Consider the following 130,891-nt stretch of genomic DNA (forward strand, 5'->3'; position numbering starts at 1 on the left):
TGGACTGCCGTTTTGAAGCCTCGAGTTGGGCGATTTTGCCGTCGCCATCTTGGATTACGGCCGTTGCCATGTTGTTTTTTTCACAACCAATGAACATTAGTGATCATATTTGGAATGTGGATGAGTGATGTAGGGACGCCGTATACGTCTCTGGTAGACCTGTCAATCACCGTGTAGCCCCGCCCTAAAGCATCCCCTGCTTTATGGTCTGTTTGACTCTAAATGGACCATGATTTACTAAATGAACATCATGCTGTATTGAAGAAGACTTGAAACTAGAGATTGAGACCATAAACTCATGTTTACAATGTTTACTGAGGTAATAAATCAAGAGAGAAGTAGAGTCATTTTCTCATAGACTTCTATACAACCAGAGGAGTCGCCCCCTGGTGGACAGTAGAGAGAATGCAGGTTTAAAGACACTTCTGCATCAGCTTCACTCGGCAGAAACAGAGGTTACCGCCTGGTTGCAGATCAGCTGAGGAGGACACCATTAATGTTTCCATCCGGTACAAGCCTCTGGTCCGAAAGTAGATGCATGCTTATTTCCTGTGGGAGTTGAGTTTTTTAAACGTATTTATTTGGCGCTTTGAGCACCATAAGCACTGCATTCTAGTCACATTGTATTCATCTCCATCTGCAGAACTCAGCAACTCACATCAAAACAATCTAGATTGATAAGTAGCACTGCAAGTTAAAGGAAAATCATGTACTTTTGATCTGTGGGTGAACTCTCTCTTTAAGTTCTGCTCTGGTTACTGAAGCCTTATCTCCGTGATTTCCGTCGCTGTGCTACGAATACTAATGTGCTAATCTTCTGACTGATGCAGTACTAAACTGATGTTGTATTTCTTGAGGAATGTGACAGGAGCGATCACAACTGTTTGCTTCACAATGCACAAAAATAAGAAAAGATTGGATATATCAATGTGTCAATGTAATCTCCTTGAGCTCTTACGTCTTCTGGTTTCTGAAGAGCAGCCTGGTTACAGAGACGCTGACGTCCTAGCATGGCCGGTGAAACGTTCTCCCCTCAACACTGCATGAAGGTGTATCTGTAACTGGGTCCACTTTGAAACCAGTAAACACATTATTCACTTGTCACATTTCCGCCACTGCACCGTACAGATAATAAAACAATTAATTGCAGCTTTAAAAAGTGTCTCCGCAGATCTGAGATGACATTGATTCAAGCAGCAAAGAAATCCTTTGTCTTCAGATCTAATCTCAACTAAACAGCTATGACATCACTTAAACCTAAAGATGGGACTTTAAAAGGATTGTTTCAGAGCGCAGACTTACTGTAAGACACTTCATAGTTGTATTCTAAGAGACAGATCACTACAGAATGTCTCTTTCATTTAATAATAATGAGTCTCGTCCTGCAGCCAGATAAGTGAGACTTCATGCAGGTCCTCTTCTCCTTCTTTTTTTTACGATCATGCAGCAAAACCGAATGTGTAACTGTTAAATGTCTCGATAACAAGACCTCAGCCCTGGGTTGAAGGTGCCTTGATTCCAACTGTGTTTTAACTGAGGATGAGATCATGGCAGATGTGAGAGGACGGGCTCCTCCAGGCTGTGTCTGGAACAGACCAGATGATAGTGTTTCATCGGCAGGTGCACAACTATGCAATGTAGGCAACATTATGACGGTATGGTTTCATGTGTTGTGGTTGGGAGCAGCCTGAAGGCAGGAACCTGATCTGATGAGTACGGTGGGAAGTCCTGGCTTTAGTTTCACTGAGGTGCAAAAGAGGGAACGAGAACTCACAACTACACAAAGAGAATTGGAAATAAGAACCTGACTTTGGTTTTCAATTCTGCTTTATTAGTTCCTCAAATATTCTGACTACTGTTGAGGAAAATATGGAGCAGATTAAATATTGTAACTCTTTAAGGGGAGACTCAGGTGAATATAGGGTAACGTTCTGAACTAATAGATCTGCATGAAGCTCAGATTACTCAGACAATTATTTTTTTGTATTACAAGGTTTCCTGAAAATGTGTTTGAATATGCGAATATTTAATATTTAATATGTGCTGATTTGCATAAACTCCCAGAACAGAAAGCCAGGCTCACATCTTGTTTCATTTTGTTAACATATTAAAGTTGAAGGTTTTTAAAGAGGGAAATCAACAAAGCAGTCAAATGTTTTCCAAAATGTGTATTTATGGAAGCAAAATAGCCCCAAATCTCAAACTTGACCAGTAAAGAGAAGCAATGCTTTTGTCTGCAGTGTCTCGCCTTAAACAGAAAAGTGTGAAATTAACTTTTAACAGAACTTACTAATAACTTCCTGTCGCAGGGCCCCATCAAAGCTCTTGAACTTGAGAGACGGGCTATCTGCTGAGTCTCATGTATCAGGTATGAAGAGTACCTTCAAACAGCTTTTGATCTTGAAAGTGCACTGAAGTGGGGAAACAGGTAATGAAATCTGTGCTGGAGCACAATACTGCACTTGTGCACAATACCACAATAGTGTGGAAGTAAATTCTTTAGAATGACTTTGGAAAGTACTGAAAGTTAGCGGCTGAACCATAAGAGAGCCTTCATTTGCAGACATTGAAAGGAAATATGCATTCCAACATTTAATTATGAACATTTTTGCAACTTTAAATGACATGAGATCTACAATCCAGCAGCTGACAAATTAAGTGTTTTTGTGTTGCATTTATTGAGAGCAAAGGTACGAACGTTTTGTCCCATGTCAGACCTCCATCAGTGAGGAGGACATAAAGGATGAAGGCAGAATGTTTGTTAACTACGCAGCCAACAAAAGGCCCAAAAAACAATCACTGAGAAACACGAACGGGGAGTTGGTTAGCGTGCCAGTCTGTGCCTGTTCCCGGGCTTTGATTATTCATCGGTGGTTTTTAACCCTTCACTGTCCCACGCACTATGTTGCTGAGCATGTGCATTCAACTGGAAGCTAACTAGCATAGCCACAATATATACTGCTGTTGGGAACTGAGCAGCATGGCTGGCGCTGGGTGTTCAGCGGCAAAATGTTTCTGTGACAACTGAAATGTCTCCGTAGCATTGAGCGTACTTCTTGTTTCATTTTTTTTTTAAGTTTTATTTAGACAACATTTTTGTGTGGCTGCTGGCGTTTAACATTTGAGAACTTTAGTTTCTTTTATTCAACTTTAAAAAGCTCAAAACACTGCGTTGATGATGGAGGAAAGACTGCTGACCCCCACTGACTTGATGTTTAAGATAACAGAATCATTGCATATATTCTTTTGAGCCCTTAGAGGTCTTTATATTATGCATCCACCCATACTGTAAATACTCAGAACCGTATTTTGTTAGACACAGATTAACTATACTAACAGAGAAGTGTTAGCACCAGCATTAGTGTGCTGTTTGGAGCTCCGCTTGTTTGCTTGGTATTATATTTTGTCAGTATGAAAAGGAAGCGTTGACTGTGATTTATAATATCTAATACTAAAAACAATTCAGGTAGATAAATAGCACAAATACATTGTGATTTAAATTCTGTAGCAGTGCATCTGAGCCTGAGGGGATAAAGGAAAAAGATCCTGGAGGTTTCTGTTCGGCTGCACATGCCCATACACATTCGAGGAATGCGTAGAATGGCGAGCGAGCGACAAGAGAGGCCTTGTATTCGTAGGTCTATCTCCTGCCCACCCTGTAGATTAGCCTCTTATCTGTTAAATGAGACGCTGCCGACGGATTTGGATAACAGGACTTTGGCGTCGGCACGGCGCTCCCTGCACTGAGAGAGCTCTGCGGTATCACAGAGAGAGTCGCTGTGCCAGAGCGGAGCGGCACAGACAGCCTTGGACCAAGCAGTGGGTGGATACGGGGAGCCACATAATAGGCAGCTTCAGATGCTGCCATTACTTCTCCTTGAGCGCAGCTGATGTTTTTTCTTTTCTTTTTTTTATATTCTTCTCCTGGTTGTCTCTTATCATAGATATGACTCTAACATGGGATTATGAGTGATACGCCCCAGAGTCTAGATTCATTTCACACTTTCCCACACATCACCTTGGATGGGTGTGTGGCTGTGATTCCTGCAGCCGTTGACTCATCCTAGCTCAGTCTGTGGTGTTATCATGTGACCAGCACGGCAATGAGGCAGGCTGAAATGCATCCTCCAGCACTGGATCGTGATTTGATCTGACTTGTTGTCTCCCTCACCCCGGGCCGGAATTGATAGGTGGCGTTAAGTGCACACCTGGGACCCGACGTCGGGTCTCCGCGCGTCCTCCCCATTTCCAATCGCCCCAGAGCCCGGGGCCTCAGACGGATATTAAGCAGGAGTACCGATCCACACACTCGGCAGCCCACGCAGACTTAAAGAGACGGAGCTGCCTGCCACGTTTGGCGTGGGTGCCAGTCACCATCAGGTTCAATGGACGAAACCGGAGTACATTCCTGCGACCTTACGCATTGCTTGCTAGTTAATAAATCCCTTAGACCCGCCGAGGACAGAAAACACAGGAAGGTGATGGTTGTCTAGATCAGAGAGGTAACAGGAGAGGACACGGAGTCGGGTTACACTGAACAGGCTTGTCACTCTGTGCAGGGACTCGACTCTCACAGACTCATCCAAAGTGGGTCATGAATGTCTGAATCGTGTTTCATGACGATCCATAAAAATGGTTGTTAAAACAATTCACGAAAAGCAAGTATCAACTTCATGTTGGCGCTATAGAGGAAAAGCCAGAAGTCAGTAGGCTTCATCCTCTGAGGACCATCAATGTCTGTACCAGATTTCAAGGCAATCCATCTTATAGTTGTTGAGATATTTCATTCTGGAAGTGTTGGACCTACGGACGGAAACATCCTTGTAATCCTGCCGGTCACTTCATTCAAATCATTCCTTTGTCATTAAAAGAAGAATTACAGCAGGCCGGTTCTGAAAAGTGAAGTCAATGATGAAGTGCCTTAAAGCTGCATTCTCTCTAGTGTCCACCAGGGGGCGACTCCTCTGGTTGTATAGAAGTCTATGAGAAAATGACTCTACTTCTCTCTTGATTTATTACCTCAGTAAACATTGTAAACATGAGTTTATTGTCTCAATCTTTAGTTTCAAGACTTCTTCAATACAGCATGATGTTCATTTAGTACATTATGGTCCATTTAGAGTCAAACAGACCATAAAGCAGGGTATGCTTTAGGGCGGGGCTACACGGTGATTGACAGGTCGCTGCCACTGCATTATTTGGTCTGGGAGTTTTCCGTGTTTTCGTCTTACAACTCTAACCCTTTCGCAGTGTGTTTTCGGTTTATCAAAGTTATTTGTGACATTTTTGGTCGCTTAAAAATGTCTTATTGAGCATTCAGACTTAGCTCCACCCTCTCATGTCACTAAAAAACAAGATGGTGACAACCAAACATGACGAACTCGAGGCTTCAAAACCGTAGTCCAAAAACCAATGGGTTCTTATATACACTATGAATTACAGTCATAACTGAAATAAACCATATGTTTCTAAGGAAATTACTTTTAGACTGATTATAACCAACTTTTTTTGTGTAAACAGTGTCACAGTTCTTTTGTCAATCAGTTGTATTTGTCTTTTTAATATCTCAAAACTTGTCCGGTTAAGGAATTGATGAGAACTGGTAGTTGAATATAATATCATAGTTTGAATGTGCAAAGGTTTTATCAGGACATTACAGCGATGATAGACTGTGTTAAGGGTATTTCAGGCAACTGCTAAAGACTCTCAGCACACATTTAGGGGCTAATGAGTATTCAGTAATCTGGTTTTGATTTGATATCTGCTCTTCATTGGGGTCACCCTTTGGCCATGCCAATTTTCCGATTTCAATATTTGCTTATGTCCCCTTGATGTGTTTCATAGTCATTTAGGCCTCTTTGTCTCTGATAAGAAAACTATTACCCCAGTGACAGAGCCCATTAGGGGCTTTTCCTCCAACTAGCATTTAGCTCGAGGTCTCCTGAAGAGCTGTGTGTTTACTCTGTAATGGACTGGCCTGATCTGCCACCGGTCGAACGTACAGGACTGCTAATGTCCAATCCTCCTGTAATTGCCTCCGGGGTCTCTAGTGGTGGAATAATTATGCTGTGTAATTGGCGAATTATCAGCTAACTTGCCTCAGCAAAGACTTGGATGGGTTTAATTTACACTGAGATGCATGTAAATATGACAAGATGAAAGTACATGTTCCAATTTGCTTTTTCAATAATGTTTTGTAAGTATTAGGGGATTTAGTTTTGTAACACTAAAGAGGATGTTTTCACAGAGCTGTGGCTTGTTGATCTAGTTCAGTATGCACCAGTGATGATGGTAGGTCTTGGTAACCCTTATTTGTGCTGAGCAGCGAGAACAGATAATTGGGGGCAGACACAAACAGGAACAGTACTCTGAAACCAGGAGCTGTGCTGAAAGGAAATCCTCCTTCTTGCTGTTCTATTATCAGCTCGACAGAACAAGTGACGAAGTAAGCAGACAAACACTGCAGAACCAAAAGCAAAACAGGTGAGTGATGAGTTTCTGGAACATTCTTTGAGGCGTTTCAATGACCCTGCAAATTACTGTAGCCTTGTGGGAACCAAACAAAAACTATTACAGGGCAAATATTTTTGAAATATGAAGGTGACAAGAATTGTGGGTGAAGAAGAAAGATCCTTGAGCGAAGCAGAAAGGGTCTTTCCGCTTGTTAATGAGTGAAACCGAGGAGGGTTGTCTAAAGTAATCTACCATTGTGAGAAAGGGGGAGATTGGCTCCGTTGAGGGTCTTACTCAGCCAACCCCCCCCCCCCCCCCCTCTGCGGTCCAACAGTCCGCTCAGAATAACTCTTCTAATAAGTCACTTGGAAGAAAATGTGGGGAGTCAGCTGATTTGTAATCCGCTCTCTTTCTCGCTCTGTGCTCACACATCAAGAGTCAGATTGATAAGTGCAATCACATGAAAGCCCCAAAACGCTGGTGGGGCTATCATGGTCTAGTAAACCTGCAGGTGTTTTTTTTGTGTCTATATGTGTGTTTTGGCAAAATGAGAGCCGGCTGGAAATCCCTCATCCATAATATGCCTCAAGTGTAAACAGCAGGTCGAGGGAACGGCAACTGCTGGGAAATCAATGCATTCTTCTGCGCTGACGTTGGTGCAATTTACATATTAAGTCTGTGCTGATGGTGTATTCGTTAGATTTAAAGACGATTACATACAACACAATTACAAAAAAAAAGGTTCTTGTTCTCTCTGAATGTGTTGTGTAATGTTTGAAAGCAACCTGTGATTAAGAAAATGGAACATCTATCTCATAATAAATCCTTTTATATGTATTTAGAAAGTAATTTAATTGCTTGTGCGTGTTTACTTTGAAAAGAAGATTAATTTAATGTTCAGTCTGTTCTGTTGTGCAGATACAACATGCTCTTTCTTCATGCTGTCGCCTTGTAGGGGTGAACAAAGAGTCAGGGGGATTCGGATGATTGACAGGTCTGTGAACTATTACGGACAGGCCCTGTATCTTAAAATCCTAATCATGCTTGCCAAGGGTTTTATTATTATAGGAAGGCTCTTTCTTTGTTGCCATGACCGTTGAGTCACTTTTTGCTCCGAGATATTCACACAGTTTATAGTTTATGATAATGCACGATGATGGCAGAGCTCAAATGTATATTTCACGCAAATAGTTTGTGTGGAGCAAAAAGACATCAAATCATTTGTTGGCTAAGTGAACGATAAGAATGCCCATTTCCACAGACACATTTGGCAGTATAATGACATCCGTGATGATTGTTTCATTTTCAAGTTTATTTATTTCTTTAACTGTGCTGCTTGCCTCTTTTTCAACACTGGCTGTCGGTCTGGGAGTCGTTCCTCTTTCCTTTTAACTGTTCGTTCCTCCTTAAAGTCGTTCCCAATAGAGCTCATGCCCTATTTAAAACCATATTAATGCAGGCTAATACAACCATTCATATCGTCATTCATACGAGCTCAAAGAGATCTTAACAAAGAAATGTCACCTTCTTTGTGTGTCTCTGTTCGGCTTTAAAAAGCGGAAGGTAGAAAGTCATCAAGGTGAGGAAAAGTAATCTGAAGGCAACAAGAGCAGGACGTGGACTGAATGGCTGCTCCACAGATTCACAAACCAACAGGAACATGAGCATACACATTATGTGTGAACTGTTTCTATAATATATTAAAAGCTTCATTAGATGTCATATTATCTCCAATATTGTACTTTTCACTCCACTTAATTGACAGCTGGAGTTTCAAATGTGACAAAAAAGTACAAGATTCATACAATATAAATTCATTATATTTAATACATGTTAAAGCAGCCATAATAATATTCCAATAATATGATATGTAAATATAGCTCTCTGAAAGGGACTATTATGCAAGAAGTTTACTTTAATACTTTAAGTACAGTTTGCTGGTAACTTTGACCTAAATGTTGAATGTAGGTCGGTAGCTTTAACAGTTACATACAGTACTGTACAGAGTATATTTGCATTGCATTGCTACTTTTCTTTTCAGAAACTCCCACTGCAGGTCAAAGGCTGCAGCAAAGTGTCTGTCTGCGGTGGAGTCTGAGCTGTCGGAGTTTCGGGTGAACCTGCATGATGTCATGATGTAAATTAATTAAGAATAACTAAGTAGAAATAGACAATCTTCTCGCCGATGGTCTCGTTTACTTATGAAGTTTGAATAGAGGCATCAGTATGAAATAGAAACAGCTTCATAACCAGTTAAAAGTTCCTCACAGTAACTTTAAGTAGAGTACTTCCTCCAACAATGAGTAACAGTTTTTATTTCATTTTTGCAGATGAGTTTATATATATATATTAAAACACAGACTAAATATGACTAAATCTACCCATACTAACTTTAATCCTTTCACCTGACAACCCTTCATCCTTGAACGTTTGAACCCTTGAACCGTTGAACAACCACATGCTTGAATCTTGTGACTAATATCACAGTTGTCTGCACTCAGCAGTCTGAATGCACTGATGCAAATGCACATTATTGCAAACTGTGTGCAGCATGGTTGTAAGATAAGCCCTCTGTGCTAAGATACCCGACTCAACTCGCCAATAAGATCACCCAATATTCCTTATCCAGCCGATGTTTGTTTCCTCTGGAGATTGATTTTCAGCCACAACATTATGAGTATTGATACCAAAGTCAATATAGAATCTTTATATTGACAAAGAAACTATGTAGAAAAGTTTTGAGGATAAGATCTTGACATCATTTTCAGCCTGCACAAACAGAAAATAAGTCACACTGCTGTTAATTATTTCAGCACAGTTCTTTGAACAAATATAACCTTTAGACCGTGAATGGGCCTCGTCTCAACTGTGTGGCTTTGACTTTAGAAAACATGAGCAGCAGTTACCCTTTTAAATCACAAATCACAGACTGCATGTTGTGCATGTGTATCAGACATTTTGTTTCAGTCGCACATCTCACACAACGGATACACTCTTATCTATGCAGATGTCTGCACCGGCTCTGTGCTGGTACGCGACTTAGCTCCGTCAACTTGACTTGAAGCGTTTGTTTAGGCTTTAAGTCTATTTTTTTTTTTGTTGTTGACAATACTAGTGTAAACGTGAGGTTGATGCCCAATAAAAACAGGCATGTGATAAATGTGTCTTTGGTTGCAGAGCAGCGACTGAGCACGGCCAATGGCCACACACACAATCCAGTGTGTGTGGTTCTGTTAGCAGTGGTGAAAAAAACCCAGCTGTGTGTGTGTGTGCTGTTAGCTCCATTAGCTGTTAGCAGATAGCCTAACACACACACCGTACAAACCAAAATGTTTTGCCCCCCACTGTGTCTGGGCTGTGTGTGTGTAGACAGCAGTCAATCATGGCAGCATCAAACAGGCAATAAAAGGTGTTTTGAGACAGTGTGAGTCACTGCAACCACGAGAGGCCCTTGAGCATGCAGCCACAACTTGCCACCCAACATGTTATGCAGTTTGGAGCAGCAGAATGCAAGACTGTAGCCGTGGACAGACACGGAGATGCACGCACACACTCGCGCACCAAAGACCAATCCCATTATCTCCTGGTGGAGGTAATAATACGACTAACGAAGACCCTTGTGAGACACCATAAAGCACAGATACAGTATTACGAGATCTCTTCAGGGTGTATTTCACTTTTGTTACTGCAGGACATTATTGTAGGTGGAAGTATGTGTTTGTTGTTTTCATTCATCATCACAGAGACATACTTTCATAAAAACAGAACCTGCTCTGCAGATAGATACTTATCTTCAATGTCTACGTTTTTTTATTGCAAGGAAGGCTATGAGGTTGGATTTTACGATAACGTTAGGCCATTTATGTCTTTCAAACGTACTACTGTGGATATAGCGCTTTGGTTAATTCCCTTTGTTGAATTTTGTCCTGGATCATTTTATTGTGTGTGCTGATTTTTTTGGGGGATCAAAGTACGCTCCTTCTCTGAAAAGTTCTTTCAGATATACTTGTGATGAAGGGCTCAATAAAAACTGACTTTTAAATCAGGTCCAATTGATCTTATTAAAACGTCTTTTGAGCGATGCCGGCGCTTGAGAAACATCCGGCAGCTTTAATATGATCAAATGATGATAAGCCATGATTATATCTGAGTGAGGAAAACTTTTGTACAAGGTGATATGCTACAAATAACTAATGGATGGATTAATTTATATTTCATGTAACGCTTACTGTATTGTAAAAACATAAGTAATTATGAGCATGGCAGGAAATTAAGCCATGTCTGTTGGAAGATAGTTGTTATGCAAAGTCTCAGGAGATGGAAGCGAGGATATTAAACTATTCTACTGTCCAACTGTTTGTCTTAGTATGAACTGTTTTACATTTAGTTGTGTTGAATGTTGTCAGAATGCTGTGGTCTACTTGCCTTTATGTCCTCACAGTTCAACAGTAAGGTTGGAATATTAAAGCGTGTTCTTAATTATGAGGTGATTCAGCGCAACTACCGGCAAAGTGCAGCTAAACACTCAACCTAAGTGTCCTCCAAACAGTTTCTCTTTTCACCTGCATGTCTCCAAATATAAAACAAAGTGGAGGCGGAGTCATGCTGGTACACACACACACAAAACCTGTAGACCTGTCTGCGATGAGGACAGAGGCAGCCGGGGAGGGGTTTCTACCGACATAACTACAACACAGAGCGGATAACTATCTGTAGAATAAACTAAACCACGGGGGGGTGGGAGAGAGAGAAAGAGAGAGATATCTGTTCCCCCTTTTCACTGTGCTCCAGATACTCTACTTTCTACAAAAAGCAAGATATGTGTCTGTGGCGCTGAGGGGTGGTGGTGATGGGGGAGGTGGAGAAAGTGCATGTTTAATGGCATTTTGGAAGTCTCCACGGCGCTCTCCGGGTAGAAGAGGAGACATCACGGCGCGAGTTAGCTAACGTTAGCTCGCTAACAAGGTCAGTTTGCATTTTTGGTTGGGTTATGTCGCTGTTTTAGCGGTTGCATCGTTAAAAAAAAAAAAATGCCACCCTCGTCGTCTTTGCCAAGTCTGCTCGTTTAACAGAATTAGCACCGACGCCCGGTCCGCTGATACAGGACAAGGTAACATGCTATTTATTTGCACACTCTCGACGTTAGCTTGTTAAGTTAGCACCCACCCGGTGGCTATAGCGTTTGTTCGCTTATTCGACTTATAGGTGTTTGGAAAAAAATGATGGAGCTGCTTCACATTAGCATTGCCCTGTAGAGGTTGTTTGTTTGTAGCTGCATCAACAGTGCTTCCTAACTGAGCCAACGTTAGCTGCAATATATTTATTTTGAGTAAGCTAGGTATTTGGGTGGATGTCCCAGCAGCCCCAGCAGCAGCTCGGTGCTTGTTTCCGCCTAGAATAAAAACAGGTGCATCTCTCTCGCGCTAGCTATGAACAGATGCACGCGGCTAGTTTACTGGATTCCCAGCTTCCTCATCTGTCGGCTCGTTTTTAGGGATTCATGTTCCCATGAACACGGTGTCTACTTAAGTGTGGGGCTGTGAAGTTATTTATCAAGGTTGAACGGCGTAGGAGGCGATATCATTTAACAAAAGGCCCCTCGTCTACATACTCTAAACAGAAACGGGCCCGGTAGCTAGCTAACGTTTCTGTTGGTTAGCTTAACGTTAGCTGTAAGACGGTAACCGGCTACTGGGACACAAATGTCAATCCTGAAACACTTCATTGTGATAGCGATGTTGTTGTTTAATCATACGACAAAATAAAAAAACAACATGATTTGTTGTCATCGACCACAGGGTCTCTTTATCTTTTACCGATGTTAATTTGGGAAGTGGCTGGTTTTAGCCTATAACGTTAACTTGACGTTAGCGTGAATTTCCCCAACGTGTTTTAACGTTAGTTCCAGCTACTTTGCTTTTATAGTATATTTATAATATAGTATAACAAGTGTGAACATGTGTGGGTAGAAATATCACAATCAACAGCAATTGGAAATCAGTTTTTTACGCGTATTTTAAGAAGATCATCCGATAACAGTTGCATCATAACGGCTCATTTTCAGATACAAGTGCCACTTGTTGGGAGGCTTGATCGTTAACATTGTTTTACACTTGTAACTTTACTCTTGCTTCATGCTTTAGACTCCGAATGAATTCATAGAAATACACTAAAAAAATATTTGTTGACTTCTAACACTGGATTTTGACAGCATAGTAGTTTCCAAAACGAGTTGCTCTCAGGTCATCATGCCAGGTTAGACTTTCACTCAGCCAAGGCCGACTTTGTGTTTCCTCTCCACATATTTCATTACGTGTGTGTGTGTGTGTGTGAGCGAGCAACACAAGGGAAACATCCAATGGCAAAGCAAGCTTGTGGATATGTTTGTTATTCAGCTCATGCACTATCTAGAGGCTGCTGGATGTGGTATGTCAATTCAATTGGCCCTGAGTGCCACTGTGCATCTGAGTCCTAATTATTTTTGATGGTTTTCAAAGGTTTTAACTACTGTTGAACTGCAGAAAGGATGCCGTGGTTGTAAACGGTCTCCCCCCCCCCCCCCCCCCTCAGTAGTTCAGGTGAAATGGGCAGAAACCACACACACACTCAAGCTTGTGTCATTGTGCTGTTTACCATACATAAAAAGTGCTCCTCATAGAACCAATGAGGTTTTAATGGTTGTTTAGTGGAAAATTAAGTATAAATATTGTTAAAAAAACAAAAAAAAAAAACCTTTTTATAGAACCTTTGTTTTAGTACTTTGGCTTTTGAAACTACATGTCTTAAATATTTGAGCTGTGTGCTATATAGCTTGGCACCAATGCTGTTGAATATGGTCATGACTATAACAATCCACTCTTTTCATTCCCGATTCCTGATATCTGCAGATATAATTCTAATATCGGGGCATGTTTAGCTTAACATTTGCATTCAAATCTAAATGTATTCCAAGGCCATTTATCTGAACTGTAGGTTAAGTAGGCTTCACATACAAACTTAAACCGAACAGCTGCCGGAGTGCAAATTCCTGATTTTTAATGTTTTCTTTTAAAACTTGAACAAATCAAGTGCACAGCAATTATCACATACTAGAAGATTTGTATACAGTAGTTCAAAAGTCATGAGAGGATTTTCAAAGAGGAGTGCATTGCTTAATTGACAACTCCTTCAAGAATATATTTACACTATCAAATAAGTTATAAACAATGTCTGCTTCTTAAATCTGCTTTGTTACAAAATAGTGTGTGGTGTGACCAGATGTCTTCTGCACACATTCCATTTCCATCAAGTGATAAAAGTCGAGGCCAAGAGGTTTGTTTGTGTCAAAATCAGAAGGAATAGCGGTTCATATGTGGCAAACTAGATTATTAATACCTGCTAGAAGTAGCCTTAATGTCGAGTGGTTTATTGAATCTACCGTCTGCTTAAAAAGCCTAAAGAGAGCCATTGACGGACAATGGCAGTCAGTTTATAGACATATTAGTGAGCGTTTGAATGAATCTTTATTGAGAGAACCGCAACTTGACACTCACCGACCTCTTTAACGAGCTGAAAGACGAAGTCACTGTGATAAAACAGACTGCAGGCCCGTTAAAACAGTAATGTGTTGTTTATGTGGTTCATCTCCATCGACTTCCGTGCTAAAGACGCTATTGTGGCTAACTATCTTCTTTGTAACCGTAACACAGCTGGAAGGACAATTCTCCAACATTATTACATATTTATATGGATCGATACGTGGATGGATGACCTCACTTTAATATTGGATAAGTGAATTGCATCATATTGGAACTTGATACCGATATTTGATCTCTATTTTTACATTCAACCCCATGAACAACGGGCAACATGGCTTCATGTTGTTGAGCCTTGTTTTGATAGTTGTCTTTTTCCTCAAATGACACGTCCTCGTTACACGTTTTACTATGCACATTCATTTTAATATTGTTTTGTTAATTTGAACAAATTAAAACGTTTCATATTTCTTAATGGGATGTTGTTTGAATTGTATTCTTAATTACTCGCACACTGTGAAATGAGAACGTGATAGAATCTAGGCCACATTATGGAAAGCTTACTTTGATGCTCAGATGTTGTTGTTTTCGTGTGTGTGTGTGTGTGTGTGTGTGTGTGTGTGTGTACAGCCTGAGGTGAGGTGTGCTCATTCTGAATTAAATCAAGCTTATGGGTAAAACCTATTTTCATGTTAATGTTTGTGTTTTGCATATAAACACAACTTGATGGATGAATTACGCGTTGTCTTTAAACTCAGCTGGCTACTGAAGCTTGAGCCTGTAAGTAGAGGAGAGACTCCTTGGTGTTTGCTTCCTAAGGAATACAGATTTCCAGATAAAGGTGCATGTCTCAACCTGGTTCAGGGTTAGGTGAGACATGACTCGGTACTCTCCGCCTATTTGCAAGTAGGCGGTAAAATGTCACGTTAGCAAAAAGTACTTTTTCATGTTTCAGAGCGTTCTATCTTTTACGTTATCTATTTGTATGTTAATTATTTGTCCACGCAGCATCTCTGACTGCATGCAGCCAGGTGGATGGTACAGGAGGACCCCTGTGGATGTGATTATATGTTCTAGTTTTCTCAGCTGGCTGTCGCGTCATAACAGTTTCACTTTCGTGCCAGAAATACCACACTATATATATATATATATATATATATATATATATATATATATATATATATATACCTGCAGTAGATATGAATCATAGTCATTTACACTGAAAAGCGCATACGAGTTGTTGTTGCATAGGCCAGCCTGTGTTGTTATTAGTCACTGGCAGTAGAGGATCTTCTGGCACGACCGGTTTTTCCAGCAAACATGAGACTTACTGTAGCTGCCTTTTAGTATGAATCATACATTTTCCAATGCACAAGCAGCGGCTGAGCTGCACACCACTATCGAGATACCGTTTCCTTAAAACTGTACGATCAGATCAGAGTGAGGTGGGCAGTTATTGTAGGAGAGAGATTGACTCGAGTCCACAGAAGTTGCAAACGTAGTGGTTAGTGGTGAGAATGTGGCAGGTTAACAGAGGCTGGATATTGATTTGGCAGAGAGGATTTGAACTACGATTATGTTTTTATTGGCTTCTCCAAAGGCTGATTTCTCAAGATTCAAGGGACCCAACGTTGAATGTGTATGTGGCCTGAGGCTAATGTCTTTAGAAGAAGACAATAATATACTTATTGCTTCATTCTTGTCCTTTGCAACGTGTGATATAAAATTAGAGGTGTGTGTGTGCAGACTTTTCTGAACATTACTGCCAATTTCCACAAAGAGTCTGATCACCCCCCTCCCACCTGCAGCAATGTTTTCTATTGAACATCCTTCTGCCCCGTTCAGCAGGGAAATACATTCGCTCAACTGTTTAATAAGCCGCCTTTTTAGAATACATGAATTGCAAACGAGCCTTATTAAATAGGTTTTAAAGGTTAAAAAAAAAACAGCTCCAGACACTGGGAACTTAAAAACTGAAAGAAAATGTTGTGTATGTTGAACAGATACAAACTAGATGTTTGAATGTCAGACAAGTTAAAAAGAAATGTGTATGATCGATTGGAGAGAGAGAGAGAGAGAGGGGGAGTGGATGAATGAGAGGCACAAACTAATCTTGTGGAAGCTCAGCTTTGTTTGCTACAGGAGGAGCTAGTTTACTGGAAGGCCGTGCATTAACGTGCATGGTTTATTAAATAAAACAAGTTCAAGCAGTATGAAACATCCTTCGACTTATTAACAGATTTTATGACGCAGGTTGTTGATCGAGATGTTGACCAGTGAATCACATGCTTTTCACTAAGACCCTCCGTAATAAGACTTGTGTGTCTGGAGCAGTTTAGAGGAGGCACATTTTGTACAAGTTGACGTCACAGCTTTGTGCCAGTCGGGCATTAGGATTCCAGGCAATTGGATGACCCTCCTCTGCCCGTTTCTGAGTGCTACAGGATTGAGGTTGGCTGGGTCAGCACAATGGAGACTCTAATTCCAACCCCCAGGGCACCTAATTAAAACTTACAACCAAGACAAACAACCTTTTGACACTCGTGCATCTCGTGAGAAACGCTATGGCTAAAAATGCCGTGACAGAGAAGTGAAGATCAGTAGATCGATGTGTCGCTTTTCTAATAATGTTTATTACGTTGAAACTACACGATCTAAATGGAAATATCATTTATGCTGTTGGCATAAATCACTAAATGCATACATTTTGAGATCAGAGTTTTCAGCCAGCCTTTGTGTGGTGGTTTATTTATTTATTTATTTATTTAACCTCAGGTAGCTTATAAAGTATATCAGGAAGACAAATATCCTCCGAGGGAGATGTTTCTGAGCTTTTACACCGCGAATAAAGGCATCAACCGGTCATGTTGTGCAGAACAGGTTGAGTAATGATGAGGACAATAAAACAACAACTCGGAGGCGCCGTAGTCTGAACCAAGACGGCTAATTTTGTCACTTCTTTTAACCGCGACAAAGGCAGCGCATACCAGATCCACTCCTCTTTTCCTTTCACAATAAGAGCTCTAGACATAGGATATTCACAGGAGAGTATTTCACTGTTCTGTTCTTGTTAGTTTTTATCATATGTAGTCAACCGTATCCTGTTTTAGTTTTAGTTGACTAAAAGTCTGGGCATTTTAGTTTCATCTTTGTCAAAGAGAACTTGATATTTTACTCCTTTTTTTTGTAGCCATCAGATTATATTGGGATATAAGGGATTTTGGTAAACTTTATATTTAATTTAACTACATTTAGTCTTGTTTTTGTGTCACAGTTAGCGTTAATGATGTCGGTGCTGTCTTGTCATCATCTCCTCTTTGTCATGGTAAACAAAGGTAATTGACGAACATATTTAGTTGTAGTTTTTGCTAACAAAGTGAACACTAGTATCATGTCTGTTAAAGTACTAGAACAATATAATATAGTTGTTTTTCTTATATATTCAATAAATGAACCTTGTGCAGATGTGTTGAGATCACTGACTATGAAACAGCGTCACCAGGAATGTTCTTGTGTAAGTGTTTTGAATGTTTGCACTGCTGGTTATATTTTGTCACTCATGTTTGTTTCTTCATCGTTTCCTCGTGTAGCTAGCTGACATGGCTCTCTAACAGGCTGCCAAAGAGCTCTTCATGGATCACAGAGGACGGCAAAGAGAAACCACTGCATCTGTGAGCACAGCCAATAACTAGGGAATCTGACCCACAAGCATATCATCGGACTGACGGCGGTGCATGTGGCCTCTTAAGTGGTTCATAGACATCTGTTGGGCAGACCAAAGGCCGATTGCTATGCACTATAAACGGAGAGACATGAGCTGTGGGGATGCCGGGAGGCGAGAGCTTCTTTCGTGTAGGACTATCCTTCTGCTAATAGGGCTTCTGGTGACCATGGCCCAGGGCGCTGTGCCAGAACAGCACGATACACCGGCGGAGATGATATCTGTGGAACTAGAGGCTTCTATGCAGTCCTCTGTGCTCGCTGAGCTCCAGGCTGCAGCATCTTCGGTTGATGAGGGAACGCCTCCAGCTATCCCAGATTCCTCTGCAAAGAAGGGGGGAGTACACACCGGCATCCCGGACTCCTCTGCTATTGTAGGCCAGGTGTTTCAGTTGAAGGTTCCACCGGGACCAGCCAATGCAACCTGCAATGTCCATGTAAGTAACCTGAAGATCAGATATAATAAGAACAATTAAATGTTGAGATACATCTATTGATTTCATGTGGGAAATGTTTGGCATTTAATATTGAATCCTTCATTACATGATGTAAATGTGTTGGTATTTTCAAATAATTGCATATAAATGATTAAATATTCATTTAATGAGATTATTGAGTCAATTTGCGTTGATATAAAGAGACTCAGACAAACAATTTTCCCCTCATTTTATGTGGGAGGTGACTTCTTATACGTTTAAATGGACCCAGCACGAGTATCATTTCTGAACTTATAATAATAGAATGAAGAATGAGTTTAACAGAGGGCTGTGTAAACATTAACTACATTTTATTGTTCTTTTCTGTCCCTTATGGTGACATTTGTCTTTGTCTGCAGAAATATATAGTATTCATCCCTTCAGTTTTTAATCACCGTATCGCTGCTGATTGAAGCCGACGTTGGTACAATTTGTTCCAGTCTGACTTATGAATGAGATGAGATTATTATTATTGGCCCAAGTGGTGATGCAGAATGATATCCTGTCATATTGTAATAACTCAAAATGAAGAGTGATGACTCACATAGTTATTATCAATGGAAGCTCACTCTGCTTCCTGTTCCTATTTGGCAAGATTTGATAAAGTGAATGGAATGTGGAGGGGGTCGGGGAGATAGGAGAAGCGTTTCCGTTTTTACTCTAGATGGTTGAAAGATTTGCATTCATCTATTCTGTTTAGTTTCTCTAGCTCCTGTTTTACTGGAAACTTGGTCAATATCAAACCATTAAAAACAGGATTTTATGTATGCTCATATATTCACCATTTTAATACCAAACATTTCCTAGATTCAACTTCACAATTGCCAATATGTACTTTCTTTTCTTTGTTTCATATTATTTTAAAGTTCATAGTCAAACTAAGTAATTTTAAGATGCCACTCAGGTCCTGGTAAATGTTAATGGCTGGTCATAATTCATTCTGCTGTGAATTATCACTTAATGACGTTTTCCTTTTCTGACTCAACTTACATCTCAGACGTATCCCTGAAGTACAAAACAGTGACAAAACTCTTTTTTCCCTCCTGCAGCTTGCTGAAATGGGAAAGAAGACTTTACCCTATTGGCTGTACTGGGACAAAGAGAGCTGCGTTCTGAGAGGCTTGGCCCTGGAGCAGGATAAAGGTGTGTATCATATCTTGGTGTCTGGAGACGAGATAACTGAGAAGACTGGCAGCCAAGTGTACCCGAGTACGGTCTTCTCTATTGAAGTGTACCCAGAAGAACGAGCCGACACCGAGCCGACCCTGCTCACTCTACAGTCGGATAGCAATGGCGTCCAGCCCTTCACCTGCGGCTCCGAGGAGCTCGTCACCGTCCTCACCGTCATCCTGGATGCTGACTTGACAAAGATGGTTGCTGAACAGAGGGTCAACTTACTGGGCATCATGAGAAAATTCTCCCACGTGCCCCTGGAGCACATGAGGGTGGTCCCTGTTGTGAACAACCGTTTGTTTGACATGTCTGCTTTCATGGCCGGACCAGGGAACGCCAAGAAGGTGGTGGAAAATGGGGCGCTTCTGTCATGGAAACTGGGGTGCGCCCTTGACCAGGGCAGTATCCCCGACATTGACAGTGTCCAATCCTTTGCAAAGGATGGGACCATGTCGGCCAGGCTGGGATACCCAGTGGTTGGCTGGCACATCGTGAACAAGAAGCCCCATGGAGTGAAACGGGTCAGACGGCAGTTGTACAACACTCCTACCCCAGTCCCCTCCTTGCTTCCTCCGACTTCTCACCCGGAGCCCCCTGTACGCATTGTTCCCACGCCGACTTCGCCCTCTATTGCCCTAGCAACAGAGAACTCTGCTCCCCCCGTCCGGGGTCCTTTGCCTCTTCCGGTGAAGCCCACTATGAGGGTCAGAGATCAGATAGCCCACACACCTGTATTTGGACTGCCCCAACCCACGAGGGTACTAGGAACCACAAGCACCATCCCCATTCAGCCCACCATGACTCGGCCTACAATTGTGGAGGCCACTGCTCTGCCGACGCCACCAAGCACCACCAAAAGACCCAAAACCTCTGCCACGAGGAAACCCAAGAAACCCAAAACCTCCACACCAGCTCCCCGAGAGCCCAAGTCCACCACACCTAAACCGCCCAAACGCACCACTCCTCTCACTTTGACTCCTGACCAAAATCAAAACCCAGAAATCCGCAACGCCGTTGATCAGGTGAATGCATGGGTCGGAACATACTTCGAGATTAAGATTCCTCCAGATACCTTCTATGACCGGGAGGATGGTACCACCGATAAGCTGCGTTTGACTTTGAAAAAGACCCCCAAAGAAGCAGTGAATGAAACCTCCTGGATCCAGTTCAACAGCACTATCCAGCTTCTGTACGGCCTCCCAGAGGAGCAGCATGAGGGGAAACATGAGTACTTCATGTTGGCCACTGACAAAGGTGGGAAGAGCATCATGGACGCATTTGAGGTTCAAGTCAACCGTTGGTCTACTAACGACAAACCGTCAGTTGTGTTTGCTGCTCGCTTCCACGGTGACCCCAAAACATTAAGCAACGACGTCCACAAGAAGATTCTTTTGACCAAAAAGTTGGCGTATGCCCTCGGTGATCGCAACAGCAGCACGGTGACCCTCAGAAGCATCACGAGAGGCTCGATTGTGGTGGAGTGGACCAACAACAGTCTCCAGCAAAGTTCTTGTCCGAAGGACCAAATTACAGTTCTCAGCAACAGGATCTCTGATCCTCAAGGGACTCCCAAACTGGCCTTCACCAAAGCCATGGAGCCTGATTTCAAACCCATCAACATCTCCATCCGTGGCACCAATAAATGTCAGAGCTACACGTTCATCCCACCAGGAGAGGTGCCCATGCCCGCTCTTCCCACGGCCGCACCTTCACCCGGGACCGGTCGTAGGAGCAGCGACGACGTCTACCTGCACACCGTCATCCCCGCCGTCGTGGTAGCCGCCCTGCTGCTCATCGCTGGGATCATTGCTATGGTCTGCTACCGCAAGAAGCGCAAAGGGAAGATGACCATAGAGGAGCAGGCCACGTTCATCAAGAAAGGAGTCCCCATAATATTCGCAGATGAGTTGGATGATTCCAAGTCGCCCCCGTCCTCCAGCATCCCTCTTATCCTTCAGGAGGAGAAGCCCCCACTTCCCCCTCCGGAGTACCCCAACATGGCCGGTCCGCACAGTAACCTGCTGGACCAGGATCTGCTGGAGGAGTACTCTATTTATCAAGATGACGATCCTAACGCACCACCTTACCAGCCCCCACCACCATTTACTGTCCCCATAGAGGGCAAGGGCTCTCGCCCCAAGAACATGACCTCGTACCGGTCACCCCCTCCCTATGTGCCTCCCTAACGCACACTGGAGCTTTTCACTTTGGAAAGCAGGTGCAATGTAGGGATGCTTGTTGAAAAACTACAGCAGGAGTAATTTTACACATGTTCAATTAAAAGGCTTTGACTTTGTAGAGGAGCAGGCAACCATACCCACATATTTGACCATCATGGATAAGACACTCGTAGAATTACTGCAAGTACTACTACTGGCACTACTGGCACAGGGCGAATGGATGGGGAACACTTTATATTTCTTTTTGTTGTCCTTCAGATCTGCTTTTGACTTCTTGCATATTCCTTTTTTTTTTTGCCAAGAAGAGTCCATTTTTATCTTCAATGATGTACTATTTCTATTGTATAGAAAATAATAAAGACGCAGGAAAGACTGAAGCCTGCAGGGTCCTTTTGAGCAGATGTCCCCATGACAACAGACTTGAGGCTCCCCCTCACAGTGTTAATCTTTATGAGTTCTATATCACTCTCATCTGTCCTTCGGCTAGGTTTACTAAGATTTTGCACCTGTTATTTCTAGAGGGGAATGAAATACTGAAAGCATGAAACACTTTCTTTAGTTTCTTTCTTGGACTCTGATCTCTCCCGTTTCTCTCCTCTTGCTTCGCTCCCTCTCGACAATAACATGCAAACCTTGTTGCACTTATGCAATTTCTTGTTAAACCTTGCACTATGTGTCTTTGCGCAGAACTGCACACAGTGAGTGGTAGTAGTCCAGTCCAATAAGGAGGTGAGGTTTTCTTTTTTGTATCCTTGAGCTCGCCACATGACTGAGGTTCCTCTGGTTCCTGATCACAAAGGACATCCCACTGACCACGCCTGTTGTAGATGTAGCCTAATGAAGTTACAAAACAAATACTGACTTTTATTTCCTTTCTTTTTTGTTAAATGTGTGTGCCACTAAACCTGCCTGTGAGATGACTGGCTTTGCTGTTGGCAAGCCATGTGGGGTTGCTACAACAGTAATGAAGGGGCCAATGGGATGCTGTGGTTCACAGCAGGGTGACGTAGTCCACTGTCTTATGTTCAGTAGGTATGAGGGGTGGGGGGGCCTACAGTACTTTATTATGGCTGCCCTGCCTCTCGGTGGTGCGCTGTTATGTTTGGTGCGCTGTTGTCTGGTCACATGAGGCATGGAGACGAGGGGGATGTACATAATTGTGTGCCTGTGAAATTAATCAACTCCATTATGTTCGTGTCATAAGTAAACCTAGTCGGGGGGGGGGGGGGGGGAGGGCGAGAGTGGGAAATAATTTTATTTTTTAATTGTATGTCTAGATTTATGATCACAATCATGGGGGGGGGGGGGGGGGAGAAATGACTTTACAGTTTGACGGTGCAAAAGAACGTTTACCTACCCATCACGAAAAAAATAATGCATCATCTCAATACGGTTGGGAACAAAGAAACATGTGAATTATGTACATTTCATATCTGATATCACCATAAGAAAAAATGGTTAAAAATCTAATGTTTTTACTGAGTTTTTGATACAGTCTTAAACTTGTTTTATGAAAATATATTAATAAAATGTAATACTATTTGTAAAGCCTCAAAGATCGTGTATAGTCCCTTTATTTGAGAAAATGCAACTTGATTAAACCTTTTTCAATATTCATGTGTATTAAATTGGCTGAACACAATTTACCAGATTAATTAGAATGCAATATCCAGTAAATTCAATATATGCTGATGCAATACAATACATGTATTTATAAAGTCAAAAGCAGTGATGGTGTTTGAACTAAGTGCAAACTGAGATATCTTAAGGTTAGTATTTTAAGTTTGAAATGTCTGACTCTCCACTTTGCTTTCCAAAGTTATTTTTGCATAACATACGTTTGTCCAGACGTGTGGCCTTCAAGTGGCCGTGCTTTACAGTGTTTCTGGATCAGGCTACAGTGGGTGCAGTGCTCTGCTGGGCTACAACGTGAGCGATGGCCTCTTTGTTGTACTAACAGCAGGCAGCTCCTGTGAGACAGGCTGTATTTTAAGAGAAGTGCTGCCTTTCTGTGGGCAGTTCTTCTTTTTTTGGCTCTGCGCTCCTACATCTCTTGGAGAAATATCAATAACAATGACTAATATCTGCGCTCAATCTTTTTTTGGTGTAGAGCTTGTGTAATGATGGCTCATTGTGGAGAGGTCAAACCCAGTTCCACTGGATGGTGACCAGTGCGTTACAAGACATTTTGATTTGTTCTTGTGAAGTCCTAGAAAACAAACTTTGAATTGCTCTGAAGGCTTCTAGGTGTAATTTTAGCAATAATGTGTATTTGATGTGTTAATTTACCTTTAAAGCTAATACAGGATCACTGACTATCTCTAGACTCATCCTAGACCAGGACTTACTGCAAGGCTCTCATTTGCTCAGGTGTGTGCGCACACGTGCGTGCACGCACGAGCGCGCACGCACGAGTGCGCACGCACGAGTGTTCTTAGCTTCATTATTTTTTTAATTGCTGTGTGTGTATATGTATATATATATATTTTTTTATTGACATGGTCTGGGGTACAAACAATATACAGTACGTTACAGGAAATCTTATATTTTTTTTGTATAGCCTTTATTTTAAATGTAATGAAGTCAGATTAGAAAATTCATAGTATATCATGTTAGTAAAAGTAACTATAGTATGTTAAAGTAAAAAAGGCATAGTATGGTATGTCAAATAATCATGTTCTAGTACATCAGTCATCGTAAAGTGTCCAAAAAAATAGTATGTTTTAAAATTCAGAAGAAAGTCTTAATATACTGTGTAGTAAAAAGTCAAAGTGTACTATGACTTAAAAAGGTTCTATGTCAAAAAGTAAAGTCATAGTATATAGTAAAAATCTAAATATACAATAGTAATGTCATAGTTCAGTATGACATTAAGAAAAAAAATCATAGTATGTCCTTAAAAAAAACGACAAGTCATAGTTTAGCGCGTCAATAAAATATCGTGTATGTCATAAAAGAGTCAAAGCAAAGTAAGTCGCCCCTTCTGCACTACATGCCACGTCGACTCCCCGGGTACTTGTGCAAGGATCTCTGAACTCACTCGGCACACTGTCCCAGCCTCCAGCTGTCAGTGGATCACAGCATCCTCACAGCACCGAGGCAGCATGGGAAGTTTGGGGAAATGACATCATCAGCCCACCAGGTATGTGTGCTCTCCCACTGCTCTTTTCCCTCTGTACCAACAACAAATATTAACATGAAATTAATAATTTCGATTTTGCAATTGCTGTCCAATGTCAAGTTTCTATTTGATCATGATGACACGATGACTGCGCTTCATATCTAGGAACTAGCTTGCAGCCTCCAGGTTTCTGAGAACCACCGTCTCCCAGGACTACGCGTGGGCTTCCAACATCCTCGGATCAGCCACCGAACAGGACAGGAAGAGACTACTATGGACAGTCAGAACTGCAAAGAAAAAAAAATGTGGTTCTGGCCTGCCATCCCCCCAGGACTTAAACATCACTGCAGACAATATATTATCTTGTTCAGCTTTGTTGCCCCAAAGTTCAGTAAAAAAAGTCAAAGTATATTATGTCTCAAAAGAGCCATAAGTCATAGTATAGCATGTAAAGGTACATTTTTACTTAGTATATATATTTCTACTCAGTATATTGTATTCATGCATAAGTCATTTTGCTCTGAACTTGACAGTGTCTCTGCTGTGCAGAAGAAGAATTCTCCCTTGCCTGCGCCTAAGATAACCAACTGTGTTGTATGAGAATGTTCCAGCACCAAGGCCGTCCTTGTTTTGGTTGCTGGCCGTTTGTTTTTCATTGTTGTTCCTTTCAGTCTGAGACCAAAATGTCTAACATTGGCCATCGGCCCCCACCGTTGCTCATTCTGCATAAAGAAAGTTTATAGTTCACTTTTTTCTTGGTTCCTCCTCACTGAGACTGCTCGCATTCTGTTGTGATGATTGAACCTTCTCTGCACAGAGAATAAATACTTAAGACAACCTGGTTTTCGGTATTATTTAAAGCGGGTATAGGAGTTCCTCCACCACAAGCATGTGGGAAAAATTCATAGTATAGGATGTGGGAAAATTCACACAAGTCATAAAAAATAATCATAAGAAAATAATTTTAAAAATCATTAAGTCATATTATAGCATGTTGAAAAGTCAAAAAAGTTATAGTACAGCATCTTGAAAAGTCATACAAAAAGAAAATAAGAAAATCAAAAAAATAATTTTAAAATGTCAAAAAAGTCAAAAAGCTATAGTATAGCATGTCGAAAAAGGTCATAAAAAAAACAAAATCACATGAAAATCATGAAAAAATCATTAAAAATAATTAGAAAAATGTCATAAAAAAGTTATAATATAGTAAAAAGTAATATAGTATGTCATAATAGTTGTAGAATGTTGAAGTCATAGCATGTCAAAAAAAGTAATTAAGTCATAGATTAGCATGTTGAAGTCATAGTATAGCATCTCAAAAAAAGTCATAAAAAAGCTTAAGTATAGGATGTCAAAGAAGTGACAAAAGAGTCAAAGTATATGTCAAAATTCAAGAAAATAAATCATAAAAAGTCATTGTATAGGATATCGAAAAAAGTCATAAAAAGTCACAATATAGCTTGTTGAAAAATGTCAGAAATAAGACATGGTATAAAATTTCTTATTTGGCATGTCGGAAAAAAAGTCATAAAAAAGTCTTAGTATAGCATGCTGAAAAAAAGTCATAAACAAGTCATAGTACAGCATGCTGAAAAAAAGTCATAAAAAAGTCTTAGTATAGCATGTCGAAAAAAAAGTCATAAAAAAGTCTTAGTATAGCATGCTGAAAAAAAGTCATAAAAAAGTCATAGTACAGCATGCTGAAAAAAAAGTCATAAAAAAGTCTTAGTACAGCATGCTGAAAAAAAAGTCATAAAAAAGTCTTAGTATAGCATGCTGAAAAAAAAGTCATAAAAAAGTCTTAGTATAGCATGCTGAAAAAAGTCATAGTATAGCATGCTGAAAAAAGTCATAAAAAAGACATCGTATAAAATGTCGAAAAAAGTCATAATATAGGATTTATATTTAGCATTTATCTGTGGCAAGTTTAGTATGTTCCAAGAAGTCATAGTATAGCATGTCCGAAAAAGTCATAGTATAGCATGCTGAAAATCATAGTATAGCATATTGCTATAACATGAACAATAGTATATACTATTGCATATAGTATGTCGAGAAAAAATATAGTATAGCATGTTGAGGAATTCATCGTAAAGCATGTCGAAAAAGTAATTTGAAAAAAATGTTTAAAAAAGTATAGCATGTCGAAAAACTCATGAAAAGTATAATAGTATACATAGCATATCGAAAAAGTGATAAAGTCATAGTATAGCATTTATATATAGCAAGTTTAGTACGTTGCAAAAGCTCATGAAGTCATATTATGGCTTGTCATAAAGTGTCAAATCAGAGTATATTATAAAATAGTATTATTATATAGTATGGTATGTTGTAAAAAGTGTGATATAGAATGAAAGTTAAAAAAAGAAAAAAAAAAGTCATACTACAGTATTTAATTAAAGTCATGAAAAGGTCCAGGTATACAGAGTCATATTATAGTATAAAAAGTTGTATTATAGCATGTCCTAAAATGTCAAAGTATAGTTTGTTATAAAAGTTTTTTTTTAAAGTTGTATGTAAAAATTTGTATGAAAGTTTGTCGTAAAAAGTCCCATTTTACTATGGCATAACAAGTGATGTTATACTACGTCATAAAAAAGTCACAGTATAATTATAGTATGTTAAGAAAAGATCATAAAAAGTTAAACTTTTCCTGTTTCTGTTCAACCTAATGCAGGACATGAGGCAGTCAGATAGGATTCAACAAAGACAAAGTGTGCTTAAATAACCAAAGCTAGTAACAACTGAGAGGAACACACACTGAGGGGCCAGGCAGTGACAAAATAAAGTTCATACGAATAAGAACCAAACTGAGGACAAACCAGAAAGACAGACATGAAATCCAATGAAGACGAGGGACCAACGCAGGAACGTGAGACATCAGCAAACAAAGGCAGATGACTCACGAGATACACAAGAGGGCTAAACAACTGATGACACACAGGTGTGGTGGAAAACAGGCGGGAAAAAGACAGGAAGGCAGCAGGGACCTTCAAAATAAAACAAGAATCAAACTAAAACAAAACAGAAAGACCATGAAAACAGTATATTATGTTATGGAAAAGGTCATACAAAGTCATAGTATGGAAGGCCACAAGAAAGTCATCCAATAGCATGTCTTTAGAAAGTCATCGTGTAAGAAGTACACAACCTACTGTGGTGTTCTCAGGCGAACTGCTACAACAGCTGCTGAGTAGTTTGAATCTACAGATGCAGTGGAGCTGATCGATAACAGCAGCCAGTAATGAGGGCGCATCAGATCGTGGAGCTGAGGCTGTCTTATGCGCTGCCAATCCCTCACTTCATCAGCCTCCCCACCGCTCTCATTAATAATACATCGGGAGTGAAAGTTAATGTATGTGATGAAAAATGTATAACCTGGTGAAGTCCTATAGGAAGAACTGACCCTTCAGTTGTTGTTGATGTATGTGAGGTGCTGCAGAAACAACCTGCTGTTGTGGACGCTTTGCACCACTCTCATCTGTTCCCCAACTTTTCTTTTCTGAAATAAAACTATGCAGAATACAGACGTGTACAAAGTGCTTTGTTTATAGTCGCTTGAAATTGCTTTAGAGGTTTTCTACATATGCACGGTGAGGGTTTATAAAACACCTGCTGTATCGTTCTTATTTCACACATTGTAATTCCTGGGGTCATAACAAATGATGATTCGGAATGCAGCCCTCACTGCAAACAAGAGGGTCATTATTTCTACTGCACGGTATCATTGACACAAACTTTTCTCTTGATTAAAAAAAAGTAATCAGCTGTTGTTTGCACCCGAGTGCTGGAGGAAACGGTAAGGCGATCCCGCTCGCACTGGAAATAGCAGAAAGGACGGTGGGCAGCACCAGATGAGATGGACAACTCAGTAATAGGCCTCATTAGAGGCCCACCGCCCAACAAATGTGGCACTCTGTTTCCCATTAGGCTGAAAGCACAATGATAAACACCATGATGATGAGGGGTGATTGTCAGGGAAGCAAGGAGTGTAGCACGTATTATATTTTATTATCTACAATCCATATAAAATGTTTTGCATTATCTACTATATTGGATCGTAAAGAATGTGCTCCTGCAGTATATCTGGATCTTTATCTTTAGAGGCTTCAGCCTACGTCCACAATAATAGGAATTGAAGGAAAGCTAAGCTTCATTTGTTATGTTCCTTAACAGCAGCCATGCAGGTCCTGCACCCATTCTACTTGTGTGTGTACAAATGTGACATGTTTACAAGAGCAAACACTTAAAATATGACACTTTGAGCAAACATGTGTTGGTATTTGTGGTTGGTAATAAGACGTGTTAAGCCAAAGGAGGAAAACATGGGTGGTAGTGCTGGTGATAAAAGTACATTCAAAATAACCAAATTGTAATTTGTTGTTCAAATACTGGTGTCAGCACAACACTGAGTAACTTCAGTAGCATCTCAGCATTAGTCAACAAATTAACGTTACACGGAAACGAACGGAAATCAACCAAAACTCATCAGTCTTTGTTTCAGGAAATATTTGTTAAAAAAACCTTTTCCTAATTATCATATCTATTTTTTCATTCAATTAAGGAAGCTAGCTAATTTTCAGCCCATTTTCAGAATGCATACATGTTATTCCTGTGCTCTGACAGTCCTAAAAACCTGTGAAGTCATCAAATATAAAATGTGACTACTGTACCTTTTCCAAAATAAAGTCACATGAGCAGTTCCAATCATTTCGGATCCCATTTGGATTGTGCTACAACACAACAGAGAGCTGCAGGGATGACCGCAGTAGTCCAACAGGAAGTTAGCATCGCACATGTTCCCTCCACAAAAACCCAATGAAACCTTTCCATTGGTTTTTGGATTTTACTCTTTTTACTCTTCATGATGTCACGAGTTTGAGACTTCTGGTTTTGTGAGAGTGAGAGTAGCTCATGTTCACTTATGTTGATTCTTTTTAGACGTGAAAACAACAAGTTAGAATTCTTAATTTAAGTTCCCCTTTAACGGCTAATTAGCTTTTTTTCAGCTGTTAGCCAAAAAGCTGGATTTAAAGTTAGACCAACGTGTCATCGGAGAGGTGAGATTCAATGTGATTTAATGCACATGTATTACATAGAACAGTTTGGCAGCAGTGTGGTAGATTCTTCATATAATTATTTAGAACAACAACCTGTAGGGCAAAATGCTGATCCATTTTAGGTCATTTGGGTTTAAATTTAATTTTGTATCCAAGACATGAAAAATATTTCAATGCATTGTCATCCAAGGTGATAAAAGAAGCTCATGCAATGTTCATATTCTCATGCAGCAACTGGAAATGATGAAGATCCTCCTCTGCAGGCTGCATCGCCTCCTTCCTCCCACAATGACTGCAGCGCCATCTTGTGAAATAACAGAGTAAGTTCATCTGAATGCTTTGTAAAAAAAGCTGCTGCTTGCCCTGAGCTCTGAACAGGAAGTCTATTCACAAGTACATTCTGTGATCTGTCGGTACCGCTGTACAGATATCATATTGTGAGGCGGCGCAGTGAGAACACAAAAGGCTCTGAGGCGGAAAACAGAGGAAGATGCAGATCTCTGCAGAATCATCAGCAGATGGCAGTAGCACCACAGCAAGAATGCAAAGGTACTGATTGATAACCTTTGCGTGAAATCACAATGCACTCTGGAGATAAATAACAAGCAGCCCTAAGCCGTGGTAAACCAAATACCAATCTGCAATTATCATTTATCAGATGCTGTGTGTAGAGGAGGCTGGATCTTATTATAAGATACTAGACTTTATTTGAATTCATTACCTTCGAAGTTAACAGAACAAAAGAAGCATGTGACTCAGTGAGTGTATCACTGAAGCTATTTATTTAACAGTGCATCAGCAAAGAAAGGGATCCTCAGCTAATTCCCCCGATGATAAAAATGTGTCCACTCTCTCTCTCTCTTGAGTCACGCTCATAATTGGAACGCAAGATAATTCACAACAACTGTGAGACTCCATAATTCAGTCACAGATTTAGAAAGTGTAGACTAATTGCATTTTCGCTTCTTATCTCGCAAATTGGATCCATTCCAGAGCTGGGATTGGAAAAGGGAAAAAATATAAAATAAGATCCTCGTCTTCAGTCATGGAAGGCGGATGGATGGTGGATTTTCAGAGGCATGACGAGGCTGAGAAGTTTCTGAGTTTTTAAATTAAAAAAAAAATCATGACAGATGCTTCCTTGTGCTGGCTGCTCGCACCGGCGTTAATGGTGTGTGAGCAGCATGTTAAGACTTTGCTGCAGGGGGCCGAGGGCAGCGGCACACACTTGTGAGTGAGTGAGTGAGTGAGTGAGAGTGAGAGAGAGAGAGAGAGAGAGAGATCATTAGGAACATTCACATGGCAGTGCATCTGAGTGTGGAGGTCACCACCACCACCTTCTCCTCTGTTGAACCAAAGCTCTGCACACAACGCAGCAGCAGGATCACCGTCACTTCATGAAGCATGTTCCTCTCGGCGGTGTGCATGTAGCTGGAAAACTCTTTGGCCTCTTGTCATTATGTGCAGTTCAAACCACACAACACAACATCTGAAGATAATACATGAGGGCTGCTCAGTATGTGGCTGCTGTGCACCATTTCTACCTTTTACCGGCACTGGGGTCATCTGCAGGATGGGTTTCTTTGCGCAGGGCTTTTTTGATCTGTGCATCTTGCGTGCCATCCCGCTGGCCTGCTGACCAGATGGGTCAGCGACTGTGCAGTTGGGGGCCCCTTCTGTTCTCCGCGAGGGTCCACTCATGAGACCCGGGCCCCAGAGACCAGAGTCATGGCCGCTGAATCACAAGGTGGACGGATTGCAAGCTGAGCTGAGACATTCACACATGTATGCATGCACGCACGCACGCACGCACGCACGCACGCACGCACGCACGCACACACACACACACACACACACACACACACACACACACACACACATGCATTTTCTCCTGCAGGAGGAAGAGCTGTCAGAGGGCATGATGTTTTACAGATTAACAGGGTAACTCGAGAAAATGTGATTTTATTTAATATTGTGGAAGCAGACCCGCTCTTTCATCATTTCAGACAAGCTGTTCAGGAGGAGGAACATCGTGAGAGTCTTCCTGCCATGTCATGTGGAAATTTAGTCAAGTCATCTTCAACTGTTATTGCAGTCCATTAACTCCATTGTGAAGATACATAATTGATGCAGCCTTTGGGTGGAGTTTAATCAAACGGAGAGTGCTCCAACGCTGAAAAATGACACACACAATCCTCGGCGATGTAGTCTGCGCGATAAAAAACCATAACTCACACTTTGAATTGATTTATAATCATTTAAACTGCACACGTCCTGCACAATGCCCAAAGCAAAACTCATATAGCGTTTGAGCTTTTTAAAGGTGGATCCACGTTGAGGGTTTATGAGCCTGATTTAGGATCACTTTTAAAGCAGAAAGACTAAATAAAAAGCGTAACACCAGGCGGCTGTTACTACCAAACAAGTTCTCAGTACCTGTTTCCTCTTTGTTTGATGTGGATCTCCATCACTCTTCCTCAAACATTCATTTTCACTTCAGCATTTTGTTTTTTTCTCTTGAGGCTTTTCTACTTTTCTTTGAAATTACAGTGAACTGTGTGGGATGTGGAAGCACATTGTTTATGCTGCGCTCCTTGAAATCAAGGGGCTTAGCTTTCTAGTTACATTTCACAGCACAGCCAGCACTTATCTCTGTCAACTCCTGCTGGAGCCGCGGATCATCTGTCTTGCTTTAGATGCTGCTGGCTCTCGTTTGTGCCGTGAACCTGAGCTGTGATTCAAACGCTAAAAATGTGACTGCTTTATTTCATACGAGGGAGGTGCATCTTTCACGCGGCCTGAAGCGTAACAAGTGTGCAACATTATTCACTAGATGCATACTTCTTTTTTTTTTTCCCCAACAGGGTCATTTGGGGGGGAAGCATCCGATTAGTGCACCTACTCAGCTGGGAATGTGGAAGAGCTTTCGTCTCAGTCAGCCGTCTTAATAACACGGCACATCCATGAAGTCGGATGTGTCATTTTCAAATAATCATTAACTGAGGGTGAGGGGGGGGGGAGGGGGTGGAATTAGAAGTTTGGATGTGGAAGAGATGGGATGGGAAGACAGAGAGAGGGGAGACGGGTGAGAGAGGTGAGAGAGGTATGACGGTTATTACAGCAGAGGCAACACATACTAACTCCCCCAGCCAGAGATGAGTGAAGATAAAGGAGGTGACTGAGCTAATTGTGCACTGTCAGAATCCATATCTCTAACGAGTGTCACATGAGCAAATTTCAAATGGATTCTCTCCACCCAGCCCCCCCCCCCCCCCCCCCCCCCGGACTAAAAATGGAGAGAGAGAGAGAGAGAGAGAGAGACACAGAGAGAGAGAGAGAGAGAGAGAGAGAGAGAGAGAGAAATAAATAAAATAAATAAATACCAGGAGACACTAATGTGATGAGAATGATGCCTGGTCTCTTCCGCTGATTAAAAATGCAATAACGCTGTGGCAGAAAACACACTCACTGTGCAGCCGAAGCACAGCGAGGAGTACAGGTCTATAGATCCACTGGTAAGAAATGGCTCCCGGTGACCTCACACTAATTCATTCACGTAGAAAACACATCTCTGCCGCAGAGCAGAGAAATGCACTCGTGATCGTCCTTTAGACGGTAATTAGTGCCAACGAGGAGAAGTGGATGTTATGATTCATGTCTCACCAATGGCTATCTTACTGTACCACTAATGATGACATCCAAGTGTCTCTCTGTGCGCTGGCAACAGCAACTGGCCTGATTTCCTCAGACTCGGGCTCACAGAAGAAGAACGAACGATGCCAGTAAACAAAACGCATCATAAGGAGTCATAAGGGGGGGGGGGGGGGGGTACAAAGAGTGTCTCCATGCACCCCATGTTATATATCAGGCCTCAATTGGTCACTGACGGGAAGCAGATAAGGTTTCACTCTGGCAGGAGTTGGATAATTGGACATTCATGGAAAGATAGGAGAGCCCGGGGCCCAGGAGCCCATGAAACAGATGAAGTAAATTGTCTGTGAAAGAGCGCATCAGGAGTTCTGACAAGATAAGGGAAGGCGTTCTTCTTCTTCTTCTTCAAAAAAAAGCGGAGCCGGACCCGAAGTGATGCGTAAAACTCGAGACAGAAGAAAGCCTGAACGTGGCGCACGTCTACATGAGGGCGCACGCCGAAATGTGCATTTTTCACGCAGACACTTCTGACAGCTCGAAAACCAGAAGCGCTCATGAAGGGACGGCAGTGCTGTTTATCAATCCAGACTATTTTTGGTGCGAGTTGCCCGGTTTTGGACTGTAGACATGTCGGCCTTCTCTCCAAATAGAACAAGATGGCGCTCGGCTTGTGGCGCCAAAAACATGCATTTGAAAAACAGCAATGTGTCTTTCCAGAAGTCACGACCCGGTCGCTCAAGATGATCCACGGAATCTGTTGTGAGCGGTTTCTATTTTCCTTCAACCATAGTTCCTACATTGGAGATAAGGAAGACTCCCCACGCCCCATATCTCCCAAACTATACGCAACTCGCACCAAAACTATCTAAATTGACATATAAGAGGCACATATTTGATTTTGGGGTGAGCTGTGCCTTTAAGAGCCTTTTTTTAAAAAGTCTATCAAATCTATTGTTCAACTTCAAATGTTCCGCTCATGATAATCTGCGATCGACAGTCTTTGGGAGTTAAGAGAGATCCAAGTCCTCCTGGTGCAGGTTGCCTTGCTCTCAGTCCACCATGATTAGTTTCCTCCCTTTGATGTTTGTCCCAGGAAGCTGCTGCTACAGAACAGGTGCAAACTGAGCAGGTGGGCCCTCACGTACGGGAGCCCCGAGAGCTTCTTTTTTTTTTTTTTTTGCTGAGCTGCAAATCTAAACCCCGAACATCACCTACTGATTACTCGCACGCAGACACCGACACAGGCAATTAATTTGGTGGGGGAGAGGCTAGTCTTAATTGGGCATAAAGTGGGATTTTCCTTGGCTGAGTGCAACAGAAAATGACAGACTGTGTGTATGAGAAGTAAAGACCATCTGGTCCCACAGGAGCTGAGACAGAAGCCAGACAAATGGAAAGAGAAACGACTGAAACAAAACCTGTGGGTAAGAATCTCATCCCCATTCTTTCCACTGTCTCTGTCTTTGTCTCTCACACACACACACACACACAAAAAAGGGGAATCAGCATCTCTCGGCCATCTATCATTTGCCCATGTAGCAGCCTAGAGGGAGAAGAAACAGAAGTCTCTCATGCGTGGCCTATTCATGTTTTTTATATCATAATCAATATGGAATATAATAACATTATGCTTGCAGGCAGGGCCAGAAATAAAGAGCGGTTAGCTCGTAAAGGCCCCGGCCATCAGCGGGACAAATTGATCTGACGTGTTATATTATTCATGTGGGGGATTGGTGGTGAGACACACACGAGAGAGAGAGAGAGAGAGGGGTGAGTAAAAGGGAGTCGAACAGTGGACGTCCTCTCTCTCATCTCCTCTGCATGACAGCGCTGCTCAGTGAGGGGTGAGGCGGTGAAAAACAGCACACGACATTTGCGACGGGTTCACATTGAACCTGTGAAAGAAACGCGGTGATTAATCGTTCTTATTCATGCAGCGGTCTGAAAACACGCCGACTCGTACGCACGCACAGGCACAGAAATAACTATGATGTGCTGTCTGCTTTAGTTGTATAAAAGATAACAAAATGATTTTTATTACATGTTCATAATTTGACAGACATCACAACATACTTGCATGATTGCTCTGGTAGTAATGCTTCCCACACCATGATTAGGCATAATATACCCAGTACCAAACTATATAAAACAAACATGCGTGCAGATACAGAGAAGGGGGGGGGGGGGGGGATTCACCACCAGATTAAAGCCATATTCTGTCATTTAATGAAGTTCAGTTCTGGTAAAGGAAAACAAACAAATGGCTGAAAGGATGCTGAAGATTATTATCATTTTCAGAATTTATTTCTCTTTTTTGTTTTCCTTGTTTACATCAAATAGAACAGACACATGCAAAGTGAACACTTTGTGGTGCTTCTCATTACCATCCAGATCCAATTGAACAAAGACTGGATATCTATATTGTTGTACTCCAAACATGAAAAATACTCTTGAATATTTACAAAAAAATATATATACTTACAACGGCCATCACTCTAACATAACAATCATCTGGGACCGACTCGAGTTGATTTCAGTAACACAAAGTACTGGATGTGGCAGAGCTTGCTGTTTCAAGGTAATTAAATCAACTGCAAGAAGAGGCACAGAAGAGAAATCACTTAAACAATACAGAACAGAAATCGGATAATGGGAACCCCAAGAGAATATGGCTTTAATGACATTTGAAAAGAAGATATCTTGAAAGCAGATCCACTGTCCCTTTTTTTTGTGTGTTTTTCTTTTTTCCCCGTGCTTCGTCCTCGTTCACAGTGACCCCTTTTAGCAGGCAAGTTGTTCTCTGTCAGAGAGACGGGGGAGGGGGGGGGGGGCACGACACAAGTTTAAAACCTACAGTTGGGTTACTGAGGCTCACAGCCGTGCTCGTCTCCGTCAGGACTCCACGTGTCTGGATGAAGGTCGGATGCTCTCCTGGAGTGCGTAGGTACTGCAGGTGGTGCTGCGATGCCTGCGCTCGCTCTCTGATCCTCCAGAGATCCCCTCCCTCCTCTTTTTTTTTTTACTTCTTCAAAATCACAGATAAAAGGACAAAAAGCATTCTTTTTTTATTTATTTTTTCAAGCAGATCAGATCCTGAGGTTGTTGTAACTCACATATGTTTTCTTGGTTGCTTGACCTGAGAGCAGAGTGGGAAGAAAACAGAAAGAAAGAAAAGATTAAGGTTTACTTTGAGCTAAAAAAATAAATAAAAGGCATCTTGAGGAAGCAGGTAAACAACTGCTTCAGTAAACTCCTTCCTACTGCGCTGTGCGTACGTTATCACCAGCTGTGTGCAATCAGTTGAGATATTTTCAGGCCTGGTGTATCATTTCAACTCACAAGGCCCCCGTGTGCAGCCTTAGTTTCTATTTTCAGATGTTAACTAGTGATAAAAACACACACACACACACACACACACACACACGCACACAAACACACAAACACCGCACACGTGAGCACACAACAAACGCTCGGGGATGCAATGTGATCCCAGCCTGGATTGCCATGGAAACATATCAGAATGTGGCTGAGTGCCTAGGTGCTGTGTGTGTGTGTGTGTGTGTGTGTGTGTGTGTGTGTGTGTGTGTGTGTGTGTGTGTGTGTATGTGTATGTGTATGTGTGTGTGTATCGCTATGAGAATCAGAGTGACGGCGTTTTTGGCTCGTCAGGACTTGCGTAAAGAGGCTGTTTTAGGGTTAAACACTGGGATCATGTGGTCAGCGGGCCGACACCGAGTACAAGGACGAGTGCGTTGGAGAGGGACCATGTGTGCATTTTATTTTTGTTTTGTTTTGTTAATCACAGACATTGCTGTAAATTCTCATTCCACTGCTTTAATGTTGCTATGGCGACCAGCTCCCATGGACTATGCAATTAAAGTCGCACCGTTTCTTTACAGCTGCATTTTGTTATCTTGGCCGGTATGATGAATAAAACATTAGTAAATATACAGCAGATTCTTGTAAACTAACTAACTTGTTTTTTGTTTAGCTAGACGCTGTGCGTGTGTGTTTGTGTTTACTTGTCTGGGGTTGAGACATCTCCCAACGCTCTCATCTTAATTGTTGACATGGATATCTTATTATTCATCTCATCCCACAGCTTTCATTTCATGTGGTTCTGCTGGTTCTGTTCTCTTCCCACCGTACTCATTGGGATTGATCTGAAAAGCTTCCTCACAGCCTCACATGCCTGCTTTTGATCGATCTATATTGGGAACGTGAAGCATTTCAACAATCTCTGATTTGCAAGGTCTTTAAGAGGCGTAATCATGACGACATCACACCGCATCAGCACCGATGTAAATCTGCAGAACTGCTAATGCTGCTAATCCCGTAAATCACTCCAATGAGTGACCTCGGACTGGGCTGATGGGCCCTGAAGGGGAGGTATTTGGCGCTCTGATGGTTACAGGAATTGACGGACAGTCTCCTGAGACGGACGAGGCACAGTTCAGGTTTCTATAGGGGGGGGGTGGCGGTCATGCACATAAATTTGCCATTAATAAATGTCACTTCTTCCTGCCGCTGGAAAAGAAGGGCAAGAGGAGGAGAGAGTGTGCAGGGAGGGGAGGCGAGGCGAGAAGACCTTCGTGTAGGGGAGACAGAAGGTGAGAGACACGCCGAGCGGATGACGCGGTGCACTTCTGGGAGGACACCGCGTGGCCCCGCTTGGGGACTTTGGATGCACTGCTGCGACAGATGTGAAGGTTTCACCCTCAGTGCAGAGGGAATTTGCTCATTGAGCCACATGTGTGCAGGGAAGGATATGTCCCCCCCCCCATCCCTCTGATACACGTTGCATCAGCTCTCTGATTTATACACTTTCAGTCACACACGGATGCACACTCACACAAACAGATACACACACATGAGCTTATTTGGCTCCCGACAGATGAGTGTGACAACTGTTGGGTGCTTGGAGAAATTCCCGGTAAAATCTGACATCTCATCGGCTTAATTCAAAGAGGGGGTGGAGGGGCGGGCGCACCTGTGGGTGCCACGATGGCTCCGTGTGATTAGAGGCGTTGCGGGAGAGGAGGCCTGTGATGTGTGATTTGCATGAGCTGTCAATCATCTCCGTCTTCATCCTGACAACTTGAGAGAGAGCGAGAGAGAGCAAAGAGCTTCCATGGCAACGTTGGTCTACATTCCAGCTTTTTGCAGTCGAGTTTTCTTTTTTTCCTCGCTGAAACCCTTTCAAGTGTTGGTGTTTAGCACAAACACCTCACTGTGGAAGCACGCAGGCTTCCTCACTCACGTCCTAATACCCGGTGTTATCTTTGCTCACAGGATCATGCTTACTGTTCCAGATGCAGGGTGGAGTGAGTAACACGCAGCCACAGACACCTTCCATGTCTCCTTTCTTGTTCGCTGCCGCGCACCCGAGCTAAAGGTCAAACCGTTTTACCAGGAACCCGAGAGAACTCCTTCCATGCGACAGCACGTTACACGTGCTTTTTACCACACAATTAAAGTGCTGGAATGGGACTTTATGGTTCAAGAAAGGAAATATGAGGAAGAACAGAAAGACATCTCATTCGCCCTTCTTAGATAAAAAAAAAAGATGGAAACGCTTCAAGCATGGATATATATGTAGATCTCAACTCCTGGCTCTCTGTCTGTAGAACACATCTCTATATAAGCTTTATCAACTCATCGTAGACTGAATGGACAGACTGTAATCCAGAAATAGTTGATATGAAATCCATGTTTTTTGACAAACTCTGGTGCATAATTTGGTTCGATCTTCGCACAAACTGCTACATTCAGGCAGTGTGACCACTGTTACAAATTGCTAACCGTTGAGCTGTAAAGCAGTGGGTAACATATCCTGATTACACTTAAAACGTTGTCTGCTGTTAACTTAAATGAGCTTGGTTCATACGTATGTGGCTCTGAGGCTGTTGTGGTTCCCTCACTGTTGTAGGACACGAACACAGACTCCTGTGTATTCTGAATACAAACTGTTACCTTCAGAGGAACGACTCAAACAGATCTTAAATGGGGTTGAGATCTCATGAAGAACAGAGCAGACCTCTTCTAGTCCACGGCCAGCTCTTTCTATTGCATCAATCAACATGAAAAATGTGATTTACATATAATTTTGTGTGGCTTTAATCGCAATAGTGAACAAGTTAATGTAAAGCACGAGGCATGTGCACGTCTTTCTTCTTTGTATTGTCTTCTTTGTCTTTGTATGTTATCTGTTGGAGTCTTTGCAGCCGTATTGTCCAAGAAAAAGAAAACAATAAAGTGGGTCTCATCTCGCCTTACTTACTCATGGGGTCAGCGGCGGGGTTCTCACACAGCTCGGTCTTGGCCTCTCCGTTGGGCCTCTCGCTGGGCTTCTGCGACAGGCGCGACGACATGGTGGCGGCCGTGACCACGGCCTTGAAGCTGCGCTTCCTCTTCTGCACGTTCATCTCAGGGTGGAAGATGATGATGTACACCTTGGGCATGTAGAGCATGCCCAGTGCTACCGAGGCACTGAGGTTCATGGAGATGGTCAGTGTGGTGGTCTGAATGTACAGCTGGAAAAAAGAAAAAGAAAGCACAGACGGGTTTAATACAGACTGGAGCAACAACAGACATAATTCCCTTTTCTGTGAGATGTGGTAGTTCTACGAGGCAGACCTTTTATTAGGAAAAATGAGACAAGTCGGTGATGAACATCTGTGGCTGATCACAGAGCAGTCCCTCCGTTAAGCCCAGTGATGAGGCAAAAAGCTAATAATACCCACCGGCTGATAACAGAATATGAGCATCCAGCGGAAACAAAAGTTGCTGAGTTTAGAGAAACTCCTCCACAAAGGGCCTACATCATTAGAGGATGTGTTTGTCCGACTAATACAATACAAAGCCTCCTGATAACAACAGATAGTTCTATTCTATGACACACATTCATCTTTTATTATCACATATGTAGGTGGCGTGGACATTTGCTCCATGTAGCTGTTGGGGGGGGGGAAAGGGAGCAGTCGTGCGTGCGGTAACATGATCCAGCAGCATTTATTAAAGCCTGACCTGCAGCTACTCAGTCAAGTCGAGGACGGCTCAAGCGTGTTAATGACAATAGCAGAAGCGTCACCGTGACGTTATCCAAACGTCCTCACGCGGCCTCCTTTCCAGCCATCCGTCCCCCCTGAATGGATGGACTAAACCGTCCGTGACATGTTGCAGTCACCTCCCCTCCCCCCCCCTCATATCACATCTTTCATCTCAACCACTCAAGCATTCATCAGACCATCTAGCTACTTCTTCCCCCGACCAGCAATTCCTCCCGGAGTAGAGCATGAACACTGCTTCTGCATACAGCAGCTCTACGTTGTTTTTTTTTGTTCTTTTCAGCTCTGCATGTGGTGGAGTGCCGCCTGTGAAAGGCTCTCACTGCGTTAAGTGGATAAAGATCATTCACCAGGTTTCCATTCATGCGAGCCCCCCACAGGTTCGTTCCCTTAAATGCCTTCTCCGTAACGTGCCTCCTCGGAGGTTACGCAACACCTCTGACATTGATGTGTGGTAATTACGAGCTTACATAACCCAGATTTAGGTTAACACAAATTTCATAGCGACTTCATCAAGCGCCGGTGATTTTCGGTATGAGGTGGAGAGGGCAGTGATTCAGCACGCGAGAGCCTCTCTTTTTTTGTCATTTAAGGGTCTTGGAGGAGAAAGAATGGTTTCGAGAGGGGACGTCGTGGTTTCAAGAGCAGATCACCAAAGCCCTCCTCACTAATCTACTGCACTTGAAAGCATCAGATGTCACTGGTGCGCTGCCAGCCGCCGGTGATGTGAACGTGGAGTGGAGGAGACGATTGTAAACACATTAGCCGCCACAGTGCATCTGGAGAGAGGAGGAAATGTCACCATTTGCATGCAGGTTTTTCGTGGCAAATAAACAGCACGACTAATGGTGATTTCTTTCGTACAAGACGGGGCTCATTTGCATGCCCGTCATGCCTTTTGTCTCCCAATCATTCAGACGCCCGATACCATCAACATGCCAGTGCACTCAACAGCCTCTTCCTCCCTCCATCCCCTCCTGCCTCTGTGTGGAGCAGCATCAGAGGCAGTAATCATGCATTAATAACTGTATGAATATCACAATGCATTCAATGCACTCTGTTCTGTGTCACTCCAAGCTAGAGGGAGGGCTCTCTCTCTCTCTCTCTCTCTCCCCCCCCCCCCCCCCCGGGCTGTGAATCTGCAGCGTTTGTGATCACATATTTGGGGGGCGCACGTGGCGTCAAATACAATCACGAGAGAATGGCCGCCCCTGTGCTGTGTTTTTCCACGTTTGGTAGTTGGTAATCTGGTCTGGTATCCATAGCAACACTACAGAGTTTGGTGGAATAAGCTTTTAATGAGATCCCGAAAACCTTGGACGCTGCATTGCTGACCCTATCAGAACTGATTTATTGACCATGCAGGAGAGTTGATTCAGAGCACAATGCGTATTAGGTGCTTACTCATACTCATCACACACACACACACACACACACACACACACACACACACACACACACACACACACACACACACACACACACACACACACACACACACACACACAGTGAAGATATGTCGTTTTTTTTCACTCCCTCTAAAACAGCTGCACATGCGCACAAACCAAAATCCTTTTTTTTCCCTTTTCGCCTCTCATCACAGAGACAGGGTTCTCCACTGTGCCTCCCCGATGAGCTTGACCCGAATTTCGCGCCCCCCCCCCCCGCTCCCCCAACTAAAATGTTTAGCTTGCGACAGAAAATCCATAATTAAATCCTGTTGCTTTAACATAAATAAATACATGAAGTCATTTTTCACAACTGCTTGGCAACTCTCTATTTATAGCCGTGGTAATGATTTATTAACGTCCTCATCAAGAGTCAAATCAAAACGGCTGCTTTTGAATTTTACATCACTTTGACAAGCCGAACGCCAACATCCAGCCACAACGAGCGACATGTTTTCCATTTAAACAAAAAAGCTGTTGAGGGTAATCCTCGTAATTATGCCCATCAGGGATATACTCACTGCAAAGGCAATTTAGTCGGGTATGGTTGAGTACTATGAATGTACACAGCGATAAGGACTCGATTCAGTGAGTGACAATTAGGAGGCTCTCTGCCCCGTTGGAGGATCCCTCCAGTAATGGATCCAGGGGATTTGCAGTCTCCTCTCAACTACCTGGAAGTCTCGTTGTGTTGGGTGGCCTACTTTCCTCACGTCACGAGTAACTCCGTCTGGCTTTGTGCCGTACAAAGTCGTAGGAGTAGGTAAAGGGACTTGCATTTGTATAAAGCCTTTCTAGTCTTCCGACCACTCAAAGCGCTCTCCATTACACACCAGCAGAACGGTAACAATTTGAGGTTCGGTGTCTTGCACATGGACACTTTGACATGGGCTGGAGGAGAGTTGGGATCGAACCCAAAAGACGACCTGCTCTACCTCTGGAGACACAGCCGCCATCTTGTAGTCTTTGTTGCTGGAGCATTTGTGGCATATTTCAGAATACACTCATCAACATGGGAGGGAAGGAAGCTTGGGGGCGGGATTTATTTGTGCGGAGCGGAACTTGAGAGGATCATCGCTCGCGGTCGACCACCCAGCCGGACCACACGCCATCCGAAAGAGGAGTCGACAGGGAGGAGAGCCGAGATGGAAGCGTAGCAAACCCAGCTAGGACCTACAGTCTGCTCCGGGCTAATGTCTGGTCGCAGGAAATTCAGGCTAACCTGAAGTCAAATTTTTTAATTACGACGTTAGGACGTCGGCCATATTATCTGTTTACATTCTTCCTGATGCAAGTTCAAAAAATGCACGATTGGAAAGCACTTCTGTTACTATCTATGAATTAAATTACCCTATAATCTTTGAATAAATAGGTAGTGACACAGTCACTCTTCATGTGTTAGAGCAAGTCATTAATAGTCAAAACTGATATGTTTCCTCGACACGATTTGTTGTACTGCATTGTTTACACCAGACTTCACGGCGATGTGTTTGTTGCTCTAATCAAGGCCTGTATTCATCAAGCGTCATTCATCAAAGTGGGAAATCAGTGACGAAAGGCCCGTAATTCTATGGGTGGCACATATGTGGTCCAACCTAGACAATGACTGGATGGATGATGGGGTGTATAGATGTATAGACAGACAGACTGACTAACAGATGACGGACGGACGGACAGATGGATGGACCGGCGGACCCACGGATCGACGGATTGGTTGGATGGACGGACGGACGGATTGGTTGAATAAGTATGTTAGCACTAAAGCTAAAGAGTGTTATCTTTCTTGATTTAAGAAATGAAGAAATGCAATATCAAGGTGAGAAGAGATATTTTACTAACGCTTGTTGACTTGACTAAGCTTGTAAAAACAAAGCAGACACTGCTGTCCTCTCAACTTGTTCTGGCTGCGTGGGAAATGCAGCTTCACTGCAACAGTGAATTTAGGCGATAATAAATCAAAACATCGCAGGAATATATCGTCTCCCACCTGCGAAGTGGAAGATGTCCTGCTCTCAGTGGAGAGGCGTGCCACAGCCCACAGAGGCTTTCCAACATCACTGCTGTGTGCGCAACACTGAACAATAGATGCAGTTTGTGTGTGGCATGTTTTGTAAAACCATGTGGTTGGAAAGGGCTGATAGGATAATTTCACACCGCAAATTACCTGGTATTATAATTTGTGTTCATTTGAAGTGTTCACTTAAAGTCTGCTATGCAAATGACGTATTTGTAAATAACCATTATAAGATGCTGTTAATTGATTTTGGCATCATATGTTTGCATATTACTTTGGGAATTAGTTATTTACCCTTACTCATAAATACTCTTTGTACACTCGTCTAATACTTTGTGGCTCTGAGTGTCTCCCACTTCATGAATGAATAATAGATAAATAAATCCTCTTCATCTTGAAGGATGTTCAACATCAAAACTTAAACCTACAACTTTTACACTCGACCAGTTTTAGCTTCTTGCCTACAGACCGATAAGGGTTTCAACTTTCAAGCATAAAGGCAGGCAGTATTTCACATCTAGATTTCAAAGGACTCCACATCTCAATGATTGTCGAGTCAAACTCCCATCAAGCACGGGTTTGTTAAGAAAGAGACGGGAGTATTAGAAGTTGCAATTTTCTCTTTTACCTGCTGAAAGCTGGAATGAAAAAGTTTCTGCTGCGTGTGGTTAGTTTGTGCTAATGATTCTTGGCAGCACGGTCTCTCTTCAAGAGGGCTCATGGGCACAGGAGACATCTTACAAGAACCTAAGTGGTTTCTATACACGAATTGAGGTATGTTCGCTTTAATGCCAGGGAGTTCTCCTTTAAGCATGACTGAATCTTGTGGGTGTTTTACTAGAACGTGTCTGTCTCGATTGTTCCCGCCTCAGGGAGAATGTTTCATTACATCATAATCTTACTCTTCTGAACTGTAAGAAATGTGCTGTTTTTGGGTCAAAGATGTTACTGAAGAAGAGAGTTGTGTTCAGTGACAGCAAAACATTTGCAGTCATGTACAAACATTTTTTGGGGGGATTTTGGTAACGCTGTTCTCTACATGTCTTTGTCACCTGGTTGCTGTCATTTGATTCGCAGGCTTGGAGTTTGTTTCAAAAGTCGGTGGAGCTCCAGATCTGAGGTCAGCTGAATTTGGATGCTGGTAACTCTCACAGTCATTAACTTGAGAGCGTTGAGTGGTCGACTGAGCACATGCAGGTGCACAGGAGGCGGGCGAAAGTGGAGGATGCTCTGTGATCTTTTGTTCCGCATGGCTTCCCTCCACATGAGTTTTAATGGGCTAAACAAAGGGGAGGGGGAGGGAGTCACAGGTGTGGAAAATAAGGGCATCTAAATGGTGCTGAGTTAAAGAAAGAAGTCACAACTTCTGCTACAATACAATGCAGCAAAACAACATATGGTCCAACAGCTCTGATGATCACTGGCAGCTGGTTTCATATCGTCCCGGAGTTTGTCATAAATCTTTTGATATTGGACAACCTGGGGTGAGAGAGATTATTCAGATCTGAGGGTTCTGCAGTTATAAACACAGCAAGTCTAGGTTGTTATGAAGTGAGGATGTAGTCAAATGCATCACACCGGATCCCTTCTAGCCTCCAACGGTTCATTAACATTCACGCACACACATCTTTTATCTCATCGATAGAGACAGAGAAACGCGTCATACTATGAAAACCACGCCCGCCGGAAGGGAAAAGTATCGGCGCCACAATATGCAACCAACGCCTGAAACACTAACAAAATGGCTGTAGCTAGCTAGAAATCTTAGCATCCCCTGCTTTATGGTCTGTTTGACTCTAAATGGACCATAATGTACTAAATGAACATCATGCTGTATTGAAGAAGACTTGAAACTAGAGATTGAGACCATAAACTCATGTTTACAATGTTTACTGAGGTAATAAATCAAGAGAGAAGTAGAGTCATTTTCTCATAGACTTCTATACAACCAGAGGAGTCGCCCCCTGGTGGACATTAGAGAGAATGCAGCTTTATGACATGAAGCATCGGCTTCACTTTTTAGAACCTGAACTTGCCACCTGGTTAACAAGTTACTGTAGTTAGCCAACGCATTTTCATAAAATACTGCATGGCTCATCCACATTCTACTATAACACAACTTACATACCATTAAAAATGTGTAGCTTGACTTACAGAAATATAGTTCGCCTAAAACTGACATGTGGACAGAACGCTTGCTGCACATGTACCGGTAGACATACAGAGTGTGCATTCCTCCTGTGGATGCCTCGTGTCTTATTGCTTGTATCCTCAGTCGTTTTGGTTCGGCAGCTTATAAAAATTCAGTTCCTGGTTCTTTACCGTGTTGGTAGTGAATCCCACCACACTGCTGCTTTTAGACATGTTTCTGTTGTTTGCTAGCAGACAAAAGTGACAAACACCTTCACACAAAGTCAATGGAGAGCGATGAATTGTTTCCCGTCCAGTGTGAACGGGACTCAAATGCTCTAGTTCTATCAACAACGACACCAATATGTTTAGTGAAGTATTCATGAAGGTATATGAGAGAATGCCTGTTCATACTGAAAACCTAAGAATAAGTAAGACGAAATAATGTACGGGGCAGCCTCACTTCACCTTAACTACACTGCAGCTCCTGCAAAGGATGTTATGGAGACATGCAAAGGCACTTCTCACTTGCAGTGGCTAGGGAGTTGGCAGAAATGTGCCCACGAAGGCCATTCCACCAGGACGCTGTGGTGTGAGCGGGAGGTGAGCGTGAGGCAGGAGCCGGTGTGAAGAAAGAATTAACTGCATAAAGGGGAAAGATAAACACATTACTGCCTCGCTAGTCGCCGCGAGTAACATAATGAACTCCTAATCGCTGCTGAGGGTGTAATTCATCTATGAAATCAGCAGCAAATTGAGATGAGGAAAATCTGTTTCTGATCCATCTCAAGCGGTAGCTTAGCGGGGAGGATATTGAACGGCGTGCCTCTCAAAAGGTTAGGAGTAACACTTTCCTGTCGGCATCGATATTCTGTCAGTGCAAAACTTCCCCGTCCGCTCCTCCTCCGCCTCGCACGCGCAGCTCACGAGTCCGGGAGACAAATCAGTATTCTGTCCGGCGCTCTCTTGCCAGATAAGCAATGACTAGAGCGTCGGGTCAGAATGTCATATTCTCAATCAACTCCAGTAACACCCGGTGTTAAATGCTTTGTTGAGTAGAGCACAGCCGTCAACAGATGGAATGCGTTCAATCAAACTTCTATTTAACGTCTCCTTCCCCCAGCTCCCCCAGCTCCTCCAGCTCCTCCTCCTCCTCCTCCTCCTCCTCCTCCTCCTCCAGCTCCTCGGCCCACTCGTCTCCCTCTCCAGAATCAGGCATGACAGTGTGTGTTGAGCCCAAGGCGAGTGAGAGTTAAGATAATGGCATCTGGAGCTGCTGGCACCCCCATCCGCATCGCTCCTCAGGCGTTCCAGGATCCTGCTGCTGAACATCAACCCCTTCCTCCGCCTTTCTATGCCTATTTCTGTCTGCGGTGGTCCTAGTGTGGGTTTCCAAGCAAATCAGAGTCGTGCGAATGTGAAATCAAAAGAAAATGAACCATAACTTATACAGTCGCTAAATGTGTGTGTGTGTGTGTGTGCGAGCTCTCCCTTTATGCACCGTTTGTGTTTTCATTTTGCGTTTGTACAAATATTCATGTGCGCATGTGTTTGGACCAGATAAAAACAGGGCCGAAGGAATGAAAGAGGGATTTGTGAGAGGAGGGAGAGAGACAAGACAAAGAGAGAGAAAGCTACAGAGAAAGAAATGACTCACCTTCTCTGCCGACTGGGCCGTGCCAAAGAAAATCGGGATGAAGGCCAGCCAGACTATGCAAGTGGTGTACATAGTGAAGCCGATGGGCTTGGCTTCGTTGAAGTCTTCCGGTACGTCCCTCGTCTTGATGGCGTAGATGGTGCAGGTCACCATCAACAGGATGCTGTAGCCCAGCGAGCAGATTATCTGCAGGTCTGTGATGTCGCACTTCAGCACGCCGCGGGCCAGCATGGGGTTCATGGTCTTCTGCTCGTCGTAGTCGACGATGGTGTTCGGAGGGTCTACGGCGAACCACACTAGCACGCCCAGCAGCTGCACGCAGATCAGACTGGAGGTGATGGCGATCTGGGAGGTGGGACTGATGAAGCGCGGGGCCGTGACCGTCTGCTTGCCCTGCTCGAAGATCCGATAGATGCGGTTGGTCTTGGTGAGCAGCGCCGCGTAGCTGATGCACATGCCCAGGCCCAGGAAGATCCTCCTGAAGGCGCACACGGCCACGTCGGGCTTGGCGATCATGAGGAAGGTGATGATGTAACACAGGAAGATGCCAGTTAGCAGCACGTAGCTCAGCTCTCGGCCCGACGCCCGCACGATGGGGGTGTCGTTGTGGCGCAAGAACGTCGCCATGACGAAGATGGTGGCGATGATGCCGAGCATGGCCAGGAAGACGGGGATGATCGCCCAAGCGGAGTGCCACTCCAGCTTGACGATGGGGATGGGCTGGCAGGCGGTTCTGTTGGGGTTGGGCCTCATGTTGTAGGCACACAGTCGGCAGGAAGTCTCGTCGTACTGGTACTGGTAGCCGTCGCACAGCTCGCAGTGCCAGCAGCACGGCATGCCCTTTACCCTCTTCTTCCTCTCTCCGGTTTTGCAGGGCAGACTGCACACCGAGATGGGCACCTCCTGCTCCCCATCTGGCCACTGAAGCTCCTCCAGCTGGTGGAGAGATGACACACGGCACAGGGAGACAGGGTTAGCGACGGAGCGATAAACCGGCGGTACCGCTGAATATGAAAAACCATGTGGATGAAGAGAAACACCGGCCGTGAGTCACAACTTATTAAGCCGTTAATTACTACATTATGCTCCTCATGAGGTTCTTTGCAAGAACAAAGTACAATGCAATCTCTGCGAGCATGCACAAAAGATGTGAACCCATTCGAAAAAACAATTAAGCCAACACAGTTCATCTTTCCTCCCAGTTTCTTGGAGGGATTGCCTTTTCTAATACTTGAAAGTAATTGAAATCACCATGGCAACAGATCCCACCTTTGTTCAGTGAGATAAAGACAAAGGAACGGGAGACGCAAAAGACATTATGTTTTAATACAGAAGCCGGTGAGGTATGAAATATGTGGTGATAAGGACGGGGAATGGGACTTTGGGATTGCAGAATGCCTCTTTTAGAGTTTGCAGAGCTATTCCTATTTATGATCTTGTCATCAGAATGAACGCTGCGGTATACAGACGCACCGAAGAACTATCTGAAAGTCCAATCGAGGGAAAGGCCCCGAGGTGCTTCATGGTTTAGACTCACACTATAATCTCAGCGCACAAGTCAGCCTTAAAGCAGCCGTGAAGAAATGGAATTTTTAGGGCTCTTACATATTTATTTTTTCGGGTTATAAAAGCTTTCATAATACTCTGAGCTGATCTTTTGATTTATAATGAAAGTCTACTGATCCATGGCTTTAAAAAAGCACCAGAAGATTCATGATTCTCACAGCAACATATGGTGTGAGCCAAGTAACCGAAATAAATCACTTACAAACAAAAACAGAAACAAAAACAGAGCTACACGTTCCAGTGGTATGATGATTAAACAGGTGTTTGCTTTGCTCTAAATCTGCTCGACATGTCGGATATAAAAGGTGCTTTGAGAGACACAGAGTGGCATTACACTACATGGGAGAGGAACACTAATTAAATTCCCTTAATGTGAAGTGAGTTCATTGCTTAAAGGAACCCAGTGGAGTTTGAGAACCATCGAGCATTCGTTTATGAACGCGTCCCCATTTTTCATCGTCTCATATACGCTCACAAGGACGTACGTGCACACGAGTGACATAATACGCAGTCCGGCCAACAGCTTCACACCGTTACACTCATCTACAGGTGGCAGTGATGCGCCAAGAAACACAGCAGCGTGCCAGCAGCAAAGGCAAGGAGGAAGAAGACTGCACGCTAGCAGACAAGCTGTGCGTTCCAATGCTATCTAGTACGCCAGGAAAATATTTAGTATGTCCAAATACATAGTATGTAGTAAATGCAGTATGCTTTTCTGGCTGCTCTGACCCTGATATATGAGCAAGAGGTTCAAAGTTCAAGGTGCAGCGTTGAGATGAAGTAGTATGTCCCAGTGGAATGTGTACTGCATGCAACAACATGTACTTTGAAAAGGCAGCTGCAGATTTGTCCTAAAAGTAAAAAGAAAATGGATTAGGAATGCAGTAATGGATCCAGAAGATGCATGATTTTAAATACTAAATCGGTTTTGTTTACGTCTTATGAGGATGGACAGGCATGCATCACCTTTGTTCAACCTCAAGGATGCACACAATGCATTTTTAGAGAGGAACACCTTTAATACTCCACGGTGCACCTTTAAAGTAACGCACTCGTTTTCCTGCTGAGACTCAGATGAAAAGATTGATCCCACTCTCATGTCTGTCCGTTAAATACGAAGCTGCTGTGCAGTCAGCAGCCGGTTAGCTTAGCACGACTAGAAGCATGAGGACACAGCCTGCCCCCACCCAATCCACAACCTCTCAAGCTCACTAATTAGCGTGTGCTATCTAGTTTCTTTAATCTGTGTAACAAAACAAAACCAGTGCTCGTTGCCTGGCAATGTCACAGTCTGACACACAGAACCCCTGTAAAGCCACGGCTTGTCATTTTTACACTTTTTCATACCGATCAAACATACGAGACATAACCTGCTAATTAGAGAGCTTTAGAGGTGCAGGCAGGCAGATTTCTGTTAAACTAAGCTGGCTCATACGCAGCATACAGACATGAGTGGCATCAATCTCGTCGTCTAATTCTCTGCAAGAAAAGGAAAAAAGTGTTTATGCACAAAATGTCAAAATGCAATATTTCTCCTCCCCGCTCATCTGTTGGTTTTCTGTGGCGCCAAATGGAATTCAATCCGCTCTGAGCAAACGTCAAACACGGGGAGATCGCCCCGGACTAACCACCGTCTCACCTTTTGTACCCGTACACTCACATAACTGTAACATAAACACTCACATAACTCATGTTAATCTGCAACATAAACACTCACATAACTCATGTTAATCTGCAACATGAACGTCAGCAGCAAAAGAAACTCCATCAGGTGAAAATATCATCACATACAACAGGAATCCAGCCAAGGATACCAACAGCGTCGCCTCCTCCAAATGTGGCAACTGCCAATAATTGCAGATACAGAGACACTCACACACACACTCACACACACACCAACAGTGTGTGTGTGAGTGTGTACCTGTATGAGAAACGTCTTGCTTCTGCGGTGTCTGGATAGATTATCATCTGCCATCTATCTGGGGTCATGAAGGAGCCATTTGTTATTTGGACGATGGATGGTGCTCTCTCCGATTACACACAGCGTGGAAACAGTAATGAGACCAACAGCTCTGTTGCCATGGAGACCGGAAGCGAGATTTTCGACACCTTTGGACCCATGCGGCTGCCGTAGTGCTTCATTTTGGCTTCGCTTCGGTTGTTCATTTTAAAATGACGATTAGAGCTTTTTGTGAGCGCTACGTTGAGCTATCGATGAACGTAAAAGCGCATCAGGATGAACCTCCGACATGTTTGCGCCGCGTGTGTCACTGAACAAAGTGAGAGCTGTTGCATTGGGATGGAATTGAGTTGTAGCAGCATATTAGTTTGTAATCACAAAAAAAAAAAAAAAAATAAGAGTGCAGCACAAATCTCCGGCAACAGACGTTGTTCCACCTGTGCCATCCGATCCATTCCGTTGAGTTTAATTGGTGAACCAGAAAGCCATTATGCAAATGTTAAGTCATCTGTATGTAAATCTCATGTTTTTATGTGTAATCGGAGTTGCAGAGAAAATGTTCCGCTCGGGTCTCATCCCGTCCTAAAGCATGCGCAGTTTGTTTGCCTTGAAGTAGAATAAAACTCATCTGTTTCTTTATTGTCCGCATGAATCATCGGGGCCCGTTTGTGTGTTGTGACAGTGAGATCCGTCATTGACGGCTACAAACCAAACACCTTGCACCAATAAAAGCAGTGCAGCAGCTGTCTTCCAGCTCCACACCTGACCTGATGTTAGACATCATTTTTTGTTCTTGTAGGTAGTTATTTAAAGCTCCCATGAAACGAAAAATGCCCAAATCCGTGTTATCTCATGGCTTCTGCTATCTTTTGAATGTGGAAGTTAAATTGTCACATATTCTCCTATTAGAGTCCTCCTGTTTGCTGTCGTGGGTGTAGCTGACAAGATGTGATCATAGATTTAGAGTTTCATCATGTAGAGTAAAAGCTACAGAGCACCGGGAGTAACACAGGAGGTCCGTTTGCAACAACACCAACATCTTCACTTGGGTTAAAAACGTGTTGTTCTGTTCCTCCCATTCATACATCTTCCATCCTCATGCAGTGGGAGAAGAGTGATCTCCAACAAATGATCTTGTTAATTGTCGTTCTTATTTCTACTTTCTTCTTTTTAGTGTTGAACTCTCTAATAAAGCCCTCACTGACGCTTTAACATCCTTTTACAGGTGGAAACATATCAAAGCCCTTTTTAACAGCATTCACAATGTGACTGACTCAAAGTACCGCGTTGTATCACCTTTTACACACCGACTTTTACAACTTTTGTCAGTTTAAGTGCATGTTTTTTATTCATTTTAAAAGCAGCCGTTGGCACATTTCTGCATAATTTGCAAATAATCTTTGAAAGGATGTTTCAATGATGAATATAAATGTGTTTTATTTAACAATAAGAGTCTAATAGTAACTTACTGTAGGAGTTTGGAATGTGTTTAACATTTGGCTCACATTAGTAGGCAACAAATCAACTGAAATGTGTGTGAGAATGTTTATCTCTTCATTGTTGGAGGAAAATATTACACCTGAAGAATTTACACCATCCATCTTCTGAGTAGAGCGTTACACTCCTTTACTCTCGCTAGATTCTGTTTTTGCACCTAAAATACACCAATTAGGCTGAAAGTAAAACGTTTCTGCACCCGAGCTCTCTCCGCATTTGAGATGCTAATAATATGCAAACCACCCCCCCCCCCTCTTTGTCACACAAGAGATGTCAATCTTTTGAAAACACAGAAAGCCTTAGTGCTTGTACATCGTTCGCGTCGCTGAGCGCAGACATCCTGCTGAGACACACAAGCATTTGAACAAGGTTCTTTGTTCTGTCGTCTGTGTATCCGGTGTCGGTGCATCGTCATACCCTGAGCTGCAGGTTCTCCACCCACTGGCCCACCACTCTATACTCTGGGGTGGAGGAGTTGGTCATCTGGAACTGGAACAGGTCGTAGCGTCCTGGAGCATCGCCGTTCTTGTTGAACATGACCGAGGTGCTGGCGCTGCCTGTACAGAGCGAGAGAGAGAGAGAGAGAGAGAGAGAGAGCAAAAAGCAGGGATGGATGAAAAGTGTTAGACGCTGGTGTGACAGAGCACAGCACCTCTTCTAATAAGAGCAAAAACATGAACTTTTAACCCTCACAGTGGTGGAGGCCCTCATGGACCACACAGGCTTTAAATCTGCTACTCCCAGTTAAAACACAATAACCGATGTATCCAACCTCCATGATAATCAGCACAGGGAAGAACGCTCCCTACTGACCCATACAACACTTCCTCACCTGCTTCCTATGCATCATCACGGCTGCACGATGGCCTCCGGAGGAATTCATTTTCATATTGGTATACATGCTTAGATGTGTGACCTCTTGGGCCGTGCTCTCGTATCAGAAAAAAAAAAAAAAAAAACACCTCCTCGGGTCAAAAGCAATGCATTCCAATAACACAGGGGACAACAACAGGGGCTGCAGGGAGGATAAACAGGTCAGCCAAAGCATCATATGGTCCCCATCTGCTCTCAGAGTGCAGCAGCCTGTCCCAAGCAGAGCCCTGAAGATTTCACTAATGAGCTCAGAGAGGACGGCGCACGCCTGAAACATTACGCACGAGGAACATTACTTTATTTATTTATTTTTTTAATGGGTATTTGTGCGAGCTCTCGGGCCCGCGTGTGCAATATCGCTCAATTATGACTGCAGAGTCGGAGCGAGATATCGTGTTGATGCAGATGCCATCTCCCTCGCAGCAGCCAATGTTGAGTGGCATTAATGGGAAAGAACGGTTGTACTCTATTTTATACATGAGGTCTGCATTGTTGATGAGGTCACTTCTACTTTCGCACAATGCTGAGACAATGAACAAGTGCTGCGTTTTAAGAATTCACCTTGGCACTGCATATAGCAGCTCGTAAGCACGAATGGAGATACCACTTTTGAAATGGGACGGGGGGAGTCTGATGACACTTGGCATGGGAATTAAGGACTTTAATAGCTCTGGCTATAAAAAAAAGTATAGAGGAAGGACCAGGAGCATATGTCCAAAACCCTTTTGGGAACATGTGGTGGTTTTTATCTGGAACAGAAGTCGTGGCTTTTGGATGGAAGGACACTGCACCTTTTTCCTTGGTTTTTTTTAGCCAGAAGGGAATTTCATGTCCCTCCAGCTTTTTCTTCCAAGGACATTTGTCATTGAGCATTCTACAAAAGTTTCAGGCCCAAAGACTCTTGTAAAACAAGAGAGACAAGAGGTAGCAATGTGAAAAAAAAGAAAAAGCCCATTTCAGGTGACAGAATACGGGGGCAGTATAAATAAAACACCGTGGACAAGCACCCAAATGTTCCATTCTGACTTTGTGACACCATTTTGCTTTATAAATGTCAGTTTATAAGACCTTGATGCAGAGCCACAAACCCCTCATTATCTGCTGTTATGCAAAGTGACAGCACATATATTTCACTTTAACAATGCAGAAATGGCCCTAATTCACAAGCATCGGTGTGTCGGCACATTAACTAAAGCAGGACGGGTGTTCAGAATTAACTGCTTGTGAAGCCCGTAGTAGTAAAATAATTCCCTCAACGCTACAAACCAAACCAAAACTCGGTGGGTGGCAGTCACCGCGCTGTCACTTCTACCTCCACCAAACAAGACAGTCGACTCGTTGACACAGTGAATGAAGATGTTGACAAGGTATTGACTCCTGCGAGCAGAAGCGATGTCAGGGACATCATTCTTCCTCTACGCCCCGGCAAAGGAACCACGTACAGCAACACAAACAAACACAGAAAAGTCATTCAGCACTTCACACGTGGCGCTCTTCAGCTTTAGAGCAAATAATTAAGCGGCGTCTCTGTGTGCGCAGATTAAAAAAAGAAAATAGGCAGCATTAGAAATTCCTTTCTGTTTTCTATTGCCTGATGTCTTCAAGGAGGCAAAGCGGTCTGTGTAGGCTCCTCAGCGGGAACGCTGTCTAAGATGAAAGATGCATGCGTTGGCATGTGGCTGTGAACTAAGACATGACAAAAGTGCACTGCCGCTGCGCCGAGCAGTGTGGGTGGACTGGGGATCCACTGCTGTGTTTCTTTCGCATCATTATTCTCTCCCCCTGTTTTTTTTTTTGTGCCTCTCACTCTTCAGCTCTGTGACTCCAGCACAGCGGGGAGATCAACAAAGGAGGCTTACACTCCTTCGCTCTCAAACATACATTAGCAGTTGCACATGCAGCGGATAACGTGCGTGGTTCCCGTCTCGTCCAGTGAGATACAGCTGATGGAGCCACAGCAGAAACAACCTCTGCTTGCCAGTTAAAGAAAGAAGAAGAAGAAGAAGAAGAAGAAGAAGAAGAGGGGTTGAGAATATAAAAGCAAGACAGGAAGAAGCAGAGGAGGTGGAGAAGGTAGTGATCTTATTTTTGGCTGAGGTGAAATGAACACGCTCTTCGTTGTCAGTGCCACACGGAGGTGAATATTTTTCAGAAGCTGAAAATAAAAAATTGTCCAGATGGTTGTTGAGATTGGACAGCGGATTCTCCATCCCCTGCATGAATCTGCTCTTACTGAAGGTCTCCTTGAAATTTTAGCTGCACATGCAACTGCATATATACACACAGTGTATATATATATATATATATTCTGTTTCCATAGTTCCACCTTAAAGTCTGTGGGCTTCTCGTCTGCTGCAGCTCTGCACCGCTGCCATAGCGACAGTGTTAGAGGACGGCCGGCAGCTCTTTAGCCGTTAGCTCACTGACACAAGTTTGTCTTTTGTGCACAAGTGATCGGGATCAATGTGTTGCAAACACTGATCAACAAAACAGAAAATGTGCACGGGAACCACACAGTTTTCCAGCGTAGTGTCGCCTGTTATATTTATAATCTGTTAAAGAAGAATGCTGGAGAGATTCTGATGTTCTTCTTGTTAACATCAATCAAACTAAGTACTGTTTGTGTAAAGCCTGGTACATCGTACTCCTCTGCGCCTCAGACCTCCACGAAACTATTAAAAACACATCAAACGTCACATCAGTGCACTTAATTATGCTAAACATGGGCTCTGCTGTTTATCTTCATCCCACATACACCGCCCCGCTGCCGGAATACTCACCAGTGCAGCAAATGTGTATTAATCTGCGGCAAAAAATAGTCCCAAACAAAAAACTATTTGCTCCTTTTTCAGAATTGTTTCCTAATTTCTTTCACATTTTTCTATTTGTCTCCTTCCCTGCCTATGGTTTTTAGAGTGCTAAAGTGCATATGTTGTATTTGAAAGTATTAGTTTATACTTGTGCCTTTTTCATGTATTCATTGAGGCAAAGAAGCACGGGTTTCCTTCTCTTTGCTCCTTTTAGTTTTTTTAGACTGCAGTTTATATTTTGTGCAAGATTTAGTGTTGGAAACATACAATGAAATGAGGCAAAATTTTAAAGAATCAAATGAAACGAAACACCAGGATCTTTAGTGACTTGTTGGTACAAAATGTCTATCCCGGTAAAACACCTACAAGTACACTTTTTCCCCCCACATGTCTCATCAAATCCTACATATAAAGCATCATAGTGGAGTATTTAACACTGAAGAAAAGAGCTCGGTCCACCGCTAAAAGTGGGCCAGTTTAGTAAGAGGCATGCGCTGTTTTCTGACTTTAAACAGCTGAATCTAATCTAGATCATTTTGAAAAGACACAACGTACTTCTGAAGAGCCTCTAATGATGACTGGCTGATATACACGCCAGCGCATTTGTCATGACAAGAGGCCTCTATTGTATTAAACTCATCTCCCATTTGGTGCCATTGCTCCACTCACTTCTGCATTTCAGAGCCGCTGTCATTAATAGCTGGTTGCCATTAATTGTTAAGTATCTTCCTCATCACTTTCCTGTGCGGGACTGAATAATGTAGAGTTTCAAGTGCTGGCAGACCCATAACGTATCATATCGGCTCAAAATATCACACAGATCCAGGAGATGTTTGAGCTTTGAATGAAGCTGAATGCAGATTTACATTGTAGAAGCCCACAAGAAACAAGGTGCATAACACAGAGGAGGTGGTATTATTGATTAAGTCATTAAATTAAATGTAATGCTCGTTATACTCCCAATATAACTGCATATATGTCCACAGTTGAGTTGTTCTCTAAATTGCTTTTTGAATGCACACTGTATATTGGTGTGGACACAGCAGCTTTGAGTACTTGGAGGATAAAGCAGTGGTTAAATGAATTGTTCGTCTATCTGGCCAAGAGTTAGATGAGAAGGTTCATGCCAGACTCCAGCCTGTCAGCTGTCTTCTGGGTTTAACATGAACATTCATGTGCTACGGTTAGCTTGATCAAATATGCATATTTGTGGCAATTTCCTACGTGTCTGCAGGTTTTAAAGCAATTGTTTGATATTTGGGGGAATATGCTTATTTGCTTTCTTGCCAAGAGTTAGATGAAAAAGTCTAAACCGCTCTGGCGCCTGTAGTGTAAATAATTAGCATGAAGACAGCTCGTCTGGCTCCATCAAGGATTAAAACTAGAATTACAAGTTGTGTTGGAGTTTACATCCATGTCTGTCCGAAGTGTCATCACATTCATCATCTTATTTGTGTGAAATCGTCATAATTAGCATTTGAATTATTGCGTTATGGCCAGAGATGCGTTTGTGAGGTCACAGTGAGCTTTGACCACCAACATTTAGTACCAGCACCTTCCACGCTAATTAACGAACACGTTGTATCTTGTTTGTTTAGCGTGTTCGCTGTTCCACGGAAGGTTTTGTACCGAACTACGTCTCAAAACCACAACTAGTTTTCACACTTTTGGTTCGGATCAAACCAATGAATGAGTGAGCGTTAGAGGTGAGCCATGCTAAGTGTTCCCCTCTGTTTCCAGTCACTGTGCTAAGCTAAGCTAACCAGCTGTTGGCTGTAACTTTATATTTAGCCTACACACGTAACACACGAGTCGTACCAATCTTCTAATCCAACTCTCAGCATGAAAACAAATAAGTGCACATCCCACAATGTGGAGCTTCTCTTGTTACTAATGTAGAAGGGTCAGTTGGCTCATTTAAACTCATTTGTAAACTAACTAGTTTTTAGTCATTTTCTCATAGACTTCTATACAACCAGAGGAGTCGCCCCCTGGTGGACATTAGACAGAATGCAAGTGTAAGGCACTTCAGCACTGGCTTCACTTTTCAGAACTGGAGGTTGCCGCCTGCTTTGACCTCATTATGTTTACACATTCTTTGAGTGAAGTATATCATTCTAATCTGCTGTTGATTATACTGTATCAAAAATGTCCAAAACTCTGCAGAAAGTAAAAACATTAGACTTTTCTTACCCACGCATTCTGTGAGCATCTGATAACGTCTCCAATGCGTCACTCACCGTTGAAGCTGGTGTTTCGTATGTACTTCAGCAGAGTCTTCCCCTCGGCGGACTCCATTTGTGGACAAACGCCAGGATGATCGGGACACAACTCCCTCTGCATGTTGTGCAGAGCGTGGGCCATGGCGTACACCGCGTCAATCACAAACTGCACCTTCCCTTCCTGCTCGTACTTGGATTCGCTCCCGATGCGCTCCTTGCCTGAGGGAGGGGGGAAAAAAGGGGAGGAGGAGAACTTACAGGCAAATACACCGTGAGCCATTAGACATTACATCCTCTCAGCACCCGCTATCATCCCCAGCTTCAGTTTTTATTCCTCCATTTACCATTTGCTGCCACCGACTTCAATTGTGATTTTGTAGGAATTAACACCTAAAGGGACAATGTGGCAGAGCAAAGTAAGAAGACACATTTAATTCCCAAGTGGAAAATATCAAGCAGAGCTGTGAGACAAAGTGTTTGTGACGAATGTGGCGGGGCTCGGATTGAATTACGGCGGCGTATTGCTGAGCGATAGGCTGCTGAGAACGGGGCCTCACTCTGCAAGGTGATGAAGATCGCCATGAACTTTAGTAACATACTCTTCTACAGTGGCTTCCTGCTCTTTTATATCCTCTTCCCAGTGCACTGCCCTTTCACTATGGGCTGCTGTAAAGGTTTTGCCGCGCGCTGCTGGTTACTCTGCTTGAATACGTAATGTTCAACCTCAGCTGGGTTTCTGTTTTTGGAAGAAAAACAGAATCAGCTATTCTATACCGCCGGCAGATGAAAGCTGCATTTCATATTGGAACAACAAAAATACTACTATTACTTTTAGTGACACTAATCATCATAATCATCATCATTTCAATATTCAAGCTCCCAGTTAATAAAAAGGCAGCATCGAGGAAATAAAAGACAGACTTCTCCTCAGTGATAGCTGCTCTTAGCTCCCATGGAGAGCGCCGCGGAGGGGCAGATGGTGGTAATAGGACACATGTAAGAATGTGGGAGACTTGCATAAACTGAAGGAGGTCAGAAGCAATCTGTGCTGACATTTCGGGCCATTTTTCAGAACTTAACATACATTTCAGCCCACGCATAACCTGCTTTTCAAAGCTCCGCACAGGATGCTAAATGGACAGTTGTCTAACGCAAACGTCTCCCAGTATTCAGCCTTCATAAATATCAGCTCGGCTGCTTGTGTAAAAGGAAGAGAATATAGAGACGGAGAAGATAAAAAAAGACATTTATGGGCATTTTACAGAGGGATGGTGGGGCTCACTGAGTGGACGAGCATCTTCTTGTCTTTGACGCATGACAAACGACGGCAAACAGGAGATTATGAAGGAAACCAAACCACTTCTGCAAACAGTCATTTGTGTCACGCTGCCATTACCGTCATCCCGTATGCAAGCAAGAATTAATACAGCATCCCACATCACAGGCATCATCTGACGAGGATAATGAATGCAGCGCAATGCCTGTCAAACCGTTGACAGGCACAGTTTAGGTAATACGAGAATGCATCACTGTTAACAACACTATCATTAATGCTGCCGCGAAGACGGTGATAAAGCAGAATGGGGGCATGAGCGGTATTCACTTTTGCTTTCTGTCATTTTGCCTGTAATTTCCAACCTAAATAAAGTGCACCTGGCTCTGTGCAGTTAGTACACACGGCACGACTCTGCTGAGCTGTCAAGGTGACTGGGTTAAGGGGGAAGAGAGGGAATAAGGGATGTAAGAGTTACAGGACATTAGCCAGAGGAGCAGACGGTCTGTAACTGTAGTATGACTAAGACGCATGGTCACATTATTACTCTAATAATAAACTCCGCCTGTCCTGCGCCCGCTGGGCACAAACACCTGGTGTTAGACTTTCTGGTTGCACCGCAGACAAGAAGGGTTGAATTAAAAACAGTCGATCTGCAGCTACTAATGTGAAACATAAGGTCAAGTTCACGACAACCTGACAAGGGAGGGTGAAGATACGCATCGCCTATTAGTGTAATACCACTTCACGCGTGTCAAAACCGGTGTACCTGTGCATTTACGGCTCGTGTCCTCTCTCTTCGAGGCACTGAGGAGCCTGCAGTCAAAGTTTTCCTCCCAGAACTCGGCGAACCACACGTTCCTGCGGTTGTTCTCCAGGGTGAGCCCGGTGAAGTATTCATCGAACCCTGCGGGTGGAGGAAAAGAGGAGGAACGGCTCAGTTCCGGACCAATTATCGGAAATGAAGCGGAAAACTTGCTGCAGCGGTGTCGCGGCAGGTTGGTGGTGCTGGTGGCCGCTCGGTGTTCAAAGAAAACCCAGCAAAAAAAAAAAAGCACTACTTCATCAAAAATTGACCATGGAGGTTCCTCTTCCTCTCAAGCCCCATGGAACTTTAATCACTTCTTTCATCTAGGAAATTACATTAATTAAAAAACAGGATGCATAGTAAATAACGCAGGGATTGTAAGCGGTGCTGCGGCCTGTTGCCTCAGGCCGAGGGGTCCTGCAGGTGCTGCACAGGTTTTTCTTCCCTTCATTAAATCCATAACAGAAACAGATTGAAGGCATGATGTTTTAGCTTTGCACTCATTTCAAACGGGCATTAGGCGCCTGTGTGAAGCGTTAGCTTGAGGAGAGGTAACTTGCTGCAACAAAGAAAAAGGAAAGCTTGTATGCTGCATTTTGTTCTTGTTTGTGCAACTTTACCACCCGATGTGGGTCAGGGAACTGAGCAGGGACAAACTTCACCGTGGTGCAGTATTTCTTCTTTTTTTTTACCTTTTGCTGAACAGTTTCCTCGAGAATAACAATCATTTCACATTTTAAAGTCCCTCTGTCTGTGTCTCCACTCTCTGTTATCCAGTCATTTCAGATGAGTCGTGGGTAGAGGTGATAATGTCTAATCGGAGCCGAATGACTCAGCTGATTTTCTTTTCAAAAGACCATCAATGATGCACGGTGGATTAATAATATTCTGCCTCCAGAGTGTACATGTGTCCTGTGCTCGAGCTCCCCTAATTACGGGAAGCTTCATACAACTCAGACTTTCACATCTTTTGCTCGATTGTCATGATGAGTGGTTGTCTGGATCTGTGACACCAGACAAAATCTGCTGTGAATATTCTATTTCTGTGGTGAATTTGTACGCTGTACAGGACAACCTCCTCGTGGGTGCAGCTGCAGAGAAAAGCAGCTCTAAGCACTAGAATATAATTGATGATAGTATTTCTTTTGGAGTTCGATGACAGAAATTGTTAAAAATGATTAAAAAACCAATGCTTAAAATTAAAAACTGAATTAAAGCTTTTTCTCTGACTCATCCTTTTGATCCATTAGAGACCAGAGACACTGATTTCTCCACAGAGACTTTTCCTTTGTTAAAAACAAATATGTAAAACCACACGGATTCATTTATCTGAAACGATGGCAAAAGGTGACAAAGTTTTCATTTATTGGTTCCGGTATCTAATAAAATCTACAGAGTAGCCAATTTGTCCACACTGACTTTAGTCTGGTCGCGTACAACCCACGGCCAAATGTAACAAGGTCACACTTGTTCTCTGAGGATTGTCGAAAATCATTGTGAGAAATGTAGAAAATTGCCAACTGAAGTAGAAATAGACGAGGCAGGAGGGAGATGTGGGAACATCAAATGTGAGAGGGTTCACTCGAAGTCCTGACCCCACAGAGAATTAACAGCTGAGTCAGCAGTTCATCATCTTTTAGCTCATCGTTTTGGTTTTATGGCCTGCAGACATATACTGTGTATAAGAAGTGGACGTAGTTACCATGACGTCACACATTGGTTTGTGGCGTTTTATAGCTTGAGTTTAGCATTTTGGGTGTCGCCATCTTGGTTTTCGCTTTGTCTTTTGCAAACAGAAGTGACACGAGAGGGTGGAGCGACGTAAGTACAACCGAACGCTGAATAAGACATTTTTAGGCGAACCAAAAATAAAAGACGACAGAAGGCGATTCCTCTCAACAAAATTAAAAGTAAAGAAAGAAAGACAAACGCACAGAGCGGGTACGTACCTTCAATGGAGGAGCGTTTGGGCAGTATAGTGACCGCTCCCACCGCTACATCCTCGAGCTGGTGGATCGGGCTGCTCTTGGCCCCCCAGCTGTCGGATCCAATCCACAGGAAATGGCCCACTTGATTGGCCCTCTTGGAGGAATTGAGAACTCCCCTGCAAGGACGACCGTGTGTGAATTAGGAGATATAGCTCAGGGGGTGCATGCAATCCAATATCTATTACACAAAGGCACAGCCAGCTTTGAGGAGGAGCTCGGACATCACAGCTCTGCCGTGTGCAGCTCATCTCATTAAAAGGTCAGAGAGGGAAAGCAGAGGAGCTATTTTGTTTGTTTATATACGTTTTGTGTGTTTTATCTAAAGACAACAGGGAGTTAGAAGCATTATCTCCAGGTCTCCCGCTCATCGTTTCTTCTACATTTCACCAGCATGCATTCTAAATATACAAGCACTAAATGTTTGATTCTTTGTTTCTTTACATAAATACTTTCCACGGGGCATTGTAAATGAAACAGTATCTCTCTGTTGCTTTGTTGTGATCTGTATTTTGCATGTCTCCTCCGAGGCAGGGTTGTGTTTGCGTTGTTGAAGGTGTGTTCGTGTGCGCATGGTAAATCTGCGCCTCTGGCCTGTCTGCGGGAGCTGCTGCTCAGAGATTAAAGACGTCAACATGGCAAGCCATCAGCGCACCCGTGCGACACGGGGCGAAGCCAGAATGCGCGGCGCTCCTCACCGTATATCTTCTTCGCTGGCGAAGATGATGACTGCCCGCGAGTGCTGCGTTTCCAGCAGTTGTTGGATGGCTTTGTCGTAATCTTCCAGCTTGGGGTTGTGGGGAATTTTCAAAGACTGGGCGATGCAGATTCCACCTTTATTAACGGGAGAGGGGTGAGAAACGGTAAGGCCTCTGGGATGATCTCGCCCATTCACTCACTCTCACACGCAGATGTACACACACACACACACACACACACACACACACACACACACACACACACACACACACACACACACACACACACACACACACACACACACACACACACACACACACACACACACACACACACACACACACCTGGGGTTACGGAAATCTCACCCATATGGAAATGGGGAAAAAAATCTGATTTGATGGTGTCGTCATGCTTGCTATTAAACTCTCAATGACGATTCTTACAGTGTGCGCATTTACATTGAGGCGGCGATCTGAAAGCCACAGCGGCGTGCGATGCAACGCTCAAACTGCGCCTGCCGACTGAGCAGCAGACTCATTTCACAGTTATAAACATATCTGCAGTAAAGAAATCCAACAGTCCACACCGACTGGGGTCATAAAGCTATAGCTTTCACATTATAGATTTGAGCGAATCCAGCAGCTCGCCATTGACTTTTCATTTAAAGTCATTATCAAGCATCTCTTGTTGGACCCTGAACCAATCAGATAGCACAGCCGGCACCAACAAACAAAGAGGATATTAATCCTGACAATAAATCATCCTCAGACAGGTCACCGCTAACGAGTTCGTGCAGGATGAAGGGTACCGATTGCTTCCGTGAGTTGCTACATATTCGGCACAGTATATTATCACAATTGGCTTTTAGCCGTTTGCTGGATATTGTTGTCTTCTGGGGTTATATTCAGCAGCTCATTGTTGAGTGGCGAAGCAGAATTATATCCTTCATTAAAAAAAAAATTATAATGAAAAGTGTTTTCATTATTATCTGGCGTGGTAATTACAGGTGCGGAGGACAAGATAACCTTTGAGGCGCTTTGGATAAACGGATAATGTGATCACCTGTGCGAGAGAGCTACTGTAGGCCTAGATTTGATGCAGCAGCCTGCGTCCTGAGTCAACAGCAAAGCTCTACTCAAAACCAATTAAATTTCTCCCACTCAAGCCTTTTTAATAGCCTACCCAATAACCTTTCAGTTTGAGTTTCCCTGAGTAGACAGAGCAATGGAAGGAATCTTCTAATTGCCGGTCTCCTCAGGCTCATTACTTTGATATAAACAGCTTTTATCTGGCAGATCACACATCTCCAGTCACGGTTTATTGTGGCATTTCAAAAGGCAGAAGATAGAAGAATGACAAGTGCTGAACCTCCTCGCAACTATTTTATTTATTTTGTTTCAAGTATCAGCAGACAGAACGAGGGATATTTCTCGCTGCGAGAGAGAAAACATTTTGTATGTGCAGAAAAGAAGACCTCTGGGGTGGCTGCTGTTATCCTCCCTAAGTGGACAAAACATAAAAATGGAGATCCGACAAATGGCCAAGCTGTTGCTTAAGGGTTTGTGGTATCCCGTTATAAAGTGTAACACGCTCGGTATCATTTGTTGCCGAGCAGCCGGCGTTGTAAGTCTCCAAGGGACAACACCAAAGCTGCGTTTAAGTATGCAGATTTCAGTTGGTTTTTAGCTAGAAAGCCTTCAGTTTGACACTGCACTTCTAGGTTTCTGTTTTAGGAAAATCTAGCGCTGTAAAATATCAGATTCTGCCGTATTAGCGGCACCTTTCAGTTCCAGGGGGTTTTATGTCTGCAGGTAGGTATCAAACATTCATTAAATCCAGAGAGGGAGAAAAAAGAGAGATAAATCTCTTCTTGTTTTTCTCCCAGAGAACTTAAGTCTCATGAAAATACTTCATAATTCATTATGACAAAAAGCAAAACCTGCAGGCTTGTGTGAAGAGTTATAATGGTGGAAGAGCTCTGAAAAGAGACATATCATAGGTCACAACAGTCAATACCGTAATATAGACAGAGACCGCAGGAGCCACTGATGGACATAAGAAGCATTTCAAGCAGATCCCATCTTTAAGAGAGACAAGAGCAGAGAGCCCAACGCGCTGCGGCCTTAAGAATGCCCTAAAGGCTGCCGACCAGCGGCTGTACAGCGCCGGCTAAATTATTGAGAGCCTGCAGAATACCTCATCTGTCAGTCAGTCAGACGGTCAGTTAGTCAGGTAGGCAGGCATGATGGAAATGCAAGTATCATATCTGTACTTCCAGAGTGCTGTGCCGCGGGTCGGAACGCCCTCACCTGTCACTGGAAGGCAGTGTTTGGACTTGAAAAAGAGTCCTCGACTCAAAGGGAGGGTTTAAAGAAGAGCTGCGTGTCTCGGCTGGAGATGTGTGATGTGTGAGACAGTTAAATGTCAGGTTCTGGGAAAAAGAGAGCGTTTTTCTCCAACTTGTCGAGGTCTTAGCCGAGAAAGAGGATTGTATAGCAATGCTGTACCTTCTGAATGTCACTTAAAGGAACAGTGTGCGGCATTTAGGGGGATATATTGGCAGAGATGCAAAATATATGTTAATACGTTTTCTTTTGCGTATAATCACCTGAAAATAAGAATAGTTGTGTTTTCGCTACCTTTGTAGCAGTTGTAAAACACTGACTGTCAAATCAAATAAAGAAAGTTTGATTGAATATCTTAACAATAAACGGGAGAAGTTTCAGTTAATTGCGATCTGCAGCCTCACCGCTAGATGGCGCCAAATCCTACACACTGCACCTTTAAGACGCCATTATACGTCATCAGAACTGCTTGTCGGATGGTCGAACAGCTTTGGAAACCAACATTAACTTTCTCGAATGGCTAAGCTGTCTTTTTGTTGTTGTTGTTGTTGTTTTGTTGTGAACAACTGAGAGCAACACTATGAATGTTTTCTGGGAGAGGCCGTCTGAAGTAATACGATTATCTTTAAAACAATTTTTAAAGTGTCCGAACACATATCCAGGCAAGAAGTAAACTAGGGTTTTTCAAGCAAAGCCTCACAGCTAGTGAGGAGGATGCAGAGAACGTTTGTCTTGAATCCATCTAAATCCATTAGTTTGTGACACATCTCAGCTGCACTTTGTTCCTTTAACTATGATCCTACAACATAATATCCAAAATATATGCCCCGTGAACTCTTCCCCTCTGCCCCACATTTGATTCACATATCAAAGACAGCTAAATGATAATTAAATGATCACGATGGCTGAATTCATCAGGCCCTTGGAAGTTCCCCGCTTATCTCTCCGAGTGCCATAGGTCATGCACTGCATTAACTGCTTCAATTATTCATCCACAATGCCCTCGGTTCTGAAACTGCACTCCAGGGCGAGGAATCCAGCTTTGCCATTTTGCTTAGTGAAATACAAATCCTTTTAAATTAGAAGGTCCTTGATGGATTCGACCCCCCGCCCGCCTGCTGAACACCCTCCAGGCCCCAAACCTCCAGGGGATCCATGATTATATTTATCACCTCGCCTGTCAAGAGGCAAACCCGCCATCTCCAGCCTCCCCGCCTCAACACGTGGGAGCACATCAAAATGGGCTGACATGCATTTGACATTCATATTCCACATCTGTGTGCCCTTCCACTGCCGGTCTGGGACTTGGCAATGTCGAAAAGGTCACGCAGAAGTATCGTGGTCTATTTTATCGTGTTTGCAGATGCATCACACATCCACCCCGGTCCTCTCCTGCTGCTAAATAATAGTGCTATTCTTAACTGGCAGATTTTTTATCCCCCCCCCCCCACAGCTCAGACTAGATCTAAGAACGCAGCGTGTTGGCAACTTAGCTGCAATCAATTCCACAGTGATACTTGGTGGGAGGTTTTTCACTCAAATGGGAGTCTCTTTTATCAAAAAACTCCATCGCTCTGGCATGAGTCCAGACAGACACAGAAAAAAAAAATACAAACAAGATATATCTCTGCCAGCTTCACCTGGAGCCAGGATGAAGGTGCACAATGAGAACAGTGGCTTAGCAGGGAGAGAGAAAGCCCAGAAGAGATCAATACAGGCTGACCATCACTCCAGTCTCAGCTTGGGGTAATGGGTAGCCATATTGCATTAGTCCGCTAGACGGTTCTCCTTGAAGTTGTGAAGCGAGAATCCCACTAATGCATCTGACATTTCACTGCAACCGAACAGGGCAGCCACGAAAAGTCTCAAGGCCTCACGGATCAGCTTGCAGAGATACAAACAACATCCACCCAGAAATGTTGTTGTTGTTGTTGTTCCGCAGTTTTTTGTGTGTGTGTGTATTTTCCAGATATATTCTATCTTTCCATATTCACCGGGGTGTTTGCTTCTCATTCAATTCAATCCAATCCAGTCTGTTCTGGTGCAGAACCGGGCCTTTGAATGAATTCCTGTGAATGTACAGTTCTGCTATTACATAATTAATGTGTTTATTAAAGATAAGATGCCTTGGGTATACTGGAGGATTTTTCTTTAGAGGAAATAATTCCCGTTTGTATATGAATACAAAATATTGCAAAGTGAACTGCAGCTCAGTCGTAATAGGATGAGTCAACAGCAACAATGGCATATAATTCATACTCATAATAATAGCGACGTGTTTACTGCTCTTTGCATAAGAAAAAACCCAGAAACATCAGTTGGAAAATGCATCTGAGAAACCCAGCGAGAGGAAACCGTGTTTATCCACACGATATAAGAGGAATTTAAAACTTCCAAAATGTGTTTCTACACAAGCTACTTCCTCACTCTCTGTCGATGCAAATCACACAACCACAAACAGCTTCCTGAAGCTTTAATGATCACACTGGACACGAATGCACACAGATGAAATATTCATGCACGCCGGACTTCTGATCAGCGCCTGTGGGATATCATTAGCTCTCCTCAATCTAGAGGTGTCCGTACATTAGAAGACACGGGGATCCCTCGCTGCACATTCGCAGGAGATGGATCGGGATCCATAGGAGGTCGAGGTGAGAAGCAGCAAAACACTTGCTCCTGTTGTCGTGGGCTGCTGAGTCACGGAGGTTTTTTTTTTTTTTACAGCCCAGGTAACAATTCTCTTGAATTGGTCATTTCAGAAATGACCAAAAAAGGGATTTGAGTTCTGAATACACAGCAGCAATTACCAACTCTGGTGCATTAAAAACATATAGTTGCACTCTCGGCCAATCATTTCAAAACTCCCCGTATTGTATAAAAAGAATGTTTCCCTGTCCTCATGTTGCAGAAATACTGCGGCAGCAGATTGTTAACCACATGATTTGACACGGATAGCCGACCCGCTGTACTTGTAGAGCGGCAGCAGTGACTGCTGATTCACATGGACCACCACATGCCGACGACGGCATCGGTCCGGGAAAAAAAAGCAGGTGAGTCGAGCATGTGCACAATTTTCAGCCCGCTTACAAAAGCCAAAGGACCTTCTCTGAATGCAAATATCTGTTGTAAATACTCTTCAACCTTATTCTACGCTCTCAAAAAACCCAAATGCAAACTTAACTTAGCTGCTAAATCTTTGCCACGTTAAACAATTACCATTAACGTTACATTAAAGGATCTAACGAACGAGGCTGATTCTAATAGCTTGATTCGTGTCCATTCAGTGGTTCAGCTCTCTCTGTTTAATCATATGGTTTCTGAGAGAAATCTCTAGAGACGTTCACCAAAGAGGGCAGGTTTCTTTTCTAAGCCCTGCTGCTTCATACACACAACCAGACTAGGGTGGATTGAACTGACTGACCACAAGGCTGACTGACCATCATTACCATCCTCAGAGCCCTGCACGCTCACTAGCAGGGATCACAATAACAAAAAAGAGGTTGAGTGAAACAGAAAAGGCAGAGTGTAAAACAAAACTCATATCTCCCCAATGACCTGTTGCCAGACCGTTCTCTCTCCTCCTAGAGAAGACAAACAATTCATTTTTCTGATGGAGCACGCAGCAGAGAAGAAAAGCTGAACGGTTACATTCAGATGTATTTACATAGAATAACAGTGACACGGTTACAGGCCATGCTCATTACTGTGATATGACATCCTCTCTAAAAACGGTTTCTCCGTCAACATTTCCAGCAACTCTCCACAACTCACTGGGGGATTAAAGTAGGGGTTGCCAAACCGATCAATAATTCATCCACCCAAAACAGATTTTACGATGAATTGGAAATGCAAAAAGTGATCTCGCTCTGGTGAAAAGGTTTATGTTTAAACCATAGGAATGGATCTTTAAAGAAAACATATATACTGTATATATTATAATTCTGTTTTACAGATCACCTTCTCTTACCTGCTTCTTTGGAGAGCTGTGTGAAGGCCTCCACTCCCTTCTCTCCGTAGCTGCCCTCTGAGGCGATGGTGGAGACGTACGTCCAGCCCAGGGCTCGGATGATGTCCACCATGGCCTGGGCCTGGAACGAGTCCGGGGGAACCACCCGAGAGAAGAAGTCATAGCGCCGGTCATCGCTCAACTCCGGGGCCGTTGACGCGTAGCTGATCTGCGGGATCTTGAGGAGGACAGGTGGGGTTGGGGGAAGGGGAACGTTTACTCGTGTGTTGGTGCCATTCTGGTGCAGCATCATGTGCGGTCTGACTAATCTCATTTTTTCAAATGACTGTTTGAAATCGCTCCCCATTTACTAAAAAGGGACATTTCATTTGAGTGCAAAACGTGTGCCAATAGAGACAGAGCACATTTCAGTCGCGCCAACACTGAAGGGGAAAACAATTCATCGCTCTCCATTGGCTTTGCATTGTGTGAAGGTGTTTCCTCGTCACTTTTGTCTGCTAGAAAACAACAGAAAAATGCCTGAAAGCTGCTGTGTGGTTGGATGCACAACCAACAGGGTAAAGAACCCAGAACTAAGTATCTATAAGCTACCGAACCAAAAGAGCCGAGCCTTTTGAAAGACAAAAGTGAGGCATCAGCAGAAATAAAACTCAGTGTGTGTAACGTTACATGTGCAGCAAGCATTTTGTCCAAATGTCAGTTTTAGGCGAACTATATCTCTGTAAGTTAAACGAAAGCATTTTGAGAGCATGCTGGTGGAATGTGGATAAATCAGATAGCTATGTAGTGTTATGTTTGCAAGTGCCTTAGCTAACTACAGTAGCTCGCTAACACAGAGCTAACATTAGCTTGCTAACTTTTCCCATCATCATTTTAGCCATCAACTGCCCCCTGGTAGACATAAGATCCTACAATAATCTTTTGACGTGCTGAAATCTGATGTTTCCATCTAGCTGCAGGCATTTTGTTCGCGATTCAGCTCTTGGTTGCGTATTGTTGCGCTCTGTCTCTATATGACCTCAGTTCAGCAAAGAAATAGTGCCCATGACATGTACGGTACATTTTTTGCTAAGCAATCCCATGATGCACCGTGTAACATGTGATAGATGAGAACATTACAGAGCTCGCCAGGGTCAGAGATATGGGTCAGATATATTTTGAGCTTCAGGGAAAAGTTTGATATTTTGGGGAAACTTGCTTCTTCGCCTTCATGCAGAGAGTTAGATGAGAAGATAAAACTCTCATTTCTGTACGCTAAATACACAACTACTTCCAGCAGCTGGTTAGCTTAGATCAGCAGAAAGATGCGTCTCTGTGCTGAAGGAAGCTAACTTGCAGCATGGCTGTACTTTCATATTGAACACGAAGACATGAGAGTGGCATCAATCTCCCCATCTCAAGCGAATAATCGTGTTTCCTAAAATATCAAACTATTCCTTTAATGCCAACACTAACTTGTTTCACTTCACACTGCCAACATTTTCACTTCCAAACATGATCATATTCGCGTCAACTATGTGTGCCCGCAAGCTGAATAAGTTTAAGAAATAAATGCATTGTTTATAGAAAGGCTCTGACAGAATATCGTTTGTCATTTACAGAAATACCCTATCACAAAGAATAACAACATGAATAGATGACAGCAATGTGTTGTATATTATATACATTGTCATGGATATTATTTGTCATATGGGTTTGATTTAAAATGGGTGTCCCATACAAACAAAGATATTTGTCCCACACACTCTCACAGGCAGATGGCAGTCTGCAAAACAAACGAGCGATACATTTTTCACATTACCTTCTCGATTGATCATCTCAGAATATGCTCACATTATGTAATGCAATATTTTACAGAGCCTATATTGGGTCTGTTACCTGGGCAACGTGCCGTGCTGTCACTTTCTTCTCCCAACATATCGATGAAGACTTCCTGCAGAAATGTCTTTGCAGCACTTTTTTTTTTATGAAGTGGCAGCACAGCCTTGTAAGCGCTCTCTCACACTTCCCTCCTGGTGAGAACTCGTTGTGTCTTCACCACCTAACAGCATATACAAATATATTAAACCTAATAGTCCCGTATAGTAAAAAGTGAGATGCTGTCATGTCTTTTTAATCATAAAGTAGGTCTAAGTGCTGTATAAATACTGTGAAAGCATTGAAATGCTCAATCCATAGAGAAATACACACAGCCAGTATTCAGAAACTGTGACTTTAAATGTTGTATTGATCATTTTTATGTAGACAATACTGTAATAATAATAAAAAACAATACATAACTTTTAAAAAGAAGCCAAATAAAAAAAACATGATTGTGAACTAATCATTTTACTAATTTTGACGAATATATCTGACGTTGGTTTCCACTTCTAACAAGGCTTCTAGTTAGCGTGTTAGCATTAGTGACTGTTGCCTCCAGTGAACATACCTTAAGTTATAGTTCCCTCAATGTAACATCATAACAAAGATACGAATCAGAGGGTATTTAGACTATTACTTGGATGACATGCTATACGTTATCTAAAACTAGCCATATCATAAGTTTACTATATAAAACCTTACATGAATCTTGAAACACCATCGCACAAAGTAAACTAAATCTATATCTGATGTATAGCTACATGTTGCAAAATGACTTCATTACTCTAACAGGAAAGATCCATCACTTGATATGACTGCCTGTCGGAGTGAAATATGCAGGATGTGCGACAAAAACTTGAAACGTAATGAGCCGTGGTCGCTTTATCTCTTTCATTAAGTAGCTGTGCAGAACACAGGCTGAGCTACACTTCAACATTTGTACTCTGTTTACTTCTTGAATCTCTGCCAAACATGTCAAACCCACATCGTAGCTGTACAAGTAAAGATGCACACTCCTACATACAACCCAAAAAACAAGAGTGAACCTGGAAATGAGCACAACATGGCTCCTTTCAGGACATCAGCTTTCAATTGCATCTCTTGCTCAGCTTTCAAGTTCTTCGATCAAAGACGGGGGTTATAATGTGACCGACGCTCTGTGCTTTGATCCATTCCATGATGAGAACTGATCAATCGCCATCTGCTGAAGAAGACAGTTAGATGTGGTTGAAAGCTATTTCATATTTCTGTAGGATATGTGTGAATAGATTAAACTAATACTTGCATACTATGTTCCTTTCTTCAGTGAAGCAGCACACTTAATGATCACTATCAAGTTACAACTGAGACATACTCTCAACCCAACAGTGCATTTAGAGTAAGGAGATACAACAGGCTAAATCAATCGAGTTCTTGAGAAAGATGCCAGATAGTCACTTTTCCTAATGTTCAGGGAACCCCTTAAGAGTCTGCAGGTGTTCTTCATACCTCCGAACACTAACACTGCTCAGGGTTTAAGGCAAGCTAACGGCATTGCTCTGGTGATGGAAATGTTGATCTGTGAGTCAGTCTGTCGGTCCACTTCACCTCTAACGGCACCTTGAGATTCACATTTGTGCTTTTGAGTGAAACGCGCATTGGTTGGTTTAAGTTGAATTCAGTAACCAAACATAAATAAACAACTGCTTCTTGGTGGAGTTGCGATAGGTACATTTGCCCCGAGTTCACAAAGCAGGAACTCAGTCTTTGAGTGGTATTGTAATTTTTCTAGTAGCAGATAGAAATGTTTGATTTGCGAGTTGTCTGGAACGCAGCATTAGTAAAGCCTCAGAGAGCCACAGACACAATCGGTGTTCCCAATGTTAAAACACTAGGTCGCTTTGTTGGATGTTTGGGGCAAATAAACACAAATGATCCAGTGGTCAAAGCGTAGAGTGTAAGAAGGGAACGTAGTCATTGTGAGGTCACCCATCGGTTTGAGGACTGCCGTTTTAAAGCCTCGCATTGGACATTTTGGCCGTTGCCATCTTGGTTTTTGGTCGTCTTTATGCAACCACAAGTAACACGAGAGGGCTGAATAAGTTACAATTAACTTTCATGAAGTGAAAACACACTTTGAAAGGGTTTAAGTTATAAGACAAAAACACAGACAACTCCCAGATCGGACAACATTGTGGTCGAGACCTGTCAATTGCAGTAGCCCCGCCCTAAAGCATCCCCTGCTTTATGGTCTGTTTGACTCTAAATGGACCATAAGTTACTAAATGAACATCATGCTGTATTGAAGAAGACTTGAAACTAGAGATTGAGACCATAAACTCATGTTTACAATGTTTACTGAGGTAATAAATCAAGAGAGAAGTAGAGAAGACTTTCTGTCTGAACATACTTTTAATCTTGTTTCATACAAGCTAAAAGGAAGGAGGATCTATCTATCTGACTGCATCAAACACCGTACAAATAGGTTGATAAAGGGTTCTAGTAGGAGGTTGTTCACAATGCTGCCTGCTTAAGACCTAAACATCTCAACAACTGTGTTCGAGGTTTTGAAACGGCAATCACACCTGGTGGCACGTCTCGGATCAAACTGCCGACCTCCCGTTAGACAGGAGGACGCACAAGCAGGGACAAGCTTCATTTTGTCTTCCAACCAGTGCAGAACCTCATCACACAGTCTAATCTAAGCATCGTATGAATGCCATCCAGTGATCAAAAAGCAGCCGGACACTGGGGAAACACAAGAATGAGGACACAGCGGCTCGCTGATGGGATTGCCTCAACCCACAGAGTGTGAGTTATAGCTTTGACCCACAACCTAAAAGGGGTCAACCGCACGAAGCTGACAAATTGAGGAGTCAAGCTCAAGACGACTCAATATGTTTCAAGTCGCTGCGAAGAAGAACCCCCCCCCCCCTGCTAACTACAAAACCAGAAAATACATAATCAGTGATGCAAATTCACAGGTGGGAATGCTGCTGCGATGCCACACGTTGAATCACTTCGGGGCCGCCTAAATTGAGTGTAGTGGGTCAAAGAGGGGAGCGCCGCAAAGTAATGGAAAAGCAACAGCGGCTGTGATTTGCATTTAAAAAGACTCTTCTTTCCATGAAGTGAAGCATCTATTTGAAACATTTGATGGCCGATGTACTCTAACAGAGCTGCTGTTGAAATGCTGTGCAGCCAGAAAGTGTTATAGGTTTGTTGAACCGCGTCCCATCTTCGCCCCAGCTGTTTGTCTCTCCGGAGCCCATTTTTTTTTGCTGCAGGGAACCATTAAAGATGGCAATGTCCTTTTACTTTGTCCCAGACTCGTACTCTGTTGCTATCAACTCCTTATTCCCCAGAAATCCAAAACCTCTATGTTTTCAGACTGTGCTTTTTTTTATTTAATTACCACTTTGACCCTCCAGGTAACAAAAGTGCTAAACCTTGATTGAGGAAATGCCGAGGTGTGAGGATTAAACCTGCAGGAATTACGATACAAGGAGATGCTGGCTAACTAATACCGACTAGAATCTAACAGCTTTGTGTTTTCCTCTCTGGTAGATAACGGTCGTCACATCAAGTGGAATCCCAGTTAGAAATGTAACCTTCTTCTTGAAATAAGTGAATTGAATTTAAACGTCTGAGCTTGATTACGTCTTTCTCGGTAGATTACAAGCAACAAAGTTTAGCGTCGTCCCTTCACAGTTGCACGATTGATTTCAAGTAAATATGCTCTTGTTGCGAACAAATTGCAATAGATTTGAATATTTTCATCATGCAGAGATAATAAGGCGAGGAGAATAGATATTTTATCAACATTTTAGAATAATTTTGTGTAAATAATTAGCTTGCAACGAGTAGAGGATTATTTTCTCTTAATCCTTCATCTGCATACGAATTTGGCTCTTTCACCGTTGCATTTCATACCGCTTGCAATCCTCCAATTTCATTAAGACACTTTAAATCTAGAAGATGTGAAATGTGATGTAACACACAACAATGTGTTCTACGCTCCAGTGGGCAACAAGGTGAAAGGGTCGGCTGAATGGAGGAACGACCACAGTAAGTAGTTCAGGCCAAGAGAGAATGATTAACGATGCCCCCTTTCAGTATCACAATTACCCAAAGTTGATGTCTGGCACCTGTCATCTGCTGTACACATCAAAGACGGGATTGCTGAGGGTAATCGCCTTGCTTGCTCTTGAATACATCTGGGCTGACAGGATCGATGGAAGGAAAACACAGAGGTCTGTTATGGGGGACACTGTTCTATTGATTTACCACCACAAAGTGCTGCGGACGCCCTGCATAAAGATCTGGTGCTGAAGTCTAAAGAAGGATAATAAGGAAAAAATAGAAGGCAGGGGGGTGGGAGGTGGTGTGTTGGGTGAGGGTGGTAATCTGCTTACTGACATTAAATGAGAATTTCAACCTGAGTGTTTAAGAAGAGAGGTGACTAAGCGAGGTTGCATAAAGGTTAGACACGTTCGCAGTAAGTGGGAATGCCAGGTGAAGTTAATTAGTGTGCCTTGGCCTTTCTGTTGCATTTTCACATAGAGCGGCCCACAATCACCACGGGCAGCTACAAAGAAAAGGTGAGAGACTGTAATGTTTGTGCTTTAAAATGTCCTGCGCTGCTAACGCGGGGGTGATGATTCTGACGAGCCGAGGGGCAACGGAGAGAAACGTTATCTGAAGGAAGAAATATGCAGCATATGGCGCGACACGACTCTCAGTTGGGGTAACGGCAACCATCTATCCTCGCCATCTGAGAGGAGGGAAATCAGCAGAGCCAGGCCGTCTCCGCAGAAAACCGAGGGGACAGTCCATGGGTTCTTAAACAAAAACCTCGGAGGGCGAGCCGGGCAGTTTCTGTAGCAGGAATCCCCGTGCCTCTATTTGCTGCATGATTAGCTTCTAAGCATATCTTGACATCAGTCAGCTCCACTCTGGCTGTTTGCAACAATCTCCACAGCGACGGCGGCGGAAGCGACGGCGAGTTCTGACAGACCCGACTCTAACCCCATGCCGTCTGTGGCCGGACGCCAAGGCACAGATTGTCCTCGTGACACCGGCACAATGACACACACACACACACAGAGTGATCCTATAGACTGGCCAAGGAGCCATTTTGAAAAGCAATTCATAAACTACACACCTCGCCCATGATGGAACAAATATTTGCCCACAAAAAAACCCAGCCCTTGTCAGAAGATATATTTGTCGCTGCACCACCCGGCGATGTAAAAGCAGCAATGGTCCATTTCCTATAAATAAAATGATATAGTACGATAAAGAGGCCTATAAAGATATTGAGCAGTTATCACGTTTTGTTACATCCGTCCTGCTAAATCCAGGCTCAGCAGCTCTGTGACATGGGTGGGATCAGACAGACATTGGTTTGTATCCAGACAGCAGTGCCATTTGTTCGCAGGGCAGAGGTAATGACTGTGTCCATACATGCATCCTCAGGCTGGGCTTTGGTAATCTCTCTTCACCAGAGCAGGACACTGCCAACACAGCCGAGGTGGCAGGGAGGACGGGCGGGGGGGGGGGAAGAGCGACTGCTTTCCCTCCCTCTCCCTGTCACTCTCTCCTCCTCTCTTCCTGCCCATCTGTGTCCCTCACTCAAACTCTCCTTTTGTGAGGGAGCCGCGTTTCATCGCTGTGCCCTCACACAACCTGTGACTTTCAGCCTCGCTCCGCTGTTCTCCGCCCCTCTGTGTGTTGTCAGCCCCGTCGGGGGGGAAGAAGAGTGAGTCTCATCTTCCTGAGTGTCCCCTCCCTCCCGCCCTCCCTGTCATCTGTCTGCATGCAGACACTCCCACACAGATGATCAGCAGACACCTCCTGCCCAGAGAGGTCCTCTCGCTGCCAGTTTCCCCCCCGAGCCGACACAATCTGCCCTCAGTCGTTCGCTCGCTTTCCACCCAAATCTTCCCTCCTCGCTGGACCCGTTTCTTTCATTTGTTTGGGTGCGGTGAGGATTTTGTTTTTACAATTCATCTGCAAACTGTTCACGGCCGATGCAAAAGCATATCTGTAGAAGCTTCATTAACAGAGCATTTCATTGATTTCCCCACAATATCTGCTTTTAGCAACAAAAGCATGATTTTTATTTCAAAGAAAACCATTTGTTAAGACAACATCCTGCAAACACAACATTGTTTTTGCAAAAGTGCATCGCAAACAGTCGCTCATTCACACATTTAGCAAGCACAGAGGAATGTATTCCTAATATTTACTCTCTTTTAGCTCCAGGTTTGGTCCCTACCAACTGCTGAGGAAAATATCTGTCTCTTTAGCTGCTAAATGCTCCACTATGTTCACCAGCTAGTCGCTAACTTTGTCTGTCCGCTGTTTCATGCTCATGTTTTGTATGTATTATGTTTTGTCCTTTCTGTGGACACCAGGAAGAATAGTAGCCGCTAAGGCATCAGCTAATGGGGATCCAGTTAATAAACAATAATGTACAGAGGGTTTTTAGACGTTGGTTGTTTTGTTGCTGAAAATAGCTGGTATGGTAAAAAGACGCTGATGAGAGTGAAGCTGAATAGTGAAGTTGTGGGCTGGAAAACCAAAACAATGATTTGAAAGATGCTGAGGAAAACTGTAGAGTCGGGTAATATTTCTCGTAGGATTCATGACGAGTAACACCTTTCACATACGGTCATTGGACTCATTAGTTAGAACATATATATTATAGCATCTTTAAGGTCAAGGGATAATAATAGGCTCAGTAAAATAATGAGAAAGTAATCCCTGACTTGAAGCATTAGATGAGACAAATTGATTTTTTTCCCCCCAATATTTAAACAAACCATAATCCAGTACCAAACAAGGGTAATAGCTGCTTAAACCTAAAAATAAGACTTGTCTGCTGTATCGGAATGTCACACCTCCTGGACTGGAGAGTCTTTTCACAGCAGCCATTTTTACATGTCAGGGCATGGCAAACCATTCCAGTGAGCCAGCCTGCACAATACCAGGGTCCTGGCCCACCTAAATGGATCTGGGCCATAATTAATGTTATTTATTACACCTGGGTTTACCTGACCCGCCTTGACAAAATGGCTGCTGTGAAAAGGGCATATACATATACGTATATATATATATATATATAAATATATATAACCCAGGCAGCAATTAACTGCTTTGCTAAGTCGAGCGCAGACTTGCCAATCATGGCGTAGCATCAGCCAGCTCTAAACAGGGTCCGACAGCTATCCGGCTCTGCTCCAGAGACTGTTATGAAATGGTTTCAGATGTTCTTCATGTTCAGGCTGGTTTAGTGGATTTGGAGCTCGTCATGGTTAAACGTTGGGTAATAGTGATAATCGTTACCCAGAGAGGTTGGAAGGAGATATATACGTTTCTACCTAAAAACCTGTGGAGCTAACATTAACAGAGAATGTTACCACAATGTTAGCACATCCTTAGCTAGCATTAGCACGTATATGCTATCACGTTTACTCTGTGATCTGTAGCATAGCTTCTATCTTTATCTTTTTAACATCTTTTCACTGCTGAACCAGTTTAACATCCTGGATTTATCCTCCAAACATTTATTGTAGACCCTTCTGTCTGCTTCTCTCTGAAATCGCTTTTTCGTTCCAATTATTAGATACTATTAATTAATGGAGTAGAGTTAGTGACAGTGTGGGTTCCATGGTAACGTTAGATGTTAACAGGTGCGTTTTGTAGGAGAAAGGATAATTGTTTTTCTTAAATTCCCTCTCCTCCACGGTCCTCGCCAAGGCCAGCCTCACATCATCCTCCTACTACATCTCTCCACCATTTTCCAGCCAGTTATTCTACAAGGACCCTACCTGAATAGTGTTTAACCAGTCTAAGTGTTTACTGTGCTTTCCAGTAGCTTTTTTTTTTTGCCACAGGACTCACAAACACCACTTTTTCAGAGTTACCCTCACCGCTGAACTGGAGTCTGTGTTACGTGACAGAAAGTAAGGCTTTCATAATCCTTTATCTAACACGACCTTCCACCGTCTCCTTCTTTCCGCCCACCTCCCCTTTTACCCAGTCGATTCCCTCACACCCCCCCCCCCCGTCTCTCCCGCTCGCACCACGCCAGTCCCCTGGGCAGCTCCAGTGCTCTGTGCCGGGCCCGAGCTCTTGCATGGCTGCCCTGCCAGTGTATTTTAAGACAACCAGCGTGTTTCTCCATGGGTACAGAGGCTAGGTATGACTCACAAATCAGATATTTGACCAGGAGAGCCACACAGTAGAGTAGAGCCGAGGCGTGGGAGGAAAGTGTGGATAGCTCACAAAGGGAACCTGACCGACCTCTTTTCTTTCCATCTGGTAAACAGACTGCTATTTCAACTCCACCGGTGTTTCAAAGAACTAATCGGTTCCCAACACCAAATAGCTCTCAAATTGCAGAAGAGTCTGTACCGAGGAGAGGCTCAACATCTACGAAGCTCACCGAAAAAAAAAAGGTGCGGTGTAGTTTTTAACGATGTCACAAACGGAGTCCACTACCACGACTTAAGGCTCTTACCCTTTAAAGCCGACGCGACGATGTTAATCTTTCATGCAGTCGCTCTCGACAGTTATTTTGTACAGTCGCTGTATCTCTTCAAGTCATTTTGTCAAAGCATCTTTTGACTTCGGCTTCGCACAAAGCGAGGCCCTGCAGAGAACAACGCGGTTCAGCAGAAGAGCCTTGATCATGGCGGCTGTGCCGGGGTGCTCTCTCTCCAGGTGCGACAGAACCTCCACTCGTGGGTAGGAATGAAACACAGCCTGCAGGTTTCATGACTAAGTGTTATCAAATGTATTCCTTTATATCCACATTACAGATCGCATTACAGATGGCTGTATTGATTTTTTCCCCCGGCTGCAAAGTGCACTGGACACAGCTTCAGTTTTTTTTTTTTACTGTGCTCTCTTACAGCCTGCGTGGTAACCTTATTATTTTCTGAGAGAAATATGAAGTAGAAATAACCCAATACTGTAAGATGCATGCCATTATGCCTTAGGATGGAGAACAACAGGAATATTCTTTCATGAGTAACATGCGAAGACAAACGTCTGCGTTTTGGGAATCGTCAGTGTGCCTTTGCATCTCTGCTCTGCCTCATTGCTCTGCCTCATTGCTCGGCCCGGTCCCAATCCGGCTCTTCCATGTTTTTCACCAAACACCGAGCGTAGGTGCATGTTGTTGTTTTTTTCCCCCCACCTCCACCTGGAGCATACACGGTCTGACACATTCATTGTCAGCAGTGCACCTGCAACGCCCTGACCTGCATCCCAATGACTCGCTTCTGTACTACCCCCCCCCCCCCCCCACCACCACCACCACCACATCTCTCTCTGTGCAGCTCTCTCCTCAGACTCCACAGAGCATCATCACCAGGCCCATTTCTACCCTAATAGCGCAGACAATGCCGGGCGAGCCTCCCTCGATCTCATCTTTCCTCTCTGCCGGCTCCTCACAAAGAATCCTTCAGCGGGGCCGTGTAATTACCAACTGATCACAGCAGCGGAAAATATCACAGATATTCTATTCCTTCTGCAAGTGTGTCTGAACCCCTTCTTGGTGCTGCAGAGTAGAAGAGTTAAACAGGCAGCTATTTGCACGCTAGGCATTGCCTGCAGTGCTGCCTTGAGCCTCTCCCAGGGTTTAGAATATACTATCTCATCAGTAACACCTGCAATTCACAACACACGCGAAAAAGATCCACGTGTCGCAAATCAGCCCTTTACGGATCAGAGTCGGAGAGGTTGCAAACGGTGCAGATTAACACTCTACTGCAAAAAGTCTCACACGCTTATTTGAATAGCAAGAAAGCGGATTTAATGCCTGCTGTTGTGTGCTATGCATTGTGCTAACCGCGACGGTTCTCACAGGAGGCGTTTGGAGCCGTAGTGTAATTTACGCACAGCTGATATTCTGATGTTGCAGGAAATGGGCAGAATTAACTACTTAAACTGCCATTCACAACAAGGTACTCACACTTATAGAGCAGGGCTTTACAAAGCTGGCATGACAACAAAGAACATCTATAAAAAAAAGGCAATAATAATCCAGACATGCATTCACGAGAAAGGTAGTTAAAATGAAATGGATGAACAGACGAAGGAATAAATGAAAAAACAAATACAGAAACAGGTTTTGCCTACTTGTAGTGCTGTGCAGCTATATTTCAAGTGTTTTATCTGAGTACACCAGAGAATAAAGCTGAAAATAATAGCAATTTAAAAGACAACCTTGAGCGTGGTAAAAAAAAAAAAAGAGAGAAAAGTCTTCCAGGTAGGGCATTTCACAGTCAAATTAGAACTTTATTGTTTAGCTGCAGAGGCAGACCTTCCTCCAAGGCTTTATACAAATCTTGCCTCCTTTGCTGGGATTGGCGCTCTCTAACCGGCCCTCGCATTAACTACCTACAGCCTGAAGCATGTGATTGGTGTACGCCTTTGCTGGAAGTACACACCCACTGTCTGGGAGGCTTAGTTCAGGGCACCGAAGTCCCTTCTCTCTCCCACAGTCTCTGGGTCCTCGTGGCAAAAGCACAGTCAGTTCCTCTTCTGTCAAGACGGGGAACAGTCAGAACAGCCAGAGGACTTCAGGCTGAGTGTGACTCATGAGGAAATAAAAGATCTGCTGAGAGTCAGACCACAGCTATACGTTCTCAATGTGATCCGCATGTCAGTCTTGTAGCCAGTGAGCTGAAGCTAGAATCAAGAATGCAGAGTCCTTTAATGGTTAATATTCCGACTGCCGCATTTTTAATGACTTTGACGCCTGAGGCAAGAACATGAGAAAGTAAAAAGTTCTGTAAATGTAGAAGCAAATATTTGGTCCTATTAGTTTTTGCAAATTATTGTTTTTCTTTCAGGCACTTTTCTTTTGTTGGTCTCTCTTGGTGCAGATTCATACGCAGCGCTTGAATATGAAGCTTGTCTTTTTTTAAAAGTTGCTTTAAGGATGGTCATTTCAGTTTGTCGTCTACCGCTTTGGTCCAGACTGACATGATTCAACAATTATTAGATAGGAATTTTGTTCAGACATTCATGATGCCTAAAGGATGGCGATCCCCTCAGGTGCCACCGGCCGAAATCGACTTCATTCAACATTCATGGTCCCCAGAGAATGAATCCTCATGACTCTGGTGATCTCCTGACTTTTCCTGTAGCGCTAAAATGATCTTCATCAAGGGCCGTCATTACGTCAACATTTCACTGTAATTTGTCCAATACTTTGGTTCATGACTAAATACCTGCAAAATGAATAACATTAGCATCAGCCTCAGCTGTTCTTTGTGGTAACAAGCCAAACTTAAGATGGTGAACTTGTTAATCATCACCGCGGCGTTGTCATTAATCATGTTAGCATGCTGACATTAGCAAGTAGCACAGCCACAGAGAGCCGCTAGCAGGAGTGTAGGTTTCTGAGGCTTTATTTTACAAACTACAGTAGACTAATGGGGTCTAAGCTGCTCATTACTTTATTTTATTCATTGCACTTTACAGGCGCATACCTGTGGTTTTGCAAGTTTCAGCCGGTTCAATACAAATAATGAGCACTTTATATCACAGCTAATCATCTCGCGGAAAAGGCTGCTGTGCTTTAGACATTTTAAAGCATGTCTTTCTACAATTACAGACATTCATTGCCTCCTACAAATGTCTGTACAATATGAAAATACATAGGAGGACTCGTGAAACTGTATTAAAGGAACAGTGTGCAGCATTTAGTGGATCCATTGGCAGAAATGGAATAATATATTAACGAGTATGTTTTCTTACGTGTTTTTGGAAGTAAGAATTGATATTGTTACATTAGAATGAGCCACTTAAATGGACAAACGCAGCGAGTCCTCTTCACGGAGCTGGCCGCCATGTTACTACAGTAGCCCAGAACGGACAAACCAAACACCGACTCTAGATTCAAGTTTTTGCGTCGTCACCCTTAGTTCTCCCACACGGGAGCAGTTTCAGTTGGTTGCATTCTGCAACCTCAGCGCTAGATGGTGCAAAATCCAACACGCTGATCATCAGGTCGGCACTATTTGTTTGTCACATTACAGTTATGTGGTAACTTAGTACAGACTCTCCAAATCTAACTGCATTACCTCCACAACGATGTTGTTACATTACACAAACCCACTGGTACGGTCACTTAGCTTAGATACACCACTACTACTACTATATTGTTATACGTGTGCTCTTGAGCAGGGAGGTACAAAGAAAGGTAGCTGTTGTATAAGTGAAAAGCCTTTAGGAAAACCTTATGAAGTCTCTGTATGTCTGCCATCTTCCCCCCCGGCTCAGTCTGATTATGATCCTGTCTGGATTTGTGACCTGGCCAATCACAGGCTCTTTGCTCTGCTCTGCGCTGCAGGTGTAGTGCATCACCGAGGGCACCTGAACAGGTAATCCTGTCAGCAACACACCGGCTCCGCTGCACAGCCACAACAATGGACAATTGTGCACTCAGAGAGGACAAGAAGCTTCTATTTTTTGTTTTGTTCCCAGTGGCGTACTGAACATCCTGCCAACTCTGGAGGAACTGGAGACAGTATTTCAGAGAGAGCCATTCTGTGTAAACAGACTCATTCTCGCCGAGATCATGATTCATCAGAGCAAGTGTCCGGACTAATGGACCCAGAAGATTTATGTGGAATGTGTTTTTGTGACACGCACATTTCACATAACTTCCACTCGCAGTGAGACAAAGTGTCAGAAGGCTGCACACTGACATGTATTCCAGAGCCAGAATTAGAGATGCGCAACAGACGCCAGATCAGACAATTACCCTCAGACAAGTTAACCAGCCGAAACAGGAATGAGCCTCGTCGAATACAATGGAACTGTCACACGCCGCTACTGAAGGCTTTTCTTTATTTTCAACAAGAGCACTAACATGCATTTCTTTCCCCCCAGAACAGATCATAAAAGCCAAATAAAAAGAATGTATGAAATGTGGATGAAGTATTTCATACGTGAGTTATAGTTGAGTATAGCTAAGCTGAGATTGTATGTACACATTGTGTGCTTTCAAGAAATTCTAGCTTTCAAATGATGCATTATTATTAAAGTTAAACCTATAATCACAGTAGCAGTGAAGTATTATGTGAACTGCGTTTAGCTTTAACATTACCATCGCAGTGCGACTCCGCACACAAAATAAATGTCTACTCAAAGCCACTTGTGCTACAACCAACAGAGTGGGTGAAGTTAAGTGGCTCCTGTTTATTTCTTTCATCATTTGATGTTCATTAGGGCACATTTAAAAGCATGACATCGGTGTGGATGGTTTCTCCAAATAAAAAGGTGTGATGTGTTTCCAACTGTGCACAGGAAGTGGAAAATTGCTTCAGCAGCGAGAGCGTATTATCGCCACCCGAAAACACACACACACACACAAAAGTGTATTACTTAGGAGGACATTGCCTTGAAGTACATTCGTATGCTTAACCGTAACCACTCTGTGCCTAACCACGACCCCAAACTAAACCTACCTCGAAGAGAAGCCTTAACCAAACAGTGATTCTAATAGTTGACCTCGTGTGGACCAGATGTGAGTCCCCGTAATGATCAATGCAAGTATGTACTGTATACACACACACACACACACGCTTGTTGTGGTCACTTGCCTTAAGCCTCCTAAAAACAATGTATTAGAAAGCGTTTTTGGGATTGTTTTTGACGTCCGTCACTTGCGCTTCTTACACAACAGGAACGCTTCTCCCGCATTTTTTTACTCTTCAAGTCGCCGCATTTATTGACAAGTAATCTGCATAGACAGCTGATTACATCACCCAAATATCCAGCTCTGTATGCGTTTTAACCGCATCTACATTGAATGATCCCGGTCCGTCTCAACACATGTTATTGTTGATTTCTTAATTTCTTTTTCGTTAATGCAAAACTGAGTCAGTGTGGATTGCTCGCGTCTCACTTCGGTCTCGCTTCCGATGGGGATTCCAGTAAGATCCGCCGGTGTAGTGGTGCAGCGGGGGAAATTACTTTCTGATTTGAGTATCTGGATGGCGTCAGCAGTAATAGACGCCACGCTGCAGCACACGAAAAATGCCTTTGCTTGGCATTCTTATGTATGACACTGCCAAAGCGCTGAATGTATTAACTTATTAGTCAAAAGGTGCACGACCACCGTACCGGTTCCTTCTGGCCCACTTTGACCCGTAGATTCCATGTGGGAACAATCCGAAATGGGATTGGTCAGTTTGGGCTTCAGTTTGGATTACTTTTTTTATAATGACTGTAAATTGATTGAATTATAAGTAAAACAACAGAAATCAACATCATAGAAAACCCAACATCACAATCCCTAAACGAAATCAGACAGAAAGAATAAATGATAATTAAATAAGACAAAATAGTTGAGGATTGATCGATACTGAAAGATATATAATAAAATAATATGTACAATCTGCAAACTGACAATAAGCAAAATGACCAATAAACTAATCAAAACAGCAGCATTAAATTGGCATGTTAAGTACATTTGTAAGACGATAACCGTACCACTGTTCATTTAAAAGATGAAAGTGTAAATAGTGTCCATGTAAAAGAGGCCATTCAATGCATCCTTCCACTGTACAAATCCTTCCTTACAAATGCACGTCGTAACCAACAAATATCAATAACAGGCACACCCAGTGTGTTCTATGAACCCAGCACTTAACAAAATCCCTTCACCTAATGCTCAGAGAGTAATGCTCACTGGTTCCCCTGTAGTGAGGGAAACCACAGAAACATCACACCCTATTTCATTATTGTAGTTTTCGGATATTCTCTCAAAAAGCCGGCATCTTGCCCAGTTCTGAGATCCCTTCCTGGAATAATGAGATCGCAGACAGTGAAGACAATAAGTTGAAGAGGTTGAGGAAAGACTCCGTAGTCAAACATCTGGCAAAGACGTCTCCACCGCAGACCTTCTGCTCACCGAGAGCCCCTCGCTGCATCGCAGCAAGGCGTTCAACCTGGATGTAACTCAGGTTCTACTGGGTAAGTGTTTGCGTAGCCCGCCGACCCTCTACGCCACAAAGGGAATGAAAGCATGTAAACAACAGCGACTGTGTCTGGTGTTGCAGCGGTGCCGAAAATAGGCAATATCCGACGCTAAATTATGAATCAAACCCTTTGCCGGAGGCATGTGTGGCGGGCCTCCGGTTAACCTCTCGCGTCATGCATACATGTGGCTTGACGTGACTTCTCTGGAGACTCGTGCTGACCGTAACCACTACATGCCAACCCCTTACCATCACCTCAACATAAAACGCAACCCCAAGATGTAGCGGTTCACCCTGTGAGGTCCCAACAATGTGAATATTTAATACTTAATACTTTAATACAAATACACACATGCAGGTATTCTATCAGGATTATAGAATAAAACTAAACGTATTTATCCCTCCTCAACATCTTATACGTCTTAGAATTGTGTCCACTGGCAGGAGGATGATGTGCGACCGGCCGATGCAACACACAGATGGTTTCGCTTCCCAAACGCCTGAGTACATTTACTGGCAAATATCCCTTTTGCTTGCCCTTCGACCTCCAGGTAGAGTGCCTGACAGCTCTATGCATATTCTGCTGATACATTACGCGCTATTGATCCTCTTAGCCTCGTCGAGGGGCCACATGTGATTGCTCAAACACCGATAAGGCAGTTAAAAAACACTATATCCTGTCAGCGGTAGCTCCCGTCCGCTCGTCAATTGTAGTTTAAGCAACCGATTCTGAGGAGAAAGAGCTTCTCTAAATTGCAAAACGTCAGCGGTGATTGAGGTCTTTCCCCCGAATCAATGTCACACACAGGCGTTTCAGAGAGCACTTGAAATCACACAGGATTTGCATCTGAAAACAGTTACCCTGTCGACTAATTTTCTCTTGTGTGCTGCGGCACAGTACACTTTTTTAAGCTCAAAAGAGCAGAGCCACATGGATTTGTTCACTAACACACCGCTGCACAGCACAGCCAGAGAACAAAAAAGAAAAAAGAAAAGACATCATCTCGAGGGAAATGCAGACAAAATGAAATTGGAGCTAATGAAACACCAAAGTTCCACTCTTCCATTTTCACATTCAAATTCAACAGGTATTTTAGCATAACTACCCGAAGGCCCATGCTGCACTCTAATAATTTAGCCTCCCTTTAAAGGTCCACACAGTGCTGGCTGATGTAACGGTTATATATTACTGTGTGTTGTTGGCTGATGGCCCCTCAGGCCCTGCTGTAATAACACCACTGAAGGACAAGAAATGAATCCCGATGACACTTTGTTGTGTATACTGTGAGAGAGCACACCGGACCCCGACATCCCTGAGATCCAACCGTACACACACACAAGTATGTAGCAAAACACACACGCATATATAAACATATGTGAACTTTACCATATTTTTAATGGATCACTTCATCTACATCCATCAGTATCCAGCCGTGACAGGTTTGACCTAATTTTGCCAGGTTTCAAAAAAAGGAAAAAAAAAAACACACTTACTGTATTTAAGTATTCAAGCTCAGAGCTACACCTTCAATTATTGCTACTTAATAATTCAACTTCACCACACTTAAGAGGGAAATATTGCACTTTTTACATCACTACATGTATTTGACAGTTTTAGTTACCAGTCGCTTGACTGATAAAGATTTTACACACAAAACATACAGTCAGCTTACTGAATGTGATTTATTTTGTAGTAAATATTAGCTTGACTAGTTAAAATAGTGTGACACACAATATATCAGTAATATACATCTTACAGACCAGTATATGACCAGTTTCTCTGCATTACTATACGCATGAATACTTTTGTTAATTTCAGTAACATTTGCTGTAATTCTCTTCTTTTACTGATGTGAGATTTTGAATGCAGTAATTTTACTTGTAATGGATTTTTTGCTGCTTTTGATTTAGGTAAAGGATATCAATAATTCTTCAATCAATCCCTTCTTTCAATCAATCAACAACAAAGAAGGACCAACGTTGTAAACCGGGGCACATGAATGTAAAACGACTGTATCTGCACGACTCGACACCACCAGAGGTAACTGAGAAAGAATATATACAAACACTGCAGATGAAGGACCATTGTGTTTTCTCCTGCCTCTCTTGCAGCTCAAGTTTGCGTGCGGCGACTCCCTGCCTACTTCTCGCTGCTCTTCAGTGGCATGCCCGTCTACATTAGAGCCCTCGCATGGGCATGCAGTCCAAACAAAGCCTCGTGCCGGCAGCCTCCCGGGACAGCGAGACAGCCATGTGAGCGGTGCACCTCCTGCCCCTTTGAAGTTGGCAGCACGTTGCACAAAGTTTATTGTGTTTCAAGTGTGTTGTTGCAGTAGTTCCTTTTGCAAGCATGTGGCTGCTACCCTCAACTGTGTGATTGAGACACTGAAAGTGTGCGTATCCTTGTGCAGAGCTTAAATATGAAGCTGCTGTTTGTAATCCATGCTAGTGGCAATGTAAAGTACATATTCCCAGTTTTAATCTGCATCCCAGTTGATTTATCTCTTGTTATATGCCAAATATGCGTATGTCAATAAAATCTGCATCAGAGTATTTTTACATCTAAATTCCCATTGAATCCCCGTCTTCCTCGTCTGTACAACGGTATAAAATGTTATGAAATAGAATCGGAGTAGAATGGACATTGATCTGTTTCCTGTGGTCATTTGACAAAAGACAATGAGTTGTTTAGTTGTTCAATTTCACTCATTTACTCTGGTTCTTTACGCTTCGTAACATTTCGACTCGTTCTAGTCGTCCCTGCAAAACCTCACCGCGGTGATTCCGTCAATACGGCAGCGGTGCACACAAAGATGGCCGCCATTTTGCCATCAATGGGTCAAAAAATGTTTTTTGTCAAAGACTTTGCTTTATTACTAAACACCTGCAAGACTAAAGACATTCCCATCAGTCTCAGCTATACTTTGTGTTTAGCACTAATTAGCACATATTAGCATGCTAACACACTAAACTAAGATGGCAAGTATTGACATTATATTTAGCATGTTAGCATGTAGCTCAAAGTATCTCGGTGCCAAAGTACAGCCTCACAGAGCTGCTGGCACGACGGTAGACTCTTTGTCTCGCTACCTTCCGTTTAATTCTTCTTTTCTTAAAATGCAACATCTCTCATATAAAGCGAGGGGATTCTCCCCGAGAAGTAGATCCCCGGGATTAGCCTGCAATATCATTTCTAAGGTGCAATGCGATTTCAGAGCCGGGGCGGGAAAGTGTTTAGAATAATGAGATAAAATGGAGAACAAAGCACAGATCCCAAGTCTAAGAAGAACCACAACAAAAAAAATCCTCCTTTTGAAGAGGAAGACACTCACGCAGGCAGCGCTCACAGGAGGCCTTTTAACAAATTCACTTAGCTCATTTAGCAGGATTTGAGGATCTGTGAGGAGAGGAATTTGACTCGTGAAAACATATTTAAAAGGCAAATTTCTTTTTGATCTTTGCAGACACTTTTGTGCTCGTACGAGGTTTTCTACCATGCAAACAGCCTTGAACGTTATTTAGAAGTCTGCTACGGCTGAGTGACTTTGTAGTTCGGGTCCTGCCCAGAATGTTGCATGGATCACAGATCAGTGCGTTGAAACAACTACAAAAACAACAATTAGCCCTCTGATAATGCCTTTCAGCCCACACCGGATTATTGTTCCGCTAAAGCAACAGGGACACATTTCTCCTTCTTTATTTTTTTTGGAAGAGGATCCTGAGTGAGAGGCCGACCGGCAGCCAGCAGAGACCTCCTCATGCTTCTCCACTCATCCCCGTAAGAGGATCGGACGTAATGGGGTTTTCTTCTTCTCTGGCTCCTTCTGCTCGCCAGATAAAGTGCAGAAAAACTTCCAATGAAGTCTAAGAGCGCTATTCTCGTCGCATTTTACAGTCATACCGACAATAAGTTTTGAAGGAACGCTGGTGTGACCTCAATGTGAGCAGAGCTAAGCTTTTAAGCAGGTGCCCTCCTCCTCCTCCCATGCAGTGGGAGAAAATGGGGGTAATAATGTGCCTGGTAGAGTCAAGCTGCTGCAATAGTCAAGCCGACCCCGATACCAGTGCACGAATGACGGATGGCACCTCATTAAAGATACTGAAACACCACCAGCTATGAGTGAAAGCATAACCATGAACTAGAATACGTCTGGAGACGAATGAAGAATGGCACAAGAACGTACCAGCTGTGTTTTCATTGAAAAACATTTATTCATATAGCACGCCATTATGTCGCTGAATAATAAAGTGCACCATCCCCCAAAGGCCTGTGGGAATAGCCGAGACCTTAATATCAGGCGTGCATGGTTTCTCATATTCTCCCCGTGGCAGGCTGCTGACCTAATGACCTCACGTCAGCCGCAATGACAACTTGTTTGACACGGGGATATTTTATTCATTCTATTAATATTGCATCAGTTGCTCACACTGCGTCGTGTTTGTGTGTGTGTGAATATACAACCTGCTTCACTGAACATGAGAGCAACGGCACTCCCTCACAACGCCGTTTCTCCACAAAGAGGGACAAAAGGTTGGGAATTTGAAAACATACGGCTCTCGGGGCAACATTTCTCTGTGTGGTTATCCGTTTTTAATTATCGCCTTAGCGGGTCGGAATTTTCCTGGAGTACAGTTCATGCTCTGAAAACAATTAACAGTCACCGACTCTCCCTTTTGCAAACTCAAATACAAAAATAACGGCTGTTTTTCTTTCTTTCTGTATTTAATTAAAATCCAACATCACATCCACGCATGTTCTCGCTTCACCCCGGCGCTCAGACTCAGAGCTCTGCTGCCATTCTGTCCGAGCGGATCACTTCACTTCACGCATTCGTCTGCATCCCAGTTTTTTGTTTCGCACACCGAAATTCGCATCCGTCATTTTGGGCAAGACGCATTTCCTCCTCGTCACGATATTGATCTCGCAGAGTTCAACCTGATTGACCTCTGACCCGCGAGATAGCGAGACTTGCCGGCAGGCAGCTAATTTAAGAGAGCAGGTGGGATTGACCGCTCCTTAAGTACATATTGATTGTTTGCATCCTTGTTTCTATTACCTGCATACTTAAAGAACACAAGCAACAGAAGCAGGTTTAATGTCCATTAGTGCGAGGACAGAGGTAGTGGAAGAAAGAAAAACAGAGTATAAAATAATCAATGACAAAGTTGTGTGTTTCTCAACTTGCAGAATGCTGTTCTTAGCCCGTTAGCCACGCTATGCTAACCCGCACAGCGTATGCTTGGTAACCCTGCCCATATTATTTCTCTGTCCCGCCTGCTTTCTGCCACAGCGTGCCAGTAAATTTCACCTTGCCAATTCTGGTTTGATCCGGCCATAAGTCAGCGTCTGATTAAATGGCCGGAAGGAAAAGCAGCAGAGCTCTCAGCCCCAAGGACCATAAGAGAGAATCACTGGACTAGAGAGAATGTTCGCAGTATATCGAGAGGAATAATAAAAGTCCATTGTGTTCATTAAAAGTTCCTTAATAGTCTCTACTTCTACTGCTATCATTTGTTTAGTTTAGTTTACTTACTTTTACCAATATAGTAAACAACATTAACCCTTTACCCTCCCCCACTACAAAAACATGATTTAGATAATAGCCCCCCCCCCCCCAAATGAAGACAACTACTGGCACAAGTCAAGTGTTACCTGGGGACCTCTAGTCCTTTGTAATAATTGACCCTTTGCTAGGCCCCGCCCTCTGCTACTCCGTCAAGCTGTCAGAGCTACGTCACCATGGAGCCCACACTGTCACTAACTGCACTCCCTGAAGAAATATGTCATTTTTGGAAAGCGCTGTCAGAGAGAAGCAGACAGAAGGGTGTACAATAGGTGTTTGAAGGGTGAACCCAGGGTGTCAAAGTGAACAGGTTGAAAAGATAAAGATAGAAGCTGAAGCCGACTTCCATCAACTGCAAATGCGATATCGATCAACTGAGATCAATCTGCAAAAACAGCACAGACATGTTGACTGATGACTCATCGATCATTTATAAAAGGTCTGTCTTTTGAAGGTAAATGTGTTTTGAAAAAGCGGGTTTTCTACAGAAAACACCCGCTGTGTGCTCTCTTGTTACCAGTTCTTCTTTTGTTCTACAGGGTTAATGTTGTGAAGCCCTCCCTCGGGGCCTCAGGTGCTGTACTTTTAATGTAATGCTGACGTGGTATTCACAGAGATACGCTGCAATTGTTCCTCGTAAACTCAATAATTGGCCTTTTCGTGCTCAAACGTGTCTGGAGAAGAAGTGCACAGGTATTTTTTCGGCGCCGTGTCTCGGATTGTTGTCACCCAGCTACTGAAGTTATTCTCCCATTTGTGTATTGGGACGAAATTAAGCTTAAATCAAAACCCCTTAGACTCATTGTAGTAATTCCCATGTTCTATGGTGAACATTTCACAACTCTGATGGTGGCGGTTTGACGGTTTAATAACACCGTCCGTATTCAGCAAATTTTCGCTTACTAGGTAAATCCCACTGAGCCTCTCTCAGCCATCTTTCTCTGTTCTTGTAAATATTTTTGATCAACTTTTAGCATCCCTGACTTCTCTATTAGCTTCATACCGCAGTCCCGCTTTTCATTGTACCAGAACAAAAGGGTGATCTAACTAACTGCTCACGTGTAATAACAAAATCTTAACAAGCACGAAGCTGCAAAACATAACAAGAAACATGATATTCAGTGTTTTTCAGTGATTTCAATCACGTGTTAACTAAAAGGCTGAACCTTAATTTGGATAGAAGTGTTCAAGTTTGGCGAGAAAGTGGAATTACAGTCTTAGCTATCCACGATTCACACACACGTTATAAAGTTATTTTGTTCTGAGCCGGATCTTGTGTGAAACACTCTGAATGAAAGCCAATTAGCAAGTGATGGAGAGAAGAGCCAAAACCACTGGTGGTTCATTAAACATCCATGAGACGGTTATGTTTTCACTCCTTCAGCAATGGTAATGGAGCTCTAGTGTGCATATATATGTAAATATATATTTCTGTGTGTGTGTGTGTGTATCTAATCATATGGTGCATACTTGACATACCATCAACGTCTCCTGTGATGGGGCTGAAAACAGTGCTAGAGATGTGATTAATTGACCTGTGCTACCGCGTGCATCGATGTACAAATGGCAACGGTGTTTAGAAAAAGACGGAATTAACCTCTGCCATTTTGTGTCACTTTGAGAGCTCGTTACGTAACGCACGCACGCACGCGCACACGCACACGCACACACACACACACACACACACAGAGCCTTCACATTCTGTCGGTGTCTATCTTTACCACAGTCGGCTGAATAGATCGCACTGCAAGGCTTCAATCTCCTTCAAATCAATCACGGTGATGATTCTGTGTGGAAAAAAAAAGAAAAAGGCGAGATAAAAAGGCGAGCGAAGCCTGTCAGGGCTGTGAGAGCAGAGCATGTCAATGCCTCACTTAAGACAGCTAGTCTGAAGGGGGGGGGACAAGACGGAGTTCACCTGCATTCAACACAAAGCTTTCGCCTCGGCCTTTGAGAGAAGCGATGCGGCAGAGAATGGCGAGGCCGCACTCCCTCACGTAAACGTCATCTGGATAAAAATCAATTTCATGATTCATTCCGGGAGGCCGGGACTTCCGAACGGACAAAGTTGTCCGGTCATTCCGACTGCAGCGGGAATGACCGGGCGCTCCTGAGCCAGGCAGGGAGGATTGGATGATTCTTCTTCTTCTTAAAAAAAAAAAAAACGCACAACATCATAGCTCCTGGTAACATTTCAAAAGTCTGGCTGATTGATTCTTGTTTTTGGTTTTGGTACACCCCCCCCCCCCCCCCCCCCTCCTGTGGCATTGTTGCTTCTCATTTCCAACAGAGCATGAAAGGCGATGAAATAAAAACATCTTAGCAGCAAATCGGCCTCACCATGGCAACAGTATTGATCAACCCTCCTGGGTCCCTCAGACAGAAAAAAATCCATCCCTCATGTCAATTTCCCAGCATTAACAGTTCAGCAGCTTTACATCTACGATCACTATTTAGCTGCTCTGATGAGTCATTTATCACAGAGTCCCAAAAAGACCCGATGATACTCATGAGAACAAAGGAGGCCAGCAGGACGGCTCAGCGACAGGTCATCCACCGAAAACTATGTGTTTTTGAAGTTGTTTTACTTCAAAGTCCATTAGATTGCTTAGTTATGGGCCACATCCCATAATTAAATGTAATTGAAATCGACAGCAAATTGAGCGCTTTCTCCCAGAGAGCTCGTTTTGATTTGAGAAAAACAATCTGCTTCACTTCATTTGTCATAACTGAACAGGTGTTGTATCGAGCTTTCTGACGCTTTCCGCGTGGAACCGTTTGATACTTGATGGACTGCGGTTGCAAACAATCTCGGAAACGTGTAATGGCTGACGCACGCTCATCAAACGCTGTGAAAACTAATGAGGGCGGATGGGCTGGGAGCTCCCATTTCTGTTAAGTATTGATTATACGGCATCGCTTAATTCATCATCGTTTATTATCGCCGCTTTCATCGCCACCGCCGGTACCATAGAAGAACAAAAAAAGAAGAAATAAAGTGTGCTGCGGGGCAAAAACAGGTTCAGACCGAATTCATCGTGTGATGGATTTGACCGAGGTGTTTGAATCCACCTTTCTGGCAACACTTTAGGGAAATGAGAAGAAATACAGAGCTTCACAACTGCTGTTCAAACACGGCACACTGGGCTACAGCTACGCTCCCACAGGCTGGTGTGAGGAGGAGAGAGGAGAGGGAATAAGGAAATCATCTCTCTCTCTCTCCCCCTTAAAACCCTGTGAATTCCCCAAATGCAGACATAATATTATGAAGCTCACATGAAACAAGAAAGAAAAAGGGAAGTCTTACAACCCCTCGAACTCTGCAACAAATCAGTGCATTGAGAATGCTTCTAAGTAGCACTGGAGGGTTCTAACCAACTTGAATGATGAAAAATTAATGTATTAACTCAGCCTACATAGAGTGAATAAGAATCAAAGGATGAAGGTTGCGGTTTGGAACCATCAGTCTAAATGTCCAGCCAATGGAGCCAGAAAAAACCCAAGAGGATGACCACTGTAAAAAGAACAAGAGTGTTGCATTGGTAAGTGTGTGTGAAACGAAAAAAAAAGAGAAAAAAGGAAGAGGGGGCCTAAAAGCATGTTAAGTGCTTTGATGGTCTTACAGTTAGACAGCTACTTACAGCCAGGCCCCACGGTTTTCTGTCTAATTGAACCGAAACAAAACACGACAAGCCCGGGACTTACACTCCGCAACCACAGATCATTAGCGCCAACACTGCAGCTCCGACGAGCCTCGGCCCGCTTGTCCCCGCGCCAGACAAAACTGCACAGAAGTCTGCACATTTGCATCCACATGGCATTTCAAGTAATTAGATATTTTGCTATGGAGATGCATTTTAAATAATTAATCTGCTGTATTGGTGCCCTGCTGCGTTTCCCCCCCCATCGTTTCCACTGCAGCACCAGCAGCGGGGCGAAAACACAGAATAGTAAGAGTCTGGAATAGAGATGTTCTGCCATACAACCCAAAGCTATAACTCATTGTGAAATTATGCTGCAGATCCATTTGGTTTACTCGCAGCCAGCGAGCTCAATTAGGGCGCAAAGTGTTTTAAACAAGCTCATTTCAAAGAAAGAAGGGGGGGGGGGGGGGGGATACCCCTTGTTGATAAAAGCAAGTCAACTCCTCCATAAATCAGAGGCATTCAGCTTCACAACGATTCATAAAACAGAAAAATGCCTGCAGTCTCTCCGCGCAACGGGCTCATGTAATCATGTGTGATCGCATGAAGCAGGCCTGTTAAATCCTCAAGAGGGGGGTTGTTGAGTTTGGGGTGTGATTGTGTCAGGCTGTCAGTGCCCACTCATCCAGACTCCGGAGTGAGACTGGAACAGACGGGTTCTTTCAGCACCACCGGGGACAAGCAACAGCACACTCAGCTGTCTCATCCACACAATGTGTAGTGCGTGGGTGGGGAATTACCCAAATTCACTATTTGAAGATGGAGAGAAGTCTAGATGGATATTAGTAATAACAGGCATCAAATTGAGAAATAAAACGAAAAAAGAGGCAGAAAAAGCACAAATTATGCGTTTTGTTATTAACAGTTGATTTGTTTCTGTGACATAATGCATTTTTTAGAGTTACTACTTATGGCCTGTTCTCTACTTCCTGTTACTGGGCGCACACACTGTTAAACAAAATAAAACTATCGCACACGCTCAGGAGACTTGCCTGAAAGAGGCGTAGGATGTTGGCAACCATGATCGACACCGAGCTCGCCGAGGCTCCGACGACTCCCACCACTTTTTCCGGCTTGACGAACACCGGCGCCTCCCCGTTCGTGCATCTCACGTCGGAGGTGTCCTTCGTGATCAGGGCCTGGACGAAAGTTAAGGACTGCTCCAGCGCGTAGGTATCCCTCGAGCAAGTGTCCAGCACCCGCGCGCCCAACGTGATGTTGGGCAAGAGTTGCTCGTCCAGGTTGATCTGATCCAGCGCGTACATCATGGCCTCGAGCCGCTGGATGCCGTTCTCCTTCTTGAGGTCGCCGCACGGCGCTCCGTCGGCCCCTCTGGAGTGCACCGGGAAGAGCCCGCCGAGGGTCAGGTGGCCCTCGGTCCGTATCGAGTGGGGCGCGTAAGTCTCCTGAGGCAGCGCGAAATCCACCGCGGTCCGCACGAGCCACAACGCTCTCCACAAGGCGCTCAGCTTTACGCGCGAACCGGGACGAGCCATGATCAACTTTTCTTTTGTGGAGGGGGGGTGGGTGGTGGAAAAGATTGGGAGTCTGAGAATCCGCAGGAAGATATATAGAAAAACCAGAGAGGGCGAGGAAGTTTTTTGTTTTGTTTAAAACGAGCCCATAGTCGTCAGTGGAGATTCAACAAGCGGGGCTGGAGAACCGAGACGCAGTGGAGGACTCAGACGAACTGCGCCCATCGTGAGCGGCGCAGCTTGTTGAATAGCGAGGGCTCCTCACGGTAATCCGGAGACGAGAGGCTATACATCCATCAGTCAGAAAATATCTCTATTAGAAGAAGATAGAAGACGAGCTGGCCCTGATTTAGTCCATTTATAGTGAATCCAAAGAGACACAGTGAAGCCGCTGCTGAAGGATCTCCACAACATAAAAAAGCGGCAACGCAACCAAATAACACGCAGAGAACTGGGACCGATTCTCTCTCAGTAATACTTAGATGTTAGGGCCGGCAGAAGTGGGTGACATTCTTCCTCGTCTCGGACGAACTCCACGGGAGCGCGGAGGGGAGGAGGAGGGGAGGGGGGGCGGCTCGGTCCGCTGTGGTGTCTGTCTCCCAAAGGGTGCATATCATCATCTCCACACCTCCCAATACAAATAAAAAAAGAAAGATAACGAGCAGAAAAAATAAAGAAAAAACACCCACACACACACACACCGCTAATTAAAGCCGCGTCTCTCTCTCGGTGTCCGCAACCGCTCGCATTTTTATACAAAATGAATGAGTCACAGCGAGGGATCCACTGTGCGCGCACAGTTTTCAGCCCCCTTTTCCTTACGAGACGTCACTCGGCTGGCGAGGGAGGAGAAAAAAGAAAAAAAAGAGTATCATCAGTTCGTGGCAAAGGTTTTCAGGAAGTTGTGATCTGACCAGAAGGTAAACAAAGCGAACAGAAGCACTTATAGTTCTGCATGGTATAAAACGACTGTCCCTCTGAGTTCTCTCTCTCTCTCTCTCTCTCTCTCTCTCTCTCTCTCTCTCTCTCTCTCTCTCTCTCTCTCTCTCTCTCTCTCTCTCTCTCTCTCTCTCTCTCTCTCCTCTCTCTCTCTCTCTCTCTCTCTCTCTCTCTCTCTCTCTCTCTCTCTCTCTCTCTCTCTCTCTCTCAAACACACACACCGCCCAAAAGTGAGTATTTTCCAGACAATGAGGCAGAGATCTGTGGTATAAAAGAGCTTCACGCGCCGGCTAATGAACTGCCCTTTTTTCCAGAAATATTTTTTGGATTCATTACCGGTGCACCTTTAAAACGGAGGGAGGAGGGAACGTACCCGTTTGGAAGGGTCCAGGCTGGTCTCCCAGGCAACCCTTCTTCAGTAGACACTCCTGATTCATCCTGTGCACGCACACACTCGCGCGCGTGCCTCATGCTGGCACGCACCCACGCCCACAGACTGGTGAGAAGTAACCACACCTTGAGGAAACCCTCACATCTTCCTTATACCAAAACTCTGTCATCACCAAACTGTGTAATTGCACAGATGGTGTTTTTTTATAACAAACAAGCAGATTATGATCATTTGCTTGCAGTGGGCGTGCTCTACAGCCTCACTTGGCAATTTGTGGTTTAATTACAAAAATAAAGGTGTGTAAGGGGTGTAATTAAAATTTTGTATTAAACAATAAAAAAAAAATTGTTGCCAATGACTGCTTTATTCACTCAGCCAGTTACTCAGATACATAATTCATGCAAGCCGTCGTTTACAAGTAACCCAGAAACTGACCTCTTCTAAACCAGCCGCCGCCACACATCCAACAACAGCCTCCCTGTTGGAAAAATCACAGGAGCACCCTGGGAAAACAGTCAAGCTAGAAATGGATTATGTGAGTCAGTTAAATTGCTTGATCGTGGAGTAATAAACAGCCTCTGAGAGTTGCTTTATCGTGAAAATGATTATGAGGCGGAGAAATCCCATTTTATGAACATGCTCGTTGCATTCGTTTCTGTTCAATTAAAAGATTAGAAAAGGGGATGTGGCTCTAATTGAAACATGTCCTATTGACATTACAGGCTTGGACGGACACATTTCTAATTAATTAAGCTGAATAGAGTATTAATTCCAGCCTAATCCCGCCATGTAGTGTCTTTATTTCCATTAGCCACGACGATTTTCGCGGGAACTCCAGGGCACGACGACGTGGGTGCACAAACCGCACGTCAAGGCCAAAAATTCATGAGCTGCAGCAAAAAACAGATGTATTTTAGGACATGTGTGTGGGAACTGCTGGGAAGAGACCGCCGAGGAGAGAAATGAGGGATGTGAGACGGGGAAGGCGGCAGATGGCCTCCTCCACTGTGAGCACGCAGAGACAGGCGGGTCTGGAAGAAAATGCAGCAACAGCCGCAACCAGAAAATGACAACCTGAGAGAGACTGGTGTTGCTGCAGCGCAACACTGATTCCACCGCTCGGACTTCTGGAGCCTGACTCCCACTTACACTGTCAGCGGAAAGGTTACTTTTGAAAAATGGGGGCCCTCATCGTGATTAAATTCACTGACTGACCCCCAGGAAGAACGGGTCTCTTCTCCCCCCGGGAGGGAGGCTGTTAGATTTAGACTGAGATTACACTTTAGTTTGGATCTTCTCTCTTTCTCCTTCCTTCCACACACACACACAGTCTCTCAGGATAGATTCCATTTTACATACGCCGGGGAGGGGAGAGGGGGGGGGCATTCCACTAGATGAATAACAAGCTCCTATGAGAGTCACCGGAGCTTTTCTTTAAGGCATTCAATAACACGTCTGCCTTGATGCAGTCTACTTGAAGTCAATTACAGCGCCGGCACCGTGTGCTCTCCTCAAAGAACGAAGAATCAGGGAACAATTTAAAAAAATCAACCTCCAGGACAAGAGGCAATGCGGATTCCCTTTTTTCGGGCCGACACTGTGCACAATGGGGTCCGTCCGTCAAACTAATTAACCCTGGAAACCTGCTTAATTCCCAGACTGGGATGAAAAGGGGGGCCGTCGTATCCACAGGAACGGAATACCTCCAGAGGAGGGAGGTAATTGCATGTCGGGGTGATTTGTTCGAAAGCAGGCAGGCCACCGAGCCCCGTTTGGAGTCATGCATATTCTGTGAGGGGTCGAGGTGTTAATGTTGGATCAATGTAGGGGCAATGTTAGATTAGCAACACTGAGGTCACTGAGCTGCCAGCCCCCCCACCCTGTGTCTCATTTTGCACCATCTGCTTTGGAATAATAAAATCCCTGCTATCTACACTTTTCTTCATCACTGTTGAGCTGAATCCACAAGGAGGGGGGGGGGGGGAAAGGAAAACATATTGTAATTCTACTGGCGTGAAGACGAATTCTTACCTCTTCTGGCTGTTTATGCCAAAGACAAAGCAGGTGCTCTGCAGCTATAGGACGACAGGCTCGCCACGCTCTCAATTATGATTGTAATCCATCTGTCATACCGGCTCCCTTCTAATTACGTCTCTGTAAAGTTGCTGCTGTGAGCTCAGGACCCGTTCGCACTCTGAAATGTGAAAGATAGACAGATAAGGCACAAGTGGCCACCGGAATACATAACTGCTGGGGGGGAGCTTGGTAACAGGAGGGGGGGGGGGGGGGGTTTCTTCCTCCCCTTTGAAACTCGTGTTACATGACAAGGTGTCCGCTCAGACGGTTACATGCAGAGATGCTGTTTTAGAGCAAAATATTTAAAGCGAGAAAAAAAGGGAATATTACCCCGCGAAAGTTTCAAGTACCCTGATTGGGTGGTCAGAGGTCTTATAAATGTCATTAATGGACCCTTGGGTGCCGACCTCGCCACCCACGCAGTCCTGGAATCTTCCAGAGGCCCTATTAGTGGGTGACTGGGCCATTGTTTTGATAGGTAACCTCACGGTCCGCTGGACTTTATGCGATAAGTGGGTGCAGCTGTGTGTTAGTTAGCCGGGAGGACTTCAGCCGCAGATTTGATTGCGAATGCCTCTCGCCTCGTGTCTGTTAATTAGCCGACCTTTCGAGCAGCTCTGGAGCCTGTGTGAATGCTTTTAGCACGAGTGTCTTCGTGGTGCATTGTGACTGTTTCATCCACAGTCTATGTGAATGACTCATAACAACCTCTCCCCCATATGTGTGTCTTTTCCTAAAGCTAACCAAGTGCTTTTGTTGCCTGAACTGTTGTTTCCTGTGAAAACGGAAGTTTATTTTGAAAAGGCCGCATGCATGTAACGAGCGGAAATTGACACGTGTTGCATGTTTTTGTAGTAAAAACGCACAAAAATGATGTCACACCATCCGTTGTAGGAGGAAACGTTGACGAGAGCGCTGCAGGGATGACATATTTTTGTAGGCCAACCCAGACGTTAGCATCGCACAGTTTCTCTCGACAAAGAGCCGATGGGATTTTTTCAATTCGATTTTGGATAACTGCAAAAATAAAAACAAACGTTTATGATACTTACACGTTTTGTTCAGCGAGATAATCTTCACAAATGAACACCACTTTTATGATTTTTGAAGCCTTAATGCAATCCCTAACGTTAGATGTATAAAGAAACGACACCGCGGTCACATGAGCGCGGGTATAAAGACAACGAGGCTGTGAAGGCGGGTAGTTGGCGTTTTGAAGTCTCATTTAGCCTCTTTTGTAAGACATGTAAACGCTTTAACAAAACATTAAAATCTCTTAAACGTGTTTCAGAGGTCTAACCAGAAACCCATTCAAAAAACCCGTTGACTTCAAGACAAGGGACTGGAAGTGACAAAAATGCTGACTCATTATTTAACACTGCAGAACTCCTAAGTAGTTACCAAGAAACAACAAATGGAATGAATCATGGACTTAATGATTTAAAATATAAATAGATCTAATTACTTACATTACAGTCACTGTGTCCATGCGTCCTCAAATCGCACCGTGTAGTTACATCTTTCTTGACGTCATGATTCTTAGAGTAAAGCGTCGTCGTTTTTCCTGGAAATTCACAGTTAGTTTGTTCACAACAAAACAGGCAGAATTCAGAGAAAAAGATTAAAAACCTGCACTGTGATAAACATCGGGACATTTTCTACCGTACAATGTGTGCCGCTGAAGTGTTTTGATCTACGATTACTATTTTTATTCATCTGTGGTTTGCTCTGGTTTTCAATTGATATCTGTCATCGAGATAAACATTGAGCAGCAGTACGAGCGCTTTGCACAAATACAGACGCTTAGTTCTGAGGATGTTGAGGCTCTGCACTCGTAGGACGTGACACAGAGAGATACGCCCAGCTGGACGAATGGCGCCGTGTTTTTAACTCGCCAAAGCAATCCTCGTGTCAATGAGCGCGTATGCTGCAGATGGACCTCACAGCCTCATCATCTCTTTCACGTTGGCCTGCCAGCTTCCGCGCTGTTTATTCATTTCCAGCTATGGTTCTGGCAACTGGGAAATATGGCCATAATCTTCTATCACGATACGGGTCATTTCATATCTCGATCATGATGTATATCACAATATAGCACGTTTTCAATAAGTAAACAGTCTAAATGACTGGCAGCTGGTCTCATACGATCACAGTGACGTATTTGTACAAGCCTTCCTTCAAAAGTATCATAGCTTTCTAAAATACTCATCGATTCATTGCAAACGAGCTCATTCCTCCATTTCTCACGTGGACTTCATGCTGGTGAAAAGTGTTGAGAGTGTGTGAGTGGATTACGCCCGTGCTGCTCGAATTAACTGCAGTGCCGTTTGTGTTGCAAAGAACATATTTTCTTCATCTTACACAGCTCATTAGCATACGGAGCTGCTAGTGAGGACTGCGGTGGAGGGCAGGCCTACTTATTTCAGATAAGTGCCCCTGCAGCCTTCAGAGTTTGAAAAGCATTCACAAAAAAAAAAGGAAAAATAAGGCACACACACACACACACACACACACACACACACACACACACACACACACACACACACACACACACACACACACACACACACACACACACACACACTTTTGAACAAGAATTTGCTTTGCCTGACTGCTTACCGCTGCGCACTTCATCATGCACATGGACTAATCTCTCGCTTATTAGGTGAAAATGTACAAACTACGGCACATGGCTATTGAATAATAACTATAAATCAAATGTGTAGGAGACACCCAGTAGAATCGACGCTCATGGCCTTCGCCTCATGCACCGTGTGTCACCTCCTCTGGCTAGAAATGTCCCTAACTCAATTAAAAGGAGGTTCAAGTGAAAATCCGCTCCTCATCTTGACCATGTGCGAGCCTGAGGAGTGTGCAGTCCGACAGTAATCCCCTGGGTTTATCTGTTCACTGAGCCCTCTGCTTCCTCGGTCCCCTAGTATCCCCCTGCTGTCTCTCGGCCACGGTCTGTCTCCCTTTTGGGCTCCCCATGGCCCAGTGGTCCCATAGGAGCACCTTCGCTGGAACTGTGGGTCACAAAAGCTGCCCTTTCCCCCCCCGGGGCCGCCCCACTGTCTGCACACTGAGAGCCTTTTTTTGAGTCATCCCCAGCTGATCTCCCTCACAATACACAGAGAGAGAGAGAGAGAGTCAAGGTGAGGAAATGCATTTATTCATACCAATTGGGTTCGAATAGCCACGGCTTGTTTTGGATGCACTACGGAGTCACGGTCAAATCAGGGAGCCTATCCCTAAGTGACACCTCCTGCTGAGGAATCACTGCTCGAAGTGGGCGAGAGCAGCAGGGAGCACTGTGTGTTTACAGAGTTCAGAGGGAGTGAATGATTGCGTATTGTAGAAGTTAATGGCTGCCCGGCAAGAGTCCCGTCGACACAGGGCCCGGCACAATACAGACGGAGCAGAACGGGAGTCCTCATGGCTGCTCAGGGATTGAATAAAGCCCAGTTCATTTTGCTACATATCACGTTTTGTTACATGGTTTCCGACAATTTGTCATATTTCATCCGCGGAGCCTGCAACGGGCGTTTTTATATCCTTCCCATTTCCTCCACCTTTCAGCTCGCTTTAAGCTCCTCCGTGTCATGATGGTGGGGTTTTTCTCTCCCTCCTTTTGGAGTTCTTTCCTCTTTTTTTTTTTTTGCTTTCAAGCTGAAAATCAAATCTATAAATCAAAAGGCAAAGGGAGAAAGGCACGGGGGACTGAAGGACGTTTAAATCCTTTCAGAGTTCCTGAAGCTCCAGAGAGCGAAATAAACAGAAAATGATAATGGAGCTGGGAATGGTAGCAATCCCTCTTTTCAGAGGATTGAAGCCAGGTGTCTTTCTTAACGCGTTCTCCTGCTTTATATTCCGCTCTGTTGGGAATGGATCCTCATCTCCCTCATTAAGTTCCTTGAAAAAGGAAAAGAATTATAGTCTTTGAGGAACGCTAGAAAGGCCAAATATTCACACCTGATTATTTTTGCTGAATTGTTTTTGAGATTGTTTTTTGGTATTCTGAGTCACTAACAGAAGTGCTTAATGTGCAGAAACCTTCCAGTGCCACGGTGCTTTTTAAAGTTGTCTTTCTACTGTAAGTCATCGGGGGGGGGGGGGGGAACGTACGCTGCTCTGCTCACCCAGCTGTGTGTTTTGCTGAAATATTGCTGCTGAACAAAAATTGTTGACCTTCAGATTGACCTTAATTTGCATAAAAGCATACGATTAGACGATGGGCAGCCACCAGAGGAAACTCATTTGGTCACACTTGACAAGCACTGACCACGTCCACGAATGAGTGACCGTGACTAACCACTGACAGCTCAGACCTGTGGCGGTCTACAGCTCGGGTTGGACGTAGTTAAATGGCCCACTGGGAATTTTTCTAAATAAAACTAGAACACGGCTGAAGCACTGTAAATTTCCCATCCTAGTTTAAACACTAGATGTCGACTAAATTTAGTGCCTGTTGTCTGTTCGTTACATCTCTAGACAGATTTACATCTTGCATTTTCATTTGCATCGTAACCTTTTAAGTGGGCGCTTCGGTCACGCACTGTATTAGAGTTTAAAAGTGTCGGATTGATCTAAATAAAATTTAAGAGGAGCAGATGCATTATTATGTTTTGTGTTATGTGGGAACATGAAACGACTGTAATGTCAAACATTAAACAGTTTAGTCGTGTCATTATTTTGATAGAAATTTGCACTGTTACTTGCAGTGTAACTGGCTGGAAAACTTTACTATTGTTTTGCCCGAGACTCGGTATATTTGTCTGTCGATGGCCCACCATAAATAAAAGTCTGGCCCTCCCTGGTGCTCACATGCTCACAATAACAATGTTGACAGGCGGATATTTAGCAGATAATGTTTACATGTTTGCCATCTGAGTTTAGTGTGTCGGCATGCAAACATTTACCAACTAGAACTAAACACAAAGTCCAGCCGAGGATAATAGAATATCAGTTATTTGGGTATTTTTCCATAAACCAAGTATTAGACAACTGATGGTGATGGTGCTAGATGAAAAGTCAGGGTTCACCGAAGTTATTAAAAATCATCCTGATGAGGATGTGAACGTCTGTACAATATTTCAATGTTTTCACAGAATACATTCACGCTTAGAAAAAAGTGTTCCAGGCGGGTTCTTTGTGAAACTAAGGGTTCCATTTAGCACCGTCTATGGAAGACAGAGTTCTTCAAGGATTGATGAAAGCATGGGCGTTAACAGGTAGCGCCCACAATGCAGAACCCCCCGGGTGGGTTCAAGTTGAAACCCTTGGAACATAAAATAATTCTCGGGGCAATGCTCTGGGTAGGTTCTTGTTAGCACTGTTAAAAAGTGGAAATAAAGGTGGTACCTCTCACAGATGGTTCTAGGCATAACTTAGGTTTCAGGCTCCAAGTGGAACCCTATAAAGGTTCTATCAGGAACAAAAAAAGAGTTCTCCTGCGAGGACAATCCAAAGAACCCTATATGGTTCTAGTTAGCACCTTCATTTCTCAGAGTGTGTGAACAAAGAATGTCGGAATGAAATTTCCTGACATTCCACCCAATAGATGTTGAGATATTTCAGTCTGGACCAAAGCGGCCGACCGACCGACTGACAATCATTCCTAGAGTCACACTGTCAGTCTGGGTACCTTTAGACTCTGCACTTCTATCCAACAATCTGCATCGTACGAGTCCGATGAGTTACGTTTCCCTCTCAAAAGGAGGACACATTCTGATGAAATATATGTCTCCCACTTCCATATTTGTTTAGAAGAAGCTATTAAAGCAAGATTTTAAGAACCATGTAATTCTTGACAGCCTCCTCAGAATGTTAATGAAAGCCGATCACACTTTCTCCGATCGCCTACGTAACCCTAACGAGTAACGTCCTATAGGTCTGTTCTCATAATGTCACGACCAGTCTAGTCTAGTGGTGTTGAACATTCATTTCAGGCACAGTTTCTTAATCAAAGACGAGACCCAGGAGCCCGGCGCAGCACAAATACAAATAGATTTACTGCTCGGGGTGCATAGATCAATACTTTTTTTTGTTTTTTTTCATTGTCTCGAGTTGATGTGTGAAGGAGAAATCCGAAACTCAAACGTAATCACATCAAAATGGCTGTTGTATGAAAAATGATACGTCTGGTTCTCTTTCCTCAACAGAGTCTCGCACAATAAATTGCCAGCCATCAAACCGAAGTTATAAATCACAGCACTCTGAGGCAGAGGCAGCAATGAGAGGCATGCTTTCTTTTTAAGTGGAGGCTTACAATTGAACCTCAGGCACTGGAGTCCATAAATCGCAGCATCAATTATTAACCCAAATCTGTTTTAATGTGCCAAAAGAAACCCCAGCGGGCAGGCTAATGCAACTAGCAGGAAACGAGGAGAACAGATAAAATGACCAGTGTGGCCAGAGTCGGCACCCTTTTTACGTCGAGGCGGGTCTAAAGTGCAGGAAAGCATCAAACTCGAGTCCATCCTGTCAGACTTTGAGGCCATCAGGAGCCATATCAGCAGCTAAATAATAGAGAATTCCATTCATTTGAGAGTGGAAATATGCTGGAACCTTGAGGACATAATTGATGAAGGCCTCAGAGACGCGAGGGTGCACCAGGGAGATGCCGGGTAAAGCAACAGCATCATCACCCGACCACCCCCCCCCCCCCCCCCCCCCCCCCCCGTTCACTCTCCGGATGCTTTTAGAAAACGTGTGTCTAAAGTTTGCGAGGTGATACAAGAGATTTGGAAAGTGCAGTGAAAGTAAACAGCAAACCATTAGGAGACGACCTCAGCAATCACAAGCTAGCTGCAGGGATGTGGGTACATCATGATCAGGCTGAGACCAAAAGCAAATAGGAATCCATTCCCTTCAGGGTCAGTCATTTTCTACGCGGTTCATTTTGCAGTAAGTGTTTTCTTCTCTTTTTTGCAGGGTTGTATTAACCTGTTGGAGACGCTGGCGTGGCGTGCTGCAGCGCACTGAATGCAAAACATCTGTTTGTTGTTGTGAGGAGAACCCAGGTATTATCTCTTATTGATCCTGCTTATGAAATCCAATCACAAACTCACGATAAAAAAAAGAAACCGGTTAGTGAGCGATCTTTAGGCTTCAAAACGAACAAATTGTACAAACTGAATACTGGAAGACGGTTTTGTTTCTGTCCTTTATCACTTCAGGAAAAATCAAGTTGAGGCACTGATGACATTTTCCTTGCTTCCAGCTATTTATTATTTAATAATTCATCATGTTTTCTGAAGAAAAAAAAAAAAAGGCATGCTGATACGGGAGCAAGTCCTAATTTTGAAAAGTGGGTGCTTGCCAGCATACAGCAGCAGCAGCCCAGTTGCCTCCGCTCTGTGTATCAAAAACCTTCTTTACCGTTTTTAGATTCTCACACATTCAAACATTGATGAGGCAAAATCTACCTCTGCAGCACATCCAGCCAGTCAGTCGACAGTGGTGGTGATGGTGGTTGTTCTTATTTATTTAAGCAATCGGCTTTATTTCTACCCAGTGATCACCGGGGGAGGCTCTCTCAGATCTCTCCCTTCACCTGACAGAGGAGAGGAGAGGAGTGCGAAGAGATGAACATCGAAGCTGTCTTATTAGCGCTTAACTCTCCGGCTCAGGCCTTCAGATTGACAAGAAAAAAAAAAAAAATAGAAGTGTTCATGCACCATAAACAGTGGCAGTGATAAATATCTGCTGTCGCTTCCAACATGACTCACTTGTCTGAGTCTGGGCTCTGCTGCACACAAAGGAAGCTGCAGCACAGCACCCATACACTGCTGCTAAATCTCTATCCGATTACAGGTAATAGATGCACTCTATAAAATAGCTTATATTACCAGGGAGTGAGTTGAAGCGGAACACACTTCAGCACCAAATAGTGAATAATGAGCATAATTCTATAAAAGCACACACGGGCATCGATACAGGTAAAAAGCCACACGAGCCCTCATTACTCTTGGAATTTTTTATGTCGGCTTCAGTTTCTTACTGCGGTCCTTGTTTCTTGTTTTAAAGTGGCCACTCCAGACCCCCAGTGAGAGCAGACCGGCCTGTGAGTCAGAGGAGGACATTTGGTTTGCAGAGAGGGGGGGAGGGGGGGGGGGGGGATTAATCTACAGAAACCCATGTAGACATATCTTCTGTGAGGAACCTGGCTTTGTTACACTGCCTTAGCATTTACAACAGTCTATAATATGAAAAGCTCCATCTTTTCAATACCAGCATCTGTGTGTTTGGCGATTTTGCCGTCGCCATCTTGGATTACGGCCGTCGCCATGTGGATTTTTGCAACAAATGAACAGAAATCACCATATTTGAAATGCGAAAGAGTGACGCAGCAGCAGCAACCTGTCAATCATCACCTGTCTTATGCCAATTGGTACCGCTAGTTGGTTAAATCGCTAGCATACACATATCCCAGCCTTGCGTTTAAACCAGGTGGCAACCTCCGGTTCTGAAAAGAGAAGCCAAAGCTTCATGTGTTAAAGCTGCATTCTCTCTCGTGTCCATCAGGGGGCGACTCCTCTGGTTGTATAGAAGTCTATGAGTAAATGACTCTACTTCTCTCTTGATTTATTACCTCAGTGAACATTTTTCCTCCACAGCCCAAATATGCTAACTTCCGTTCACTGGTTGCAAAAAAGTCAAGATGACGACGGCCGTAATCCAAGATGGCGAACCCGAGGCTTTTACAACGGCAGTCCCCAAACCAATGGGTGACATCGCGACGACTATGTCCACTTCTTAAAAACAGTCTATAATGTAAACTCCAATTTACAAATGTTTATGAGTTTGTACTGCATTTTGAAGAGCTGGACCCGAATAGTCGACTATTCGTTCGTTGGGTAGATTTTCGTTTTTTCAATTTTGGTGATTGGATTTTCGTTTTTGTATTTAAATTTTTCGACCCCTCGGTTTACAAACATGCATAAAACACACCAAACCTTTTGAATCTTTTCTATTCTGTTGAGTCGTTATATCTATAGAAATGCATCATATTTCATAAACTTGGATGTTGTGTTTGTAAAATCTTCATCTGTAAAGTAACCTTAAACTAAAGCTGTATATAAATGGAGTGGAGTAAAAAGTATATATATATATATATATATATATATATATATATATATATATATATATATATATATATATATATATATATATATATATATATATATATATATCCCACTGAATTATGGTGTTTATAATCTTTTACAAATGTCCATCTATGACCTGATCCCCACCCGACACCGTCAGCTGTTGCTGATCGTTGATAACCGATACGTCAATTTTGATCCATTAAACATTTGCACCGTGTTCATGAGGCTTTCCTCCCACGCTCTAAACACAGGAGGATTAATGGCTGTAAATTACCCACAGGTGATAGTGTGACTTATTATGTGAATGTGTGATTGCTCTGTGACAAACTAGCAGCCCGTAGCTTGTTTTCCTGCCTTTATATTCGGAGCATGCTGTGAAAGACTCTTCAGGCTCCCAAATAAAGGCCTTCACCCGCCCGGGGTGTTTTGTGTGTGCGATTAATTCGCACATCAATACATTTTTTTCAAACTGTTGTTTTTGTCATGAAGACATTCACACAGAATGCAAATAGAACGGGGAGATAAAGCAACATCAGTTCACCGTGAATAAAAGCATCGACCAAGACCGCAAACCTTTCAACATTGACAAAGGCAGCGCAAACCTTTCACAATAAAAGCCTCAGGCATATACACTACGTAACTGTTCACCAGAGATAACTCAAATTCATGTGAAGCATTTTGCTAAAAGGAAACTCGATCAAATATCTTACAGTATCTCAGGCTACACAACAGTTTACATCAGACAGACTGCAGACGCTGCTCTGGGTCAATAGGATCCTCGTCGCTCCTCCGCCTGCACAGATCTATTTGAACGTTTTATTAAAAATGTGCTGCAACTGTTCGCAAGTTCGCATCGCTGCCAGTATGTATCATTTTGATGCGAAATACTTGCATGAATAATTTCCACAGGCATGTAAAGGCCTGAAGAATGAGAAGTCTGTGACAGTGAATGAATTCTGAGCATTTAGTTTCTCCATCAATGCAGCAGCAGAATAAAAGCCAGCGTCCCTGCTGTTGCAAATTACTAGCAAGCTAAGATCATTACAATAAAGTCTCCGAGCCTTTGTGTTACATTAGTTACCATTCATTTAGCAGACCAGGGGGGTTCAAACTCAAAAGGAACAATGCATTCCTTTAAAAGACTTTGTTTAAACTTAACTGCTAGGAGTAATAAATACTTTCTAATAAGGCATATTTAATAAGGATAATATGCCCAAAATAATAGTAACAGTAACAAGAAAGAAACCTTTCTAGGATACCAGTAAAAAGGCTAAGAATCTGTTCGGCTGGTGCGCATCCTTGCTTTGTTATTTTAGCTCTCGTTTAAATGAACTGGCAGGAGCCCTTCAATGGACCACTTACATTAACATACAGAACACAAAATCACTTTATGACCAATGTATTAACACTTACAACTCCAGACTTGATTTCTTATAATAGGGGACATTTAGCTGCAGACATGTGGTGACATTTACATTGAGAGACTCATGACCATATGCAGTATTAATGACTTATTCCCTGCAGGGGACTTTAACAGGGCAAAACCTCGGCCATCTGCCAAAACTCAGTAAGTGTCCCACCAGGGATAATAACACAGTGGACCATTTGCTACACATTATTAAGGGACGTGCAGCTTTGCAACTCTCCTTTTCACCGTCTGGTTCATCTTCGCCCAACTTACTGTACAGGCAGGAACTTAAATGTGCTCCGTTTGTGCCGACTAAAATCTCCATCACACACAAGTACAATGAACCCTATTTCACAGTTAAATGCTGAAAGCTTCCTTAGGCCAAGGAGCAGGTCTACAACCGGACCAGAGACAAAGAAGATCACAGAAGCAGAGTGGAGCGAGTATGAAAAGCAGAAAAAAAACAGTTATTTTTCATCCAAGGATCCGGAGAGTGTGTGGAGAGGCCTGCTGGACATCAGCAGCTACAGGAAAACATCCGCTCACACTGTGGAGACCCACCAACGGGTCAACAACCTCAATGTTTTATTTCTCTGCACGTTTGATTCACCCACTTTCACATCCCTCACCTGCACTGACATCAAACAACCACCTACCCCCCCCCCCCCATCCCTCCCCACTGACCCCAAGAGGTGTGAGTCTTCACTGGCCTCAAGATCCGATTACGATTCACCTGTCAGCAGTTCTCAATGCATCCTAGACTTTCTATACGACTGCACATGGCACTACTTTTTCAAGAATTAATACAAGCAGAACTGACAGTCAGTAATCTGAACTCCATTTATATTTTAAAAACAAACAAACAGACTATAACAGTCTATAACATAAAAAATTGCATATTTTCAATACCAGTGTCTGTGTGAGCCACCTTAGTGCATAAACATGACAAAAACAAAACACCAATCCTTCTGCAGTTCATCCAGAGAAGAAGTAGACGTCGCCATCTTGGATTACGGCCGTCGCCATGTTGCTATTTTTTTCGCAACCAATGAACAAAGGTTACCATATTTGAAATGTGGAGGAATGACGTACAGACACCGTATACGGCTCTATTAGAGGTAGCGACCTGTCAATCACAGTAAGCCCCGCCCTAAAGCATCCCCTGCTTTATGGTCTGTTTGACTCTAAATGGACCATAATGTACTAAATGAACATCATGCTGTATTGAAGAAGACTTGAAACTAGAGATTGAGACCATAAACTCATGTTTACAATGTTTACTGAGGTAATAAATCAAGAGAGAAGTAGAGTCATTTTCTCATAGACTTCTATACAACCAGAGGAGTCGCCCCCTGCTGGTCAGTAGTGAGAATGCCAGTTTAAAACACTTCTGCATTGGCTTATAGTCGATAGTCAAAATCTACCTCATGTACTGTACATAAAGCAACAAGTTACATTAATGATTCCATATTTATTCAAGCACCCTTTGCACTACTTTATTACTGTTTACAAATGTCATTGTGTTGTCGTTAATGGACGTGTAGTGTGAAAGCGTCAAACATTCACACCGTTTAAAACAACAATTCATTCAATTATTATCTGCGTTCTCTTCTCCAGAGATTATTTCATTCATCCGTTAACCTCTTTATGTCAAACACGGGGATTCTGTTCCTACACAAGCGGACACAAACAAAGCATGGTGTGAACATATTTCTGTGTATCGTAGTGCGAAGACGAAGACAGGATGTCGTTAATGACCGATGATTCAGATTCAGACGTATTGATCAACATAAATAACAAAAGTTGAGTAGTGATTATATCTTTTAACCCGCTGAGTCCAGCCATAGGTTTGTTCTCGGAACCCCGGCAATATAGAGGATTAGTTGATGCTTTCTGGCAATATGAGAACTTGAATTGCAATCAATGTGCTCTAATTAAAACTTGTTTACTCGCAGCCATAGGCATGATTAATCTATATTTTGTTTCAAAGAAGATGCAGTGCGTTTTGCTCCAGAGGAGACGTCGGCTTAAGTCTACCTCTGGGTAAATTAGATTGACTACCTCTCATAAGTGCCAGAAGTGGGAGATGCAGCCCTTCAGAATCTTTATTTCCCAGCACAGCAACATGCAGAGCCCATATGCTGCCAAACAGCCTTTGCAACAACAACAAAAATCCGTCCGAATCCCCCAACCTGCACGCAAACATTTCCTCCCTTTGAGTGCATCAAGCGGCAGTGGAAACCGCATAATAGTCCCATAATCTCACCGCTTTTAAAAAGCTAATGTGAGCACACTCTCCCGAATGAAATAAGCCACTTTGTTTGTTGAAAACTCGCCAAGTGGCAAAAAAGCAGCTGCTATCTCTGCCGTCTCAAGGGGCTAGTTAATTTTAGAAAGATAATCTCCCACAATATGCAGGGGGATTAAGACGTTAAAAGTCCCAGCATGGGGAGACGATAAGCCTGTATAGCCATGGACTACATGAAGCATCCAGTGCATTTCAGGAACAGAGAAGCATGTTACTTATCATGCTAATCAGCATGCCGATCAGGAAAGACAAACACCAGTTGTTCAATGACATGTCTGTGCCATTTGCCACCACCCCTCGGTCTGTGAGCCACATAATGATGCTCGTGATGACTGCAGTTCATCTTTGGCTATTAGCATTGTCTCCCAGGGCTGAATTGCAGTACTCTCTCCAGAGATTACCTGCAGGAGAGGAATGCCACACTGAAGCAGGGGAGGTCTACGGCTTAATCAATGTCATTTGCATATGCAGGATAAAAACTAATCCTCATCAGGGGGAGGTTCTCCACCTGAGGCCCTTTCTTGTCCCTTCCAAGCAATCCTTCTCTTATTAAACGGTCCCTCGACGATATTCACCTCGCCAGAAACAAAGAACAAAAGCGCACTATCGCACGGTGTGCAGAGGGAGGGAACTCTAGGGGGATGTTTGGATTCAGTGTGAAAGTGCGACGTGACGCAGAGAATAAAGAGCTAAGCCAGGAGCTGAGCCGAATTGTCGGAGAAGTGCAGAACTGATATAATTCTGTTTTGGGTCTGGAAGTCAACCAAACGGCAGGTTCCAGGTGAATAACAATGTGTGGATTTTGCAGAAATCAGGTTCAAAGACTGCGGGAGCACAGCGAGCTCGGCCCAGCCCACCCGCTCACTTCTTGGGCAGCTGCCAAGGATTTTAAAAACACCCAGCCGGGGGGGGGGGGGGGGGGGGGGTTCCCCTGCTGCTTCTCCGCTGTGCTTGAACGCAACACATAGCATGCAGGGGCCAACAAATAAAATAAAATAAAATACGACTACCTGAAGCAACCTGAGAATGGAGAAGCCATTCCTCTGTTGGAGGGATTTGTGTCACATTAGAGGGATGCTGAGAAGAGAAGAACTGGGTTTTTTAAACCCTTCTGCGGAGACGACCCCTTCCCACTCGCCTCCGGCTCCTTTCGGCATAAGATAAGCAAATTTACACTGGCAGTCAAACGCGACATTTTTGCTTGTGCGGGAGCTGCTTAAGAGGAGGCTTCATAGGTGGGCAAGGCCGATAAGATGACAGCCGGGGATTGGAGGGACTGGAAAAAAAAAAAGCGTGAAAAGGAGACGACAGAAAAATCGTTGAGAAAGGAGGGATTCCTCCCACCCTTTCATTTTCAAAACATCCCTTGTGCAGAGATCCACCAAACGTGGAGAGGTTGGAGCAGCGGTGACCTACACCGGTGCTCCTCTTCATGCTCATTTCTTCATGGTAATGTCTACCTCAGGGGGCTGTTTGGCTGCCTTTTTCTTGGCTGGGCTCGTAAGAGTCTCACCCCGTTTAGAGGCTATCGAATGGATTACAGACTCATTATCAACAGTGCTGTGTGGCCACAGAAGCCTGTCGTTTACGCCACATTTCTACGGCGTCAGCCGCAACAACAAATCCCACGGCTGGAGGGAGTCGAGGTGTGTTTATTTTTTTGAGAGGAAAGAGCTACCAGGCAGGGCTGATCCGCTTCTACACGGTGTCTCAGCTCTGAAGTTGGAGCAAAGTGATTGGCCATCGGGTTTACCGACAGACTTAAAATTTCATGACCATGGCAGGGAGTTGCTCTCAAATACAGAGCAGCAGTATATTCACCGGTGTGTAAAAATAAAAAAGGAACAGATGTCGCTACTTTCTTTTTCTGCTCCATTTTTTTCCTTTTTACTGCCGGCGCTGCACTCAGATAGCCGTGGCGGCTGCAGAGTGGTGCGCGGCTCGTCATGCTGGGTGTGATGAAATGCGACGTGAAGCTCTCCGAAGGTCTGGGCTCAGCGACGCCGCGACGCACGAGGCAGTTTTAACATCGCGAGCCATCTTGAATTTACCTGCGAGAGAAAAAAAGGTGACGGGAGATGTAACTAGTATTATTCAGCGCTGGGAATGACAGCATTGGCCAGAGTCTCCTTAAATCAGATTGATGATCCATTTTCCCTGCCCCGGGGCCACAGTAATGTAAGGGCCCGGGATCCACCGAGGCTGCACAGAGACAGATGGGACCTTGTCTGCTATGACCTTGCCGAGATAATATTTCTCCCAGGCCTTGTCCGTTGCCTCATCATTAAAGGTGCCATGGCTATTAACATGGGGGGGGGGGGGGGTACTTCAAAGACGCTGTTTACTTGGACAGGACGCAATCCGGGGCGGAGAAAAATCACAGCAGCAGAACAAAGAGGCAAAGAGTGATTGTTTGGCAAATAGGGAGTGTCGTGTGTGCAATGTATCTCACGGATGCCTGTTTGGTCTTTGGAAGCCACACAGTGCCGTGCACATGCAGCATCCACGATAACTGCTCGTCAATTGACAAAGAAAATGAATCAGCAACTAATCTGATAAAAGATTTGATTGTTTGTGATTCCAATGTGAGAATTTTCAGCATTTCTTCCATATTTGAAAGTATTAACAGTAGTGCTGAACTGTTTTGAGATTTTATGCTGCTGTATGTTTTTTTTGTTTTGTTAATTGCTGAATGTTCCCAGTTGAACGCCTTTCGTCACCGTTTCTCTTCCTGTTTTCTTAGCCGTCGCTCAGTCGGCCATGTTTTTCAGTTTGAAACTCATGTAAATCCTATTAAAGATAATCAAGAACAAGACGGCTTTGTGCGACCGATACATTTATACGTCCATCAGATCAAAGCCATAGTCGAAGTCTACTTCTACAACCGGTCACAGGCGGTGGAGTGTTGTTTCAATTATTCATTTTCATCATCGCACCATTCACATTTAGCCTTCTCGCGGCTGAGTGTTAGCTACATGTTCAACATGGCAGTTTACTTGATCAATGCTTCTTGACTTTACAAGTCATTCTTTTGCCGCGTTGTGAGAATTTTAAGCCTCAGAATAAATCCACTGACATTCAGAGTGGATTGCGATGCAGCAGTCAGACCAGGAAATATGGGCTCGGAAGCAATCCGGTGGGTCACCGTTAGTCACCGCCAGCCAGTGAGTGAGTGAGAGAGTGAGAGAGAGAGAGATAAGAAAATAATCAAAACAGAGAGGCGTGGGCCAACTTCAGCCAGACTGCACTGACAGATGGGCTCCCTACTTATTCTATGGTACCCCCTCCTCTCTTATTTCATCCAAACCAACCAACTGTTGGTATCTGCTGGCTTTTGGAGACTATTTAGTTTTTGTATAACCTTTCTGCACAATAAAGCAAAAGAACACCCCACAAGCCCAAACTCCCTTATCTCCAGTTTCTTATCTCTCATTAGCTTTGGCCTGTGATGAGCGTCGGGGCTTTGCAAGGGGGGGGGGGATAATCTATTGAAATATGCTTTCAATTTGGATAGACTTTATCAGCAAAGCAATTTAAATTTTGATAAAGAAGAACACTATGAATCCCCCAAGTGCCCTTGTACCGCCGCGTACATACAGCACAACAGCACGCAGAGGGTGGTAATCATTGTGTAATCGCTCAAAACAGCGCCCATCAAAACACCATCCAGCCCCTCCAGCCGCTTCCCCGAGCAGCCCGTTCCCCTCAATATTTGCCGGGCTTATGATTTGTTCTGGGATCCGAGCAATAAGTAAAGCCTCCGGTCCTTGTGGCCTTGTAGCCAGATTGAATTGCAACCGACAAAAACATGTTGCACCTGGTGGAGCTGGAGCAAGAAGGAGGATCGGCAACACTGTCTGCGTTCGCTATCTGATGGCTGCAACCTTATTGAAAAGCTGATAATGATATTTGGTGAGCTTAATGGTTGCCCTCTGCAGGCTACAATCAGTCTCACTCAATCCTGTTTCACAGCGTGCGGCTGACAGCGAGAGACAAGACGTACGGCTGCTTCTCTCGCATCATTTTTCCCTCCGCGTTTTGTTTTCTAATAGAATTTGTGTCTGCATTAGTGAATAATCAATGAGAGTCACTGCGGGTGACTGGCCTCTTATTGTGTTTACTCTACTCCATTATCCTCGGGGGTTCAGCTGCAGGACAGCATTCTCCGGAGCCGGTCGGAGATCCCTGCTCAAGGACACTTCGGCAGGGAGAGATGCTAATGTGACAGAGGCTTGAACCTGGACTTCATCATTAAAATCAAAGTCGTCTGCCTCATTAGAAGCCCCCCCTGCTCATTTATAGTAAACGCAGGATGCCAGAACATGGTATATGTTCAGAACTTCCCTCTAACATGAAGGTGTAATGATCCAATTTGCCCGCAGGGAACATTAAAGTTTCATCCGACGTGTTCTAATGGAGTCATAGAGAATTTAGAGACAGTGCACGTCTGCAGCCATCTATCTGCTTCTTGTTCTTCCAGTGCAAACAATGCATCACTTCCTTTGAAAATACCCGGAGGCTTTCAAGTTACTTTGGCATTTTCATTGCAACACATTTGCAATAATTAACAGAACCAACTTTTTTTAAATTATGATTAATAATGGAGTACAAGATAGCATTATTGAGCCACACATTAAAACTGCACTCATTAAATTCACTTTCCCGAATGCACCAACTCAGAGTACTGAGCAGGACTGTGGAAAGGTCAATGTGATCATTATGTAATTTAGCTGGAGAACAATTATGAGACGGTCTAATAAGATTCATTTCTCACGCTCCTTCTGAGCACACCTCCTTCTCTGTGAGCTAATTGTGAAATGGATCTTCATATTTGGACAGTTTGAATGAACCTTTTCCGGTTCCCAAAGTCAATGCTGCTGACGGTACTTCAGTGCAGTTTTACTTGTTGCATTTCTGTTATTTTGTACTTCTACGTACAGGTATTTCAGAGAGACAATTTCACACAAATGAGTCCGAGTTTCCTAAAAAAAAAGGCAATGTATATAATCCCTGCATGAGGCGGTGCCTGTATCTGCAGAGACCCTCCTGTCTGCTGGAATTTTCTTATTTTGTTGAGTCCGGAACACTTTTTGGGGCGTCAACCTCTATAAAAGTAGGGACCAGGTGCAAAACTGTAAGCACGCATCCCAAGAGGAAATGGCGCCGCACACAGCGATAAATAAAATGCAAACATAGCGAAGCTTAACGCAGAGCAGACAGAGCCGAAGGGCCGGCTTTGACCTGGTGGTGGCGAGCCCTCGCCGAGGTCAGGGGGCGTGCACTCCTGGTGCCGTTGAGCCGAGGAGGAGGGGCCAACTATGACAATTCCGTTAACAGACTGCAACTGACAAATCCCACTCATTCTGCCTTTAAATACAGAAGACGAGGACTCCTTCCACCACTGGGGCGACCAGTAGAACTGACATACTGTACAGCACTCTTTTAGACGTCCTCTTAGAAGTGAATCCATTCATTTCTATGTGTTAAGCACAGCGTGGAATTGATAAATATATTTTGGGAATATAACATTGGGAATGGTTCCAGAAGACCAACTCTCCATTTTGCCAGCTTCAGCACTCAATAGCTCCATGATTAAAGCCAGTCTATTTTATTGATTGAAAATGAAGGAAAGAAAAACCCAGAGCCTTTCTGCTCCTCAGTCTGCGCTTCTCCATCTGTAAAAGTGGTGGAAAAGCCTCCCTTGACCATGTCCAGGCAATTAAAGGTGGAGCGGGCCTCTCCTGTTGCACTCAGTGACTCCGGCCATGCTCTGTTACCTCATCTCATCAGCTGGGGGAAAGTATTGCTGCTTGTAGCTCCGGAGAAGGCGGCCACGAGTTAAATTGAGTTACCTGTTCAGAGATGGTTTCATTTTCTCCGGATGGCCCCGGAGATCCTTGATGGAACCGCTAACTGCTCATCGCCCCCCTCGTGTCCCACGGTGTCTGTCTGAGCCGAGAGCTGGGGGGGGGGGGGTGGAGAGACACATGGCCACGCGTGGCTCAGGTGGCGAAGACAGCAGCTGGCTGCAGGAGCCATCACACCGTCTCTGTGAGATATCTCGATAGAGTGCAGTCGGATAGAAACCCACAATGCATAGGACGAAATAAATCTCATCTTTGTGTTCTGTTTCTCTGCCTTCTCTCTTTTTATTATCCGTGCATAGATCATGAAAGTAACAGCTACTTCCTGTCGAATTCGCTCTTTTCCACTTCACTCATTCGTTAAAGAGGTGGAATGTCAGCATTCATAGGCACAAGGACACTCACACATGCAATCAGGCATATCAGAGGATATGTAGGCAATGAAGTCTCCGAGTAATAAGATAATGATCAATTTAATGGCTGTTATTTATATGAAATCCCTACATTATGTACATTAATCGTTATTGATTAGGACATAATGGATTTCCATAAGATACGTCGATGTACCAGTGATCTGGAACGGGAAGAGGCTCGGCTCACGTCCTGTCTGTCTTCGTTGATAACCACAGGGTAGGAGATGAAAGGCGTAGAGGAGAGGTGTAAAAAAAATATATAGATATATATATTTAAGTGATGCGTGGAGATAACAGTCGAGAGGATAAACGAAAGGAGAGGAGAGAAGACAAGGAGGAAAGGAACGAGGGGAGGAGATTTAGTGGATGAGCAAAGAGAAGACAAAAAAGATACGAGAGCAGGGGAGAGAAAACAAGAGATGACAAAAAAAGAGAATGGGGAAAAGGAAGAGGAAGGAAGGAGATGAGAGGATAACATAAAAGAGCAGGGGGAAGAGCAGACAGCCTGCCACCCCACAGTCACGTCACACAATTTACTATGTTCTGGCCCATAATGTTTTACAGCACAATCGCTGATAGCACACAAGTCAGTAGTGAACTCATTTCACAACCCATATCCTTCGGTAATGTGAACACAAAGGGAGAGGCGCGGCCATTAACGGTGTCCAGTTCTCATCTACTGCTGCTCATGCGATAATTGGCTTCCACGGTAGGAAGCGAGAAAAGGGTAAACAGCAAGCAATCATATTAACTCATGTGAGTCCTAATTGAAATCCGTTAACAATCAGCGCAGATGATGGGGAGGCCGAGGAGACGCGGAGGCCCGTTCATACCCAGAGTCCTCTTTCTGGCACGCTGCGCTCGGTGTATGGACACGCGCGAGGACGTGGGCTTGCATTATAATCAAGAGTTATGCCTGAGCTCTGTGCTCACGGGGAGCGTAAACACAGCAGCTTATCATCTGCACATGTGAGCACTTCAGTCAGAGGTTTGCTTCACAATAAATTAGGTTCTGCTTTCTTCCTCCCCTCCTTACTCAGTGTAAAGCAGGTGGTTTTAAATACCCAGGAGCGTCACAGTTCATCATGCTACGATCAATTTTTGCATCATTGTTTGGGGACACTCAATACACAGAGAGGTTGGAAGGAGATATACGTTTCTAAAACATTATCTTTCTGATGTTAGCACATCATTAACTAGCGTTAGCACTTCTATGCTACGCTAGCTTTCGCTCCTTAATGATTGTAACAGTGAATAAAGAGGAACAGTGTTGCTCCTGTCTTCTGTCTGGATCTCCAGATGATGTGTTGGTTCACTGTTACTCTGTGATCTGTAGCTTCCATCTTTATCTTTTTAACCTGTTTTCACTGATGAATCAGTTTAATTTATATTTCCATATATATTGTACAACACATATTTTAGACTCTTTAAATCTTTTTACAAAGACAACATTTCTTCAGGGAGTGCAGTTAGTGACTGTGTGGGCTCCGTGGTAGCTCCGATAGCTTGTCGAGTAGCAGCGGTGGGGCCAAGGTCAATTATTCAAGTAGTATACGTCTACTAGTGTGTTTTTTTCCATCATTACTTTGTATAACATGTATTATTAATTATTAGCTCTATGTATCTGCTGTATATGTTTCAGTATTTCTTAAAATGTATTTTTATTACATTCATTCTTGCTTCATGTAGCACCAGTAATAGTGATCGGGGAGAGGAAAGAGTGCATTGGATGCTTCACCATTCCAGTTGAGTCTCACACCACTAGATGGTGTGCTTGTCTCTTCACGCTGTCATCACTCTACATCCACCAGATGGGTTGAGTGGAGCTCTAACCGGAAAAAGATAGACTCGTATTGTCTTCGAGCATTATGCAACATATAAAAAAAAGGTATTGGGGGTGTTTTGGAGTGAGACGATCACCATGAACACGCAGCATACGGAGCAGCCGAGCAGCTCCCCCAGACAAGCAAACAATCCCGAAATTGTCTAAAACTCCTTTTTCAACAGAGGGCTCATCCAGACCGCAGATTGCCCTGCAGAGAGCAGAGAAATAAAACGCAATCCTCCAAATCTTTATACAGGCACTGACTCATTCATATCTGAGAGCCTTGGCTGTCAAGCCATGCTAACACAAAGCTGTTGAGAGGCAGAATAAACACTGAACTGAAGGGGGGGGGGGGGGGGGGGGGGGGGGGTATATGCTCAGGTTCAGGGGTTCACAATTGGCAGACAAAGGCTACGGAAGCTCTTCGGTTGCAGTGTTTGCAGAGTTGATTTGAGACTTCAGTGCATGCCCTGTCACTTTGACAAATATGTACTCAATAATTAACACAGAGCTTGTTTATTTCCCTTTCTTCTGTTTCAGTGCGTCTGTAAAAGCACATCGCAGTACGCTACTGAAGGAAGATGTAAAGCAGCTAGTTGGTATTCATCCAATATGCATATTGTTAATATCATTTCAAGTCTTGGTCTATATGAGCCGTTAGCATTATTTAGGTGGAGAGGAAGACAAATAAAAGTCTGCATTGATCCATTCCAGCGCTATAACTTTCAACAGAAATATTCTTCTTCTTCCATCTGAGAATATAAAGCTTTATATTATCGACTCAAAGCGAGCTTCGCTGCTTCTCAAGGGCAAGATAAGAGCAGACGTTTCCCTTTGCTGTTGTGTGTTTTTTTACTTCCCCTCTGCAGCAGATGGGAAAGAGAAAATCACGCTGTGGGCGGGAAGCATCGGGGTCAGGGTTTAAGCTTCGAGGTCCACTCTGAACCCGGCCGATTGGACGGGACTATTTTGCATATACGCCGAGTCTAATCAAATATATGCAGAAGAAGGAGGCGGGATTTGCAAAAGCAGCTTGATACAGAGATACTGATTAGATTAGGGATTTTGCAGAACAGCAGGCTGGAGCCTCACAGTCCAGTCAGACAACAGGAACATGCAGAAACAAATAGAGACTCACAGAGAGGTTTATAGTCCACAATGACTGGAACAAAACAAGGGGCAAGAAATGAAGAAAGTGTTAAAGTTGACATTGTAATTTTGTTGAAACTGCGTAGACTAATACTGCGTGAAGAGACGCAGTAAAAAAGGCAAAAAAAAGAATAGTCTTGCAAATTAAAATGAATTGAATTCAGCACAGAAACGCCATCTCTGCGTCTTGTTCACCTGTTCATGCTTTGATGCCATTGATCTCCGGAGACAATTAAAAAAAAACGATGACGAGAGAATGAAAGTCAATAGCAAAAATAATGAGGCACTAGAAATGTTCAAGTATGTCACTGTTGTGTCAACAGCAGCACGACAAGAGCTGACAAAAAACTACATGTTCCCCGCGCAATTATACCGCAGCTAAAAAAAACAAATCACGCTGGCACGACGATGCGCGTTATTCAAATGTTTCTCAGATTCCTCTGAGCGAACACCAAGCCATGAATCATTACCAGCTTATGCAGATGAAGCCACTGGTTTATAGCTCTTATGTGATCCATTTACAATTAAGGACTCACAGGGAAAAAACACCACATACATGATTGGAGCAGATCATTGAACAAACAGGGGTGTTACATAACACCTTCAAAATCCATGAAACGTGTATATTTAAAAAGGTTTGCTTTACAGTAGGACAACGTTCAACCTGAAGGGAAGGAGGCAAATTACTTCCAGGGGCATTTGAGCCATGATACAAGCCCACGAAAAACACAACACCTGGAGGAGGGCCTGTTCGGAATTCCTCTCCGACACATCTCAAATGCACAAGTGTGGGCGTTTACATTTCTTATACGCTGCAGCCAAGCTGGATGACTAGCCTTGGGACAAGATTGTGCGTAATGCCACAATGCCGAAGACGACGGTGATGTCTTGTTCGACACAAATACATCCAAATGTGTTTTTCTCACACTTAAACATGTCCTTAAAAACACAGAGGGGGGGGGGGATCTCAGACTGAAGCCTTTCCACATTACATTCTAGCTTCCTGCATCCATCTACATGTGGACTTCTGCCCCCATCAGCCCACCCATGGAGACGTGACCCCCATCCAGAGAGCATGAATCCACGGGGGAATCGTCTCTGTGCCCCTGCAGAGTGAGCGAGCGAGCGAGCGAGCGAGTGGGAGTCAGTCAAAGCCTCGAGCACTTATAGGAAGGTGGTGGAGGGTTGGGGGGAGGTGTAGCAGCGGCGAGGAGGTGGCTGCTGGGAGGCAGAGCTAATTCGCTGTGACAGAAATCAGAGCTGTCAGGGCCACCATGACCAAGCAGCATGGACAGCGTAGATCCAGTCAAACCAGGAGAGGAGGGACGTCGGGGGCTCAGAAAGAAAAGGGGGGGGGGGTACTGATTAAGGCACTTAGAGAGAGTCTGTGTCTGTGTGTGTGTGTGTGTGTGTGTCTGTGTGTCTGTGTGTCTGTGTGTGTGTGTTGGGCAGGGGGCGAACATCATCCATCCATTCACAGTCAGGAAGACTTTCAGCGCAGGAGCTGAATAAATAGAGGCAGAGATGAAGAGGGATGGACCGGATTTGCCGATATTCAAGGAAAAAAAACAGGTGTGTTTACAACGATAAGCACACCCGACATCTGGACAGAGTGGCGCACAAAAAGAGGAATAAAATGCAGCGGGCATAGCTAAGTTTCAGCCCTCTGCATCGGGACGATTGGTGAAAGGCCACATGTAGTATTCACGAGTAAAGCTCCTTGGTTCTACCAATCTGGTATTAAGCGAAACACTGAAAGTTGAATAAAAATAGAATATTAATAGAGTACGATAAAAAACGATATTGTTTGAAAGAGAGAGAAAGGGAGAGAGAGCATCATTACGGGAGACACAAGGGCTGGTCTCTAAATGACACTGAGGAGGAGGAGGAGGAGGAGGAGGAGGAGGAGGAGGGGATTGTGGGAGATTAAGTGAGCTCCGTGTGCTGTTTGCTATACGCCGGGCAAAGCACTGCGGGGTGTTTGTTGAGCGGCACTCTCATTTGGGATTGAAGGAGAAAGCCGGTAGGGGGACCCTTAAAGTTGCCGAAGGCATTGTTGCTGGAGGAGGAGATAAGGATCGCTCTGGGTACTCGTCGATGGGATACATCTTTGAGAGAAGAAGACGAAAAGCGCAGGAAAGTTGGGAGTCTCGTGTTGTTGCTAAAGCAGTCTATTTGGTGTCTATTTTGTGTGGTTTGAAGTGAGGATTTCTCTTTTTTTTGTTTCTTGGAGGAGAGAATGGGATTAAGTAAGTGAGCCAAATTGCTCACTCGTCTGGAAGTGGTATGAACTTTTCCCCTTTTCTGCCTTCAAATTCACACAGACTTACAAGTCTGCCGGCGGAAAACCCATTTGACCTGATCTCTAATAATGTTCATCTCCAAGTCAGTTGATAGCAGCTGAGAAGACACATCTTTTTTTTAAAAAGGTGAAGTATTTCTCTCTCGTAATGTTTTAAAAGTTTCCTATTTAGTGGACGATGATTTAGAACCGAGACGATTCGTCCATCAACAGGAAATTGAGCAACTTTTTCTGAATCCTCTGGTTCCAGCTTCTCACATGTAAATATTGGTGAAGTAAAGGTCTTAAGGTACTGGACTGTCAGATAAAACAAACAAGATGTTGGGATAATTTGAGCAGCACATTTCACTATTTTCTGACACTTTTGTAGACTGATGTTGTTCTTGCAGCCCTACAATGATTACTGCACCAGAAAAAAAACATAAAGTGTATTATATCTGTATGTAGAAACATCTCTAGTCTGAGCGGAGTATTTGTGATTCAAAAGCTGAATTTCCTGGAGTACATTTGAAGCGTCCTTCACCTTCTGTCCTGCATGGCTTTAACCTTGCTGAAAAGAGAAGAACAGCCTTTCAATACATCACGCTGTTTCTCATTTGCTTCCTATCTGACCAGGGGAGAGAGCCAGAGGGATTAGAAACCTTGAAGGATCCGACTTCCACCAACATGACCTCCGGACTGCGTCCAGGCCCTCTGCTCCTGCTACTGCTGCTCCTCGTCCTGCCCGGCTCTGAGGAGGTGTGTCCCTCCATATGCCTCTGTGTATCGGACACTGTGAGCTGTAGCTCCAGCAGTCTGACCAAGCTGCCTCTGTCCCTGCCCTCCTCCTCCATCACCCTCGACCTCAGCCACAACTACCTGTCCTGGCTGTTTCCGGGCAGTTTCAAACGGATGCCCAGATTGGAAAACCTCTGCATGGCCCACAACCAGTTCGTCTCCCTAGGCCTCGGGGTGTTTCGCAACGCCTCGGGCCTCCGGCACCTCGACCTTTCCTCCAACAAGCTGCAGGTGGTGGAGCAACACTACTTCCAGGGGCTGTGGCGGCTGGAGGAGCTGCTGCTCTTCAACAATAAGATCACGCAGGTGGAGGGCGGCACGCTGAGCGGCCTGAGCAGCTTGAAAAAGGCCTACTTCAGCATCAACCAGATCACGGACTTCCCGTTCTTCTCCATCCGGGACCACACTCACCCTTTCCTGTCCATGCTGGACCTCTCGTCCAACCGCATGAGTCGCCTGCCGTGGGAGGACGTGAAGGCTTTGCCCGGGCTGGTGCAGCGGGGGCTGTACCTCCACAACAACTCCCTGATCTGCGACTGCTCCATGTACAGCGTGTTCTGGCACTGGGACCTGAGGGGCTACGAGTCGCTGATGGACTTCGTGGACGAGCACACCTGCGCCGTCTACGGGAACCCGAGGGCCTCCATCCGGTTCCTGCGGCACTCCCGCTTCTTCCGAAACTGCACCGTGGAGAAACCCGTCTCTCTGCCGGTGACCGTGCTCCTCTCACACGTGGTGGTGACCGAGGGAGAGAGAGTGCGTCTGGACTGCCAGACGTCCTTAAGCGGCACGGAGCTCTCGTTTACGTGGCTCTCCACCAGCAAGGGCCACATCACCAACACTAGCATAAACGACACCCTAATTAGCCTGTTTGCTAACGGCACCTTGGAGATCCGAGCAACCAAGGTCAACGACACGGGTTTGTACGTGTGCACAGCGGCGGATATCAAACAGTCGCTGAACGCGACCCGGGAGGTGAACGTGACGGTGCTGCTGCCGGCACCGGAGTCCTTCAACACCGGCTACACCACGTTGCTGGGCTGCGTGGTGACCACGATCGGCGTGCTCGTGTACCTCTACATGACGCCGTGCCGCTGCCGCTACTGCAAGCAGCCCGGCCCTCAGGCTATCCCGGTCGCGACCTACGACCCCAGCGGCCTGACGTCCGTTTTCTCCACCTCCATGAGGGACCATCACAAAATACAAACTAACCAGCACGTGGCATTCATGGAGCCGATGAGTGAAGAAGGAACAGAGTGGGTACTTGAGAGTTGATGGTTTTCACATTACTATTCTGATTGTTTTTTAGGTGAATGGTAACGCCGAGAACATCATGTCTCTTTTCCGACTGCCAGCTGCAGTTAAAATCCTTCCTGAACTGAAAAAAAGCAAAGAAAAAAAAAAGCAATATCTCCTGTTCTGCTCCTCTCTGTCATCCGGCCCAATAGTCGAAATGAAACTTTCAACTTTGGTTTATTACCCTCAGTGTACTGACATTGCTAAATCACAGCAGAGCCATTATCGGCCCTAAAAATCAGCTAATAACTTTTCTGTGTACGGCAACGGGGGGGGGGGGGGGGGGGGGGGGGGGGGGGGGGGGAGATATTTCCCCTGGGATCAGAGAGTGAATCCGGCTCGGTTTTCACAAAAAAAGTGGTCAACTAGGATTAATAGCCCCGGAAAAAAAAAGAGGCTGAAAGTTGAGGACTGTGACTGACTGCAGGAGAGAAGTTCAGCCGGTGTATCTCGGTTGAGTTGAAGGGATCCATAATTAGTGTGGCAGAGATAACTTATAATATACAGCCCATATTGCTATAAAATAAAAAGCTTAAACACAAAGCACCTAAAGCTCCTGAAAACGTCGCCCGTGTTCCCAATAAAGGATTTCATTCCCTTTAGATCAGCTGCCTGCTCTGCTGATATAGTTTTGCTTTTGAAGGCAATTTTAGCAAATTTATTGCTATCATATATTAAAAAAAGAATAAAAGAGGACGTAAGATACAGCAAGAAAAGCAATAAACGTTTGTGTGCAGAGGTCCGTAACTTTCAGCAAACATTCAAAAATAAAACTCTTATCTAGCAGAGAACAGAGAGGCATCCTGCTGTGATCCATCACACGTACTGTACATACAAACCTGTTGCATTAATCCGGCCGCCAAAAACAATGCTGCTTATCTGGCAAACAGCGAAGTACAGAAAATCAGCAGAGCACTTTGAACGCCGCGGAACTAACAAAGTGACAAACACTTCCCCCCCTCCCTCCCTCCCCCCCCCCCCCCCCCCCCCCCCCCAAGGGAGCATCAGTTTATCTTTTTGTTTTTAATTCAGTGTAACATGCTTCAAATGACAAGAATTACACGCCGCAACACCGGAGATGAAAGATGCAGAAGAAGGACTTGCATGCTCTGTCACGATAGAACACAAGTGTGTGTGGGATGAGAACATTAAGTCCATGACACGTAAGACCCAGACAGCATCCGGGCGGTCGGGATGAAGGGATATTTAAAAGCAGATGGGACAAACAGTCGCCTCTAAAGAGATATAAATCGATTCCTTTAAATCCACGCGTCCACGAATGTTTGGAGATTGTAGTTTAATCTTAAAGCACACAGCGGATGGGACTAAGGATTGCACCGTGATTGAACGGGATTAGATGTAATCCTTCATACAATATCAAAGAGAAGTTTTCAGCAACGGTGCGTCTCACAAAAGGAGAGCATGTCGTCAGAGGACGGGCCTTTGACTCTCTCTAAATCCTTAATTAAAACTCGACTCCTGTCAGGCCCGAGACGATCGATGTTGTTGTGCAACTTGATTGTAAATTCACAGACAAAACAATAAAAAAGGTGGAAATCTAAAAAAATCAAATGTGTAGCCGTGCATGAGACTGGGACGGACTCGCTCTTTGACGACCAACACTATTAAACTCACATTTTGTATTGTGATGTAACCGCTCTGTTTAATCGCACTGAATTGTTACGTTTTCACCGCAGTAAGCATCATTCAAATCTCTGAACAAAGTTTATGTAACACGCCACCTGTGCGTGATGTTACATCTTGTATCGGAGACGTGACTCGGTGTACTACAGACCTTACATGGTGTGCTGACTTGGGGTTAGGTTTTAGGAGATTACCACGAGGACAAAGAACAGGTGCTCTATCAATTTTAGTGTTTTTTTTTTAATCCCTGTAATCTGGCTCCGTCGCAGCTGGGTTTAGGATTTATTGTTTCCGATATGATTAGCAGGCAGGTTTAAAGCATGGAGGACACAATGTGAGCACTTCTATAACGCGGAGGGTACACGGGCGACCCTGGTTATGTAACCGCCGCCGCCGATTTAGGGAATCAACCGTCAGAGTAGGCTGCATGTCAGAGCCAGAATGTGTCAAGTTTGTATCCTGATGCCATTTGGAGCCCAGCATGTGATTCTAACCTTGTGACAGCAAGCACTTTGTGATAATGGGAGGCCTCGGCGGTGCATTTTGAAAAGAACAAAAACAACAACAGAGCTATAAAAACACCCTAAATTAAAATGATTTGGCTTTACAAAAATTGGTACAAATTTGAAAACACAAGGAGGCGGTCAGCAGACATTTGCTGAAATGTTCTGAATTCAGAATTTCCAGGCTTCACATTAAAAAAAAGGTTTCAAGTCTGCAAATGATCCTGAACCACTCGAACAAATTACCCAGATGTGAAGGGAAAGACCCGTCGATGCTTTGAAAGATACACTCTCTCTCTCCCCCCCCCCTCCCCCATGCAAAACACTCCATCAGACTTCAATTAAAGCACGAGCTCCCCTTTCCACATTAATTGTTCTCCCCGGTTCTTCTGGGCTCCGAGGGATTTCAAAATTATCGTATTCACGTAATTACTTGGAGGACAAGGGGGGTGTTTTACCTCCGAATAGCAGAAGTTGAATTGCTTCCACTAGCGGGGGGGCCGCCTTGACTCTCAACGGGGGCCATTACTGAACTGTCAAAACAGTCATCAGGCAGGAGTGGAGGCATCCAGCTGTGGCAGATACACACACACACACACACACACACACACACACACACACACAGGTATATCTATATAAATATCTATATAAATATATATATATAGGCCGACATCAGTCAGACGCTGTGACACCTACATGCACAGTGGAGGCCCGATGCCACCAGAACCCCCCCCACACACACACACACACACACACACACACACACACACACACACACACACACACACACACACACACACACTTTTATTTAGGAGGTGAGCTGGTCGCTTCCCAAAAAAAAAGAGACTTAAATAAATGGGCCGCTGCACACCAGACAACGGGCTGTTTATCATACCTCTGCACTTGGATGCGAACGCACGGGATGAAAGCAGGATGAAGCAGCCGGATGTGCCGACGCGTCCAACAGGGGTCTGGTGTCGGTCCGATCGCTGTGGGGCACATTGCACATGAATAATCAAATGTATAGATCCATGACAGTATGCAGGGATACATCCTTATCTAAGCCGTGCAGCATGATGGAAGCATCTTTGTGGGGCCGTTATGTGCTTCGGTGCACAGAGTTTAGCTGGATATTATGAGATCTGACAAGCACAATGACTCAAAGTATCGTAACTTTTATGTTGTTGCTCACGACCGCTTTTCTTCAACATTTCTTCGTCCTTTTATTCTCCCTCTGTGCTCAGCTCGGGCCAGTTCTCCCACCAGCTTTATTGTATCGTGTGGTAACGGTGGCTCCTTTGTTATTATCCGTCACACTTGTCCACTAAAAGACAACAGTGAACTCTGATGAAATATGGCTTTATTGTTTCCATAAAAAAAAAGACATGTACTGTCAGAGAGGTCTTATCTGCAACGTCTTAGTGTCAGTGATACTCAATAATGTCATTTCTGGTGATCTGGGTTTTTCCACTTGGTCCACCACTTTGAGTGAAACTTTTTTTTTTTTTACTTTTAGATCACATCCCCATTCATGTTGTGCACGTATTTAACAATATATGCAAAAATCTATTTTTTTTCATTTTTATGTCAACATGACGTGTTCTTACGTGAGAAACAAACCATT

At 43.8% G+C, this 130,891-nt stretch overlaps 3 protein-coding genes across 4 annotated transcripts; 2 read left to right on the plus strand and 1 right to left on the minus strand.

Annotated features, from left to right (window-relative positions):
• Nucleotides 1-11,134: 11,134 nt before the first annotated feature.
• LOC142959478 (dystroglycan 1-like) lies at nt 11,135-22,733 on the plus strand. Of its 2 annotated transcripts, none has more exons than XM_076100764.1 (3): nt 11,135-11,418; nt 17,558-18,124; nt 19,213-22,733. In XM_076100764.1, the coding sequence occupies exons 2-3, from the start codon at nt 17,702-17,704 to the stop codon at nt 21,520-21,522; spliced, it is 2,733 nt and encodes a 910-aa protein (XP_075956879.1). In that variant the 5' UTR covers nt 11,135-11,418; nt 17,558-17,701; the 3' UTR covers nt 21,523-22,733. The 2 variants fall into 2 exon arrangements, with proteins under 2 accessions (XP_075956879.1, XP_075956887.1); XM_076100772.1 differs by lacking the exon at nt 11,135-11,418 and adding an exon at nt 15,169-17,302.
• Nucleotides 22,734-36,434: 13,701 nt separating this feature from the next.
• Nucleotides 36,435-97,283, minus strand: LOC142959493 (metabotropic glutamate receptor 7-like). The gene is made up of 10 exons (XM_076100786.1): nt 96,780-97,283; nt 69,673-69,889; nt 63,357-63,492; nt 62,623-62,777; nt 60,635-60,772; nt 58,611-58,811; nt 53,105-53,244; nt 47,665-48,600; nt 39,629-39,881; nt 36,435-36,484 (listed from the first exon to the last, which is right to left on the minus strand). The coding sequence occupies exons 1-10, from the start codon at nt 97,281-97,283 to the stop codon at nt 36,435-36,437; spliced, it is 2,730 nt and encodes a 909-aa protein (XP_075956901.1).
• A 28,430-nt stretch (nt 97,284-125,713) lies between these two features.
• LOC142948384 (amphoterin-induced protein 3) lies at nt 125,714-127,099 on the plus strand. The gene has a single exon (XM_076090391.1). The coding sequence runs from the start codon at nt 125,714-125,716 to the stop codon at nt 127,097-127,099; it is 1,386 nt and encodes a 461-aa protein (XP_075946506.1).
• The last annotated feature ends 3,792 nt before the right edge of the window (nt 127,100-130,891 follow it).

This window comes from Anarhichas minor, unplaced genomic scaffold (assembly GCF_050575085.1).
Source record: "Anarhichas minor isolate MPS153535 unplaced genomic scaffold, ASM5057508v1 ptg000003l, whole genome shotgun sequence".
NCBI classification, from domain to species: Eukaryota; Metazoa; Chordata; class Actinopteri; order Perciformes; family Anarhichadidae; genus Anarhichas; species Anarhichas minor.

Bases quoted from the DNA above. Each gene is read 5' to 3' on its own strand.
- LOC142959493 (XM_076100786.1), bottom strand. From the start codon at position 97,283: ATGGCTCGTCCCGGTTCGCGCGTAAAGCTGAGCGCCTTGTGGAGAGCG. The intron at 63,493-69,672 runs GTAAGAGAAGGT...CCGTTAATAAAG, and splicing joins ACAGCTCTCCAAAGAAGCAG to GTGGAATCTGCATCGCCCAG. The intron at 36,485-39,628 runs GTAAGTAAGGCG...CTCTGCTCTCAG, and splicing joins CCCCGCCGCTGACCCCATGA to GTCAAGCAACCAAGAAAACA.
- LOC142948384 (XM_076090391.1), top strand. From the start codon at position 125,714: ATGACCTCCGGACTGCGTCCAGGCCCTCTGCTCCTGCTACTGCTGCTC.
- LOC142959478 (XM_076100764.1), top strand. From the start codon at position 17,702: ATGTGGCCTCTTAAGTGGTTCATAGACATCTGTTGGGCAGACCAAAGG. The intron at 18,125-19,212 runs GTAAGTAACCTG...TCCCTCCTGCAG, and splicing joins ATGCAACCTGCAATGTCCAT to CTTGCTGAAATGGGAAAGAA.